This window comes from Arachis hypogaea, chromosome 17 (assembly GCF_003086295.3).
Source record: "Arachis hypogaea cultivar Tifrunner chromosome 17, arahy.Tifrunner.gnm2.J5K5, whole genome shotgun sequence".
Classification (NCBI taxonomy): Eukaryota; Viridiplantae; Streptophyta; class Magnoliopsida; order Fabales; family Fabaceae; genus Arachis; species Arachis hypogaea.
The window spans coordinates 3,846,784-3,975,205 of NC_092052.1; the positions used below are offsets into that span (position 1 = coordinate 3,846,784).

The 128,422-nt window shown below is 31.6% G+C and overlaps 16 protein-coding genes, 1 long non-coding RNA gene and 1 pseudogene across 25 annotated transcripts; 11 read left to right on the forward strand and 7 right to left on the reverse strand.

Annotated features, from left to right (window-relative positions):
* The first annotated feature begins 8,960 nt into the window (after positions 1-8,960).
* On the forward strand, positions 8,961-12,995 carry LOC112767103 (septum-promoting GTP-binding protein 1). 2 transcript variants are annotated; one of them, XM_025812981.3, is made up of 6 exons: positions 8,961-9,468; positions 9,676-9,796; positions 10,173-10,269; positions 11,079-11,118; positions 11,638-11,721; positions 12,698-12,995. In XM_025812981.3, exons 1-6 carry the CDS (start codon positions 9,127-9,129, stop codon positions 12,863-12,865), a joined length of 852 nt encoding a protein of 283 aa, XP_025668766.1. In that variant the 5' UTR covers positions 8,961-9,126; the 3' UTR covers positions 12,866-12,995. The 2 variants fall into 2 exon arrangements, with proteins under 2 accessions (XP_025668766.1, XP_025668767.1); XM_025812982.3 differs by having other exon boundaries at positions 8,964-9,468; positions 11,685-11,721.
* A 2,386-nt stretch (positions 12,996-15,381) lies between these two features.
* Positions 15,382-17,645, forward strand: LOC112764066 (uncharacterized). Its single transcript, XR_003182992.3, has 2 exons — positions 15,382-16,209; positions 16,967-17,645. It is a non-coding gene; the product is annotated as an uncharacterized lncRNA (long non-coding RNA).
* On the reverse strand, positions 16,395-20,395 carry LOC112764065 (glucose-6-phosphate/phosphate translocator 1, chloroplastic). Its single transcript, XM_025809592.3, has 5 exons — positions 19,222-20,395; positions 18,638-18,863; positions 18,093-18,315; positions 17,217-17,430; positions 16,395-16,760 (listed from the first exon to the last, which is right to left on the reverse strand). Exons 1-5 carry the CDS (start codon positions 19,750-19,752, stop codon positions 16,749-16,751), a joined length of 1,206 nt encoding a protein of 401 aa, XP_025665377.1. The 5' UTR covers positions 19,753-20,395; the 3' UTR covers positions 16,395-16,748.
* Positions 20,396-21,768: 1,373 nt separating this feature from the next.
* Positions 21,769-25,510, forward strand: LOC112764479 (uncharacterized). Its single transcript, XM_025810115.3, has 2 exons — positions 21,769-22,770; positions 25,147-25,510. The coding sequence occupies exon 1, from the start codon at positions 21,905-21,907 to the stop codon at positions 22,754-22,756; it is 852 nt and encodes a 283-aa protein (XP_025665900.1). The 5' UTR covers positions 21,769-21,904; the 3' UTR covers positions 22,757-22,770; positions 25,147-25,510.
* Positions 25,511-27,122: 1,612 nt separating this feature from the next.
* LOC112764234 (KIN17-like protein) lies at positions 27,123-30,398 on the forward strand. Its single transcript, XM_025809785.3, has 3 exons — positions 27,123-27,339; positions 28,408-28,588; positions 28,785-30,398. The coding sequence occupies exon 3, from the start codon at positions 28,829-28,831 to the stop codon at positions 30,032-30,034; it is 1,206 nt and encodes a 401-aa protein (XP_025665570.1). The 5' UTR covers positions 27,123-27,339; positions 28,408-28,588; positions 28,785-28,828; the 3' UTR covers positions 30,035-30,398.
* A 277-nt stretch (positions 30,399-30,675) lies between these two features.
* Positions 30,676-36,957, reverse strand: LOC112766001 (probable sugar phosphate/phosphate translocator At1g06470). Of its 3 annotated transcripts, none has more exons than XM_025811854.2 (13): positions 36,726-36,957; positions 35,396-36,050; positions 35,126-35,295; positions 34,638-34,723; positions 34,437-34,486; positions 34,258-34,325; positions 33,552-33,652; positions 33,341-33,353; positions 32,464-32,648; positions 31,993-32,079; positions 31,640-31,734; positions 31,407-31,545; positions 30,676-31,009 (listed from the first exon to the last, which is right to left on the reverse strand). In XM_025811854.2, the coding sequence occupies exons 2-12, from the start codon at positions 35,911-35,913 to the stop codon at positions 31,431-31,433; spliced, it is 1,488 nt and encodes a 495-aa protein (XP_025667639.1). In that variant the 5' UTR covers positions 35,914-36,050; positions 36,726-36,957; the 3' UTR covers positions 30,676-31,009; positions 31,407-31,430. The 3 variants fall into 3 exon arrangements, with proteins under 3 accessions (XP_025667639.1, XP_025667638.1, XP_025667640.1); XM_025811853.2 differs by having other exon boundaries at positions 35,396-36,082; XM_025811855.3 differs by having other exon boundaries at positions 30,676-31,012; positions 35,396-36,082.
* Positions 36,958-37,555: 598 nt separating this feature from the next.
* LOC112764856 (uncharacterized) lies at positions 37,556-40,450 on the forward strand. Of its 2 annotated transcripts, none has more exons than XM_025810659.3 (6): positions 37,556-37,903; positions 38,652-38,765; positions 38,867-39,149; positions 39,224-39,341; positions 39,687-39,851; positions 40,168-40,450. In XM_025810659.3, exons 1-6 carry the CDS (start codon positions 37,811-37,813, stop codon positions 40,202-40,204), a joined length of 810 nt encoding a protein of 269 aa, XP_025666444.1. In that variant the 5' UTR covers positions 37,556-37,810; the 3' UTR covers positions 40,205-40,450. The 2 variants fall into 2 exon arrangements, with proteins under 2 accessions (XP_025666444.1, XP_025666445.1); XM_025810660.3 differs by having other exon boundaries at positions 39,227-39,341.
* Positions 40,451-51,959: 11,509 nt separating this feature from the next.
* Positions 51,960-59,589, forward strand: LOC112765984 (protein trichome birefringence-like 43). The gene is made up of 5 exons (XM_025811842.2): positions 51,960-52,784; positions 55,854-56,025; positions 58,405-58,580; positions 58,863-59,021; positions 59,093-59,589. The coding sequence occupies exons 1-5, from the start codon at positions 52,528-52,530 to the stop codon at positions 59,391-59,393; spliced, it is 1,065 nt and encodes a 354-aa protein (XP_025667627.1). The 5' UTR covers positions 51,960-52,527; the 3' UTR covers positions 59,394-59,589.
* Positions 59,590-60,904: 1,315 nt separating this feature from the next.
* On the reverse strand, positions 60,905-64,082 carry LOC112765379 (protein trichome birefringence-like 43). The gene is made up of 5 exons (XM_025811279.2): positions 63,792-64,082; positions 63,015-63,189; positions 62,752-62,933; positions 62,356-62,514; positions 60,905-61,377 (listed from the first exon to the last, which is right to left on the reverse strand). The coding sequence occupies exons 1-5, from the start codon at positions 64,037-64,039 to the stop codon at positions 61,071-61,073; spliced, it is 1,071 nt and encodes a 356-aa protein (XP_025667064.1). The 5' UTR covers positions 64,040-64,082; the 3' UTR covers positions 60,905-61,070.
* A 1,151-nt stretch (positions 64,083-65,233) lies between these two features.
* LOC112765435 (protein trichome birefringence-like 43) lies at positions 65,234-67,759 on the forward strand. Its single transcript, XM_025811334.2, has 5 exons — positions 65,234-65,537; positions 65,901-66,072; positions 66,176-66,357; positions 67,005-67,163; positions 67,385-67,759. Exons 1-5 carry the CDS (start codon positions 65,293-65,295, stop codon positions 67,701-67,703), a joined length of 1,077 nt encoding a protein of 358 aa, XP_025667119.1. The 5' UTR covers positions 65,234-65,292; the 3' UTR covers positions 67,704-67,759.
* A 2,576-nt stretch (positions 67,760-70,335) lies between these two features.
* On the reverse strand, positions 70,336-70,797 carry LOC112762623 (uncharacterized mitochondrial protein AtMg00810-like). The gene has a single exon (XM_072221616.1). It carries the CDS (start codon positions 70,795-70,797, stop codon positions 70,336-70,338), a length of 462 nt encoding a protein of 153 aa, XP_072077717.1.
* Positions 70,798-74,317: 3,520 nt separating this feature from the next.
* Positions 74,318-75,932, forward strand: LOC112762624 (blue-light photoreceptor PHR2-like; annotated as a pseudogene).
* Positions 75,933-91,495: 15,563 nt separating this feature from the next.
* On the forward strand, positions 91,496-98,720 carry LOC112765074 (probable LRR receptor-like serine/threonine-protein kinase At1g07650). 2 transcript variants are annotated; one of them, XM_025810938.3, is made up of 24 exons: positions 91,496-91,799; positions 91,989-92,160; positions 93,459-93,530; positions 93,615-93,683; positions 93,819-93,890; positions 94,002-94,073; positions 94,159-94,230; positions 94,312-94,383; positions 94,500-94,571; positions 94,671-94,745; positions 94,849-94,920; positions 95,032-95,103; positions 95,201-95,266; positions 95,429-95,497; positions 95,587-95,625; positions 95,725-95,783; positions 95,930-96,315; positions 96,418-96,613; positions 96,780-96,929; positions 97,097-97,215; positions 97,318-97,528; positions 97,631-97,871; positions 97,949-98,099; positions 98,187-98,720. In XM_025810938.3, exons 1-24 carry the CDS (start codon positions 91,673-91,675, stop codon positions 98,580-98,582), a joined length of 3,102 nt encoding a protein of 1,033 aa, XP_025666723.1. In that variant the 5' UTR covers positions 91,496-91,672; the 3' UTR covers positions 98,583-98,720. The 2 variants fall into 2 exon arrangements, with proteins under 2 accessions (XP_025666723.1, XP_072079377.1); XM_072223276.1 differs by having other exon boundaries at positions 91,602-91,799; positions 91,989-92,152.
* A 44-nt stretch (positions 98,721-98,764) lies between these two features.
* Positions 98,765-104,085, reverse strand: LOC112765075 (citrate synthase, glyoxysomal). 2 transcript variants are annotated; one of them, XM_025810939.3, is made up of 13 exons: positions 103,288-104,085; positions 102,645-102,825; positions 102,362-102,447; positions 101,906-102,010; positions 101,546-101,608; positions 101,305-101,414; positions 100,949-101,068; positions 100,796-100,871; positions 100,372-100,445; positions 100,065-100,185; positions 99,599-99,696; positions 99,389-99,512; positions 98,765-99,213 (listed from the first exon to the last, which is right to left on the reverse strand). In XM_025810939.3, the coding sequence occupies exons 1-13, from the start codon at positions 103,531-103,533 to the stop codon at positions 99,082-99,084; spliced, it is 1,536 nt and encodes a 511-aa protein (XP_025666724.1). In that variant the 5' UTR covers positions 103,534-104,085; the 3' UTR covers positions 98,765-99,081. The 2 variants fall into 2 exon arrangements, with proteins under 2 accessions (XP_025666724.1, XP_072079378.1); XM_072223277.1 differs by having other exon boundaries at positions 99,363-99,512; positions 103,288-104,054.
* A 915-nt stretch (positions 104,086-105,000) lies between these two features.
* LOC112765077 (alkylated DNA repair protein ALKBH8 homolog) lies at positions 105,001-105,814 on the forward strand. Its single transcript, XM_025810941.3, has one exon. It carries the CDS (start codon positions 105,001-105,003, stop codon positions 105,676-105,678), a length of 678 nt encoding a protein of 225 aa, XP_025666726.1. The 3' UTR covers positions 105,679-105,814.
* On the reverse strand, positions 105,749-108,811 carry LOC112765076 (ubiquinone biosynthesis O-methyltransferase, mitochondrial). Its single transcript, XM_025810940.2, has 9 exons — positions 108,368-108,811; positions 107,953-108,042; positions 107,467-107,545; positions 107,094-107,171; positions 106,628-106,676; positions 106,490-106,539; positions 106,267-106,416; positions 106,029-106,109; positions 105,749-105,930 (listed from the first exon to the last, which is right to left on the reverse strand). The coding sequence occupies exons 1-9, from the start codon at positions 108,583-108,585 to the stop codon at positions 105,817-105,819; spliced, it is 909 nt and encodes a 302-aa protein (XP_025666725.1). The 5' UTR covers positions 108,586-108,811; the 3' UTR covers positions 105,749-105,816.
* Positions 108,812-110,717: 1,906 nt separating this feature from the next.
* LOC112765645 (serine/threonine-protein phosphatase 5) lies at positions 110,718-115,618 on the reverse strand. 3 transcript variants are annotated; one of them, XM_025811526.3, is made up of 14 exons: positions 115,521-115,613; positions 114,781-114,829; positions 114,513-114,668; positions 114,037-114,206; positions 113,879-113,950; positions 113,409-113,559; positions 113,194-113,302; positions 112,983-113,100; positions 112,405-112,552; positions 111,841-112,089; positions 111,586-111,711; positions 111,416-111,516; positions 111,204-111,278; positions 110,718-111,037 (listed from the first exon to the last, which is right to left on the reverse strand). In XM_025811526.3, the coding sequence occupies exons 3-14, from the start codon at positions 114,580-114,582 to the stop codon at positions 110,978-110,980; spliced, it is 1,449 nt and encodes a 482-aa protein (XP_025667311.1). In that variant the 5' UTR covers positions 114,583-114,668; positions 114,781-114,829; positions 115,521-115,613; the 3' UTR covers positions 110,718-110,977. The 3 variants fall into 3 exon arrangements, with proteins under 3 accessions (XP_025667311.1, XP_025667312.1, XP_025667310.1); XM_025811527.3 differs by having other exon boundaries at positions 114,742-114,829; positions 115,521-115,607; XM_025811525.3 differs by lacking the exon at positions 114,781-114,829 and having other exon boundaries at positions 115,521-115,618.
* A 7,977-nt stretch (positions 115,619-123,595) lies between these two features.
* On the forward strand, positions 123,596-127,984 carry LOC112766101 (serine/threonine-protein kinase 12). The gene is made up of 12 exons (XM_025811960.3): positions 123,596-124,178; positions 124,794-124,868; positions 124,965-125,060; positions 125,144-125,229; positions 125,325-125,445; positions 125,951-126,030; positions 126,195-126,257; positions 126,393-126,511; positions 126,705-126,790; positions 126,978-127,099; positions 127,216-127,327; positions 127,467-127,984. Exons 1-12 carry the CDS (start codon positions 123,861-123,863, stop codon positions 127,560-127,562), a joined length of 1,374 nt encoding a protein of 457 aa, XP_025667745.1. The 5' UTR covers positions 123,596-123,860; the 3' UTR covers positions 127,563-127,984.
* The last annotated feature ends 438 nt before the right edge of the window (positions 127,985-128,422 follow it).

Below are 128,422 nucleotides of genomic sequence, written 5' to 3' on the forward strand. Positions count from 1 at the left end.
TGAGCACCAGTGGATCAATAAACCCAAAACCATCTTGAGTAACAAGATTAAATGCTTCCACACAATCCGTCTCACAAATAACATCTCGTTGACCCACATCCCAAGCTAAGAGATATCCTCTCCAAATAGCAAACAATTCTCCTTGAAGAATACTATTACTCTCAATTATTCCCAAACACCCCCTTTGCCAGCTCCCATTACAATCTCTAATAACACAAGCAAAACCAACACTATCACCCGAACCAAAATAACTAGCATCACAATTAATCTTAAAAGTACCAATGGATGGGGGATTCCAAAAACCATTTAGAGTAGAGGGAAGGGACATACGTTGTAATTCAAAAATATTTCTAAGCTCCTTTTCTGAAGTTAATGCCAGACAAATGACTTTTTCCGGAGGCCAAGTTTCATGGGGATTAAAGATGTCGTTATTCCTTGCTCGCCATATCCACCAAAGTCCCGAAAAGAACTTTAACGGGTGCTCTCTGCTATGATACAAGAACCAGTTCTTTAAATCCAAAGGATGACAAGGAATATCCAACCTTTGCCAGACAAGCTGAGCTTTTGGACAATCCCGAATACAATGTATAACCGATTCCTGGCTAGAAAGACATCTTGGACACCTATTCGATGACGACATCCCTCTTCTAAAGCGAAAACTTGCAGTAGGAAGAGCCTCCTTAAGACACAACCAAGCCAAAAACTTATGCTTTTCCGGAACAAGCTGACGCCAAAGCCAAAGCCAATTCTCCCTCTCCTCCCAACCAAACAGCTGCTTACACAACCACAAGTAACCATTGCGTGAGTCATAGACTTTGGCAGCAGACCCACTCCAATACCAACCCACTTCCGGACCTGCTTGTTCATCTGGATTGTAAGAGAGAATATTATCTTTCAGATTTTGAGATAAAGGAGAATAAAGAGTATCCAAATGCCACCTACCAACCGACCAAATATCCTGTATCCGGAGATTCGAATCAGAAATGTGGACATAATCCATCTCATTAGATAACCGTCCTTCTCTCCTCCAGCTAGAAAACCAAAAATTCTGGTTCAAATCTCCAATACACCAAGCAAACCCATCCTTCAACACTTTCCAAGCCTTGCAAAGACACCTCCAAATGGGAGAGTCCTTGTTCTTAGGATAACTAAAACAGTCATATAGAGATGATCGGTATTTGGCATCCAATAATTGGATCCATAGCTTGTTTGGCTGCTGGAAAAAAGTCCAAACTAGCTTCCCAAGAAGAGCAATATTTACACAATAAGGATCTCTAATCCCCAAACCTCCATATTTTTTTGGAGTAACCAGTACCTTCCAACTAACAAGATTCAATCCTCTTCCATCAACTTGTCCTTTCCAAAGAAAATTCCTCATCATAGACTCCAATTTACTAATGATTCCTTTGGGAAAAATAGAGACCTGCATCTGGTACGTGGGAATAGCAGCGGCAACAGAATTAACCAAGCAGAGTCTACCAGCCCGATTGAGTAAACTCCCTTTCCAGCTTGCTAGCCTACTCCGAATCTTATCCAGGACACCATTGAAAGCTGAACGAGTCACTCTAGAATGGCTAAGGGTAACTCCAAGATACTTGCCCAAATCCTGGACAAATCTGATAGAGGATACCCCAGTGAAAACCTCTTTCCTTGTTGCAGAGACATTCTTGGAGCAAAGCGCTTTAGACTTCTCCACATTAATCTTCATCCCAGATGCTTTGCAAAAAGTCTCTAAAACCAACATCACATTTTGCACTTGTCTTTTTGTAGCTTTACAGAATAGAAGTAAGTCATCCGCAAACATTAAATGGGATATTCTTGGTCCCCCTCTAGAAATAGCAACCGGCTCCCACAAGCCCAAATCAACCTGATGACTAATAAAGCATGCCAGTCGCTCCATACACAACACAAAAAGATAGGGTGACATAGGGTCTCCTTGTCTAAGACCTCGGCTAGGAGTAAAGCCATTTAGACGACTCCCATTCCAAAGAATAGATAAGGAAGAAGCAGTGACACAATTCATAATCAAATTAAGTGTAGGAATAGGAAAACCAAAGCTCTTAAGGGTATGAGCTAAAAACCTCCAGTCAACTCTGTCATAAGCTTTCTCCAGATCAATCTTAAAGGCCAGTGTGCCTTTCTTTGATTTAGTCTTCTTCATAAAGTGGAGGACTTCTTGAGCAATAATGATGTTGTCAGGAGTTCCTCGTCCCGGAATAAATCCTCCTTGAAGCGGGCCAACAATCTCCGCAAGATGAGGACGAAGCCTATTAACAAGGACCTTCGTGATGATCTTGTAAACTACATTGCAGAGACTAATCGGCCTGAAATCTTTCATAGATACCGGTGATTCAACCTTTGGAATGAGAACCAGTAAAGTCTCCAACATTCTCGGATCAAGAGTAACACCGGAGAATGCCTGCTTAACCATCTTCCAAACATCAAGACCAATGATCTCCCAATATTCTTTGAAGAAGAAAGCTTGAAACCCATCCGGACCTGGAGCTTTAAAAGAGTTCATGTGAAAAACAGCTGTTTTGACTTCCTCCATAGTAACTGGTGCCGTAAGATTATTGCAAGTTTCCTCATTCAGAGAAGGAAGAGGCACATCACCAAGGCAACCCAAATCAACATCATCCAAATGACAGAATAAGCTTTTATAGAAAGACTCTGCTTCTTGACTCAGAACCTCTGGATCAGTTTCCCACACTCCATCCTTGAGAAAAAGGCCATGAATCTTATTATGCTTCCTTCGCGCAAGAGTTTGAATATGAAAGAATCTTGTATTCCTATCCCCGAACCTTACCCACTGCTCTCTGGACTTTTGGAACCATAGGAGCTCTTCTTGCACTAGAGTATTATTATAATCATCAAGCAACTGTTGCTCTTTCTGACGCAAATAAATACTATCCACCACTTCCAAACGCTTTTGTAAATAATTAATCTGCTGCTCTAATTCACATTTCTTAACAAAAATGTTACCAAATACCTTCGAGTTAAACTCTAGTGAATTCTTCTGTACTTCTGAAAGCTTGCCATGAATTCCTCTATTACCAGACCACCATGACTGGTTCACAATATCTTTATACCCAGGATGAGTAGCCCAAGCAGCAACAAATCGGAAAGGTCGATTCCCTTTAGGCTGAGGACGACCTTTACAACGCACCAGAATAGGGCAATGATCAGACTGAAGCCTATTTAAAACTTCTGCATAAGCCTCTGGAAAGATAGATAACCAACTACTATTTATACAGACTCGATCAAGCTTTTTTGCCACATCAACATAATTTTTCACCCTCCTGTACCAAGAAAACTGCCTCCCGATAGTCTTCAGATCAAACAAACCACTATCCCCTAATGAAGTAGCAAACATGTCTGCTCTTTGATGAGAAAATTGACAGCCCTTAGATTCATGAGAAAATTTGACTTCATTAAAATCACCAAGAACAATCCAAGGTCCTTGAAAAACCATGGATTGTGCAACAAGATAATCTCAAAGGAGAACCCTTTTATTAAATTGAGGACTGCCATAAATACCACTACACCTCCAAATTAAATTATCAAAGTGAACCTCAACAGTAACACCCTGATCAAAAGCATCAATGAACTTACAACAAACACCCTTCATAGAGGATAGAAACCAAATACCTCCCTTATGCCCCTGTGCCTCTACTATACCAACAGAGTGATACCCCAACCTTTCCCAAAATAATTTTAAATGCTGAAAAGGGGAGTGAGTTTCAACCACAATAAAGAAAACAGGTCTAAATTTCCTAACAAGTTCCTTACAATGCACCCGGGCTAACTTATTAGAAGCACCCCTAATATTCCAAACAATCATATTTAAACTATCCATAAATAATAGGGACAGAATAAATAAGAACATAAACTCTAAACAGAATCACCAACCTCAATAGGTGGTTTGTCCTGCGGTACTGGCACACTCTGATCCTCAATAATTGCCACCTTTGGACCCCCTGACACTGCACTTGCCATGCTTCCATCTACTAAGGTTTCCTCCGTTGTGCCACCATTTTTATCAACTGGCGAGTTCTGCAAGGAGGAAGGCCGAGGACGCTTCCGTAGAGAAATTCCACGACGTGCAGGAGTTCTGCGCGATGGAGATGGCGCAATTTCATGTTTTTCTTGCTTCCCCATCCTAATGCCAGTTGATTTGCCTCCATCACCATGCAAATTGGGCCTTGGAACCCTTCTCGAACCAAACTTGTGCTGCTTTCCATCTTGGTCCTTCAAACCTGATGACTGGCCCATTGTAAATTTTTTCTTACGCAGCACTTGTTGCCAGCCCTCTCCATCATCCATGCATGCCTCATTAACAAGACCATCAGGCACGTGAGGAGCCAATGATTCCGTAACCACATCCTTCCCTTTAACAACTCCTAATTTCTCACCCAAATCACGAGCTTCTGATTCAGCCTCTTTTTGAATCTCGTGATTGTTGTGTGGCACTAGTGTTGGGGCTTCATTATTTTTTCCATCACCAAAGGAATTTATGTTTCCTTCCAAGGACTCCTTCTCCATGCACAACGATTTATCATGCCCATACCGTGCACAAGTAGCACAAATCAACTGTAAACTCTCGTACTCCACTTCATAAGTCACACCCTCCACTATAATATGTTTGATTACAGGCAACTCAAGATTAATTTGAACACAAGCTCGGGCATATTTTCCTCTTTCTGCGAGCTTAGTAGCCAAATCTACTTTCACCGGAATCCCAATTGCAGAAGCAATTCGCAGCATTGCTTGTTCCTGGTAGCACCAAATTGGAAGTCCCGAGACTCGAATCCATACCAGCGTTGATCCAAAGGATTTTTCGCATGGCCTAAAATCCACATCCCATGGCTTTACTGCAACATAGTGACCGTCTATCAACCACGGGCCACCAAGAATGACTTTCTCACGATCCCCAGCAATATCAAATTTAACCAAAAAATATCCAAATCCCACATCCAACAAATCAAACCCTCCTTTGATGCGCCATACTATCCGGAGCTTATGCATGAGAGTCGTGTAGCCATAATACTTATCCAGCACCTTGATCACGATGGCTTCCTTATAAGGTTCAGCTAGACAACTCTTTGCCTCCTTGGTAAAACTGACACTTGGTGGACGAGAATCACCTTGCTTACCTGTCACCGTCGCGATACCATCCCCAGATAAAGACCCTACTAATGCAAAGGCCTTAGACTTTTCTGCACCAATAACTTTATCTCTAAAAGAGACCTTGGATGGCTTTCCTAACCCCTCTCGAGAAGAACCCTCCTTAACACCGGATACATACCCACCCACGCTCTCCCCCTTATCTCTTCCGATGGCATGGCCATCTTCCTCTCCGTGTTTCACCTTCAACCGCTCGCCCCCGCTTTCTCCTTCTCTCATTCTCTTTGAGTACGGAGTACGTACTCTTTCTCTGCTAGGGTTTTCTACAACTTAGTGATTTAATTTATCTAATTGACCCTTTAATATGTTATGTTGTTGTTGTTATTATTATTATGATTATATTATACCTAATTATTGGTTTATTTGTCACTGTAGTTGTAGGAAAAGGGCTATACTCAAATGTAAACATCCATCTTTATTTGATGCTATAAGCTTGGTTATTGACTTAATGAATTATATTAGAAGTGTTTAACATGCTAAATTTTTATTTTTGTTTTAATGTTTATGAGCAAGTGTCTTACTAATAAAATATATTATAGGATGCATTTCAAGTACTTCACAGTGTACGGTAATTCAATAATTTTAATCGTTAATTTTAATTATAAAATTATTATAAAATATATACATTATTAAAAACAACAACTAAAATAAATAGACTATCATATGAAGTACCTGAAACGAACGTTTTCTATATTATAAGGTATATATATGGCCTTAATTAAATTTAAAAGCTCTATATAATAGAGTTGTCAAAGGCGCTAATCAGTCTATTTAGAATTAAATGTACTGGACCGTTTAAATTCGTTTTATTTACAGGCCATAATTTTTTAGCTGAACCATTTATGGTCAGTTCGATGGATTAAACAGGCCAACCTGTTTATCTTTTTATTTTATTTTTTGAATAATATTTTGATAAAAAATATCACTTTTAAGTCAAAAACTTTTTAAAAATAATATTTATTTAGTTGATGGGTCAGATTTTCGAGTCGGATCGGGAAAAAAAATCAGCTAAAAGTACTATTTTTTTAAGAAATGCAAAAATATAATAAACGGACCATCTATTTAGCCTGCGAGCTGGCCTGTTTAACCCGTCACTTTTTTTGAATTAATCGGGTTCAGCCCGTTTAGCCAAAAATTTAAACGGACTTAATTTTAGAGTCAAAACTCACCCATTTAAATATATAAACGAAATGGCCCAATAAATTTGACTCATTTTGACTAGCCTACAATATGATTTACTCAAATTAATGAAATTATAATGCATATATTTATGCAGCATTTGAGTATGAAGTGGATAATTGGATTATTGAAGGCCTCAATAGTTAATGGACCCTCCACTAAAATCACCAAGCACGATACAGAATTTTACTATATTTTTTTTCTTTTCCCCTTTGGGAAAAACATTTATAGTTGCCTTCTTTCACTCATATCTATAACTGAATCATAATTAAACTTGATCTTGAAGGTTTTTTTTCCTCCCATGAGTCTCTAATATTAAATTGGAGTGCTCAAAGTGCCACCGATAGGACTATATCAATATATACTCCAAATTAAGGGAAAAAAAATTTATCCATTTTCTATTGAAAAGACAAATGATAAATATGAAAAAGCAATAAAAATTAAAAAAAATTAAAATTAATTATGCAGATTTTAAAACTAAAATAGCGTTTATTTTAAAATATTAAAACAGAGATTGAGATTTAGTCTTATATTTGTTGATCTAAAAATTAGTATTAAAATTTTAGTCTATATCTCTAAAATTTCAATATTTCACTACTTTTAAAAAGTGAAGACACATAAGACTAAAATTTTTGAAGATGAAAACTAAAATTTTAATAATATTTTATACCTAAAATACTTCTATTTTAATTAATTAATTTTAATTTTATTTTTTATACAAAATAAATTAAAACTTTATTCTTATTTTAATCTCTGTGTCTCACTTTATACTAAATAATTAAATATAATACTAAAACTTATTTTAATTTTTATCTCTCAGTCTCAGTCGCTCTTCGAATTGCTCTCTAAATGTACAAATGATTTTTTTTTCGGTAACAAAATCAGAATAATAATGGCTACAAATCTTAAGCAAGTTTAACAAAAATTTGAATAATAAAGTGTGAGGGACCAGAATGTAATCAAGTTCCATGAGGAGCTGAGGACTGAGGACGCCAGGTGGCTTTATCATGGATCCTCACCACACCAGATATTTACCCCCACAACAACATCGCTTTCCATTGTTTATCTTAGAAGCACCTCATCACAGATAAAACATTACAAAGTGCTTCCAGGATCTACACAAACATTATATATATATATTATAGAGAATAACACTTTCTATTAATATTAATTAACATTTTGAGTTTGTATCTTATTTTTATATTATTAAAATTTAGTATTTAAAATTGACTAAATATTGAATAAAATTAATAAATTTTATTAATCATTTATTCTTTTGTGATTTTTTAAAAAATCAATCGTTAACTTAAAACATTATAGGTTATAAATTATTTTTAAAATATTTTTTAAAAAATTTCAGTAGCCAGCAGTTTTAATCAAATTTAGTCATTATTTAACCAGCAAGTATAATTTTTTCTCAAATATTTCACACGCGTTTTATAAAATTTTATCTCTATCGCTCATTTCTTTTCAAATACGGAATGTTTACTGGTTCAAAATCTAAAAAAGTACTAGTTCTCTAGCACTGTTAAAAAATCAATCGTTAACTCAAAACATTATAGGTTATAAATTGTTTCAAAAGAATTTATAGAAAAATTTTAGTGGTCAGTAGTTTTAATTAAACTCTCATTATTTTGTTAGCAAGTATCATTTTTTCAAATACCTCACGCGTCTTATGAAATTTTACTTTTTAAATGTTGGTTGTTTGTTGGTTCAAAATCTGAAAAAGTCCTGATTCTCTAACATGGCTGAAAATTTATATCAATCCAAAATTATTGATTACATTTTTTATATACTTGAAAGTTAGTGTAATAAATTTATTCAAAATATACATAAAAAAATAATTCTTCAATGATATATTTATTAATGTATAATTTTAGTAAATTTGAGTAAAATCATCTATATAAAATTCAATAGTTGGATTGAAAAAATATATATCCTATAAAAATTGAATAATATAAATCCTATTAAATTTAGTGGAGTTTAGTGTATAAATAATAATTTTTTTATATATTTACAATAAGATAATTGAATTCAAAATTATTTATTAGAAAAATAAAATATTTACTATATTGATTTGTATCATATATATTATCATACACAAACTTAATAAATTAAAAAATTATATCATAATTTTTTTCTATAAGCATTTTATTTAAAAACTCTTAATAATAGTATTTTCCTTCTCTTAAACATATACCTCGTTAGGTGTTTTCCTCCTGTGCTATCCCACCAACGGCAATGTTAATTTCCCAAACTACCCTTGTCCACATAGCAACAAAGTAGCCGGCAATAAGGGAGTGTTTGGAAAACCAAATAAGAAAAATACCGGTCAACTGTCCCTTAAATCAAACAGTGACACACAAAGTCACATACACAAATAATTAAAAAGTTATGCTACGTGTACATTAAAATTAGTCACTAAAGTCAGTCATCAGTATCAAATACATACTAAAATATAAATATACATTGAAAATAAATTAAACTACACATGTATTTATACACAAATATATTGTAGCTGATTTTAATAGCTAATTTTAGTGTACAAATAACATTTTTGATAATTAAATACTCCCCCTATAGTCCTTGCGTTAGTTAGTGGGACCTAAAAAGAGAAAAAAAACCAAACACACCACACCACACCATAACAACACCATAAACAACAATATAGCTTCTATTGTTTTTTTTTTCTTTTTTTCTTTTTCCATGTCTATCAAGAATTACTTGTTATTATGAATAATACAATTGGTGTTCTCTTCTTCCATGGCGAACAAGATTAGAAGGAAGATGTCACAACTATGCAAGAGAATTGTTGAGGTTGATATAAGGTGGGGTGTGTTGCAAAGGGTATCTTTTGTTGGACAATTTTTTCACTTCATTTGGGATAGGCTTCTTGTTTGTTCTGTTGGAAAGAAGAGTAAATCGTCTCGGTATACGAGACTTCCCCTTGGGGATTCTTCTCTGGCCGTGGCCGTGTCAGACGACCACGACCAGGGATTCCACCACACATTGGTTAGCGAAAGTGGGTATGAAACGGATTCCGATTTGGTTAACTTGAAGATCAGTTTATTGGGTGATTGCCATATTGGAAAAACTACTTTTGTGGTAAGCAACTAAGCATGAATTACAATAATAATAATGTTATTATTAGTTCAATTAGTTTCTCTTTGCCTAACTTTACCAAACTCTTCTTTATTAATTGTGTTTAGTTTATAGGCTTCGAAACTATGGTTTAGACTTTAGACTGAAATTTATTTTTATTTTCATTGAAAATGTGATATGGACATTTCAACTGTTGGTTTTTGTGATCAGATAAAATATGTAGGGAATGAACAAGAGAAGAAGGGGTTGCAGATGGAAGGGCTAAATTTAATGGACAAAACATTGTTTGTTCAAGGAGCTCGTATTTCTTTTAGTATATGGGATGTTTCAGGTACATATATATATACTTTGCTTATTCTTTAATTCAACTTCTTCAATTCCATTTCTCTGTTTCTCTCTGTTTCTCTCTGCATGTGTTCTGCTACACTTTGCATTTTTAGTTTCTGTTTCAATTTTCTTTTCTTGGTTTGTTCTTTGTTGTGATGAGTTCATTAAGAAATATGTTGGGTTAATTTTGTCACAAGATTTATGAAGAAGTTTGTATTATCTAATATTTCTAATAATAATGAAGGAAGAATACATGACTATGTGTTAACTTATTAGTATTCTAAAAAATAGAATGAAAAAAAAAATATATATATATATATATATATGGATAACTGTTGTTGATGACAAGTTAATTGTGACATGTATGTTATTGTTGATAGGTGATAAAAAATCCTTGGATCAAATTCCCATGGCTTGCAAAGATGCAGATGCAGTTTTGATAATGTTTGATCTCACTAGTCGTTGTACACTCAATGGGTAGGTTTAGAAACATTATCTTATTCTCTTTTATATATATATAAAATAAAATTTACAATCTCGCTACGTTACCAACAATATTTCTGCTAATTTCTGCCAACTCTTATTTATAACTGTGTTTAATGGAAATATCTTTATGGATGTGTCTAATAAAAATGTCTTTTTTATGACTGTGTTTAATAGAAGTATCTTTATAGATATATTTTCTAGATGTGTTTCTTTATATATGTGTTTAAAATATAATAATTAATTATTGTTAGTAATAAATTAGCAGATAATATGTTGGTACTCTATATTTTTCCTAAAATTTAATTATCCTATTAGTTTTTATAATGTTACCAAATTTATAATTAGGTTTTTGTATTTTTTTTAATTAGATCCCTACACTATTTTTAATTTTGTAATTAGGTCTTTATCAATATAAAAAACGTTAGAATTAATAGAATATTTTTTCGTAAATTAAAAGTACCGACAATTAAATATTTCATTAGATCTTTGATCATATATTTTTTTAAAAAAATCTATTAATTTTAATGTTTTTGACACCAAAAAAACTTAATTACTAAATTAAAAGTAGTGAAGGAATTTAATAAAACTCGAACTTACAACATTTTAAGTAAGTATGGAAAAATTATGTCATTTGAACTATAGCTCATTCGCGACATTAATAAAGTAGTTAAACAATAAAATAACTCAAAATATTATTAATATTATTATGGAAGCTTTTTAATTTAGTAACGTGATGGAACAAGTAAGTAATGAGTTTCTTTTTCCTAATATAAATGGTGTGTGTGTTTTTTAATTTGCAGTGTTTTTGGATGGTATAGTGAAGCAAGAAAGTGGAATCAGGTACCATAATACTATACCCAACACCAGCCACTAGAAAATTTAATTACTATAATTTTACGTGGTCTATACTTTTCGAATTGCTTCTCTTCAGTAGTGAATTATTCAATTCACTTTCGTAAAGTTAACATCATCATTAATTAAAGTGTATAGTCTCATATGCTTTTCACATGTGCATCAAAAGCTTTTTCAAAGGAACAAGTACAATACACATTATTATTGATGTATGGGGCTTTATTAAATAACTAAATAATAATTATTTTTTGGTGACTAAATAAACAATAATTATTTAATATGTATTGAGATAAATAATAATAAAAGAAATTTACATAAATAATTCAGTATATGTTATTATATCAACAAAATGAATTAATTTTTAAATTTGTTACTTAAAAAGTTATTTAAATTTATTAATTTAAACATTTTATACTAATAATGTATCAAAATTAAACTCTATTATTTTTTATTTTTTTGTGAGATTATACTGTCTTGAAAATATGATCATTATTGTTATTCATGCAGACTGCAATTCCCATTCTAATTGGAACAAAATTTGATGATTTTGTTAGGCTCCCCCCAGATTTACAATGGACAATTGTCACACAGGTAATTTATGTAATTTATATTAAAATTTGGTAACAAAAGAAAAAAAAAACAAACAACTATAGGATATATTGATATATCATCTTATTATTTTGGCATGCATCTTCATCATCATCTTCATCCTATATGATATTTTTGCATAAATATAAAAACCTTTAATTGACTTGTGAAGATGATGAAGAATTCTTTTAGTAATGGACAAGGGTCTCTTTTTAGAAACTCAGCATCATTAGTTGACATTTACTAAATCAAATTCTCTGAGTTTCCGCGTTTGGCACAAAAATTTGGTCCTACATGTTTATTATTTTAAGTAGATTGTCACTTTCTATCATCATATATACCATACATATATATTATATTATAGGAAAAATTTCAAGTATACTAAATACACTGATATTCTAATAATTTTAAACGTTGATCTTAATCATAAAAATATATATAATATATATTAATTAAAATTAATGATTAGGATTATTGGAGTATTAATATTCTAGATATATTTAAAACTTTTTTTATATTATAAAAAAATTTTCAAATATTCATGGAATATTAGTATTTTAATAATTTTAACCGTTAATTTTAATTAATATATTATATATTTTTTTTATAATTAAAATTATCGATTAAAATTATTAGACTATCGGTATTCCAAAAACATTTAAAATTATTGAGTGAATATCCCACCCAGTCCCTGACAATTATCTCGAAAGAACGAGGCTCCTAAGAAAAAAAAATACCCAATCCAGTCCCTAATTCTTTTTTGGGACTGATGTGCCAAAAAAATACCATTGATTTTTTTTGGCATAGGGCCTGTTGTTCTTTTGAGGTAATTGTCAGGGGCGAATTGAAATTTTTTTGTCAAAGACCTCGTTGTCTTTCGAGATAATTGTCAGAGACGGTTTTTCTCAAAATTTTATTTCTATATTATATACCTTGTTTTTTTTTTCCTCTAAATCTAAGTAGAGTGCAACTGATACAGGCCAGGGCTTATGCAAGGGCTATGAAGGCAACCCTATTCTTTTCAAGTGCAACACACAATATAAATGTCAACAAAATCTTCAAATTCATCATGGCTAAGCTGTTTAATTTGCCATGGACGGTAGAAAGAAATTTGACTGTGGGAGAGCCCATTATTGACTTCTATTGATTCATTTCGTGTGTGTACATACCTGCGGATGAAGAGGAAAAAGAGAAAAAAAAAAAAAAATATCAATGCAAGTTGACTAAAGTCTATCACCATTCACTATATAAAGTATCTAATTTACATATTTCTCAAATTTAGGCCATTTTGATTACATCTTTATTTAGAGGGTAGGTTAGATAAATGGTATGACTAAATTTTATGGGGCTAGTAACTACACTAAGTTCCCCCTAAGCCAAAACAGCTACTCATATTGGTGGGTTCTAGTATAATTATATTATAGTGATTATATAAGTGTGTTAAAATTAAAGTTACACTTTTTTATATTTTTACTTTTTTAAAACAACACTAAAACGTTATTTTAATTTTAGAAACACTTTTTAAAATATTATAGTCATGTAATATAATCATACTAGAATAACCCACTCATATTTTCTTATTGCGAGATCATGTATTATCTTTAAGTAAAATTTTTATACATAGATTTCCTTTTATCACTATGTGTATAACTTTTTTTAGATTTTTTTTTTACTTTTCTATCTTTCATTTAATCCATGGTCTGAATTAGATATTTTGTCGATTTTTTTCTTATATGTCTAAACTATCTGAAGACGAAATTCTATCATCTTTTCAACAATAAGTCCTACTCTAACTTTTCTTCATATGTTTTGTTAAATGTTTATAGCATCATCCCAAAAGCAAACAAAAAAGAGAGAAAGATGGAGATCAAGATGGCAGTAATCTTTGCTTCATTTGTATCCAGTTTTATGTTATTCTTTTTTTTTTTTTTTGTGTTTTATTATCCTCTATATATATATAACCGTGGCCAATTCATGTTTGCCACAGTTTTTTCAAGTAGGGCAACTGTGGCTAAAGTGTGTTTTTTACTTTCTCAAACCCTCGTTTTGATCTATTATAAGTACACAACGAACTACATTAAAAATTATTAAAGTACGTATGTGTACGTAGCGCTAGGGGTGTTCAAATACAAACCGATCCAAATTAAACCGTTCATTCAATCTAATTCAAACTGAAAACCGATTAAAACCGCACTAATTCGAATTTGATTGGATCTTATTTTTTGCAAACCACTAGATCGGATCGGATTTTGGATCTACTTTTCACAACCGATCCAATCCAATCCAAACCGCACAATGTGTTATAATATTATTATTTTATTATTATGTTTACAATTATAGTTATAACATATTCAATTTGTTATATATTTTTATATTTTTCATGTATTATTATTATTTAATAGATGTTTTATGTTCAAAATGTGATTTATTTATTTATTTTAACTAACCTATAATTTTATTTCTGTTGTTATGTTATCGTTAGTTTTTTAAGATATTGTTAAGACTTGCTATGTCATTATTGGTTATTTGAAATTTGAAGTTGAGATTTATTATATATATTTAATTGTTTTAATTTACAAAACCGCAAATCCAATCTAATCCAAACCGCTCGAAATTGGATCGGATCGAATTGGATTTTTTTAAAAAAATCATCCAATCCAAACCGCACCGCAAGTAAACATAGTGTTCGGATCGGATGAGTTTTTGACTCAAAACCGATTCAAATCGCACTGCGAACACCCCTACGTAGCGCTCTACGGATACTTTGGAATTTGGATAGGGGTCAGCACAGGTCGGTTTGGTTCAGATTCAAGGTAAAATTAGAACCGAACCGATCAAAATATAATTGGTTTGATTTGGTTCGAATTTGTAATTTTTTGTGCATGTACCCGAATCAAACCAAACCGATTAATAACGGATTGGTTCGGTTCGGGTAATTGGGTATCCGGTGACTTTGAAATTCACAAAAAAACAATTTTTTATCTTAAAAATTCAACAAGTACAATAAACATGTAACATCAATATAAATAATCTAAAGATGTTAAACACCAAATACATTAAAAACTAAACTCATTAAAATCCAAACGTATTACTAGTGAATAATCTCATTAAAAGGCACTAAAAGCCATATATATATATATATATATATATATATATATATATATATATATATATAATCGGGTTCACGGATTGGTTTGGATTCCGCACCCCCAAAACCGATATCCGAATCAATCATTAACAAAGGCTATTGGTTTGGTTCGGGTTGGACTCGATTACCCGTTGGTTCCAGAACCAATTTAATTGGTTCGGTTCGGATTCAGACGGATAATTGGTACCCATTACCCGTGCTCACCCCTAAATTTGGATCGCAAACTTTGTTATTGATATCATTAATCATTTCAAAGAAATATAAATTTGTCGTCACAACTTTGATAATTAAGTACCTTATCTTCTACCTTACCCATCATCTTGTCTTGTAATACTAATGTCACAAAAGCGGCAAAAAATTGGATTGTATCTTCTTGTCTTCATTCTTCCTTTGTTCGTACATATGAAATAATAATCTATTACTTGAAATATACTAATTATTTTGTAGATTTTATATCATTATTGTATGGATGCAAATTTATCCTATATATAGTAACTACTAACTTGATATGAACTAAGCCAAATCTCTATAGTACTCGTCATTCGTCAATTGGTTGTTAATACCGGATTACTCTCCTCTAACACAAAAGAGGTTGATAATATAAAGTAAAAAGATTAGTGTTTAGTCACCGTTAAATTAAGATAATGAGATTAGTTTTTGTGTATACAGCAACTCATAGGTAGTGGCAGACTCTTAAATAGATCTCAAATTTACGACAAATTAGTCATTGACTTGTTAGATGGGCAACAAAAAAAAAAAAAAAAAAGAAGATAACGAGACTCAGCCGATGTAAGTTACAAAATCTCTATAGTCCTCGTCAATTGGTTGTTCATAGTTCATACCCATAATTTACAAAAATAATACAACAAATTAAATAAACCTTGATAAATATTAGGTTAAATATGTTTCATAAGTTTCTATGCCTTGATAATTGCAAAGAATTACTAATTTGTTTCACAGGTGTAAGTTTAGAGAATAATAGATATAAATTGAATTGACCATTCAAAAAAAAAAAGTATAAAAACCAATTAAAGATTTTAGTATTTTGCTCTATTTTATCACAATATACAATTTCAACACTTATCTGATTTTCTCTAATTACTTATTCTTATGTTGCACTAATTGGATTTGTCATAATCATTTTGGAGCATTGATCCAGTACATCTTAAAACCTTATCCACAAAAATTTATCTTGGGGCTTCAATGGCCTCAAAAACATCATCCAGACATCCACAAACTACTACAAACTTCAGCATATGAAACTCTGAAACAATATTAGCTCAAGCTCAATGATTTTATTTTAGGACCTTCAATCTTCCATTGCTGCTTCCAGCATTGAACTGGTTTGTCTCTCTTCTTTCCTTCCCCAACTTATGTGAAAGGCATGCTTCTTATACTTACTTTGAATTTTATTGGAATTATTTTTGTTTAATATGCACCTTCATATATAGTTCATATATAATAGCACCTTGATGCCATTGTAGTGAATTAATGTTATGCAAATCATATCAATAGCATCATACTAGGATTATTAAAAATTCCATATTATAAAGCAGTGTGTTTGAGAAATTATTCTCAAACTACATGAAATATAAACTTGGATTCCTCCAACTTATGATGATGATGCAGAAACTGAAAAAAGCACCCTTCTTCCCCCCAAAATAAAAGTGAAAAAAACAAAAAGACTAACCAACTTTAAATTGACATTGTTCCTCAGCATATCATTATTAATATCTATATACACAAATAGAGAAATAGCCGGATCATCCAGTCTTACCAAAATCAAGCCATTCAAAACCAACATTCTCATAATTGGCTGAGTTTGATAGAGGTGAAAAAAAAGAGTCCTTGGAGTATTCTTAACTTCTTTGCAGTTTGCACCCTACTGCTTTGCCTGCGAAATGCGAGTACAAACGAAAATCAGAGCATGTATAAAATACCAATAGTGGAGTCGGCTATATAGATCAAACAACAGTTAGTGTCGTATCATAAATCATATCTGCATTTAAACCATTTATATTTAAACCTCTTTTAATATTTTCCATCTATACAATATGCTACTATATTGACAAGCAATTTTCTATTTTTCATTTTTCCAAGGTGGTTGCAACTTGCAACTCCATTTGAAGATGTCGAAACAGATGAGGGACCATCAGAAGCCTCAAATTTAAAAGGGGAACCAATTCATATTCTCCACTCATGTTCTTGAGAAGAGATGGTAATAGGCAAGTAATAAACAATGGTGGGTTCAAACCAATCGCAAGTAGGTGATAATTCGAACTACAGAAACTAATCAGGTCACCTTGGATGGCAATATTACTGACTAAAGAAGTTTGTTTGTCGGGTTTACCTGTGAATACAAGAAGGTTCCAAGGATAGCGATGGCAGCTCCGAGTGCATTGACGGGTTGAACTGGTGTATGGAAGATAATGATTGAAGAAACTATAACAGATATACGCTTCATGGTGTTTCCAATGCTAAATGTCAAAGGAGAGATCTCATCCAAAGACATGTAGGACACCTGATTGTACAGATGATAAAATACGCTCTGAGCCGCCAACCACCTGTAAAACACAGTTATCAGCCGTACATTTAGTTTTCAGAACCAAAAGAGTAGATACCTCCAAATCAAAAGTTCAAACATATTAAACAGATCTTGTCAACTTTATAATTAGCTGCAGAATAGGTTTATTACTTAATTCTAATTGCATAGCAGCATAAGTGAGGTACTTCATCACATGTCTTTTGCATCTAAACAAAAATTAGTTATACTCTCACACATAGAGACTCCTCTCATGTATATGTATCTCAAAAAACAAATAGCTAACTGTTTGAGAAATATCAAATAATTTGGAATGGAAAAGTTTAGGAGGCTAGCAACTTTTTCAAATTTTGGCCAGCATGTAACCAACAAAGAAAAGTGAACCATTGGATGAAATCTCACACCAATCTCACACCATTAAAATCATCATTGATGGTTATTTGATGGTTATAAATCACAAAAGTTGCTGGCCCCATAACACTCCTCATTTGGAATTTCCCTAAAAGGACAGAAAAAGAAATGGAGAAGGCAATAGTTTGTTTATATCTAATCAAAGATCATGAAAACTTCAAGATATCATCTTATGTTCAGTTGAAAATATAGAGACAGAGATTAAGAAGATTGAAGCTGGCATAGCAAACATAATAGGGATAACATCAGATTGAGCAGTCATCTTTTATTTACCATATAAACTGAGGTCCGATCTGCGAGAGGGCGGTTTGCCATCCAGCTGCCCACATCTGTGGCCCCTCCACAGCAATTGCAAATGGTGTGAGAATTACCAATGACAACATAGATAAACAAGCGTAGTAATTCATTCCGCTGACAGAATTTCCCTTCATTCCCTTCTTTGAAAAGATATTACGGAAAACAAATGCCAAATTTGATATCATAGCCCCCATAAAACCTGTAATAAAAAGGTCAAGAAATCCAAGTTAGAAGGGCGAAAAATTACTACTAGTTGGTAACTTATGAGAAATACATTCATGACAACATCCTCTAGAGGCATATGCACTCAAATATATAATAGCACATGTAAATTGTGTTAATAGGAATACAAGAATGTTGACTCAATAACTTAAAAGCATACTTTCATTTCTCTGAGTTAAAGTAAAATTCATGTTAGTTTCTCATCCTATCTCCAAACTCTTGCTATGACAAAATAACAAAATGCAAAAGAACATGATGGAATTAGCAAAAGTTCTTCAGAAGAAACGTTGCATATTTACCAATCATGTTGAAATTGAGCTCAGTCACAGCGGCAAGCGCACATCCACCGATGATCGGAATCAAAGACAAATAAACCGGCACCGGAAAGGTTTCACCCAAGATAAATCTGGAAACCAGTACACTGAAAGCAGGTTCCCCACTCTTGATGATATGAGTGAATGATACTGCAACCTTTGACATACTAACTGTTGCTGCTACATGTCCTATTGTATGTGCAACAGCAACCTGAAGCCAAAAAATAATAAAGAAAAAATTAAACACTAAGGTCCTTGTTCATCTATGAATATATATATACATAAAAATTACAGGGAAAAGCTGAAACTATTTATGAAAAATAAAATTCTCAGACAAAAACTCCATCCTATTGATCTACATAGTTTATAATGAATTAGAATCAGCAACCTTGTCTGAAGTCAAACCACATAGAAATCCAGAGATGGGACCAAAATTGTTAAATAGAAAACAGAACAAAACAAAACTCCATGCATGAACAAACAAAAACATTGCTTTCACTTCTTGCCATCAAAATTTAATTGTATTCTCAGGAAACAAACAAAGAAACAAAAGTCCAGCCATCACTTACAGGGAACAAGGTCTTCCAAAACTCAAGATCAGTCTTAGGAGCCTCAGCAATCCTTGTGGCCCATGAAATCAACATCATGAGAGAACCACATGCAAGTGAGAGTGTTGAAGTGAGCCAAGGGTAAGGGTAAGCATTCAACACCTTCTTGTTATATATATTGAACACCACATTCAAAGCCCACCATGTTGCAAAGTATATCCCAATCTTCACCTTCTTAGCTGCCTCTGATGGAACCTTAGGAGAAGAAGCTCCTGCTCCTTCAACCTCTGATCTATCAGCCTCATATGCACCACAAGTCACAAACTCACTCTTCTCACGCCTCACTGAAAGGTTCCCAACACCACCAATAACAGCAGAAAGGTGCAGTGGCTTTTGCACCGAAACAAGAGATCTCTGTGATCTCTTCTCTCTTGTGATCATGGAAGGCAAAACAAGACTCCGTGACTGAACCTGGGTTGGACCCTTTCCACGGAAAACAAGCCCGGAGCCTCTGATCCCTGTTATTCCGGGTTGTTTCACCGTGCAGATCATTGTGTGATCGATGATAGGGTGGGGAAAAAAACGATAAAAATCTAAACTTTCCGATGAAAAGCTTAATGGGTTGTTGTTGTTGTAAATAATGATTGAATGCAAAACAGTAAAAAAGCAACAAGGGATCTGTTTTTATGTGCGTGTCAGTGTCAGAACCGTGAACTGAACTCTCTCACACACACGGACCCTGTCCCTTAAACACTGTTGTCACTTGTGATTTGTGAATGTGATGATGATGGTATTTAAGAATCTCTTAAACTCTATTATGATCTAGGTTTTGACCTTGATGCAGTTCTGAACGGTGTATGCAAAAATCAGAGTGAGTGTACTGCAATAATGCACACACATAAATTAGATCATTATTACGTATAATATATATTATTAATTTATTATTGAATGATTGATGATTAATTTAGGAAAATATCAGGCATCTAATTATTATAGGGAAAATTTGTAAGTTTATTTAAAGAAATGGTACATTGGAATCTGAATGAACAAAAGTAAACAATAATAGGGGCTTGGTCAAATAGGGTTGGAGATAGCTTACATTTTCTACTTGGTACTATCATTATAATAATTGTCAAGCTTGGATGCATGCACGAACCAAATTATATTACTAATTTACTATATTTTGATGTGGTTTGTGAGGTTTGGTGGTGGAGGCGTTTTTAGGGGATTTGGTGGCTATGTTGCAATTAGGGGTGTGCATGGGTCGGGTGAAATCAGGTTTGATGTGACCTATCCGACCTGAAATATATACCGGATCTATTTATTAGACCCGAACTTGACTCTAGACCCGATGAAACCTATACACTTTCGGGCCACGATTATACCGGGTAAAAATCGGGTGAAAATCGAGCCGTTAACATTACATTATCTTGATACCTTCTTATAAACTAACATATGAAAATATCCAAATTTTCAAGATTTTAACCATTATTTGACATGGTAAAATTCACTTAGAAAAATATAACAAGAACCAACTCTTCTCTAAAATTAAAGCATAACCATAATCAATACTAATATTGTCTAATAACACCAAATATTTAAATGAATACAAATAACACAATATTATGCATTAGTCTAAAATCTTATGCATTTCAAACATAAAACATTAACTTATAGTCTTATAATAACTAATAACACAAAATATTAAGGTTTACAATACTCAAATTTCACATAAGAATAGCCATCATCTATCACTAATAACACAAAATATTAATTGTGTATGATGACCAAGCTACCGGGCCGACTTCGGGTGAGCCGAGCCATGGCCCGGACCTGACCCGAAAAAATGACTGGATCTATTTTTAATACCCTTACCCAGTCCTAGACCCGATGAAACCACACCAAAATAACTCCTAAAGTGTTTGGGGTCGGACCGGGTCTTCAAACCGGACCGAGCCATGCACACCCCTAGTTGCAATCTACAAGAAAGGTTTGGACTGAACAAATATATTTGTTTATACAAAATAAAAATAAAATTGGATTGATTTAGTTCAAATTTGAGGAAAAAAACAAATTTGAATTGAATTAATTTAAGTTTCGAAACATTTTAAATTTTAAATATAACACTAAATGTCTAAATTTGAATCAATATTAGGCTCGTTTGGTTTAATTTTTTAGGTTTAATTACATGTTCCCACCAAATTTTGTATAGATTTTATGATAAAAAATATTCTGTTAAAATTAATTATTATATTTTTTTGTTTTTTACGGTACCTTTCAATCTAGTATTATATATTTATTTATATTTATATATATTATCTTTATAAGTCTACTTTTTTTTTCTTTTGGGTGAATTAATATAAGTCTACTTTCATATATTCTCTTTCGTTCAATTTTGGAATCATAAAGTAGGTGGTGGACTTTCCTCTATTTTTATTTTATAGATATTTTGTTTGGTCTTAATTTTTTGTAGAATAAAATAATTGGGCCATGAGTACTGTGAATTTGGGCCCATTATGCAATAGGCCCAATATAATTTTTGAAATTCTCAATTATTCTTAAACCCTAGTATAGTACTATTACTAGTTTACTACACTGAGAAGCTGCTTTTACCTTCTCTCTCTCTCATGCTTCTTCGACTTTCAATGCTCTGAAACCCTAACAACTTCAGATTCAGAGCAAAACCTTACTGAAAACCGCAACAATGTCGATGTCAAAGAGCTCCAAGATGCTTCAATACATTAACTACCGAATGAGGGTCACTATCCAAGACGGCCGCCAGCTCGTCGGAAAATTTATGGCCTTCGACCGCCACATGAACCTTGTCCTCGGAGACTGCGAAGAGTTCCGGAAGCTTCCACCGGCCAAGGGAAAAAAAACCGCGCCAGGAGAAGACCGCGAGGACCGCCGCACACTTGGCCTGGTTCTCTTACGCGGCGAGGAGGTTATCTCCATGACCGTCGAGGGTCCTCCGCCGCCTGAAGAGTCACGCGCTAAGGCCGTCAACGCCGCCGCAATGGGCGGTCCTGGCATAGGCCGTGCCGCAGGCCGAGGTATCCCCGCAGCTCCAGTTGTCCAGGCCCAGCCCGGGCTGGCTGGGCCCGTCCGTGGTGTTGGTGGACCAGCTCCCGGCATGATGCAGCCGCAGATCTCGCGCCCGCCGCAGCTTTCGGCGCCACCAGTTTCTTATCCCGGCGGTGCACCGGTTATGCGGCCGCCTGGCCAGATGCCGGGGTATCCTGGTCAGGGTCCACCGCCAATGGCACGAGGCCCGCCACCTCCGATGCCGCCTGGGCAATTTGCACCACCCAGGCCCGGTGGTGGGCCTCCACAGCCTTTCCCTGTTCCGCCACAGTTTGGGCAGCGGCCTATGGGTCCTCCACCACCTGGTCAGATGGTGAGAGGGCCTCCTGCTCCGCCAAGGCCAGGGATGCCCGCCCCGCCTCCGCCTCGTCCTGGGATGCCTCCTCCACCTGGCAGCGGCGTTCCGGTGTTCGGACCTCCTCGCCCAGGCATGCCTCCTCCACCGAACCCACAAAACCAGCAACAGCAGTAGTGGTAATGAACTAGGTAATTTCTTATTTTTTTTCTTCTTCTATTTTGATTTGTTTATGATAACTAATATAGCTTGTGTTTTATGGTTATCTAGCATAATTTGCGTAGGATTATATTGTTCTTTTTGTTTTTGTCTAAGATTGTGATGTCTTGATGGACGAAGAGTGGTCATGGAAGTTCATGAAATTAAGATACGATGGGAATTTGCAGTTTTGAAATAAAAATGAAATTGTTCATCGTGTATTTTGGTAGTATGATTTGTAGATATGTTAGAATGCTATCACTAGAAGCAATTAGCTGCAGACAAAGAAGACAGTATTTGGCATATCATAGTCATACTCATAAACAGTTTATGAGTTTACTTTTGGATATAGGGTATAATCCTAATAAATCATTTTGTTAGTTTACGATTGAGTAACAGAAGGAAATCAGTTAGTTGGTATGAAGTTTATTAGTATAATGGTAGCAGCAACTTACATGAGTTTTGTGATAAACCTTTTGTCTCACTTGTACCTTTGTATATGTGGGTTTATTTATAGGGAATTTCTATGGATTTTCTTCCTTTGTGTTTGTGATTTGACTGTGAATCCTGCTAATTGAATTAGGTAGCCTTCATTGTCAAACAATTTTGGTTTATTTAAATAATAATGTAGCTAATGTGAACTATCTATGGATGACTTTACTATGAATAAACTATCTATAGATGCTTTTGTTCTCCCCCAAAATGAAATACACTGTCTCTCACTTTTCATAGTTGAGCTGAACCCGTGACCATGTATCTTAGATTTCAGTTTTCATTTTTTCTCTTATTCACTTATCCATAGCCATTGAAGTTGTTATTAATTCCAAGGTCAAACTCGATACCTCCTGCTGAAGATTCTCCTTTATCCTCAAGTCTGGATTCATTCTGTGGTTTTCATGCAGGATTGTAGTCAGCACAACTGTTTAGCTTTATTTTGGGCATTTCAATGCTAGTCAATTGTATTTTGCTAATAAATAACGGAATAAAATTTACTTGGTTAATATTTTTGTCTCTCTGTGGATGACAAATAACAGGGATTTGGATTCTCTAAAGTTTAAATTTCACTTTAGAGGGTAAAGTGTGATCTCTCACCATTTATTTCGTAAGTGGGGCCAAGAAAAAATATGAGAGAGAAAGTGAGAAACCATTCAATAATGAGAGATCACACTTTACTCTCTAAAGTGAAAATTCAGAGGATCCAAATTCAATAACAGAATCAAAAGAGAAGGAGAGAGAGCCGGGGTAACTTGGTATACTTCTGTCACATATGTTCCCGTTTTCTGTCGAACATATTTCATTGCCTTGCATAAAACAGATTTTCAGAACAAGCATGTTTTGTAGGATGTGATGAAATTTGTCACATCTATTTGGTATAAAGCTAATGTTCTTTTTAGAGGACTTTCCCACTTAAACATGTTGAGATTTGTAAGCTACACTTCATAGAAAGCACTTTAAATCCCCCCTCCCTCCCTCTCTCTCTCTCTCTCTCTCCTTTTTTTTCCCATGATCTTGCATAGAGGATCTCTTACCATCCATTTCCTTTTATTATCTTCTCTCGTTCTTAATCATATTCTTTTTTATAGAAAATTGCATTTCATTAATCAAATAATAGAAATTATTGAAGCTGAATCAACTGATTGACCCCTTAGACTACATATTTGGAATATAAATTAAAGTGTGATTTTAGGTAACCAACTTTTTTTGGCCAACATCAGCCAACTTTTTTAAAATTATTTTGTTTATCTTAAAAATCTAGACGCTAACTCGTAAATCTTTAACCTTAAATCCTAAATTATAAACCTAAACACTAATGTTGGCTAACTAAAAGGTGGTTCTCTATAGTTTCGATAAATTAAAACATGATACAGATTGTATGTATTGTATGTTGTGTTTATCTCATTTTGGTTGGGTACTTTTACATGAGCTGAATAATTTGGTATTAATATTATTATACGAGTAGTACATTCTATTCATTCTATATAAAAGTATTAACCACTAGTTAGAAGTGGGGCTGTCACCTGGTGTTCTCTGTGACCAATCTGTTCTTTAATTGTACGGTCATATCCATTGAATTATGTGCCTCTGCTTTTTTCTATCTGCATTTTCAGCAACCTTTATTTTTTGCTGACATATTAACATTACTTTCAGCCAGTTCACTGGTTATTGTAAAATCTTTGTGGGCTAAATTTTTTATGAAGAAATCCATTTTTTTGTATGGTCACTAGTTACAACTAATTTATTAAATCTTTAACTTGGATTTGTATTAGCATCTTGTAGTTCATTTTTGTCTTATCTGCTCTGACCTATGGTTAACTAGCATCCGTCATTTTTTGTCTCTACTAAACAGAGATGTTTAAATTACTGTGCAGCTAAATTCGAGTTGTTATTGTTGGTGCTCTGAAGAATTGAAGATTTGGACCTTGGACATGTGCATGTTGCAAACCATCTTGTAGTTAAGCGGTGATTGTTGCTTGTACAACCTAGATCATTCTCTTGTTAGGGAATTTTTTAAAATGTGTTGATGAGAAGTTCTATGTTAGAAAATCATGTTTTCGGGGAGGTTATGCTATTGCAGCCTGAGCATTAGACTTATAAATCAATTGTGTAGATTGTCAAGAAAGGAACAAAAATATGATGCCGGATTGCAAAGACAGTGTACTGATTTGTGAGTGTAGGACCGATCTGTGACCCCAATATATTTCTGATTACATAATATACTTATGACTTGGGTAATGTTGAGCAATCTTTTTAGCTATCTACAATTATTTTTGGCTATTGTTATTATAAATTATACTGCATATTTAAGGTAGTTTTCCATGGTACATGAATCAATAAATCTCTTTGTTTCTGGGTATAAAACTCGTTACATTTATCTTTCCAAATCATAAGTAGAGAATTGGAGCATGGAAGGTTAGTCAAAATCTCAGGATGTATATTTGTTAACGTTCGTTAGTGCAGAATTAATTGTATTCTTCATTATCTATTTCTTGTTTTTAATCATTACTTTACATCATAGCTGTCTTGCCGTCAATTAATATTTGCATAAGTTGGATTTTTATAATGATCTTTTTGGTATAATTTGCACCCTTGTACAAAACTCTTAATTTACCAGTATTTTCCATCCTCTCAAAAAATAAGTAAAAAATGTAATCAATAGTTGACTATTAAAAATAATACAACTTATAGCTGGAAAACATTGATATGAATTTGAGATGATTAGTGTAGTCACATAATCGCATCACTTAAAGATGAATCTTCTTGTCCTCCCCGTTATCCGATAGCATAAAAGAATTCAAATCATAATTGTCGAACCTTTCTTAATCATACTTTTGAGTTTAAGAGGTTTGTAAAATTGGTTGTTTCATGCCAAATTGCCAATGCGTTTGAACTTAAGATGCAATTTGGTAAAAGCAAGGATCAGAAATCACTGTCTCCAACATCTTGCAAACACATTTGCAAACACGAATTGACTTGATAGGGAAGTTTGATTAGAATGTTACCACGGTACCACCTTTTATGTTGTCAATTAGTATTAAGAAAATTAGAATTTAGAATTTTATGTATATTATTAGGTAGAAATTCAGATAGAGTCAATTTTTCGTGAAGTTGATAATTGAGAGCCGTTAGATGAAAATTTAATCAAATCATTTAACCGTCTTCAGCTATCAACTTCACGTAAAGTTAACTGCATTTGAATTTTCACCATATTATTATCTAAAATATTTTATACAGTTAATTAATTCAACTAATTTTTTATATATAGAAAATACTCATTTTTATATGATGATTCAAGTGTGCAGAAAAATAAATAAATAATAAATAATAAAATTAAAATTAAAATTAAAATTATATATGATTGTTGTTTCAATTCTGTTAGGTAGATAATGAAAAATCTGAACAACGTGAACAATTGACTAATTATTTTAGCCTACTGAAAATTATAAAAAAAATCACCCCTAACTCAAGTAAAAAAAAAACTCTTTTAACCCTATCATTGGAAATTTTAACTATCATCTCCCTTTTAGCCTTCCTCACATTCCCTTAACATTTCATTTGTACAGAATAAACATCTTATTTGTATTAAGAATAAACATCTTATTTGCTGTAGACGTAGTCTTTTAGATCCATGCTGTGCAGCGTTACGAGGATTAGGGTGAAGGTGGCGGAGGAAGGAGGAAAGGAAAAAGTCAGAACTGCCATGAAATCTCGCAAAAAAAATAAAAATCAATTACGTGTCACAATATGATAAGATAAATCTTTAAGATGAGAACAAAAAATAAAATAAAATTCAAAACAACACTGAGCGAGTACTATTTATCTTTCAAATTCGGTGAAATTAATAGTTGAGAATCGTTAAATGAAAATTTAAATCAGTCCAATAATCTAAAGGCTCTTAGTTATCAACTTCACGTGAAATGGAGTGCACCTGACTTTCCACTTTCAAATTCCCTTCATCACTGAGCGAGTCAGAGATAGACACCGACTCAGTGAGGGGTTTCTGTTTTCTATCTTAAAACGCGCCGAGTCAAACGAGTCACAGTCAGCGAGCTGAGTTGAACCAGGTGCTTGCTTCTTCACTCTTTCTCCATTGTGTTGTTTTTTGCATTATGGGCATTCCAAAGTTCGAGTCTTTTCTTCTTCTTCGTCGTTTCAATGTCTATTTCTCACGGTTTCATCATCTGGGGTAGCATCAAATAATCGAATTTTTTATAAAAGAATCGTGGGGTTTCGAGGTTTTTCAGCTTTTCCTTTTGTTTCTTTTGATCATCTTGATATGTTAGCTTTTGTTTTAGCTCGAGAATTTGAATTCGGCTTGGAAATTGGCACTGTTATGTTTTGTTCTGCTTGTCTCTCTCTTTCTCTTTTTTGCGGTGATTTTTTGTTTGTATTGAATTTGTGAATTGCATTTGTCATCTTCATGCAAAATTTTCAGACGTTCGGTGTTTTTTCATTCATATCTTAGATACACTCTTATGGCTGCACCTCTTTTAGAAATTAAAAATAATTAATTAATAATGTAATTTATAATTTTAATTTTATTTTATTTTTTATTTTATTATTCACATTTATAAATAAGATTAATAATCAAATTAGTTCTAAAATATGAGATATTTTTTAAATTTTTTTTAAAATTTTTTTTTAATTAAATTAGTCCTTTAAAGATTATAAATTAGTCATATTTATCTTTCAAAAGTTTCATTAATAATTTTTTATATAAGATGTTAATTGATAATATACATAATACTTGACATGTTTAATTAGATATTGACTAAATATATTCATAAAAATTTATTAATTTAGTCTATTTTCTTCCAATTACATAAACTATATTATGACCTAACAATTAAATTGATAAATTTTTAAAAATATATTTAGTCAATAATGAGCATTCAATTAGACATATTAATAGAATTAATTAGACATATTAAATTGATAAATTTTTAAATATCATGTATATTATCAGTTAATATTTTACGTTATCAATTATTGTTTTAAAATTATTAATAGAGTCAATTAATTCGTAATCTTTTGAAAAATTAATTTAATTAAAAAAATCTTTTAGCCATGAATTTAAAAAATAACCTATTTTTTAAGGATTAATAGTGTTCCTTGTTGTTTATATCAAACAGGCCCAGTGGCCCAGACCCACAACATCAACGACGAAAAGCAACGATCCAGAGACCGCGTAGCCAATCTAGCTTCCAGCCTCCGCCCTTTCCGTCGCGAGCTCCGCCACCAATCGCCACCACAACCAATTCCTCGGCCCCCCTAGCCACCGCCATCAAAGTCATCTCGAAGCCCCCTTTTCAGGTTCGTTCTTAGAATCTCTCTCTCTCTCAATCTTATATATCTCTGATTCCCTATGATTCCTATGGATTAGAGATTTCATATTTCTTTGTATGCAACCGTTATAATGTGACTCTAATTCCTGAATTATTCAATATCTCTGTTATGTTTGTAATCTGAAGACAACCACTGAATTAGGGTTTCTTTTGTTTGTTTTTAGTGTTTTTTTTTTTTTTTGTCTGAAACATCTGAACCGGATAATCCATGGGGAAAAACGAATTTCTTACACCGAAAGCGATCGCCAATCGAATCAAGGCAAAAGGGCTGCAGAAGCTTAGGTGGTACTGCCAGATGTGCCAGAAGCAATGCCGAGACGAGAATGGCTTCAAATGCCACTGCATGAGTGAAAGCCACCAGCGCCAGATGCAGATTTTTGGCCAAAACCCACATCGGATAGTCGAGGGTTATTCCGAGGAGTTTGAGACATCTTTCCTTGAGCACATGAAGCGCAGCCATCGGTTCAGCCGCATTGCTGCCACCGTGGTTTATAATGAGTACATCAATGACAGGCATCATGTTCATATGAACTCCACTCAGTGGGCAACTCTTACAGAGTTTGTCAAGTACTTGGGTCGAACGGGGAAGTGTAAGGTCGAGGAAACACCTAAGGGTTGGTTCATTACGTATATAGATAGAGATTCTGAGACCCTTTTCAAGGAGAGGTTGAAGAATAAGAGGATCAAGGCAGATATGGTGGAGGAAGAGAAGCAAGAGAAGGAGATTATGAAACAGATCGAAAAAGCTGAGCAATTGATGCAACGGTCAGATACCACTGAGGCTGATCAGGCTTCAAGGGTCGAGGCTCCGAGGGAACTAAATGTGGAAGATGGAGTTAAGATAGGATTTTCTCTTGGGGCATCGGCTAAGCCTGTGATCAAAGAGAAACACGAGTCATCGAAGAAGGCTGTGTTTGATGAGGATGAGGAAGATAAATACAAGGAAAGGAATCCAGGAAATAGTTTGAAGAGAAAAGAGAGTGGTGGTGGAGGAAAGTCAACCTTGGAAGAATTGATTAGGGAAGAGGAGAAGAAAAAGGAGAAAATCAACAGGAAGGACTATTGGTTGCATGAGGGAATCATTGTTAAGGTTATGAGCAAGGCCTTGGCAGAGAAGGGGTACTACAAGCAAAAGGGTGTGGTGAGAAAGGTGATTGACAAATATGTTGGGGAAATTGAAATGCTTGAAAGCAAGCATGTGCTGAGAGTCGATCAGGAAGAGCTTGAAACTGTGATTCCACAAGTTGGGGGCCGTGTAAAAATTGTCAATGGTGCATATCGTGGATCAACTGCGAAACTTTTGGGAGTGGATACGGATCATTTTTGCGCAAAGGTGCAGATAGAGAAAGGTGCCTATGATGGCAGGGTACTCAAAGCTGTGGAATACGAAGACATTTGTAAAATAGCACAATGAGTTTGATGAGAATAATAACCAAGTGCTTCTGTGTTAAGTTGGTTGAATAACATTGTTTGTTCTTATGTATCTGTTTGTAGTTTATCAGTTTTATCCATATGAGATCAATCATGACGATAATCTTCCCTCTTATAAGATTGAATGCGTCATCTTTTTACTTTCCGGTAGTAAGAAAATTGTGGGGAGATGGTGATTATAAGCTCCAAACTACAATGTTATATGTGCAATTAATGAACAACTCAATTTTAGAACGTAATGGTTCAATGTTCATAAGGTTGAGGTGTTGTTCTTCTGCTTACATGTATATACATTCGATTATTCTTATATCAGTTGCACATATGAAGAAAAAGGTTATGATTATGAATTTCTTTTCTTCTGCTTCATTATGTTAAGATATAGAAGAATTTCTTACTCAAATTTATAAGGTTTATTTGGTGTCCAAACTACACTTTTTCATGCATAGTTTATTGAATTTCATGAGCTGATTAAGATAAATCTTCACGCCAATTTGTATATATCATGTAGTATGGAACAGGACGACTTAGAGAAGCGTTGATGCCACTCAGTTATTTTCAGAATCTATACTTCCCCTTTTATAAGATTGAACATGACTCAGAATTAGATGAATCATCAGGCAAGAATAAACAAAATCAAAGAGTTACATTTATTACATAAGAACAAAAAATAGTAACATGTAACTCGATACATTAAAACAAAAATAAACCTTTGATCTACTACACCCTGCTGCCTTAATCTACAAAATATATCTTGACAACTCAAGTCAAGAATACCAAAATTTGTTCTACCGATGAAACACTAACAGAATACAAGATATTCAATCACAAAATTTTAAAATGGAAGTGATGAATGATTGGGCTTAAATGTTGATCATTGCCGGGCGATTTGTTTCCTCCGGTCTGACAAACTTGGAAAGCACCTTCACATCACAAATCCAATGGAAGCATCAAGAGGTAACTGCTGAAAACATGACATGAAGTCGGTCAGCAGGCGAGTCGTAGGAGCTACACAAATATAGCAATTGAGAGATCTTATATGCACTACTTAGTATACACTTCTCTTATATACCTATTAAAAGTGATTGATAAAAAATTCGTCTTTTATATCATAAACGAAAGGTGTACAAGAAAGGTGCACAATAAAAGTGGTACATTTCTCCATTGACAGAAAGTATTAATGAGTGCCATATTAGCAGTAGTAGTTGATAACATCAACATTCAAGCCCTGAGATGACCAAGACAAGCACTAATGATCTTATGATTAAAAAGGGAAAGTCAATTTATATATATCTGTAGATAAATAAGTTATTGTAGCTTCATGCATTACTTAACAACAATCCAACTGAGGGACTTACTTTGAAGATGTTGCTATGAAGGTTTCAGATATCCTGCTCATCCATCTCCTCAAGAATAACATATTTGCCAGCAGAATCTGTTGTGTGAAGCACTGCCACCTCGCCTTCACCAAAATGGCCCTTCTGAAGCTTCAGATATCTAAAATAGAAAAATAGATCGAAAAAACATACAAATAAGCATAATAAAATTAAAGGAAAAAGAATTTTGGAAGACAAGTTTGCTGATGACTTACTTGTACCAGTTGAATAAACTGACACCAAACAGAATAGTGCAGAGACCGAGTCCTTTCACCCATGTAAATTTATCATGAAAGTACAATACCGCAACCTACAGATAAACAACATATAATCAGAAAGTGCAAGTAAATCTACAATCAGCAACCACAACACTAAGAAACCTCTATCCTATTCGAACATAACATGCAACAGTTATCAAAAATATAGTACTAAATTAATTCATATACTGAAGCAATGTAATCTTGACAGAATGATACCGAAAGGATCTGGTAATAAACATACAAGATTAAGAGGGACCACTGGATATTCATACCAAAAGATAAGAACAATATCGAAACGTAGTTCATACCAATATGGTGACGGCCTCCTTGACTACCCCTGCTATTGTGACTGTGACTGCACTGGTTACTGAGACCAAAAAATATTCGGTTAACACCTGGAACAAGAAAAAATATCATATAGTTGCCTGTTGAGACTGTAAGTTTTAAGCAGAAGAGAAAGAAAAGAGAAGAAGAAAGATTATTAAACAATATGGACGTATTATTCTGATAGAACATGATGTGTTTACGAGAGAGGAATACTATCTCTGTTTATAACGAAGTGAAATCCTAATCCTAGTTAAGTAAGGATAAAGGAAATGATCATGAAATAAGTAGATATCTCAGGTAATCCTAGGAGATATGATTTGATATGCTGAAATATGATAGAGACATTACAAGATATTCTCCTTATTTCTAACAAAGCGTATCTCAAAAAAGTCAATAAGAAGCTAGTTGTGTTAGATCAGAGCACAAATGAATCTTGAAGGGAATACCATTACCATGAAAAAGGCAAGAATGCCCCCTAAAATCATCAGGAAGAAACTTTGAGTAATATGCCTTGAATCATCAAAGTATTTGTTGTTATGGAGTTCATGCCATGGATCTAATGCAAGAGAGAGAAGTGCAGTTGCCACTGCCATTACTGGTGCTACATAGCTCATAAGCGTAAGTGGATCTTTTAGACCTGAAACATTTGAAAATGCACATAAAGGCTTTGCTAGACTATAATAGAACTTATAAATTTGTATTAGTGAAGTAAGGGATAAAGGACACTACTTACATCTAAGATTCTAACATCGAAAATATCTTTTGATTTATTTCATGAAACTATCCTTGCCATTACCTATCTCCTAGATATCAATCCCGGTTGAGATTTTAAGCCTGTTCATTAAGGTCTATATATATTTGCCTTCATCTCCTACATATACTATGGAGTATGGAGGATTTAGTTCAACATATGAAATGAATAAATAATGGAGAGAGTAGTGGTCTATGTAAACTAAGTTATTGCTGTCTACAACTACAAATGGTGTACAATGATCTCTTAAACATCTGCTTTAGTTTTCTAACAATCATATGATCTCTCATGCTTAAGAATATTTATGACATCTTAGGTATAAAGTACGCATCTACCCTTTTTTTTAAAGTACATCTGCATTTTCAGTAAAGGCACAAAGATTCTGCTATCAGCTTATACAGGAACAAAAAAAAGGCACTAAGTTATATTAAATTTATGGGTTGATTGACTGAAACCAACAAGAAATAAATAAGCAAAAGATTATTTTAACCAATAAAGTTTATCAAATATATTGTAACAAATCTATTATGAATGAAGATGTGCCTAATGATTCATGTGGAGTTATACAGGGAACTTACCATAGGTTTCTTTCTTCAATTTGGTTTTTGAGTCAACATGCACAACAAGAATGAAAATTAGGTTCCGCGGCAACAAAACAAGGTAAGAATACTAGTTACTAAGGGAACAAAGAAAAATAATGAAACTTTAATGTGGTTCTGCAAGTGCTCACTTGTATTTTATACATACAGACTTTTTAAGCAAAAGAAAAAAAAAATGCAAATATCATACCTGCAAAAGGATCTGGGTCATACACCAGCGGAACCCTGACATAACAGCAGCAAGCATAACAAGTATAAACCCCCATAACTGAAATTCTGTCTCTTTTGCAACTGCAGTGCACAGAAATAAGATGGGTACGTGTGTGAATTCTCAATGTGGTATGTTTTCCTAATGCTTGAAAAGTTCGCTGGGCAAGCTTCAATTGAAAATTTAAAATCAAGAGAACTTGTAATCGTGATACTACATAGAACTGAGAAACATTCACCATGACGGTGAAAAAGAATCAAAACCCAATATTAGTTGAAATCTTTAACTGGTTCACTGTTCAATAGTTTACTAAACAATGTTGAGGTATTAACTGGAAAAACCAAAATTCAGAATGGACTAGGAACTTCCAAGAGCACACAAAGACATAGGGGCCATTCTAAATTCTGATAAACATTCCAAAATATCATGGAAAAGCAAATTAAGTAAGTTAACAATGTAAGATCAACTCCTCTCCAGAAGCTATTTCACTTAAAAAATCACAATGTTTCAAGAAATCGCATATTCAACATGGAACAATATGATGGAACCATAGAACTGTTAATAATTAGCATCCATATTCAGTTAATCTTTGTTAATGCCTGTTGGGAGCTATATTGGGTCAGATGTTCTGATTTTGAAAGTGCAAATAAATGCAAATTAAAACGAGAAGCTCTTAGACTGAACATGCCTGTTAGTAATATGCCGACAGAGATGACTACGATGATGCCAGATAGTTTATAGCTTGGTGCCTCCAACCTTCCAACAAATATTTGACAATTCAATGGCAAAAACATGAATTGAAACAATTTTGACTTGTTTATACTTGAATACGCACACAGATGACATATGAGGAAAAGAGAAAATTACCGAAATGCAAAAGCAAACAGAAGGAGAAAAATTGGAGCCCCAGATTTACACTGCAAGAGGAAAGGACAATGAAGTTAGGGAAGAAGGATAGTATCTTCTACAAAATAGTGGGCGATGTAGTGAAATGAGACGTGACATTACAAAAGAATTTAAACAAATATTTCCCTCAGGTTACATGAGAAGAACAGAAATATCACCTACCATTGTAGCAAACGTGACAGAGATGGAAATTAAAGATGCATTGCTCAGGTTAACATCCAATGCTGTTCCAAGAGCAGTCGGCACAACTGTGAAAGGCAAAGTCCATCTGTGGCATTAGTTGATAGAAAAGTTAATATAACGAGTGATGAGATTTTTGCATGAAAAACAGCTTCACTGTAAAGAAATGACACAAGATTTTTTAAATTAAAAAAAAAAAGGAAAAGAAGGAAGGGGGAAGGATTTTGGGGGGGGGGGGGGGGGGGGCTAACTATAACAGAAAAGTGACATGCCTTCAAATATCCCAAGTAGTGTTGTAACTATACATTTTTGTTAGTATTTTCCAAGTCAGAATAACAACTACCACAAAGAGCAATGAACTATAACAGTCAATAACACAAACTTAATGACCAAAAACAAAAAATGTACCTAGAAGTTTTAATATGGAATACCCAGTCAGCATAACCAAGTGAGCTGAGTTCAAAGGCTACCTTTCAAAAAGTAATCCCTCCAAGACATGACAACACCAGTTTGAAATTTATGAGACCAGCACCAGGTAATAATCTTTGATAGGACACCTTGCATTATGAAGTGGAAAGTATTCATCATATAAGGAGCCGGGAACTTCCCCATATCAGCTCCTAATAGAGTTTTATTGTACCTGTTCAAATTAGTAGAAAAACAAGAAAATGCGAATTGTAAATAACCTTACATAGTGTATCTATGCATGTGATGACCACTTGTATCAAGAAGAAACTTACAGGGTCAAACATAGACTGAATGTGTACCAAATAAGAATGAAAAAAATGGTCTTTAAAATATATCCCACAGAAATAGGATTGCGGGAGCTTTTCGCCAAAGATCCATGATCTTCCAAGGACATGGAGGAGTCAACATGAGTCAGTCCCCCTGTAGGCCTGTTCTCAATATCAAAAGGGACATGCTTCTCAGATCCATTTACTCTCCGATGAATTGAATCTTCATCCATGTTACTAGCACCATACAAAATGCTATGCTGAAACTTTAGGTGAAACAGTCTCTCCCTTTCTAAAGGTCCTCTTTGTAGCTCCTGATGAAATAATAATTCAAAACCAGGGTCTTCGTCCACAAGATCACTCCTTGCATTTCCTAATTCCCTATTGAAATGGACTTCTTCGTCCGCATCACACCAGCGTGAAAATGAAGGCTCTCTACCAAAGACAGAACCTACTCTTCCACTGTTGCCACCAGTGATCCTAGCAAAGTTGCCCTTGTCAGAATCCAATTCACTCTGTACCATTTCCTTCTGTATGTCGAATTATTGCCATTTATATACTCCACAACAAATCCAGCATACTCTTTGACCAAAACCAACTACTTAACCTCACTTGGGTGCATAACAAAGCCAGGGCACAAGCTGCCTTTCTAGCACAGGACCTGGTTTCATAATCAAATTCATCAAATTACGCCTGCATGATGGACTTAAAATCATTGATCAGTGATCAAAGAATAAACAAATCAAACATTGATTGTCATTACATCTTAGAACAATAAGGCAAGATATTTTTAAAAACCAAAAGAAACAATTGCTCCTTGATAGCCACCACCATTTTGCAGTTAGATTAAGCTGAATGTTCATAGAAGACAGGTACATCTTCCCTATTCATCTAAATGAAGCAATAAACATTGATTGTTTAGAAACTACTAGGAAATACCAATTCTTCAAATTTTTTATTGAAATTAGTTTATGCTAACTATGCAATGTTAGACAATGCAATGAAAATAACAATAACAAAATACGGAATGTGTGTGTCAGAGAGAAAGAGAAGCTAAATACAAATTATGGTGGTTATTTTCTTCATCATTGGGACCATTATGTATTCGTCTTGAAAACAAAGATACAAGGACCCATTCGAGCTAAAGCTAGCTCGCACGCGACCAATATGATAAAAATGCAAACTTTGGGATCAAAAACTATTTTTTTTTTATTAATATATCTTTTGTTTGTATATAGAAATCATCATCCATCCCAATTCCATAACAATAAGAAAGACCCACGATGAATTAGTTATTGAAATGAACATTTGGCGGGGAACAAAGAATGAAACTGACCTAAGGAAGAGAGAGAGAGAGAGAGATCCAATCTGGGTCGGTGAGATCAAGCTTTTTTGTGTGCGGAAAAAATCGGTCTTTGAGATGGAATTGGATTGAATGTCGTTATTGTTTGTTGAAGACGGCACCTCAAATCATATGAACGTCAAATTCATTGTTCATATTTGTGAATTCTGATTTTTGCATTTTGCAGCTAAAGCTTAATGCTTTCAGCTTTGAACAATGTCAAGATAACTCTACTTTGCATTTTTAGTTACATTATATTGTAAAAATTATGTTGTAATTAAATTGTACATTTTGCAATATGCAAATATTCCCTTTTTATATATTTAGTAATTTCATTTGTTTAATTGTAGAATTGTTAATAAGAGACAGTTATTTATAATTTAAAAGATATATAAAAGAATTTCACTACATCTACAAGAAAAAAAAAAGGAGCTGTAAAAGTTTAACATATTTTTTTAAAGTTAATTCTATAGTGCTTATTATTTAGGATTGAATTTTTACCGAATTGTTTTTATAATCTATAATTTTTTATATTTTTTAATTAAATATTAACTATCTAACTTATTTTTGATAATTAAACACTATAATTTTAGACATTATAACAAATATTTTTTAAAAAAAAGTGTGCAAGTATCAATATCAAGAGTACATGACAATTTTTCCTATTATACTTTTCAAATTTCATTTTTCATTTTTGATTCATTGGATAATTTGGAGAAAATGTTCACCCAAGAATGCCCCTATCAAAGACAAAAATGGAGGCAATAGAAGCAAGTGGGGTGACATGTGAGTATGTGACTAATTTGAAGCAGCAATATTCTATTCTACTAAAGTTGATAATTTAGGTTAGTGGGTCAGGACCATGTGGCATCTTTAACTCTTTACACCTTCAAGTTTCAAAGATATTTAGATTCAGTGGGCCCCACATGTTCCTTTGCTCAACCAAAAAATCTTCCACAGTGCTCAATGATTGGCTTCTCACTGCTTATAATCTTATTCATCTTCAGATCCACACAGTGTCACACACTTCATCATATTCATCTTCATCTTGGTTTAGTGAATTTTAGTGCAAAAAAAACATGGAGAGTGAATTGGTGAGGCGCAGAGTTAACTTGATTGCTTCCCATTTTGCATCAACTGATGACATCTCAGCTACTCATGTTCTCCCTATGGTAATTAATTTATCAATTATTTTTTTTATTGAAGAAATTGTTTGAATTGATCAATTGAAATTATGGATTTTTATTGACATGCTTGACAAGTTGATACTAAGTGGGGAGCAAGAGTAGTGAACTTGTGTTCCTCACTGAGGTCATATGATTAGAATCTTAGGATCATGTTTTATCATGAGAGAATCTAACTAACTGAATATGATTTGGGTATCTTATGTAAAGTAAATTCTCTTTTGTTTCATTTTTGGATTCTCTCTAAAGGGAGATAGGGAAAATTTATTCTTTAAATCAGTTGGTGAGATTCACACATATCATAATAAATTGATATTAGGTTGGATAATGTTTTCCCTTTTTGGTTTTAAGATTGGATGAATTGATGTAATTGTGCATCTAGCTTTTCATAAATTCTTTGTAACTCTGTAGTCTGACATCATTATCATTGCATATCTGCATTCATAGGTAGTAGTAATTGTTGAAATCCAAGATGTGAAAAGTTCCTAAGCTTAGCATAGTGTTCTAGCAACTTTAAACTTTATAAAACAAAAGGATTTAACATCAGATCTCTGTGTTTCATAAAGGGCAAGGAATTAATTAGTTCTATATTAAGATGCTAATTCAGAATTTCCATGTGCTTCTGTTTTCTAGCATTTTTTGTATGATGTCTTATATAATAATCTTTACCCTTTTCATCATTAGTATTTGTATGCAACTTGTTTTGTTAATTCATTTTCATTCCCTTTTTCATCAGAACTGCAGTGGTAGTTTGAACTCTGTGCTCCGGCGATGCGATAACAAGGTGTATTTCGCGCGCCAATCATCTGAATCTTATGGTTATTTCATGAGGCAGATTTCAGCTGAAGAGGTAATAACAACAAATTTCTTATTGCCTGAAATACTCCTTCTATGTGATTCTTTTTCAGAAGAAGAAACTTAGTAGCATAATTAATATGAAAAATTTTGCAGGGTGCTCCAACTCCTAAAACTTTTGGTTCTGCATCTGATCAGAGTCCTGCTAACACAAGAGCACCATGTTTTGCTAGACCCGAAAGTACACCTTGTTTTGCCAGACCCCAAAGAGCGCCGTGTTTTGCTAGACCAGCGAGAACTGAATCGGATTACTTAAGTTCAGTGGTCCAACCATTGGCTCCAGTTCAGGGTGGTGAATTTAGTACACTTGAACCTCCTTCATTTTCTAGGCCAAGGAAACCGCTACCGCGAGTAGACCAACTACATTCTGAAATTAATGGTTAGTATGTTAGAGATTTGAACCCAAAAGTTATTAAAATGGAACCATGTTACATTTATAAACCTTTTCCTTAGCAGGAACTGAGTGGTCTCCGAGGATGGATGTGGCGGAATCAAAAGGAAAATATGTTATCACAGTTGAAGTTCCAGGTGTTAGGATCAATGACATAAGAGTGGAGGTTGATGATCAAAAGTAAGTAACCATTTCTGTTATAATCTTCTCAACTGAAGGAAAGGATAAAGCTTAATCAAATGTTGCATAATCTTTTTACTCAAGTCACTATTGAAGTCTCATATGTGATCCAATTTATGCATATGCATCGAAAAGTAAGTCTTATCTGACTAGATGGAATCGGCTACATTGATCAAATCAAATTATGTTAATGTATGTGTTTAAACCATTTCTTATGATATATGTTTCATAAAAAATTGTGAAAGAAAGAATGGTAGGTAGAAAAATCAAAATGTTAACAATAATTAACATTCTTGGTTATGAATTGTGTTAAGTTTGTGACCAACTATATGAACTGTGTGGCAGGTTATCTGTAAAAGGTAGACGCTCTACTAGCTACTTGACAATTGCAGGGTCTCCGAATGCCTCGTTTTCTTCGTATCACAAGCGCGAGATACTATATGGACCATGCGAGGCGGTCTGGCCACTCCCTTCCGGCGTGAACAAGGATCATATATCAGCTGAATTCCAGTGAGTGAAACCTTAAGTGTTATTTAACTTATTTGTTGATTATTTAAGATTCATAACTCTTGAAACTAGCCACTGATGCATAGTTCATTACAGAGTTAATAGTATTCTAAAATCAAATTTTCAATTCAGCTAGAAAACTAAGTACAATCATGATTCATAAAGACTCAATATCTCACAATCACATAAGTACATTTGAACTTCCAAAAGAAGTGTTAGTGTTTGATTGAATCTATGTTAACATTCTTCATCAATAGTAGACACATGTGAATTGAAGCTGATATTTGTAATCTTGTTTTCTTTGTTTCTGAAATTTCAGGGATGGATTTCTTCAGATAATAATTCCTAAGATTTGAATGAGCAATAATGTTGATTGCAGCCAAAACATATTTTGGAGCATTTGTTTGGTTATGATCATATCATATCATATCATATCATAAATAGATCATAAGATAGGCTATGTTGTGCTTTGGAAATGCTTTTATTTCTTCTGTACCAATTATGTCTATCTATATCTTATTTTATATATGCCACTAAACAAAAGAATTTGGCTGAACCTTAGTATATATATACATATTTATGGCTTAATTTTGATTGATCAAGATATTATTGCTGATCTTATTTTACATTGTATGTTGATTTATTTGAAGATTTATTACAGGATATGATGAATGCATAAAAAACAAAGTTAAAATATCCATTATATTCAGTATCATTAAGCTGAATAGTTAACATTCCAAAATATATAGAGACAACTTTTATGCAGCAGCAACTGAATCATTCTCCTCCTTTCACCAGAGTTTGGATTCACGTCTTATATGATCTAATTTTGCAAAATAACACAGGCAATCTTGTAAGTAAAAAGAATTAAGGAAATGATAATAAAACCAACGCTGGCTAAGGAAACTTTTATGGTAAATAGCTACTTGAAATATATGTATATTTGTAATTATTTTTCTTTCCCTTCAATATATTGTACCTTGGAATAACCTAAATAAATAAGGGAAGAAATCATAATCATGTACATAAAACATAAGCAAAAAGAAAAAACCACTCAAATTGAGAGCCAAACAGCCCAAACTCAAGTTCACTTAGACCATGCTTGGGATTAGTCACCATATTCAAAGGGGGTGTTCAAGACCCGGTCCGGATTCAAGACATATTTTGCTGGATTCGGGTTTATTATTTTTACCCGGTTCTATTTTTGGGTTTGTTTTTTTGGTTACGCTTCGGGTCGCTTGGTCCGGAGGTTTTTATGATAAAAAAAAATATGTATTTTTGAGTGAAATTGGTAATGTCATATTATATTTTTATACTTCAATTAATATTATATCATACAATATTGTTTTTGGTTTAAAATAATTTATTTTGGTATAAACAACTTAATTAAGCTTCTTTTAAAAAAATAGTTTAAACAATAAATGCTTATATTAAAATTAACTTATAAACAAGTTATTTTGTGTTTAGTTTTTTAATTCTAAAAGAGTTTATTTTTAAAAAAAATGTGATAGAAAAACTTTTTATCATGAGAGAACTCGTTTTTTTTTTAACTTTTTTATAAGCACTTAAATAACTTCTTAAAAAGTTACAATTTGATTTTGAAAATTACATAAGACATTAATACTATTACTTTTCATAAGCCAAAAACTCAAAAAAGTAAGTTCACAAAAAAGTAACTTTTGAAGTTAGTATATAAAATTTACAAATTTATATATACTAATTTTATATTGGATCGATCTAATTTATTTCGGGTTGTTTTCAAGACAGATCAAAATAGACCCGGTGTTTATTTAAAATCGAATTTAAATCTAATTAAACCCGACCCGACCTATATATATAAAACCAAGCTGTCGCCCTAACAGTGAGTTCCAAAACACTCCACTATTCTCTTTGAATCATTCGATATATCAGATTGAAATGTTGGAAAGTATAGTTTATAGTCAAAGAGAAAGCTTATGTAACCTATAATGAGTTAAAAATTGTCCAAAATTCTCCCCTTAATTAAGTTAAATAGAATTTGATAATAAAACTCATAAAACCATGTTCAGTGCAGGGGCAAAGCTTAATACATAGGAAGGGGACAATGGCCACCTTATTCATAACTTAAAGTTTTCCATTATAGAGTTAGGTTTTTCCCTAATTTTATTTTTTTGTCTTCTCTCAAGTTATGCCTTTCATGTTGGCTTCCTCCACCAAGCATTAGCTCTAGTCCCTTCCCTGATTCAGTGTGAATTTTAATATTAATAAATAATAAGTACTTGCACTATATGAATATAATATCAGTCATATTTAGTATATACTAAAATCAGTCATCAATATAAAATACATATTTAAAATAAATTAAATAATACATCACAATCTAGCTAGAACTTAACATATTCATATAATAATGGATATTATATATTCAAGTTTTATAACACAAAAACTATATGATCTTACCTTGGACTAACCACATGAGACAGAGACCATGGGGGAGAAGGAGTTCTCTCAGAATCTATAACATAACATAGGGAGAAAAAAAAAGATCAATAATATATTTCAACTAATTGTTATTACCTATGAAGCACGGACACTTCGCTGAGTTGTTGTGTCCGTGTATCGGACATATTTCGGATACGACACTCATCGACACTCGTTCGACATGCGTGTCTAATAAAAAATAAAAAAAAATTATCCGGACACGTCTAAATACCATCACGTGCCAACATATCCAGCCTTATTCTTAACATATATTCTTAAAATAAATTTAGATATAGTATATATTATTATTTATTAAAACAAAAAATATTTTAAATACTTGATATAATTAAAATAAGACATTAAAAATTTTAATTTATATTTTAATATTAATAAAATATCAAAATATCATTACGATTTATCTAAAAAATACTTTATATTTTATATGTATACGTGTCCTCGTGTCATGTAAGATTTTAAAATTTGCGTGTCGACGTATTCCGTATCATATCGTGTCCCGTGTCCCGTGTCTGTCTCGTGCATCATAGGTTATTACAATCCAACCAAGATTTCATGCAAATTGAACAAGTATTGTAATAGATTCACTTTTTAATATTAAAGTTACAATCCAAACAATTGAATGCTGTAATAGCAACAATAAACTAAAGCTATATTTTATCATTTACTATAAATAATTAGATTAGATATATACTTGGAATTAAAACTTACCTTCTGAAAAGTATTGTTGATCATTAGGGTTGAACTGATTTATGTTTTGGTGAGCATCTACCAAAACATTTTCAACCTCAACACTTTTTGTTTGTGGTTCTTCTTTTTCTTCTTTTTTCTTAGGTGTTGAAGTTTCCTCAGTCACAGTAACACCCATTTCCTAATTGAAATTTTAGCAATAAACCTTTAAAACCATTGAATAATAATGAATTAAAATATAATCTTATATTTATCAAAATTTTGTAAACTCACTTTCACTACTGTTGTTTCAACATTTTCCATTTTCACTTTTTTTGGCTTGCGACCTGGGCGAGTACCTTCTTTCTCAAATCTTTCAACCTCTTTTAAAGATCTACACATAATTCCTGACTCCGTATGATAATAGAACTACAAAAATAAAATTTTTTAAAAAATAAATATAAGTTGTCAATAATAGGAATGTTCGCGGTGCAGTTTGAATCGATTTTGAGTCAAAAACTCATACGATCCGAATACTGTATTTACTTGTGGTGTGGTTTGGATTGGATTTTTTTTTTTTTTAAATTCTATCCGATCCATCAGATTTCAAACGGTTTGGATTTGATTGGATTTACTGTTTTATAAATTAAAATAATTAAATATATATAACAAGTCTCAACATCAAATTTTAAATAACCAACAATAACATAACAAGTCTCAATAATATCTTAAAAAACCAACGATAACATAACAATAGAAATAAAATTATAGGTATGTTAAAATAAATAAATAAATCACATTCTGAACATAAAATATTTTTAAATAATAATAATACATGAATAATATAAAAATATATAATAAATTGAATATATTATAATATAATTGTAAATATAATAATAAAATAATAATATTATAGCACATTGTGCGGTTTGGATTGGATTGGATCGGTTATAAAAAGTAGATCCGAAATCCGATCAAATCCGGAGGTTTGCAAAAAATAGAATCCAATCAAATTCAAATTAGTACGGTTTTAATCGATTTTCATTTTGAATTAGATTTGATAAGCGGTTTAATTTGAATCGGTTTAGATTTGAACGCCTCTAATCAATAATAAATAAGATATGTATTTCAATCTAAAAACTTGTATATTAAGAAGAAATTCTTAATTATTATTGCAAAAATTGATGTATATATATAGGTACCTTATCCCATTTTCCATTATTTCTCTGTCTAGGAACACACTTCCAATTGGCACCATATTGTTGTTCAAATTTAGCTCTTTTCTTATCATTTGATGATAAGCTTGAACCTGATGATGGACTACTTGCACTCTGAATAATCCAAATTAAAAAAAAAATGAAGAATATGAAATTAAAAAAGAAAATGACCATTATATATTGACATTGATATATTAATATCTAGAATACCTTATTATTATTATTATTATTATTATCATTATTATTATTATTATTGTTGTTATTGTTTTGTTTTGGTGAGGAGATATTGTTGCAAGGTTGAGATGGAAGGCAATAAGACAATGGAATGGCAGGAATGGCTCCATCCTTGTTCTTTTCTACATTACCAAACATCAATTCAAATATTTTTGCATCTGCCTCACCCTAATAAACATAATTAACATAATTAAATAATAATAATAATAATAATAATAATAATAATAATAATAATAATAATAAACATTATTGTGATAAATATTATTGTTCTCTTTTTTTTCTTTGGGGGGTGGGGTGTTTGTTTATCCTTCATATCACAATCTAATTAACACCGTAAATAAGGTAATCAAATTCGAGAGTTCACCTAAATCAATAAAATTTATCTAAACTTGAATTGTAAAATTTGACTTAGAAAATAATAAATTCGTTTGAGAAATTAAGCTAATAAACTCACGCGAGTTTACGAGTTAACTTAAAAGTTTGATAACCTTGACCGTAAGTCTTTGGTTGTTTAATTTAATCTTAATTAGTAGCTCAACCCAATCACAAGTAGTAATCTATACTCACTATTTTGTTGTCATACTCCTTTTTAATAGTGAAAAAAATATAACAAAATTTATACATCAAAAAAACTTAATTGCAACCTAATCTAACCCACAATAAAATATAAAAAAAATCAAATACAACAAAACAAAAGATATTATACACCTATTTATAATATTCGTTGTAGATCATCTGTGATCTCATAGATGATCGCTCAAAAAGAGGCGATTCAAAAATAATACCCCTATATTTTTATCAATAATTATATTATTTAATATAATTATTTTGACAAAAAAATATGCTGACAAAATAATTATAACAATGATGAATGGATCAAATTAAAGAGAGATGAAGCAAACAATTATTAAGTTACATTACCAGTTCACTGAATAAACTTGTTGATGGTGAAATCTTGGAGTGGTTCTCTTTCAAATCATCATGTGGACCAAAATCCATTTCTGGCCTCAAGAGAATGAAATCAAATCAAAGCTTTTGGATCAAAATAAACTTGAAATGTGAGTGATGATGAATTGAAGCATAGAACTCTAAAAATGAGTGAGAATGCGAAGCAGAAATTAAATAACGCCATTTTGATACTTTCCTTTCATGCATGCTTCCCAGTTTTTCTGCATTATTATTGACTTGTAATTTGTTTTTATCCTTTCAAATTACATCATAATTTTTTTCTTATTAAAATAAAAAATGGTCAAAACTCATATAAAAGTTATAAAAATTATTTATATCAAAATTTTAAACAAATTATTTATCTCTATAATTTCATCAAATTTGTAATTGAATTTTTACACTATAAATAATTTTAATTAAATTCATACATTAATTTTAAATTCATAAACACCTAATATTATCGTTCAAAAAACATTTAATTCAACGGAATATGCTGAGTATATTCGTTAGTGGTGCGAGATGAATGAAAACTTTTTTTTAATGTTTACTATTAAAAAATATCATTACAAATTTAAAATTAGTGTAAAAATTTAATTAAAAGTTTTAAAATATAAATACCTAATTAAAAATTTAAATAAATTATAGGGACTAATAGAGTAATTTTTATGTTTATTTTTATTAATTTATACATGTTGTTTATTATTAGAATTTAATTTTAATATGCACTTTCAGATAAAATAATTTTACATGTATATCCAATTATATAATATTACGTTAGCAAAAATATTACTTTTTACATTAACTATGTGAATGATCATTCAAATAAATAGATATAATTAAATAACTGTATATAAAATATTTTATGTTGTGAATACACTAAATTAAACTCTTTTTATTTTTATAAGGTAAGAAATCTTCTTTAGGGGAATTTAATGTTTGTTATAATTTTAAATATTACTTTTGACTACCAGATACAATAGATGGTAAATATTAAATACCGATATTCCAAATATTAATTATATTTTTTGTGAAAAATTATATTTAATTGATATTAAAATAATTAGAAACTATATGTTGATAAAATCATATTCATTTAGGAAGATTTCTCTCAATATCAGAGCAATATATATAAACTATATATATGATAAAAAATGTCAAAATAGAACTAGTTATAATAATGTAATTTCAAAATAAATAAAAAATTATAAATAATAAATAATTTTTAAAATTTAGATTAATTATTTTAATAGAGATTTTATTTCTGCTGGTTTAACAACAATTTTAAAAATGTTGTTAAAATTATAAAAAATAGTATGTACACAAAAAAAAATATACTATCAAATTAGTTATATCTGTATATAGATGTGTATTATTTTTTTAATGTATATTTTATATTTAAATATATATTATTTCATATGAATAACTAATTTTAATATATACATATATATAGTATAATTATAAAATTATATATTCACAACGGTTCTATAAAACCGTCACTAAGTCAAAGCATCACGAGAGTAAGCGAATCATTATGAGACAACAATCTAGATGATTCATCATGTTGGTCAATCTATTTCTGCAATTCTTTCCTACACAATTAGATAAGCAAATATAAGCATTTATTAGCTAATTGCTAACCAAATAGACTTTCAACACAATTTTAACAAACAAAATCTATGAGAAACAACTTAGTGATTCTTAATTAACACATTACTTACACCAATAGCCCGAGCTACATCATGGAGATAGGAGCCATTAAGTCATTTGTGCGTTAAGGTCCACAACTCCCCTCTACCAACTGGACGCCCTTGTTGTTCCGATTATAACAATATAGCTTAAATAGTGAATAAGTAGACGAAGAGAAGGTTCAAAAAGTGAGTCAAACGTAAATTACATCTTCTTCTCTGAGCCTTGCCAAGCTTTTTGATCTGCCAGTGCGAGTGTATAACTGCTTCGATCGATTCACAGTATTTTTTCTACACTTCTCCTATCACGCCATCAAAAGTAAAGGTTACTAGACACCATTTTTTGACTAAATGTAACATAAATAGACTTTTTTGTTATGAAATAAAAATATATTACCTTTGTGTCTTTACTATTGTGATAATCAAGGTACCATCTCTAATGATCCGCTGTAATTCCTGGTGGACGGTCTTCAATATTTTATTCAACAGTTAGTTTTGAGTTGTAATAATCATGGTACAACCTGTTTCTCGTTTTTTTCCAAGTCCTCCCTAGCATTTTTAATATTGTACACTTGATAGCACCTCTACTATCTTCATTAAAATAGAACATTTTCTGCAACAGTAAAATTAACTTGTTACTAGGTGACAAATTAAGATTCTCAAACTCTACAACAATATAACATTTTATCTTTACACATTCATTATAAATCTTGTCCTTGGAGCGATCCTTTCTCCAGTTTTTCTCGTAGATTTGAAATTTGGTGTAGTCAGATCCTAGCAATCCAAGAATGCCGCTCAGTATACCAGCTTCATTTCCAACTGGTTGCAGTCTCTCGTTGAACTTGAGTACGATCTTTCTATCGTTAGGTGGCTTTATAGCTTCCTTCACGCTTAGATGAAGGTGCTTGAATGTCCCATCAGATTCTGTAAATCATAGTTACTCTTTGTGAGTAATCATTGTGGCTAAGATGCGATGAAATCATAGAAAAATTAAGCATAAATAATTATATGGGATAAATTCTTGTATACCAATTATTTTAACATCCCAAAATTCGGTGGTCTTGCATCCCTTGCGCTTCTGAGCCTCCAATGCAGCAAACAGGTTGTCAACATGTTGCTCAAAAGAATTTACCTCATCTACCTCTGGGTTTAAGTCTTCATCCCCCGACTCCGAGTTTTGAATACTATTCGTGCAAGTTTGTGGAGCAGGCAGTGGTTTAGTACAGAGCGGTCGAAAAGGGCATAAAGATGAGGTTGCGGGGACACCAGCACTACTGGACGGGGGAATTAGACAATCCACTTGATGCACGGATAAAGCTGCAGTAGATCCTATTTGAGGTTGCTGACATGCTGTGTTTAACGACCTATCATGGGCATCTTAATAAACTGGGTACCACCAAGGGTATCACTTATACTATTATCAAACTAAAAAAAAAACATAAATTTTACAACATTAAATATTAGCAAATAAGTAAATCCAAACCAAAAGAGAAAGAGGCATCAACTCAGCTTCTTAGACGGGAGAATTTAAAAATCGTACGTAGTGCAAAACACTTCAAGGAACGCTGCTATTATTTAGTTAAATATAGCATTGATAAGTTTATTTTAACATAGTCAGCATTAAAATTGAGACATGAGCTTCAAAATGACTAATTATTTAAAGTAAAAAAACTAATAATATATATTTCCTGTCTTAGACTAGTTGTATTTTTTAAGTAATATTTTACCTCCAATTCAGCCACTGAAGCTTTAAGCCATGCAATAATCAAATGCTTTTTAAGTACAATGTTATAACAAGAAAGTTTTATGTCGGTCAAATATACTTCTAGAACAAAGCTACTAACCGCACAAATTTCTAAAAAATATAAGTCAGATTTGGAAGATGTCAGTAATATATATGCATTATTGTAATAATTCTTCAGCTATCAACACTCAATAGCAAGAAATTCAACATGATTTTGACAAAAAAAAGAAGGGCATAATAATTTATTGAATTCAAGAATACATATAACATCATAAACAACCAATTCAACATAATAAAAAATAAAAATGGAACAGAAAGAAGCATCTAAAAGGATATCAAAATTTAGATAATTTATCTAAAATAAATATCAAAATTTGGCTGAAATATACACTTAGTAAAGAAGTAAGGGAAAACAGGGTAAAGAGAACTTTTTATCATGCTCCTAAACTGTTTAAAAGTATCATATTATATAATGTATCCTCCTAAATTACAGTAAAAATAATTTCCATCAGAATACAACAAATGTTAATATGATAACAATATAACCTTCTTGCTAATGATAATCAAATGTCTAGTAAAATATTAGGAACAAAAAATACTACTAAATGTACCGAACCAACTAAATTATTGGTAAATCAAATATATTATACAAGTGTGGCATGGCAACAATGCTTCCTTAGCTTGAAGTTGATTTTTCTTATTTAGTATTTCAAACTAACGTATCAGTAACAAAGGGAGGAACTTGATCATGAAAACACAAAACTAAATCTATAAATAAAAGTTAAGTAACAGGTGAGCTTTTAATTAGCAAATCAACAACCACACAAAATCAACTAATGGTGCTTACCAATAGCGGAAAAAAGGTTATTGATGACAAGAGAGGAGCACCTCATGACACAGCTACTTGACGGGTGGACCCAGCTTGACGATGCATTAAGAAAGTTTTAATTATTCATTTTTCTATTATTAATCATCATTTTATCCATTATGCACCTCTCTACGAATATGTTAATTGCTAAATACATGCTAAACCCTTTCAAAATCTCATATATTCTTATCAAACACAATATTATTATGTGTCTTTTATACATGACAAAAATCATCTATTCTTTTTTTTTATATAGAAATTACTGAATGAAAGAACCGTTGGTAAAAAGATGAGATTCTCTTCTAATATATATGACCTTTTACGATGACAAAATGAAAATGAAAGGCATGGAATAATATTATGTATATTTAAGTTAATTTTAATTTTTTTAATAACCAAATTTATCATAACGTAAATGATAAATAATGTACGGATTTGATATGCTTCAAGTATAATATACATTTTATTATTTTGTATGGAATAATATTAATTTTAATTTATATATTTATTATTATTGGCTGGATATTAAAAATAAATAGTGTTTGTATTATTAGCATTTTTCTGACCTTTCTCAACTTCAATCGTTTTTAGATCCAAAAGTTCACCCACCTCATTGGAAACAAATGTAATATAATCCACCTGACAAAAAAAATATAATCTAATCAGTTTCTATTTAATAGTGCTATACATTGACATAATCATAAAAGAATTAACTTTAGCGAGTTAACGATGACCAAACACCGTAGTATTTTACACAGACTTATCAATAAATCGAGTTGAAACTCATTTTGACCCCTGAAATTTGGAGCTAGCCTCAATTTCAACCTCCAAATTTTTAGTTACCCAATTAATATCCCAAATATTAGATTGTGCCTCACGTTTGTCCCTATAGTTATCTCTGTTAACGGAGAGCTGATGTGACACGTTAAGTTAACACGGTGTGCATCTACGTGGCACCCAATTTATCAGAATGGATGTATGATGAGTGAATGATGTGGTAAAAGTTGTTTTCACTCAATATGAGTCCATGCAAATTAGGGTTTTAACATTTGCGTAGAAGTCAAATAAGTGAAAAGAACTTTTTGCTACATCATTCACTCATCACACATTCATTCTGGCAAGTTGGGTGCTACGTAGATGCACACCGTGTCAACTTAGCGTGCCACATCAACTCTCCGTTAACAGAGATAGCTACAGAGACAAACGTGAGGTACGATCCAATATTTGAGGGTGTTAATTGGATAATTAAAAATTTGGGGGTCGAAATTAAGGCCGAATCCAAATTTCAGGGGTCAAAATAAGTTTCAAGTCTCAATAAATCATGTATGACTTGTGATGAAAATAATATATCTAACATATGTTGTTTGTAAGGTAAAAGATAATAGATTGACAAAATAAAATTCATTACGATAGGAATATTTATTTTAACAAATATTCTTCTATCTAATAATACGGTAAAAAATACGTTGGTCATCCTGAATTACTACATGTCCAACTTCTATTGATAGTGGTAGAATGTCTAAATTAAGACTAAACTATAACATTTGTCAAACAAATAAACAATTAATGAAACACTCATCAATGTCTTCTTATTTTGAGTACATTTATACATAAAAGAAATTACACATAAAAAAAGAAGAAAAAAAAGAGAAAAAATAACAAGAGCGATAGAATGATAATTCTTATAATTTTGTTTGGCCGTCTATATATAAAAGATCAGATTTAAAAAATTATGATTATCTAACAAAATTAATTTGTATTTATTACATTTAATTTGAATAAATAAAAAATTATTTTATTTTAATTTAATCCTTAATTTATATAATTTGAATTTGTCTCCATTTATATAATTTAATTTAATTTAATTATTAATTAAAAATATCTCAATTATCTATTTTATTCTAAATTTATTATTTTGATGACTAATAAATTAATCAAATTAATTAACTAATATATATATAATTAGTATAATTAATTTAGTTTAATAAATTAAAAGAAATAAATTAAAAAATACTATTAAAATATTAAAGAAATAGGTAGACAAAGAAATAGTCAAAACTTGCTTTATTTAGCATTAATTAATTATTGTAACAATTAATGAATGTTAAATAAGATAAATTATGACTGTTTTTGATTAATTTTCTTTGATTACTAAACATTTTTGATAAATTAAAAAGTACTATCAATATAAATTGATATAAATTTTATATATATGTAATAAATGATGTGATATTTAAGTATTTAAAGAGAATCGCATATAGATAGATTGATAGATAGATAGATACTATATATCCAAATATATAAATTTTCATCATGCTATGAATATATTTAGTTCGGTCCATAAATCTTTCTTTAACTGCTATCATCATTGTAGGATAGAATAGAACACTCAATGGACCCACTTAAGCTATTTTCATTACGTAACATCCATCTATATATACCCAAAAATTTTGTGATTCTTGGTGTGTAATCTATATCCATTCTCTTCTCCCTCCATTGCATATATATATATCACACTATGCTTCTCTCTCTTTCTTAATTATTTTTCTCACAATTATTGCATATCATCATATATATGCCTCTAAACATGGCACTTCATGCATAAAAAAAAAAAAAAAAAAAAAAATCAAAATTCAATATAGTCACACAAAAATTAAAGTTTTGCATGCAACCGTTTCTTTAATTTCTTTCATCACTATTTTTGGCGGATACCAATTCAATTATTATATATACTCATAAAATTCCACAAAAGCCAAATTAATTAGAAAGAAATCATACACAAACACAAGCACATATACACCCTCTTAGATTGTTCATTTTCTTGTGCCACCTTTTAGATATGGGGACTTTTGCCATATCTAGTGTTGTGATGGTTGTTCTTCTTGTTTTTTATGTTTTTGTTGAGACAAATGGAAGTGTAGGAGGGTGTGACTTGTTTCGTGGTAGCTGGGTTTTGGATGAATCAAACTCATACCCACTTTATGAAATATCAAAATGTCCATTTATTGAGAAACAATTTGATTGTATAAATAATGGTCGTCCTGATCAATTCTATCTCAAGTATAGATGGCAGCCCACTGCTTGCAACTTAACAAGGTACATATTCATCCTTCTATTTTTTTTTTTTTTTGAGTTTTTAATTTGAAATATGTTAGTGCATGTGTGCGTGCGCCGGTATGCATGAATATTCTTAGATTTGGTTTGGTAAAATTTTTTGTTATATTTGTTTAAATAAAAAAGATTACGTGTTTATGGTATTTAAAAGTTAAAAATATTTTTTAAAGTATTTAAGGAGATCTCTTTTAAAATTATCCGTGTTTATGAAAATTAAATTATATATTAATAAATATTTATATTTATATTTATTATAATTTTTTTAAATTTAAAATTAATTTTATTAAATGCGATCGTTGTTACTTATGTATATTAAAAATTATTATTCACCAAATATAAAATATATTATGTATATCGTTTAGGCATTTTTCTATTGTTAGTTGAAGTGTATGTTGTGTGAGTTTATATTTTATTTAATTTAACAGTAATAATGTATCATTTTAATTTCTATTATTTCTGTTAAGTTTTAATTTTGCCTATAATGTTTAATATCTTATTCTTATTCTAAATGTTTTATTTTTTATTTTAATTTTTTGGTTAAAATTATTTTTTTCATAAATATCTTTTTTTATTATAACTTTCTTTTAAATAGCAGCAAGAATAATAATTATAATGATGATAGTGGTGATTATAGTAATTTAAAAATAAAAAAGATACTAATAAAAAAATATTTTTAAAAGAAAAATATTCAATTTTGACAAAAGACACAAATATGAACTTTTTTAAAACTACTAGCTGTTTGACTAAGGTCAGGAAAAGAAAACACAAATTAAAGAAAGTTAAAAACATATAGAAATACAAAAAAGTTGTAATGAAATTAAAGGAAGCTCCTTGGTTTCATAGTGATTTCTTATCGGAAGTTGGGTAGTTGAATTTGGCATGAGGTGAGGCCTTGCTAATAGGCTGAAAAAATGAAGCTAGTAAGAACTTCATTTTCTTGGGAAGGAATTCTTTAATTTTGATCATGCATGATGCATCTCCTCTTTAATTTCCTAAAATTACTTAGTGATTAAGAATTTAATTTCCTATTTTATTCTTAATAAATTCTATTGTCTCTCGGTAATTAAACAATATCACTCATATAATAGTTTATTGGTGAATTTTATTATGTTTATAATTTGGTACCTAACTTTTGCCTAACTTATTTTTTTATGGCAAAATTTGAATATTTAATAATTATTTATTTTCATGTAATAGTTTATATTTAGTTAAAGTTATTGAGGAAATAATTATAACCCTTGCTTGTGCTATATGTTTTTTCCAAAGATTCCATCGCACTACAAGAGATACGCTGAATAGCGGCGGTTTTTTTTAGGGATTTGCGGCGATTAAAAATCGCCACGAAATGAAATTCCAGCGGTTTCACAAACATTATCTGTTAAGGGATGGAGATTTAATTTTGCAGCGATTTTAAAAAATCGCTGACACAACCGCTGCAAATTAGATAATTGATTTTGCTCTCAACTTAGAATTATTGAAACATCAACAACAACTACTTAATAAATTTAGTGGACCTTTTTATGGGTAAGACACCTTTGTCAAGTAACGATGTGTCTGATAAAACTAAAACATAATTAGAAACTTTTAGATCAGTTAAGTAATAAGACAAAAAAAGATTAATTAGTTATGGATCTCCTCCTCTATTTTTCATGCTACAACAGTTGGAATTGAATGTGACATTTTTTCTAATGTAGATTCCACGCTTCCTCTTAGGGTCCACTTATTGTTACCATATGATATAATACAACATTCTGAAAGGAAAAGATTTGCTTGACTTGTTTTACAAGCTACTAGTTATTAGATGGCTAACTAACTAACACTCATGTAGATAATAATAGAAACATGATACATATCATTATAAAAATCTTTTTAATCTTTATTTTTTAAGATATAGGAATTAGAATTTAAAATTTATTATTTAAAATTTAAGATAAAATAAAAAGTAATTAAAAATATTAGTTGATATTAACTAAAAAAATTGACTCTAGAAATATTGTGCATATTAATTAATTAGCTACTAAATTAATCATTATATATTTATGTATATAAATATACGTATAATTTAACTTAATTTTAATATATATATTTTATATAAATAACTTATTTTTTATTTACACCTAACATGTTGATACAAATATATAGCTATGTATAAAAAATTATCAAGACAATTCGTTTTGTGAATTAGTTCAAATTCTTAACCACTAATAATTAATTATTGTATATAAAAATATATTAGTATCTTATAAATTATTATTATATTACTATAAATCATTAGTTTAATTATTTGTCTATTACATATTTGATTTTTCTATTATAATAGATTTAGTTATTTTAGTAGTAATTATTTAGTTGCAATGTGAATTAATATATATAAATATACATATTAATTGATTTAATAGATGATTTTTAATTTAATTTATATTGAAGCATTTTTATTAGTTTATTATTCATCGATCACATATATTAATGAATTAAATAAAGAATAGCCATGATTATCTTGTGCCGTGAACCACTAGAAGAGAATATAAATGTTTTTTGTCTTTTTGGGGGCACTCCCTAATAACAAGTTGTCAAGCACCAAATGCAAAAAAGATAGACTTAGGTTGTTAGCCTTATATATACACATTTAAACTAATTAAAAATCTAGAAAATTAAGTGCATATAAATAATATATAATTCCGTGGAGAATTGATCAATTGAGAGAGATAGTGTTGTAATGTTGCTTTCATCTATTTTGTCATCAAATAGAATAGCACATCCAATATTAGACCAAATAAAGTTTAGTTTTAATGATCATTAATTGTGATGATGTAACCAATTGGATTGGTCTAATGATTAGTTTACTAGTATGTGTAAGTAATTGTCGAAAGTTCGAATTCTGCCTTGTACATATAACAATTCATTGGCCAGCGATAAACCTTTCAATAAAGTTCAGTGTCGCGGCGGATTAGTTTTTAGTCTGTTGGACTGGAGAATACCGTAAAAAATAAAAAAAAAATAATTGTGATGATGTAATTTTAAATGGAGCCATCACTTTTGAATATAATGCAGATTCAATGGGTATGATATGTTAACAAGACTTAGAGGGAAGAGTATATTATTTGTGGGGGACTCATTGAGTTTGAATCAATGGCAATCACTCACTTGCATGCTTCACACAGCTGTGCCACAAGCTCAGTACACTTCTCTCAGAAATGGAGATCTTTCAATCTTCACCTTCCCGGTTAGATCTCTTTAATAATTTCTAGCCTCATCTTCAATTATTATTCATCTCTTAATTTATTATATTTATTTAGAGTTCAACTTTTTTTTAATTAATATCTGCCATTTTTTTAATTGGGTAAAGTATATTTTTTCTCCTAAAATTTGACAAAAATTTCAAAAATACTTCTAAATTTTATTTTGTTTCAATTTTGTCCTAAAAGTTTTCGATTTGCATCAAATATACCCCGAACGGCTAATTTTTCAAAAAATTTAAGACCAATTCAACAACAATTTCATAAGAACAACCCTCAACACAAGCAAATCAAGCATAGTTTTCATGCATTATTGTTAGATTAGTCTTAATTTTTTTGAAAATTTAGCCATTAAGGGTATATTTGATGCAAATCAAAAACTTCTAGGACAAAATTGAAACAAAATAAAACTTAAGGGTATTTTTGAAATTTTTGCTAAACTTCAGGGACAAAAAATATACTTTACCCTTTTTAATTTTAAATTTTAGTCTTATATAAAAAAATAAGTGTTAAAAAAAATAATTTTAAATATAAAAAATTGATTAATATTAATTAATTAAAAGTTGGTTTCTATATAAATACTTATGTATTTATTAATTATATCATTATCATGATTAACACATGAGTTGGACGTAGTACAAGTGGACAACAACTACTAATTAAAATTCGCATTCACTCACAAAAGATGTTAAATTAAATGGGTTGCAATAATAATAAATTATGTATGGGATTTGTAGTGACAATTTAAATGCAATAACATTCATTTGATTATTGTCCCTTCCTAAAAGAAGGTCTATTCTTGAGAATGATAGATTTTGGAGCCGAAAAGTGTGATAAATTATTGAAAAAATAAATAACAATGTATAAGTATAATGCACTAATGCTTATCCCTCATCATTAAATTTATTTAGATTATTGATGGAATTTCATCACTGAAAAAACCGATTCACAAATATAAAGTGTGTTTGATTTGTATTATTATTATTATTATTATTATTATTATTATTATTTGTTTTTTGAATTTTATAAAAAAATAATTAAAATAATAAAATTATATTTTATATTTTTATATTTTTTTTACAAAATTTTAAAAATAAAAAAATACTAAAAATAAAAATATTAAGTTGGCGTGGCCTATACTCTACTATTATTTATTTATTTTTATTCCGGAGAGGTATATATATATTCTACCTTTTGAGAAATTTGAGCTTAACTCCTCCATTATTTTTTCATGTATATGAAAAATACTAAATTAAAGTAATGGACCACAACTTATTAAGAATAATGCATGGTTAGCATAAATATATTCCATAGGAAAATTTTCAAGTGTACCGTCATATTGGTGTTTCAGTTATTTTTAATCATTGATCTTAATTATAAAAATTATATATAATATATATAATTAAGATCAACAGTTAAAAATTACTGATACACCGGTATGAGGTACACTTAAAAATCTTCTTATTCCATAATCATGTATGAGGTTATGTACAAGGGTCAGATTGGTAGTTCAGTAGTTGCAATATCATGCGTTGAACTATTGGAATTTGGAAAAGGACCTGTCTACTACAATGCATGGTCTTCTAATTTCTGCGGATATTTTATTAATTTCCGAAGCATCTTTTTTAAATATTATTATTCAGCGACTAATCTCTTATATTCTCCCTTTGCTACGTTCCAAATTTAATTTAATTTGTACAAAGATGCTTTAATTTTTAATTATTTCCCTAGCATACTTTTGTTATAGCACCAGATACTGGCTAATTTAATTAAGACAAAACATCAAATACAATCAACAAATTAATTTTATGAGAATATTTTAGTCTTTGTTAAAATTAGTACAAGAAAAGGTATTCTTCTAGTGTTTATAAATTCAACGTAATTTTGTCTTTTTTCTAGAGTTAAATTCTAATTTCTAATACAATTAAGTGGTCTTAATTAATTCATCAATAATAGATATATTAATCTTTCTAAAAATATTCCTAAAAATGCATTTTTGTCAAAATATCAAAAATCATACTTTATTCTTTTGGCAAAATTCATTATAAAGGTATTTTATTTTTTTAAAAAAATTAGAATAACACTTTAATACATTATATTATAGCGGAGTGTTAGGGGCCATCAACTTTTGTGATTTGTAGTCATCAATGATGATTTTAATGGTGTAAGATTGGTGTGAAATTTCATCCAATGATTTACTTTTCTTTGCTGGTTACATACTGGTCAGAATTTAAAAAAGTTGATGGTCCTAAACTTTTTCTATATTATATATTATATATATTATACTTCAGATAGATTAATTATATATTATTATTATTATTATTATCCACGTGATGATGACTCATTTGCTTACATATAATTTTCAGAGCTTGGATGTTAAGGTGAAGCTTTCTCGGAATGCATTTTTGGTGGATACAGTGAGTGAAAATATTGGTCGCGTTCTTAAATTGGATTCAATCGAAGCCGGAAAACTTTGGGAAGGAAACGATATATTAATATTCGACTCTTGGCATTGGTGGCTTCACACCGGAAGAAAACAACCGTATGTATATACAATAATTAAGACATGCATGTTAATATTTCAACTGTGAAGAGTGCATGAAATTAGTCTCACATCAAAGAAAGTAAGAAAGAGTAGAGAGTTTATAAGATGAGAAACTCATTAACTTAACATCTTAAGTTTTTGAGTTGGATGTGGTGTTTCTTCATCCAGTGGTCGAGAGCTTCCTACTATCAAGTTATTTTCTAGTAGTGTAACTAATTTATTATTATATAATTTATACAATGTCTTAGCTTCTGATTCTAACATAATTAAACTTTGTAGATGGGATTTCATTGAAGAAGGAAATAATACATATAGAGACATGGATCGTTTGGTTGCATATACGAAAGCCTTAAGAACATGGGCCAAATGGATTGATGACAACGTTGACCCCACCAAAACTAGGGTGTTCTTCCAAGGGGTCTCCCCAGATCATGCCGAGTAAGTTTTGGCTTCTTTCTCACTCATTATGTACTTTTATTTATACCCTTTAGATTGTTGAATAATTTCAGTGGATCACAATGGGGGCAATCATACCCAAAATCTTGTGAGGGGCAAAGTCGTCCATTGAGTGGAAGCAACTACCCAGGTGGGCCACACCCAGCAGAGACAGCCTTAAAGAGTGTGCTTTCAAGTATGTCTAAGCCTGTGTACTTGCTTGACATTACTGAATTGTCACAACTTAGAAAAGATGGTCACCCTTCTGTTTATGGCCATGGCGGCCACCGTGACATGGATTGTAGCCATTGGTGCCTACCTGGTGTTCCTGATACTTGGAATCTTCTTTTCTATGCTGCTCTCTTTCAAACTTAATTTCTCTCTATCTCTACCTAAGCTAATAGAATAATAGTAATTCTCATATATGTGTATGAAGGATAAATAATTCATCATATGAATGTGTTTTTAAATTAATCTAGTAGTCCCCGTTTAATTTTGTTGTATCACTAGACAATTCAACTGCGATTAGAGATGAAAATGAGATGATATGATACAACAGATTTTTGCACTATTCGATTTCATCCTGCTTTACTTTATTTTATATACTCGTTTTATATCATAAAAATTTACACTCTAATTTATTTTATTGGGTATTTGTCTTATTATAGAATATTTGGTTTTTTTTTTCCGCTCTGAACAAAAATCCGTCCCATATCTGATCGAAAAATTATCAACCTGATTGATAAGGATAAATTGAATACGTGTTGTTCATACTCTAACCTAATACTATGACCGAAGTCCAAACACACTAAAAAGCCCAATCTAAAGATCGGCTTTCGCTTCCTACCGACCTTTTCAGAGGAGGTCGTATCCAACGCAGACTCCTTCCCTAAGAAGGAGATAGCTGGCAGATAACACTTATTCAAATAAGTAATTATCTCTAAAATTTCTCAACCCACTTCCAAGAGTCATATCCACCTTAAAAGGTGGAACTACTTCAACAGTGGTTATTGGTTTACCACTATAAATACACGACACCCCTCAGGTATCTCTAAGTTCCAATATTTTCTAAACCTGCTTACTCCCTTGCTGACTTAGGTATCAGAGTGTCTTTGCAGGTACTACCCCCATTCTTTCATACATACAAGTCGGATGGCGGCTCTCAGACGCAAACCAAGTCAGAGACTACCTCCTCTTAACGCTTGGGTCAATCTAACAAATTCAATCCACTAGCTTCAGGTTACCCACGTAACACTTGTGAATACAAATTATATTATTATTCTTTATTATAATCAAACTTTTTTTTCTTGAAAAAATTTTATTTAATTTTTATAAGATTTTTTTTCATTCTTATAAAATTTAAAAAGTTTGTATTTTAACGTTTGCCATTGTTTATGCTGACGGACAAAGTTAAATATTGTTGAGGGACAAGGTTAGTTGTTCACAATTAATAAATATTAAATAAAATAAATTTTAATTATTTTTAGTTAATTTATTTTGATTAGCAAATATTTTTGTAATTCATTTTTAACAATACACTAATTCTCCCTCTTCATACATGTAAAAAAAAAATTAATGAAAAGTCAAATATGACCATCATAATCACTAAAATCTTATTCATCACATAACTCATCATATATAAAATATGTACATATGCATTATCACTACAATAATTTTGGCATTTTGTGGTGATTTTGGGGTCAATTTTGTGACAGTTTTCAACCGCCGCAAAACATATTGCGACGGTTAAACCAGACACTAGAAGATGGATCGTGAGTAAATGGTTAACGCGATTTTAGCTAACCACTGAAATAATCGTTGCGTAATAAAAATGTTTTTGCGGCGGTTATTAATAATTTATCGATTATGCTATACGAACATCAAAATTAACTATTAAAATACAAAATATATGTTAAAAATAAAGTAAACCATATAATACATGTATTTATACACAAATACATTAATGATTGATTTTAATAGTAATTTTAACATAAAAATAACATTTTTGATAATTTATTCATACATGTATAGATTGATTATTGGCTCGGATCCTTATTGCAAGGATCTAAGAAGCTCTGCATAAAAGAGTTGATTCCAAGTATCAGGAACTCCAGGGAGACACCAATGGCTACAATCCATGCCATGATGCCTTGGTGAAGCATAAAGGCCTGGGTGTCCATCTTTTCTCAATTGTGAAAGCATTGTTATGTTCATCAATTTCACTGCCTTTGACATTTTACTAATCACTCTCTCCACTATTTCTTCGCCTGGAATCTTCATCAATGGAATCTTTGCCTTAAATATTGGCTCTGTTTCTTCACCGCAATGCTTCCCATCATAATTCCCCCAAGCGCTACCACTATATATTTCACAAAAATATATATGTATAAAAAAATATAATATATAAATAAATAAATAAATAAATAAATAAATAAAATAAATAGGTATCTGAGATTTTTTTAATGAATTTATATATTGCTTGTTAGAAAAATATTAAATAAGTTGTTGAAAAGTTTTTATAATGAATCAATAAGTCCTTAACAGAAAGATGAATAATGTCAATTTATAAATCTAATTTTTTAATTTTTTAGTGATTTTTTAGGAGTAATGTTAGGCAGACAAAAAAAACAGTTAGAACTTGTCTTATTTAGCATTAATTAATTATCGCAACAATTAATGAATGTTAAATAAGGTAAGTTATAACTGTTTTCTTTGGTTACCAAACATTTCCATTTTTTTAAAATAATACTTCCTTTTTTTAGAGATGTGTTTTTTGTTTTTGTTTTTTTATTTTTAATATTTTTTATTTTTTATTTTTATGAAAAAACAGTAAAAACAATAAATTTTATTTTATATTTTTACTTTTTTTTTCAAAATTTAAAAAATATATTAAAAAAAAAACAAATAAAAACACAAACTAAATACATCTTAGTTGCCTTGTTTTTACTACAGAACAAAGTAGCAATACTTGTGTAAATTAAAATCATTTTAGAATCGACTATGTTACGTGTACACCAAAATTAGCCACGAAAGTCAGCTGCCAGTATAAAATATATTTTGAAATATAAATATGCATTTAAAATAAATTAAACTACACATGTATTTATATACAAATACATTAGTGGCTAATTTTGATATATAAATAGTATTTTTATTTTACGATAGGTGAAAATTCACTAACTTCATATAAAGTTAAGAGCTGAGAGCCGTTAGATAATAATTTAGTTAAATTTATCAAATTATTTAACAATTCTCATGAAATTAACTACACAGTTGAGTTTCTACCTTTCAGATATTGTGTAATTAACATTATTAATTCATTATTTAGGGAACCTACTTAGGATGTCTTGCTGCATCTCCTCGGAAGAAGACTAGAGTCTTATGAAAATCAATGTTACTTTCCACCCACTGAGCCCATGTTGTTAGTGCCTTCTCATATGCAACCAAACGATCCATATCTTTGTGTAAATCATTACCATCCGCTATGAAATCCCACCTGCACATAACGTTCAACATTATAGCTAGTTAATTTAAAATACCAATAAATATTCATAAGAGAATATTCACGTGCAGTTAACTGCATGTGAAGTTGATAGTTGAAAAACGTTAAATAACAATTTAATCAAACATATCGAATCATTTAACTGTTTTTAACTAACAACTTTATATGAAGATAACTGCATCTAAATTTTCAATGCATATATATAGTTAATTTTGGGGTTATGGATCTCACGGAGTTGCGGTTCCAGACTGAAGCCACCATAGCCATGAATTGAAAACCAGAACATCACTCTGTTGCCACAGAGTAGCATCAGAATCGGCAATAGAACTCAGATTCAAAACACGACCGTATGAAGTGCTTTCATTTTCTACTAGGAATGGATTCCATAACAATAGTATCGTCACATTGTGATTCTACATACACCGCAATAATATGGCATAATTAATGATTTGTTCGTGATAGTAAATTCATGATGAATAACTAACTATTATTACCGGAAAGGTGAATTTGGAGAAACCGTGATGGCGAATCCCTCCAATGAATGCAACGTGACGATGGTGTGAATGAAGTATGCATGTTAATGACTGCCACTGATTAAAGCTTATTGAATCCCCAACAAACGCTATCCGTTTATTCCTTAATCTCTCCAGAAAATCCTTACCATTAAACCTGCGCACATTATTTAATTATCATTCTTTCATTAAACTAATTCTCTTTCAGTTGTTCGTGGTTTAATATTTAATTTTAATGTCCTAATATATAAAGATTTTACATATGCATTTAATTACGTATAATAAGAAAAACTAAATTGCAAAAAGATCGAAGATTATTTAGTATAGATTGTTTTCTTCACGTTAAGTTCAATGGTTCATACTTACTTATATATAGTTTGTGTTTAAAAGGGAGACTGAGAGTAAGAGATAAAGACTAAAAGATAAAGACTAAATTAAGTGATGTAAAATATAGTGAATTGAGTTATATCTTATTGTTATATTTAATTTAAGATAAATATGGAGATTGAGGAAAAGATTTAGAATTTGAAAAAGTTAAATAAAGATATTTTTAAAAATAAATATTATTAAAGTTTCAGTCTCCGATTTCAAAAATCTCAATCTTGTGATTAAAATTTTGTGTAATGAGACTAAAATTTTAGTTCCAGTCTCTAATCACTAAATACAATACTGAATTTCAGTCTCTTAATGTCAGTTTTTGTCTCTAAAAATAAATGCTACCATAGTGCGGAATCAACCTAATAGGAAAAATGATGATACCTTGGTAGGTTGCATGCATAGGGTTTCCATCTGTATTTGAGATATTCTTTATCTGGACGACCATTTTGTTGGCAATCAAAGTGCATGTTTAGATGAAAACACTCACTTGAGTTGTAAAGAGGATATGAGTCATCATAAATCCATGTTCCATGGTAGATATCACACCCCTTCAAATTATGAATCTCATCATCTTCTCCATTTACATAGCCAAAAAATTGTAGTAGTAGAACCAAAAATGCAATAACCATAGAAGATTATTAGTGTTTCAAGGCAAAAGAATAATGTTATGGAATCAGGGCATGCATGTAATGTAACCTAATAAAGATGGGGAAGTTAATTATCATCAATTATTGTATGAAGAAAACGACTTTAACGTGCGTGCATTAACATTAATAATTTAATTTGCAACCATAGCTTTTAATTATTTGATGTAATAGTATGTAGCTTTTTATTGCATCTTATTAATATTAGTTATCAATAAAAAAAAAATTTATGGCGCTGGTAATTTTTAGTATGTTTCGCTATCATTTAATCAGTATAAATATTAAATTATTTTTATAAATTCTAAAAAATATGAATATAAATTGTATTGATTTATGTGTATAAAATTTTAGTAACTATAAATATAAATTATATGCTTCTTAAGTTGCTCTCTTTATTCTTCAAACTCTCTTTTTAATTCTTAATTTCTTCAACCTAGATCTGATACCTACATTGTGAAAAAAGAAAAAGAAGGAAATTTAATTAAGGAAAAGTGTCGCAACTTAATAATAATGCACCACAAGCTAATCGTTCTCATTGGTCTTATCCAATTGAAAGCAAAGTCATTAATTGGTGATGTCCATGCTTATTATTTAGGGTTTATTATCACCATGATAAGCATGCTATGCCAGCGACATGAATAAAACAGAAATAAATTTTGGTAACATCAATCCAGTGACTCGATTTCAGGATCATTAAATTATGGTGTTATTACATTGTAAATGTGGTACACATTTTGATAACATCATCCTATTAATTTTTTATAAAAAAATCATATTCGTCCAAATAATTTGTAAAACTTTAGAGTTCGTTTGGGAAGTTTGTTTTTGAATTATGAAAAGTCATATTAATATTGTTTTGTATAATTTTAAAAGATGTTTTTAACTTTTTAAAAAGTTATTTAAGAGCTTTTGAGAAAATAAAAAATATTATTTATTTTCTTCTCAAAAACTGTTTTATCGTCCATATTTATTAAACAATTATTTCTATGATTAAAAATTTAAAAACAAAATAATTTATTTATAAACTAGTTTTAATGTAAATCTTTATATTTTAAGCTTTTTTTTAAGAAAAAAAAACTTAATTAAGTTGTTTATTCAAATCGAGCCTAAATACATATTTTAAAAATTTTATTTCCTTGCCTCTCTATTTAAGCCAATGGATACCTATTCCACATACATACCCTACCCTTTATTCTACATGATCTTGTATTATTGTTCTTGTGTCAAAAACGCAAGCCATGTTTATTGTGTTATTGGTTCTACTACTACAATTTTTTGGCTATGTAAATGGCGAAGATGAGCTTCATAATTTAAAGGAGTGTGATATCTACCATGGAAAATGGGTTTATGACGATTCATATCCTCTTTACAACTCAAGTCAATGTTTTCATCTAAATATGCATTTCGATTGCCAACAAAATGGTCGTCCAGATCAACAATATCTCAAATATAGATGGAAACCATTTGCATGTGACCTACCAAGGTATCATCATCATTCTTCAATAAAAATTACTAATTAAAAATTAATTCTCTATGCTTATTCTATATTTATATATGAGTAATACTATATGATCAATAAATATTATCATTTTTTATCAGTATTTGGATAATAATAATTTACATTCATTTTTACAGATATTTTATACACAATAAATATATATATAATTTACATTTATATTTATCAAAATTTTACGCATATAAATCGATACAATTATATCCATATTTTTCAATAAAATTAATAAAATTTATTTATTAAAAATAAATTAATATTTATATTAGCTAAAAAATAACAAAAAATTATTAAAAAATTACTGAACCCAAGAATTTCTCATATATATTCATGCAGGTTTAGTGGTAAGGATTTGTTGGAGAGAATGAGAAATAAAAGGATAACATTTATTGGGGACTCAATAAGCTTAAATCAATGGCAATCTTTCATATGCATGCTTCACTCACACCATCCTCATGCCGCATTCACTCAAGACAACGGTCATGGTTTCACTCAATTCACCTTTCTGGTTAGTTAATAATAACACTCATTAATTTATTATATTATTATTATGATTGCATTGTTAAATTGAGCTCATTATTTATATTATATATGTGTATGTTATTAATTAGAATCACAACGTATCAGTGGGATTTTCATGGAATGCATTGTTGGTAGAAAAAGAGAGCACCTCTTATGGAATGGTCTTGAATCTTGGTTCCATTTCTGATTTTGATGCTAATATGTGGCGACACAGTGATGTTTTGATCTTCAATTCATGGCTCTGGTGGCTTCACAGTGGCTCTCATAGACCGTACGTCACATTTATATTATTTAATTTTATTATTACTGTGAGTAGCGTTTGGTAAAGAGATAGAGACTGAAAGACTAAGATTGAGAGACAGAAATTCAGAGACAGAGACTAAAATAAATCTCAGTATTTTATTTCGTATAAAGTGAGAGACAAAAATTGAAATAAGAATGAAGCTTTAATTTAATTTGTACAAAAAGTAAAATTAGAATTAATTAATTAAAATGAGGGTATTTTAGGTATAAAATGTTATTAAAGTTTCAGACTCCGTCACTAAAAATTTCAGTCTCCTATGTCTCCACTTTTTGGAGGTACTGAACTATTAAAATTTTGAGGATAGAGATAGAAATTTTAGTACCAGTCTCTGAACCAATAAACATGATACTGAATCTCAGTCTCTCAATCTCTATCCCAATACCTCAAAACAAACGCTACTTTATATACATATTATAATATACAAAAATATTATATATATACTAAAATTAGTTACGTATATTTATGTATAATAAATATATAAGTTATTTAATTTATTTTTAATATATATTTTATACTAATCATTGATTTTGATAACTGATTTTAGTATACATATAGTATAGTCGTATAATATATGCATGTGACCTTAGCTTATATATATATGTGTGTATATATAGGTGGGATTTCATTGTGGATGGTGATGATTTACAAAAAGACATGGATCGTTTGGTTGCATACGAGAAAGCATTATCAACATGGGCTCATTGGGTGCAAAATAACATCGACTTTGATAAAACCCTAGTCTTCTTTCGAGGGGATTCTCCAAGACATCCCAAGTGAGTTTCTTAAATAATAATCACTAATATCGCTACTATAGTATTATAAGCTTATTAGCAGATAATTAGTTTTTTACTAACCAACGAACTATAGTTCAATTGGCATAGTCTCTCCATATTCACTTAGAGATTGCAAGTTCAAGTCTTCTGCAGACATATATTATGACGACCTTATCAAACGATATTCGTTAATTCGGTCTCTTGTGTTGGTTATTTAATAGTGCTAGCGAATGGGGGAATAACGATGGAAAGCAATGTAGTGAAGAAAGAGAACCAATAGAAGTTAGAGAAGTGAATGAGTATCGAGAACTAAAGAAACCAGCGGGTGAAGGGATTGTGGAGAGAATAGTAAGAAAGATGAGAAAGCCGGTGAGGTTGTTGGACATAACAAGATTGTCGGAGCTGAGAAAAGATGGACACCCAGGTGCTTATGCTTCATCTCATCATCAAGGCATGGATTGTAGCCATTGGTGTGTCCCTGGTGTCCCTGACACTTGGAATCACCTCTTTTATGCCGAGCTTATCAGAGCTTATGTATAAAACAATCATCATCATCATTTTATTCGTCAGCTTAAATAAGTCTCAGATATTTAAAATCAGTCTTATACATACAATAACTCATTAATCAGATTCTTAAATGAACCTAAGATATTTTATATAATAGAAATATTGTGAACAACAAAAAAAAATCATCTATATTTATGTGTCTATGCATAAAAATGTGTTAATACAATAGGTTTGATTTAATTTTGCTTATTAATATTTTTCGAGAAATGATGTTACATATGTATGTAAAAGATAATAAAGATGTATAAGAAAAATGTACATACAAATCTTTTTCCTAAAAATGTTGTTATACGTATATGGAAGAATAATAAAGTCATTTTAAATTTTTAGCTTTTTTTTGTTCTTTGAGTTAAGTTTTTGGTTCGAGACGTGTAACTGTTTATGCCCAGAAAATTCAGAATGACTAAAGCGTTTTTCTTTGTTTCATCTAATAAGATTGGACTGAATACCCAAACATGCTCTTTTTTGATCAGTTGGGCTCGTCACAGCCCAAGAGAAAAAAAAAATCAGAAAACAATGACAAAAATAAAATAAAAAAAAGAATTATATCACTTTAGATCTAGAATAGTCATCACTTATCCGTTTAAATAAGTGTCGGAGATTCAAACTGTGCATTGTATATGCAGTAATCTATTAGCCAGCGGGAGACCTTTAAATTGAGTTCAGATCTATGACAGATTAGTCATTAACCTGACAGGTTGAGAAATATAGTGGAAAAATTAAAAAACAAAAACCAAGTTAGGTTGATCTAGTAATTAGCTCACTAATATGTTTAAACAAGTGTTTGGAGTTCAAATTCTACCTTGTAGAGGCAACAACATAACCCATTAGCCGACGACAAATCCTTAAATAAAGCTCCGATTCGCAGCGAATTAGTGTTTACCCTACTGGGTTGGGGATACTATAGAAAACAAAAGAAATAAAACAAAAACAAAAACAAAAGCAATTATTAGAAAAAAACAAGTGAGATAAAATTTATTTTCTATCTTCTTTCTTATTCTTATAGTATTTATTTGTATTTTTTTTTTTAAAATAGAGAAATTCGAATCTGCAACTTCGAAGTAAATATGAAGAGACTATGCTATTTAAGTTACAGATAGTTGACATATTTATTTGTACCTATAGTTGGCTATATATCTAGGATTAATTAGTCAATCTCTCTTAATTATTTATTTGATCTCTAGGTCTTACAGTTTATTTTGAATAATTAGCTAGACTCTCATCAATCAAGCATCGTAAAACAGAATCTAACATGCTGCATGTTGGTTGAAATCATAGGTCATTGATTAATCATATATACACTACGCGCACACACACATAGACAATAGATCGCATATAGATTTGCATGCAAATATATAAAATAATACTACAAATATCGCTATGACTTATGCATCACATGATAAATAATTATGAATAATCTCTAATAGTGTGCCTTTAATTTGATTAATTCCAACTTGTACATATTTTTTCATGTTATACTACTATAAAAGAACCCTAGAATATAATAATATAATATAAAGTGATGATGATATGTATAAAAATTATGGCCTATTGCATGATTTTTTTTCAATAGATTTTAATTTTTATGCAATAATTTTATATTATTATTATATCATAAAAAATAACTAATTTTTAAATGTTATAACTATTTAAAAAGTTATTTAAATACATCAATCCAATAAGATCATTGCATACAAATTATTCAAAAATACTATATATACATAAAAAACAATCACCAAATTTGATAGGTGTTTTAAATGTTTATAATATGAAGAGATCAAATATTATTTAAAAGTTATTAGTTTATTTTGATGTTTTAATTTTTTTATTTAGTTATTAGATTGAGCTTTATGTTTGTAGACTTTAGAGTTTTCTTTATTTAACTTAATAAGATGTTATAAATACCTCATTAGCTATTGTAGTCGTAGTATTGAGTGATTAAATGTGCCAAAATACTTTTTGATTTCGTGACGAAATCATGGTGTGAACAAGTGAGGTTGAGTGGGCCAATGAGTTATAACTCAAATGGCATAGTCTCCCTATACTCAACTAAGAGGTCGCGGGTTCAAGTTAAAAGGTTTTCTATGAAGAAAGCTTTTCACAGCAAGTAAAACAGAGGAAGAAAAATGTGAATCTGTAAAATTGATTATTAGAATAGAAGCCAACACTTTACACAAGTGTTCTCAGGTTTATATAAGCTCAGAAGAAAAATCAAATGACTCAATAACTAACACCTAAATACCTGCCTTATCACTTAGCAGCTAGGTTACACTTTCTTGACTTTTCTTGAGCTCATCTTGATCTTGTTTTACAATACTACCCTTAACACTCCCGGAAAACTCGAGTGAGGCCTCTAAATCACTTGAAGTTTGTCCTTCAACCTCTGAAAAGCAATCACTGAGAGGGGATTTGTTAATATATCAGCTACCTGTTCGTTCCCTGGAATGTGGACCATATGGAGAGATTTGGACTTTAGCTTCTCTCGAATAATTTGAACATCAAGTTGAAAATGCTTGGTACAATTATGCAGCACTGGATTTGCTGTGAGTGACACGGTGCTGAGGTTATCACAGAAAATAGTGGGGACTGTTTTGAGAGGAATCATCTATTCAGCAAGTAAATTTGTTAACCAGACCAACTCCCCTTCATAGGCAGCTAGACTCCTGAATTCTGCCTCTGTTGAGCTTCTACTGATCGTGGTCTGCTTCCTGCAACACCAAGTAATCAAATTAGGCCCTAAGAAAACACAATAACCTGTTACAGACCTTCGATCCTCCAAGTCTGCTGCCCAATCTGCATCAGCAAACCCATAAAGCCTATAATCTGTGCTTGGATGGATCAAAATTCCATGCTCTTTTGTGCCTTGCAGATACCTTAACAGCCTCTTTACTACCTTCCAGTGAGCAAGCAAAGGACATTGCATAAATTGACTTATCTTGCTTACTGCAAAAGATATGTCTGGCCGTGTGATACACAAGTATTGCAATGTTCCTACCACAATTCTATATAGTTTTGCGTCATCAAACTTCTTAGAACCACTGGACAGCAATTGTAAGGATGAAACCATAGGTGTAGCATTGGGCTTGCTTCCCCATGCCTATTTTAGATAACAAATCAATTATATACTTGGTTTGGGATAGATGAAGTTGACCTTGAGGAGTCTTTTTAACCTCTATTCCCAAAAAATAACTTAGCTTCCCTAGATCTTTTAGAGAAAAAACTTTATCTAACTGCTGTATCATGTTAGCTATGTCACTATTATGGCTACCAGTGATAATGATGTCATCTACATAACATAAAATGTACATCACCGAATCTGGTTTATGTCTAATAAAAAGAGACGAGTCTGACTTAGAACTGCAGAAACCAAATGAGTTTAGTGTTGTACTTAATTTATCAAACCATTCCCTAGGTGCTTGTTTTAAACCATATAGAGATTTATTTAATTTACACACATATGAATCAGAGTTTGTTTCAAAACCAATTGGTTGATGCATATAGATAGTTTGATGAAGATCACCATTTAAAAATGCATTGTTAAAAATCAAATTGACGAATTGTCCAATCGTGTGATAAAGCAATGCATAAAATAAGTATCACAGTTGTCGGTCTAATCACCGACTAAACACTTGTTCAAAATCAAAGCCTTCAAATTGGTGAAAGCCTTGGGCAACCAATATGGCTTTGTACTTCTGAACAGTACCATCCGGCTGTCTTTTAACAGCAAAAATCCACTTACACCCAATGATTTTGGTATTGGGTGGTGTTGGAACTAAGGTCCAAGTTTTGGTTCTCATCAAGGCATGAAATTCCTCATTCATGGCATTGTGCCAATGCGAAAATTTTAAAGCAACAGCTACAGATTTTGGGGGTTGATCAAAATAGTTATTAGTTAAAATAGTTGTTGTTGTTAAAGCTTTTGGTCTTGATGAGCCAGTTTTGGACCTTGTTAACATAGGGTGAGAATTTTGCATATTAGAAGAAGTGATGGAGGTATGAGTATGATTATGTTGAGATTCAGTTTCCAATGATGGAAGCTGACTCTCTATACCTGTGTTGAGTTCCATTGAAGATGATGGGACAGTAATATAGGCAGGGTCATCAGTGGTTGGTTGTGTTGGGAATGAATTGAATTCCTGTCCGTGATGCTGAGAGAGGTGACTTGTTGTAGTAGGAGGTGGTTTCACAGTAGTGGCAGTTGATTTATGAAACAAGGCAGGACCTTCAGTGTGATGATATTGAGCAGAATTAAGAGCTGAACCTGCATTATCAACTAGAAGCAACTGTGTATATGGAAATTCAGATTCATCGAATATCACATGCCTAGTAATATAAATTTTTCCACTTTGTGACAAGCATTTATAGCCTTTGAAGTTAGGTGCATAGCCTAGAAAAATACATTTAAGAGATCTGTGTTCTAATTTATGTTTGTTATAAGGTCGAATGTATGGATAACAACTACTAACAAATATTCTAAAGAGAGTGTAATCTGGTTTCTTGCCAAATAATTTTTCATATGAAGGCAAATTCGACAGAACCTGAGTTGGGGTTCGATTAATTAAATATGTTGAAGTGAGGACAGCTTCATCCCAATACACTAGAGGCATTGATGCAGTAGAGAGCATAGCAAGACTCATTTCTATGAGATGCCTATGCTTTCTTTCTGCAGTCCCATTTTGTTCATGAACATAGAGACAAGAAAATCGACGAAGAATACCTTCAGATGCTAAAAATTGAGAAAAGGCATTAGAGGTATATTCTCCTCCATTATCTGTTTGTAACTCTTTAATCTTATAACCAGTCAATTTTTCTATATATAGTTTGTATTGTTGAAAAGTTTTAAAGACCTAGACTTGTGAACAAGTAAAAAATAAAGGTATATCTCGAATAGGCATCAATGAAAGTCACATAATACTTGAATCCAAGATGGGAAACATATGGTGCAGGCCCCACACATCAGAAAAAACAAGATCAAGAGGTGCAAAATATAAAGTATTGGATTCTTGAAAAGGTAACTTGTGCATTTTTGCTTGTGCACAATTATCACAAACATGGATACCTGAATTAACATTCTTATTTGGTGTCTGAATATTACATTGAGATAGTACAAGTTTAACAGATTTTAAAGATGAATGTCCTAGACGTTTATGCCACAAATCTAAAACTGAACATGATATAGTAAAAACAATAGGAGAATTTGTTGATTGAGAAGGGGGAGGCACAACAACATGGGTAAATTGATATATCCCTCCTCTACGTATACCTTGTAAGAGAACTTTCTGTGTAAAATGACATTTAACAAGGCAGAAATTAGCATGAAATTCAAAGTATACATAATTGTCCTGAGCAAATTTTGAAATACTAATTAAATTCTTAGTGATATGAGGTGTGTGTATCAATTGTTGTAACTTAAAGAATCGTTTAGAGTCTAGAGAATATAAGAAAGAGTTGCCAATGTGAGAAATAGAAATAAATGCACCATTACCTACTTGAACCTGTTCAGGTCCGGTGTATTATGAACATGTCATCAAATTTGATTGGTTTGGAGTAACATGATGTGAGGCCCCAGTATCCGGGTACCAAGCAGGGTCTGAAACCAAAGTTGGTACTACAAGAAAGGCAGTAGGATGATGGAAAGATGATGCTGGAGGTGGAGGGATAGTCGAAGCTGATGATGAACCTTGTGAGGAGTTGGATGAAGTTAAGGTATTTGGGTTATAGAATGAATTCCTAGGCTGCGATGCTTGATTCTGAGATGGGGGAGGTATGTCTTGGTTGAATCGATTGAAACAATGCCATGCTACATGTCCAAAGCGACCACAAACCTGGCACTGCGGTCTATTATTTGCAGAAAATGATCTTCCTCCTCTGCCAAATCTACCCCCTCTGCCTCTACTAAAGCCATTACCTCGAGATGAGTTTTGAAAAGTTGGAAAGGAGCTCTGAGTGATGTTTGGTTGAAGCATTCCAGAATTATTTCTCTTGAATCTTTCGATCATGTCATCATGAGACATGATTAGGTTCTTTACTTCAACTAGACTGTAAATTTCTGGTTTAACATTGATAGTAATAAGAAGATGTTGATAATCTTCATTCAACCCTTCCAATAAAGCCTCCACATGTTTTTGCGTAGAGTGGGGTTTACCTAAAGCTGCAAGACAATCCGCAACATTCTTGATCTTAAAGATATATTCACTGGCTGACATAGCTTGTTTCTTTATCAATTTCAATTGTGCTTTGAGTTGCTTAATCTTGTACCTAGCTGATTGTGCAAAATAGTCTTCAATTTTCTGTCATATTTCATAACTGAGTTTGTGACCCACCATTTTGTTCTTGAAAGTTTCATCCATTGATGCAAGCAGCCAAGAAACCAAATGACAATCATCTTGCTTCCATTGCTTGTAAGGAGATGACTCAATTCCTGCTTCTTGATCAGCAATGATGAAAATTATGGAGGAATGCATTCTTTGATGAGATGATCTTCGTAACCTTGCCCTTGAATCACATTGAAGGCCTGTTGCTGCCAAGTTTTGAAATTAGTTTCACACAGCTTATCAGAAATGGGATTGAATGATCTTTGTTGATAGATGAATGTTGTAGCATTGTTATTAGTGACTGGATTGGTGACAGAAGAATGGGTATTGGAAGATGTGGGAGGAGAATCGTTCTCAGGAGTCATGGATCTTTCGAACCTTCAAGCTCTTGATACCATAAAGGGTTTTCTATGAAGAAAGCTTTTCACAGCAAGTAAAACAGAGGAAGAAAAATGTGAATCTGTAAAATTGATTATTAGAATAGAAGCCAACACTTTACACAAGTATTCTCAGATTTATATAAGCTCAAAAGAAAAATCAAATGACTCAATAACTAACACCTAAATACCTACCTTATCACTTAGTAGCTAGGTTACACTTTCTTGACTTTTCTTGAGCTCATCTTGATCTTGTTTTACAATACTACCCTTAACACAAGTCTCCCTATCATTGGTAAAAAAAAAGTGAGGTTGAGTCATTCTATTCAATTTCCAAACTATGATGTGGACAAGTTAGGTTGAGAAGTCCATTTTTTGTTGCATCAAGAAATTTGATAGAAAGTAAAATCATTCTCTTTGTATTCAATTTCAACTTATCTTTTTTATTTTTATTTTAATTTTAATGTATCTTTTTTATTTAATTTTAATTCATGTTATTTTGTTTATCTTTTTTTCATATCGAAATCAATCATATTTATTTATGTATAAAATTATAAATACATATATGTATTATTTAACTTATTCTTAATATATATTTTATATTTTAATATATATTTTATATCAATAACTGATTTATTTAGTGGCTGAATTTTGTATACATATAATATAATTAAAAATTATTTATATGAAAACAAAATTTATAAAACTAACCTGTATTAATGTATTAGGGTTAAGTACTTTTTTTCGTCCCTAAAGATTAGGGTCAAAATCAAAATCGTCCCCGACCTTTTTTCTTATTAAAATCATCCTTAACGTTCAAAAACACTTTAAAATCATCATTTTCGCGCTAAAAAGACAAATTTATCCTTATAAAAAATAAATTATAAAATAAAAAATTAAACTCCACCAACTGTAGTGGCTTCATTATCCCTGTCTCTCCATCTTCCTCCCAACTCATTTCTTCTTCCTCATTTCTTCTTCCAATCAAAGATTCAAACTTTGTTCTCTTCCCAACAATCTAATAAACTCAAAGTTCCAACCCAAACTTCTTTCTCACCCACCTTTCTCTCTCTACACCAACCCCATTTTCTCTCTCCTCAAACTCCATTAACAACAAGCTTTCGTTCAAGTTAACAATCTCCCATAATCTACTCCAATACCCTTTTCCTCTTCTCCCCCACCGCACTTCTGACCTCTTAGGCGCCACCGCACTCCTGCGCATCGCCGTCCTGTGGTACTGCAACGACCTACGCGTTCACAACAACAAAACCCTAAACACCACACACAATGAATCACTGTCAATTGTACCTGTTTATTGCTTCGACTCTTTGGATTACGGCAAATCTTTTTCAGGGTTCGATAAAACCGGTCCTTTTCGCACCAATTTCTTGATCCAATTGGTTTTGAATTTCAGGAAGAATCTTTAAGAGCATGGGTCAAATCTCGTTGTCTGGGTTGGAAAATCAAAAACGGTTTTAGTTGAGCTTGTTAAAGCTATTGCTTTTGTATAAAAAAATTGTTGAATAAGTTAATTATTGTTGTTGTTTTTTTTTTGTCTTCTCTTCTATTGTTGTTGTTGATAATATTGGTGGATTATGAGAAAGAGTCTGTGGGTTGCATCGTTGTGGTAAGAGAATGATAGTGGGATGAAGGTAGAGGTGTGGGTGACTGGAGGCATATAGTGGTGGGTGGGTGAGGTTCAGAGATTTACTGGTGAGTAAGGTTGAATGGTGGTAGATAATGATGAAGACGAAGAAATGAAGATGAAGTGGAGGTGAGGGACAATGATGGTGGAAATTGGAAATTGATGATGATGGTTGGATTTTGATTTTAATTTTTTTATTTTATAATTTTTTATTTTATAATTTTTTTATAAGGGTAAATTTGTCTTTTTAGAGCGAAAAGTATGATTTTAAAGTATTTTGAGTAAAAGACATATCGGTCCCTGACCTTTTTAAAATTGGACATTTTCGTCCCTTAAGATTTGAAAATACTTTTAAGCCCCTCACCTTGTAAAATCTGGGACAATTGAACCCCTCCATCGATTTGGGTTGAAAAACGTCACCGGAGAAGGCTGATGTGGCTGGGGGGAGTGTGACCTGTCCGTTTAGGTTGCTGAGCTGGAGGGGGTACTAAAAATCGAAGGACAGATCGATCCCTGACCCACAAAACGACGTCGTCCCCTTCCCTGAGCCCTATTTGATCAAAAACCTTGGAGGAAGACATGGGTGTTGATGCTGCGATCGTCCATGATGAGTGAAGGGAACTCTGCATGCACAAGACCTGGAGGGGGATCTTCATGGGCTGTGCCAGGAGGATGTGAGCGAGTTGGGATTGCGCCCAAGTGCTACTGTGGCGTCTACGCCATTATGTACAAGTCAAGAACGACCAGTAACCCTAATAGAGTGTTTCTTGGGTGTCCACTGTTCAAGGTAAGTGAGCGATTTTTACAGTAGTTGGATTATAGTGTGCTGGGTGTTAATGGGTGATTCACTGAAATTTTGTTCCAGGCTAAAGAACCGTATTGCCGATACTTTATCTGGCTGGATGAACATTTGAAAAAAATTAGGGCCGTCGAGTTTGAAGCCTTGGGTGCGGTGGATGAAGCTGATAGAGTAGCCATTGAAGAACAGCTGCTCCGAAATAAGGATATTGAGAAAAAAGTAGAAGAGTTGGAGAGGAAGCTGTTGTCTATGGAAAGCAAAAAAAAATTGAGTTTGTGGCATATAATTGTGATTGGTGTAGTAGTTGTTGTTGTTGCTGTATGTATGTTTAGGGTGTAAAAATGATTGATGTTCATGGAATTGGTTTTAATGGTTGATGTAAAAATGGTTGATGTACATGGAATTGATGTAAAAATGATTGATGTACATGGAATTTGTTGTGGTTGCTGTATGTATGTTTTTTTGGAATTTCTTGTTGCTGCATGCATATAATTTAGAACATTCAGACATTATTCAAGGCATTAAACAAGATAGTAATTCTGGATAGATTTAAAGCAAAACGTTAGAATGACATTGTATCTGATTTAATCCAAAACATAGCTAAACAGCATGAGTTAACTCCAAAATATCATAATTTCTGGTTGGCATGTAAACAAGTTTGCCAAGATTACTTTGCTAATAAGCATTGTCTAATGTCATGCTAATAACTAGCCAAAAACAAAACACAGAAATCATGCTGCTTTGTTCACTTCTTCTAAGACTTGAGAATTCTCTTTGTGGCACTGGTAGCTGCTTTCATAGTCTCCTTCGAGGGTCCCCTGCTGGTTGGAGTTTTTTTTGTGTGTGGTGTTGGATTTGTTGGTGGATTTGCACTTGTTGGTGGTCGAACAATTGGTTGCTTAGGTCTGAAAGTATGTGCAGCAGCATTGGAGTCTGGTTGGTCCATTCTTGGCACCTGGGATGGAGGTCTGAATGGAGTCTGTGCTGGAGCTGAAGGTTGGGCCATAAATGGTGCAGGAACTGGTGCAGACCCAGCTGCCTCCCCAGCACGAGGTTCACCCAATGTTTCACCCTGTGATTGATTTTGATCCTATGTAAGAAAGACACAGCAATGTAACCAAATGGAGTAATTAGTGCTTAAGCAGTATCAATTATATATTACTGACTAATAATAAGAAGCATAAAATGGAGGGGCTGATTAGTGCTTAACCAACTGAGGTCTAAAGCATTTTCGGGTGCCGGCTTACCTCTGGTGGAGGGGCTGATTTTGAAAGGGGAAGCAGCACCAGAGCTTGTGAGTTGTCAACTGTCTTCTTGGGTTTCTTCTTCTTTGGTTTCCAGTTCGGGTTACTTGGAGCTCCTTTACAAGTTTTATAATTATGCCCTTTCTCGTTGCACTTGCTACATGTAACCTGGAAGCTTCTTTTCAGCTTTTCTCCTTGCATATGAGCCTCAGCAGGGTCCTTGTTGCGGTTGTGCACCTTTGGCCGCCCAATAGGCCGTTTGATAGGTGGCGGGGCAGGCCTCAACTGCTCAGTTGTGGTCTAGAATTCTTCACTAGGAACGGGCTTGATGCAATGTGCATACGTCTTGTGAATGGACTCCATACACAACCACGGATGCACGTAATCCTCAACCTGGTCATGCCTCTTTCTGATAGCAGCAATAGCATGTATGCATGGCATGCCTGCATAAGCAGTAAAAGTTACATGTAAACCAGCATAATTTTACATACGAGGAAAACATATTAGTTAGGCTTAAACTCTTTACTAGTCAATTGCCAGGTGTTGCATGAACAGGTGTGCTTGATTAGATCCACGTCCACTTTCGTCTTCTTTCTGGTTACCTCAAACCTTTTTCTTTCATTGTCCCCCACCCACTCAGCTATCCACCTACTGCTTGGTTTTATCTTCATCTGCAACCTTTTCTCTTGAACTGGTGCTAACTTACCCCTATGGTGTTCTAACAATCTAATGTGCTTAGTCATCCTTCTCATTAAGTAGCACCTAATCTCCTCACACATTGTCAAAACTGGTTTTACTCTATATTTTACTACCTTTGCATTGAACACTTCACACATATTATTAGTCAGGTTATCCACCTTGGGTCCATGACTAAAATAGGCTTTAACCCAGGTGGTAGGTTCAAACTTCATCAAATATTCCCATGCCGCATTGTTAACCCCCTTCAGCCTATCCATTTTCTCCTTGAATTCTGGTTCAGTTGTACACCTAGCACACTCCCACACAATGTCTCTAATGTGCATGTCTTTGAACCTATTAATAAAGTTCTTCCATATATGCATGACACAGTTTCTATGATGTGCCCTTGGCATTACCTTTTTTAAGGCTGGCAGCAGGCCCTACTCAGATCCACCAACAATTAAACAACATTATAGGCTAACCTAACAAACTATACAACTAAGCACATTATAAGCTAAGTCAATAAACACCAAAAAATAAACAGCAAATAGGTTAACTCAATAAACACCAACATCTAGACATGTTATATGCTAATTCAATATACAACAAGATATAAACAGATTATAGGCTATTACCCTAAACATCAGCAACTAAGCAGATTATAGGCTAATTCTATCAACAACAACAACTAAGCAGGTTATAGGCTAATTCTATCAACACCAACAACTAAACACATAAAGGAGAGTAAGATTGTTACCTTTTGCTGGTCGGACATAAAGTTCCAACCGAATTGGGAGGCATCACCCAGGTCTTCCTGAAGTAGTGTAAGGAACCATTTCCATGATTCCTTTGTCTCAGATCTTGCAACAGCAAATGCCACAACATAGAACTGATTGTTGGCATCCTGTGCCACTGCTGATAGTAACTGGCCTCCATGGTATGTCTTAAGAAAGGCCCCGTCTAGATGGATGAAAGGCCTACATCCACTCTTGAAGCCTTGCTTACAGCCCTCGAAGCAGATATATATCTTGTCAAAAACAGGAAGGGACTGAGGGATAGGCTTCACATCAATTCTTGCTGTTGACCCAGGATTACTCTTGAGAATCTCCATCCCATACTCCCTGAGCTTTCCATACTGTTCTTTTTCGTTTCCCACTAGCCTTTCCTTGGCTTCCTTTACTGCCCTATATACCATCTTCGGATGCACAACTAAGTTAAACTCTTCTCTGAGAAAATCAGTTTCCTCATTAGTTGTCATATGAGGTTGACTTCCCATTCGCTTTTCCACCTTCTTACTGATCCAGTGTTGATCAGCAGCATTACTACCCAGATCTCTTGCACATGTGTGCTCAGACTTGTAAGTCTTAACCTGGAAGCATAGCAGTGTCTTGTTGTAAGATAGATGTGCCAGCCATGGACAGTTTTCACCTCTGCATGCAACTCTCACCCTTTCCTTATCATTCTTTATCCACAACAATTCTCTCCCCTCAGCTATGAACATATCTTTCACAACCTCTTTGAAGCCATCTATGGTTGCAAACTTGGTACCCACCTCAAACCTCCCCTCTCCAAATCCATAGTCTTCATTAAACACTGGAAATTCATGCTTGTCTCCCTCATCCTCTGATGACACTGGTGTGTGAAGGTCCTCAGATGCATACTCATAAACCGGGTCATCATCATCTGATTCCTCCTCATTCACATAGAGCCCTATTGGAGGCCTGTCATTGGGCTGCACAGATGGAACATCTTCTTCAGCATGCACAGCAGCACCAGTTTTTTTGGGCTTGTGATGAGGAACACTTCCTTTGGGCTTGGCTGTAGGCCTGGTTCTTTTGGGCCTCGCACTAGGCCCAGCTCCTTTGGGCTTGGCAGCTGGCATGGTACCTTTGCCACTAGGCACAGCTGCAGTCTTTCTCCCAGCACCTCTCTTGTTCCCACTTGACTCTGCAGTCTTTTTTGGCATCACTTTCTCCTTTCCTTTCACAGTGCTTCTTTTCTTTATAAGATCATTCTCCTCATCACAACTACAGGAGTCATCATCAGAACCAGTTTCAGTGCCATTCGGAGGAGGTTCATACAACTCGTCCTCCCCACTACCATTCCCATCCCCTGCTGTCGATGGTGATGACTGAAGCTCCCGCATGATACTGTCCACATCAACTGCATCATCAAATTCTTCCGGCCCCTGTTCTGCAGCAGCTTCTTCTTCCACAATCTGTGGCTCATCAACAGGGTGATCGAAGTAAATATAGAACTCGTTGATATTTGAATTCTTCAACTTGTTCTCTCGCATTTCATTGATTCCAGCATCCCCCCTCAGTATGGGCAGTCCAGACTCAAGATCATTACTGGTTGGGTCATACCAATAGACTGCCCTGTATGTTGCATACCCCAGACCCTTGAATAGTGTAACCAAATCCCCAAAATTCACAAAGTCCAAATTCATCTCTGGAAATTTCTCAACCTTCCCACCAATATACTCAAGAGTGCCACCGGGTCCTCTACCAAAATGACCTCCATGGTGAAAAACAGGTACAGCATATATATCAACCATCTGCATTATGCACAGATATAGCAATCACACATTAAACCCTAGATCAAGTGCCTGAGAATTTGAAATCAGTTAAATCCCTATAGAATTTTTTCCAGTCTTTTCCCCGAAACAGAGCAAGCGATCATCACTAACCCCAACCCCATGCATTATATTCTACCAAATACTTAAACAAGAACGAACAGTGTGATTCGACTAATACCCTTACCTCTGTAGCAGAAGGCACCTTCTTGCAAGACGAAGCCTGTCAAATCCTTCACCACCCGCAACGTCCACTGAGCACACAACACCTTCTCAACGAGTTGAAGACGTTCTTTTTTTTTGGAGGGAGAAAGAAACTGTTTGTCTTCAGGTAGGGTTTTCAGTAATTACAGGCATGGCTTCTGGGTGTTATGGGAATAACAATATGTGGAATGGGCTCAGGGATCGATCTGTCCTTCGATTTTTAGTACCCCCTCCAGCTCAGCAACCTAAACGGACAGGTCACACTCCCCCCAGCCACATCAGCCTTCTCCGGTGACGTTTTTCAACCCAAATCGACGGAGGGGTTCAATTGTCCCAGATTTTACAAGGTGAGGGGCTTAAAAGTATTTTCAAATCTTAAGGGACGAAAATGTCCAATTTTAAAAAGGTCAGGGACCGATATGTCTTTTACTCAAGTATTTTTAAACGTTAAGGATGCTTTTAATAAGAAAAAAAGATCGAAGACGATTTTGATTTTGACCCTAAACCTTAAGAACAAAAAAAGTACTTACCCTAATATATTATTAGGGTTTATGAAAACACCATTTTATAAAAGCGCGTAGCAAACACAATATATATAAATCCAAACTCAAGTACTTGAATGAATATAATGAATAATAGTACAAGGAAATGAGAGTCAAAAGAAGAAGCAGAAAGATGATAGAGTCCAAATTGAGATGCTCCCTTATTTAATTTGCAGAGCCAAAAAGTTAAGGTTGCAAGCTGGCATATATAATTATATAGTAACAGTAGTAGTCAACGCTATGGGGTAGTGGCAGTCAACTTTGTTATATTATGCATGCAAATATTGCAAACAATTACAATATTCAATTTCTTTTCTATATATGTATGTGCATGCATTCTCTCTGATCTCCTGTCTCTTTCTCACTCTGCATAATTGCATACTACGTACAGCACCTGATGTATATAAAATATTATAAGAAAATAATTTTCTAACAACCAATATAATTCTTCATATATTAAAATTTATCTCCCAACTCTATTATTTTTATATTTTTTATTTGACTCTCATTTTAACATTTGAGCTCATATTTTTTTTTTCACTTTTTAATTAAGCTAAATGTTAATAAATATTTTACGTCTAAGTGTAAATTAAAGTAACTATATATCCTATTATATATATATATATATATATCTATCAATGCAGCCAGCATCTCCAAAACTTTAGGTTAAAATAAAGTTAAATGTAGACAGGACTAGAAATGGAATAAGGTCAGACAGCTTGTTAAAAATTTTAAACCTAGCTTACAATTAACTTGACTTGGTCTGGTCTAATTTGGTAAAAAAAAAAAAATTTAGATTTATAATAAAAAAAATTTTATTTTAAGAGGTCAGATATTTAAATAAATTGTTAATAAATTATAGACTAAACTCAGGTTAAATAGACTTAATTTTTTTAATAATAAAGACTGATTTGACCTAACTTGTTTCTATCCCTAAGTAGGGCACAAACAAAGGACCACTCGGTGGTGGCATAATCATCACTAAGAAGCATGTGTTTAACATTGAATGAAGAAATATAATTTTAAAATTATTAAAAAATCTATGTTTTTGTTTACATATATATGCTGAAATTCTTTTTTTTTTAATCAATAAAAATCAAATTCTGAATCTTTAAGTTATAGAAATTTTTATACTATATCATAAAATTACTTCTAAAATTTTAATATAATAAAAAAAGATATATAAATAATTATATATCTGACAAATACTAAAGATAGAATAAATATTTTTAAATTATAATGCATTAAGAGAGTTGATTGTTAACTAATTGGGCTTCTTAATAAACATTTGATCAAGAATGCATTATTTTTAAAAAAATGTGCATATATAGAAAATTATGTTGCAAAAACGTTAATCTCTTTAAATTAAAGAAGAGTTCAATTATTGTCGTGGATACTCTAACAAATAAAGAAGAAAGATGTATATTATCTTCTACTCTCTAATAATATTGTCATTGAATATTCTATTATATATATTATATTATTTAATTATTTGTATATAATTATAGCATTCGTTTTATAAGCGCGTTTTTTGTGCCCCACAGAAGCAGCCTCTAGCCACCATGTAATTAATCTCCATATATATATATATATATATAGATAGATAGGGTCCCCACACGTTAGATATCATTTTCATTTTTATGCCAAGACAAAAAATAAAGAAAAGTGTTTACTTAATTAGCTTTCTTTAATTTCTGTAGAAGCCCTTCATTCTCCTTTCGTTATCAAGAATTAATAAATGGTAAGGAATGAAAGTGGATAACAAATTAAAAATTCTAGCTATTCAAAGAGTTGGAATTACAAGAAACTATATGACCAAACTTTTATGGTAATTATCAAAACATATATAAATACTCAAAGTGTTTTTACATAAAGATAATAATTAAAAGGGCAAATCACAATAATAAGCCAAGGGTAAAAATAATTTACGTGAATAAGCCAAAATAAAAACTGCTTCATGAATCCACCAATGCACGTTTATATGTAGTTCGAACCAGCTTGGTTCGAATTCTATTTCTACATAATTCGAACCAGCTTGGTTCGAATTACACACAAAGACACGCACACACTAATTCGAACCAAGCAGTAATTCATAGTATAATTCGAATAATGCTGTTAAAAAATTAATAATTTATTAAAAAAATTATTAAAAAATTTATTAAAAAAATTAATAATTTAAAAATTAAAAAAATATATATATTTTATTTCATACGTTAAAATAAGCTAACAAAATATTTAATTACGAGACTTCTTTAAAATATTAATGAGCTATCAATTCAAATTCCATACAATACTTTTCTGTCTATTCTTGATAGCTCATGAATATTTTTTTGTGGTATAATTTAAATAAATTTATTAAAAAATATTCATGAGCTATCAAGAATGGGCAGAAGAGTATTGTATAGAATTCGAATTGCTCACCATATAATTTGAATCAGAGTGATTCGAATTTTCCCATGGGTAATTCGAATCATGTAATATCTCACCATATAATTTAAATAATTTTATTAAAAATTTATCATAAATATTTTTTTATAAATTTATTTAAATTATACCACAAAAAAATATTTTATTCTATGTAAAATAATTTAAAAAATGGATTAAAAAATGTTAGAAGTACTATAAAAATTTGTAATGTCCTAATAACTTAGGACATTAAAGAAATACTCTACATAGTCACTAATAATTTAAAAATTAAAGAAAAAATATTTTTATCATGTATTTACCTAAATCACTAGAATATTACAAACTTTTATAGTACTCATAACATCTTTTAAGCCATTTTTTTAAATTATTTTGTATAGAATAAAATATATTTTTTAATTATTTTGTATGAAATAAAATATTTTCTTTCATTTCTAAATTATTATTGACTATGTAGAATATTTTATTTAAAATTTGAGTACATGCATATATTTACCTAAGTTATTAGAACATTACAAATTTTTATAGTAATCCTAATCTTTTTTAAGCCATTTTTTTTAAATTGCTTTGCATGGGATAAAATATTTTTTGTAGTATAATTTAAAAAAAATTATTAAAAAATATTCATGAGCTATTAAAAATGGACAGAAAAGTATTGTATGAAATTCGAATTGATAGCTCATTAATATTTTAAAGAAGTCTCGTAATTAAATATTTTGTTAGCTTTTTTTTAACGTATGAAATAAAATATATATTTTTTTAATTTTTAAATTATTAATTTTTTTAATAAATTTTTTAATAAAATTTTTTAATAAATTATTAATTTTTTTAACAGCATAATTCGAATTATACCATGAATTACTGTGTGTGTAATTCGAACCAAGCTGGTTCGAATTAGTGTGTGCGTGTGTTTGTGTATAATTCGAACCAAGCTGGTTCGAATTATGTAGAAATGGAGTTCGAACCAAACTGGTTCGAACTACATATAAACGTGCATTGGTGGATTCATGAAACAGTTTTCGTTTTGACTTATTCACGTAAATTATTTTTTCTCTTGGCTTATTTCTGTTTTTTGTCCTAATTAAAATATAAATACGTATTATATTAATAATAATAATAATTTAGTTAAATATATTATAAAATTATTTTTATGTGAATAATCGTTTGTCAAAAACGTAAAATATGGATCAGAACAATAATTAGTAGCTCATCATAATATTCTAGAGTTTTCTTAAATTTAGAAAAAAATAAATAAAAAAATATTAAAAGTCCTATCTATCTATAACTCATCATTTTCTTGAGTGATGTTATTTCAGACGAACATGTTCTTGAATGATAATATGATTTGCATGGTCATGATGATTATTTTCATAGAGATGGGGTTGACCAATGTTCGTACAAATTTTAAAGTAGCCAATCAGCTAAATAATATAAAGTCCATTAGTTTGTGGATCACTATATCAATGGTAAGTATAAAATAAAAATATATGTTTAAGTATAAAATATAAAATACAAATTAAAATATATTAAATATAAAGTCTATTAGTTTGTGTATTGTCTGTTTCTTTTTTTTTAACTTTAATTTGGTTGATGTTTCTGCTACTATAATTTTTTTTGAAATAAACAAATGTTTATTATTAAAAAATTTGTTAGCTATGATTGTTTGTTAATTATATATGATGATGGTGGTGGTAAGACCGATGTTAATGATGATTGATGAGAATAAATTTAATATTTTGATATAAATATAAATTTAGTGTATGTTATTACCAAACAAAAGTAAAAATTTGTGTATGTTTATATTTATGTGTTATTCTATTTTTGTATCTCGTTTACTGTTTTTTAAGACAAAAAACTAAACAAAATCTACGTAAATATAATTGATTTGAAAATTTGTCTAGATAAATTTCACCTATTAATTTTCTAGGTACTCGAATTGTATTTTAAAAAAATTAAAAACGAAAAAGACAATTCACCTCGAAAAATTCATTTTTTCAAAAATTTAAAATAAAATTACAATTGGTCCCTTTTTATTTTCCCCATATTTTCGTAATTTTTCATAGTCTTTATTTTTGGGGATTTTACCCCTCAGCAAATCATATTAAATTTTTTATGCTAAGAAAAGTATTAATAGATTAGAAGATGATTGAACAATGTTTCATTCAATTCGCTCCTTCAGTTATTCAAAACCAAATGAATATGAATTATATAGAAATAAATATGACCTAAAATATGAATTAAAAAAAAAAGACATAGTGTATTTATTCGCTATTTTGTTATTATATATCATTACAGTTATACTATGCATTCATGTAATTTTTTATCGAAATCTATTCAAGTTGACCCAACATTAAAAAAATCTAATTCCATTAAATGAGCGTGTATTCACGCGTCCAAACTCCCAAAACATTTAACATTCATTCGCGCCTTTATTATGTAACAATGTTCCTTCTTCAACCTCGAAACCGCCACTGGAGAAGTTTAAATCTCTCTCAAAATCTCTCAAACCCCCGTTGTGTTCTCTGCGAAAACTGCTCCTACTCCATAATCGCGTCAAGCTTTCGAAAGGAAGAAAAAAAAAACAAACAAAAATAAGAACAGAAATTTCGCAAGGTATGAGAAAAACTGTCGTTATAAAGTTCATTTAATTTCTTTCAAAACTCACGTTTCTCCTAGTTCGATTTAAGGTTTAGTGGATTGAGTTGCTTCGTTTAGTAGATCGCCTTATTCTAAATCCACTTTTATTGCGTAACTAGGGCATATGAATAGAAAATGTGTTGTTATTTGTTTTCTGTGATATATTGATCGGTTCATTGGTGTTGGTCATTTTGATTCACTTGATTGTTAGTGTGTTCAGTTGAGTTCTTGTGCATGCAGAAATGTTTTTCTTGATGATTAAATCTTTATCACGTTTTATTCAGCACATAAATGTTGTTCGGTTTAGTGGAGTTGCTCATTTTGATTCACTTGATTGTTAGTGTGTTCATTTGAGTCCTTGTGCATGTAGAAATGTCAGAAATATTTTTCTTGATGATTGAATGTTTATCACGTTTTATTCAGCACGTAAATATTGTTTGGTTCAATAGAGTTGCTCATTTTGATTCACTTGATTGTTAGTGTGTTCAGTTGAGTCCTTGTGCATGCAGAAATATTTTTCTTGATGATTCAATGTTTATCACATTTTATTCAGCACATGAATGTTGTTTAGTTCAGTGAAGTTGCTCATTTTGATTCACTTGATTGTTAGTGTGTTCAGTTAAGTCCTTGTGCATGCAGAAATATTTTTTTTGATGAATAAATATTTATCACGTTTTATTCAGCACATGAATGTTGTTCGGTTTAGTGGAGCTGCCCATTTTGATTTACTTGATTAAAATGTGCATGCTTGTGCTTGTCAGTGTATTGAGTGAATTATTGACCAAATTTTTTTGTTCTTACAGCAAAAATGAAGAAGACAATGGTGACAAAGAAGGAGAAGCCGCGCTATAACGTAAGCATATGTACAAAATGAGAGACCAAGTGATTCAGGCATCTGAAGTAATAAGACTCCCGAAGCCATCTGCTACACTCTCTAGCCCTTATTGTAACTTCACATATGGAGATTTAGATAGTAAATAGGATATACTTTGTTTGACTGGTTGTAATTAACACTATTTTGTTTAACTTGTTTAAAAAAACAAACACTGCTTCTTTGAATGTATATATATGAATATTAATGTAAATGTTATTGGAAATCTAATGTTAATGTATATATTTGATTTAAGATGGATTAGTCTTTGTCTTGTCGGTCTGAGATGTTAATATATATATCTGTTGAAACTGTCTGGCTGCTATTTTGTTCTAGGTTCACAGTGAATACAAATCAGGGTATTTATCAAACATTAATAGCTCTAAAAACCCAAATGAATATAAATTAATACACTGGATGGACCGAAAAAGTACATATATCACTATTAAAAAATATTTTTATCAGTATTTAGTTTTAAAACGGCTTTTTGCATAATGAATCGAACACGTTATTAAGGTGAATCAACTGTATAGTACTAAATGAACGGAACATTATCCATTATATAAAATCAAATTCAAAACAACTTTCTACATAATGAACCGAACACGTTATTAAGGTGAATCAACTGTATAGTACTAAATGAACGGAACATTATTCATTAAATAAAATCAAATTCAAAACAGCTTTCTGCATAATGAACTGAAGATGTTATATTGAATCAACTATATAGTACTAAATGAATGGAACATTATCCATTATATAAAATCAAATTCAAAATACCTGTGTCTACGATTTAGAAATTATCAATTCAATTCAATTCAATTCAATTCAAAACACCTGCGTACATTCAATTCAATTCAATTCAATTTAGCAACTGCATTCCATTCAATTCGATTCAAAAAATAATCTAAAAGAGTGCTTGGATAAACTTTGAGAGAAATAAATTTATGAATCTAATACAAAAGAGTGGGCCTTTAATATTTCATCCGGAGATGTTAAAGAATTTTACTTATTGGGAAGTTTGGAAAAGAATAGCAACACAACAAATTAAAATTCAATGAGAATAACGTAGCGCAACTCATAGAAACTAATTACTTTGACGTGCTTGCTCCCTGTGTGCATATAACAGAGATTATTTGCAATAAATTAGTGGATCAATTGGAATGGAGACTCGGGAGAAAAGATATATATTTGCAATAAACAGTTTTTGGCATAATGAACCAAACACGCGTCATTATGGTGAAATAATTGTATAGTACTAAATGAATGGAACATTATCCATTATATAAAATTAAATTCAAACAGTTTTTTGCATAATGAACCGAACACGTTATTATGGTGAAACAAATGTTTAGTACTAAATGAATGGAACATTATCCATTATATATAAAATCAAATTCAAACAGCTTTCTACATAATGAACCGAACACGTTATCATGATGAAACAATTGTATAGTACTAAATGAACGGAACATTATCCATTATATAAAATCAAATTCAAACAGCTTTCTGCAGAATAAACCGAACACATTATTATGGTGAAACAATTGTATAATACTAAATGAACGAAACATTATCCATTATATAAATTCAAAACACCTGTGTCTACAATTGAGAAATTATCAATTCAATTCAATTCAAAACATATGCGTATATTCAATTCAATTCAATTCAATTTAACAATTGCATTCCATTCAATTCGATTAAAACAAATCCAAACTTCGTCCGCTTGATTCGTTTCAGAAGAATAATCCAAAACACTCTCATTCAACTGATTTGAAGTTGAATCATTTATTGTTTTGATAGAATATTAAAATCTGAAAACGAAGAAGATAAATCCACAAAATCGAAAAAGAAAATAAAAAAGAATAGGAAGAAGAAGAATAAACAGCAGAGAAGAACGAGCAAAAGAAAAGAAAAAAGAAAAAGAATGACGAACAGCAAATATTACAGATCCAAAAATTACAATACAAATCGTTATCGTTGGAGAAGAGAAGAGGAAGAAGAATGTTTACGTTGAAGAAGAGGTTTATCTGTTACGTTAATAGGAGGGAGAGAGGGACGCGCGTATATTTCATGTAACTTGGAGGAAAGGGGGAGGCGTGTTAACAAAAAATTGTTTAGATGACTTAGATAAGTATTTTATATGAATGTGGAGCAATATTGATATGGTTAACATCACAAACGCTGTCATCATCTTCAAATCCTTTTCCATGTTACATAATAAAGGCATCAATAATTTAAGCAAGCGATGTTTTTTTTTTTTAAATGCTTTATTAATAAATTCATTTTCAATTTTCTCCTTATACATATAAATTCTGAGCCATAATAACACACAAATAATTTGAAAGCTAAGTCTACTCTCTCTCTCTCTCTCCCAAATATATTAATTATTACATTCCTTTATTACCAAAAAAGATTTCCACATAAATATTGATGAGTATTTGCCTAATTGCCTCCAATAAGTCTTTTAACAAAGTTGGAATCACACCTTACTATACTCATCTGCTATTATCTTTGTCACTTCCCTTACAAAACTACATGATATATTACAAGCTAAGATATTATTGATCATTCATTTATAGTAAATAAAAACATACACTAATATATTATTAAGATAATATTTTACTCAATACCCTTATTTAATTTTAACTATTATTATTATTATTATTATTATTATTATTATGAAGTTACATAACTCACTATTTGATTTCGTTATAGTGCATTGGACACTTTGCTTGAAAGCTTCAACAAAGAGACTTAATAATGTTGTTGGAGGTTGGTCAATGGTAATAAATAGATCAAATAACGCGTTTTCTTCTAAACAAGAAAAATATTGAAAATAAAATGTTGGTGGAATATTATTATTATGCAGTTAGAAGAGCTTTAATTTGCAGAAGAAAATTAAAAACAAACAAACAAACATGGTAGGTTGGTCCAATAATAATAACAATACTCTTATCCTATTTTGAAGTCCTGCATAGCTCATCAAAATTTGTCATCTACAGACCTATGTTTCACAAATATAATTATTTTTTTTAAACACATATAATTGAAACAATAATGTTATAAAAGAAGATTTCATAAGATTTAGAAAACCCATGTATATAAATTTTGTGGTGAAAGTAAAAACAAACTCATTTATTATGATGAATGCCGACAGAGAGTCAAAGAGATATATATATATATATATATATATATATATATATATATATATATATATATATATATATATTTAAACAAAAATATTTTATTTATTACAATTTGTTTTTTATTCTCACAGTGTCATTCCACTCCCTCTTGCATCTTACAATCATAAACAAATATTATACATTATATTACTGTTAATACATTAATACATTAAGATTAACATTGGGTTTGGCATTATGCCATAATAATGTTATTTTAATTTGGTCCCTACTCACAATAAGACTACACAGTACCTTATGCTGCATAACCATTTATTTATTTATTTATTTATTTTTTCTTGTATCCTAATATCTATCACTATCCTCATGACTCAAATCTCATAAATAAGTTCCCTATAGTTGTTACCTCACTACCCTTTATTTATTTCTGCTACTTATTGGAACAACAACCAATTAGTAACACTCCAAAGTTCAAACTCAATCATGGAGAATAATTTAGACCATTGCTGTTGTTCCAAGCTCCTTCTTTTTCTTCTCCTTGGTTCAACTTCATTGGTTTTCTTGTCACATTTGGCTTCTGCTGCCACACCAAAACTCAACATTGAAGAAGGTAAGAGAGTCATTACTTCACTACTACAACTACTACTTCTTCTTGTCTTAGTAGCTTAATATAATTATTGCTTTTGTATTCTATAGTTATAGGAAGGAAGTGATTTTGGTCAAATCTTATATGGTCACATAATTTTAATAATTAATGATTGATATAACATTATTGTTGATTTGATTTATGTATATGCAGTGAAGGCATTGAAAGAGATAGGGAAGAAGTTAGGGAAGAAGGATTGGGACTTTGGTGTTGATCCTTGCAGTGGAGAAGGGAATTGGAACATGTCTGATAAGAAGAGCTTTCAGAGCTTTGTGGCTTGTGATTGCTTTTCCTTCAATCAATCTTCTTGCCATCTTGTAAGCATGTACTGTTCTCTCTCTCTTAATCATTCATTTTTAATGTGAATTATGGCAGAAAATCACATGGAAACATGTGCCTTTAGGGAGATGAAGGAAGAGTCTCACTTTTTCTTCTTCAAGCTTTCCATTTAATTGTTCTTCACCTGAATTTTCATTCAAAATTGGTAGCTATAACTGCCTGAACTTATCATAATTCATAAATAATCTTCCTCTCTCAAATTATGCTTAGCTATATATATATATAACTTAGAGGTTTAATTATGTATGTCTTTGTAGTATTCTGTTAACATAATGTAACTATAGTTATTTTATTGAATGTAACAAATAAATTTATTGATTGAGAATGACTGAAGGATTAAATATTAATATCACTGATTCTCTAAACAGTAAGAGTTTCTCTGTAGTATCTTTTATAATATTTGTTGTAATGTGTGCATATCCTTTGGCCATACAATAAGTTATGTTGTCTTATATATTATTAGTCTTAATCAAACAAATTAGTGAGGTGTCAAAGTGCCCCATTGGTCTAAATTGGAGTGAAGTTTGAAAATTTGTTGCAAAGTCCAATCATCATTTTCACACCTCAGAAGTGACAGATCTTTGTGCAAATTGCATGTCATAGTTGACTTTGAAGTGGATCCTCTGATCTAATCATTTTTTTTAAGACAGCAAAAGTAAATTCTTATCTGTAATAACTTTTTGGTCAGTGCTTACTGCAAACTTTTAAATTATATATTCTTTTATATCCAATTGATAAGTCCTAGATTGACTAGGCTTGAAAATATGTCACTGTAGTTTGCTTCATTTACTTTTGGAGTTTAACTAAACTCAAAATTAGATCTTAATTTTTGCAAATGTTAACTGGTTTTTTGAACAGGAAATGTTGATTTAGGTTCAAAGATGACTAGTGGCTTACTTAACAGAATGTTTTCTATTCTTTTATGAAGAAAATACATAAATTCTACATTGGTTGGAAATTTTTATATATAATGGTATTTGCTAGATTTTCTAATTATGTTGTTCTGTTTTAAGGCTTATTTGTTGGAACATTTTGCATTAATCATAATCATGTTAACCACTACCTAAATTCTAATCAGTAACACTTATTACACTACACCAAGTGTTCTTCATATTAATTGAGTATTTAGATTATTTTTTAATTAGCAAAACAAAGGAAACACCTGCTAGTAGTTAAGAAAATACTAGTGTCAAAATAATGTTTATTATAAATAGTGTATGCATAGTGGTAGCACTATTAAATTCTAATTTCCTGCTTTTAATTTCACATTCTAAAATCTAACAGATACTTGAAGGCAGAGAATCTGAGTGGTACTCTTTCACCAGAGTTTTCCAAGCTCCATTATCTCAAGATTTTGTAAGATAAACCAACCAAACCTCAGCTTTTGAACTATGATTCATTGCTCCATTATCTCTAACTTGGTGTTGCACTTTCAAATAGGGACCTTAGTCGCAACCTCATCACTGGTTCTATACCTCAACAATGGGCTTCCATGAACTTAGTTGAGCTGTAAGAAGTTTCTTTCTCATATAATGCACCCTTTGGTTTCGCAGCACGCAGTGCGCATGCGCGAACACTATGTTTCTTCCTCAGCAAGTAAACAATTTGCCAATGACAATATAGATTTTTTAACTGAATTTGCAGCTCTTTAATGGGAAACAAATTATCAGGTCCATTCCCCAAGGTTCTCACAAATATTACAACTCTCAAAAACATGTAAGTTGATGCATTTTCCTTTATTTTCACCTTTATTGTGAGTAGAAATGTTATGTACTCTAAACAATGTATGTGGTAATATGATTTCCAATATTTGCATGAACATTGCAGAAGTATTGAGGGAAATTACTTTACAGGCCCCATCCCAAATGAGATTGGGAAGTTGATCAATCTAGAAAAGATGTAATAATATACTCTTGACCTCTTTTTTCTCTACTTAACATATGTAGTATTGCTTGACATGAATGAATCATGTTTATTTGTTCAGCATTCTGTCATCAAATGGATTCACTGGAACATTGCCAGCATCACTCTCCAAGTTAACCAAGTTGAATGATCTGTAAGTATTTTCTTATCAATCTGATTTGTCTACATTCCACCATAGGTAAACTTTGATAATCTTTGTGAAGTCACATATTAGGAGGCTAAGCGATAATAGTTTCTCCGGGAGGATACCGGATTTCATTAGTAATTGGACATCAATCGAAAAGCTGTAAGCCTAATTCTTTGTTCTCTTTTTATTGTATTTGTTTTTATATTTACACGGGCATCCAATCAGATACTATCGTATAGACAAAAATAGTTAATTTCGACACCTCTTTGTTACAGGCACATGCAGGGTTGTTCTCTTGAGGGGCCTATACCTTCTAGCATATCTGCATTGACAAGATTGAGTGATTTGTATGCTTGTAATACTTTACTATTATTGTTATTATTAACTTTGATTAAAGATGATGAATATATCAAGTGATTTTTTTTTCTTTCCTTTATGATACTTAGGAGGATAAGTGACCTAAAAGGTACTAAAGGCTCTTCTTTCCCACCACTGAGTAATATGAAATCCATGAAGACACTGTGAGTTTTCAGTGACTCAAATTCAATATATCTTTTTTTTCCCTCTCAAATTCAATATAACAATGGCCTATATCTTTTTTTTCTTGGACATCTTATAATGTAGGATACTGAGAAAATGCTTGATCAAAGGAAATATCCCTGATTATATAGGAAGAATGGAAAAACTGAAAATGTTGTAAGTAAAATCACCAAATCAGACATACATATAGGGTTATATACACACGGTTTTTGAATTTACTCATTCTTTATGCAAAACAAGTTCATGTATTTATCTTCATTGTTTTAGAGATTTGAGTTTCAATGGCTTGAGTGGGAAGATACCTGAATCTTTTTCCAACCTTGACAAACTTGACTACATGTAAGTAAATGGATTTAATGAAAATTTGTGATTCAATCATCTCATTCACCTTTCTAATGAAACGACTTCCTTTTCTTTTATCATATATATGTTGCAGGTATTTAACTGGGAACATGCTATCAGGGACCATAGCAAGTTGGATCCTTAGAACTAGTAAAAATGTGTATGTGAAATCCCCTGATCTTTTAGATATATGGCATTAGTTTACAAACAATCTAGATTTCAGATATGTTAATGCTAAATCTGATGTTTAAAGACAAATATTGTTGAGCTTGCATAACACTCTTATGTAAACCGCGATCATGACATACTAGTTTTGGTGCAGGGATATCTCTTCCAATAACTTCAACTGGGATAGCTCTAGTCCAGTTGAATGTCAAAGAGGAGGGACCTTGTAAGTTTAATTTGAGGTCTGATATTCATTTTGACTTAAATGAATGTTAGTTATCAGTTATAACTAATTAACTTTTGCTATTTTTCCAGAAACCTTGTTGAGGGATACTCCTCATCCGCGGATACACAGTAAGCTAATTTTGCTTTGAATATGAAGTTTCACCCTTTCAGATTTTAAGAATTTTCTGAAAAACTAGGCCTTACCTTAAATTCCACATTTTGTTGCAGAAGTAGGATTCCTACATGCCTTAAAAGGAACTTTCCATGCCCTGCCTCAGTTACCAAATGTAAGTGTGTGTAATGCATTAAATTTAAGATTAACTTATGAATCTCTTCTAAGTTCAAGAAATAAACAAAATAGAAGTTACAAAAACTTCTAGTAAACATGATTGCATGCTCCAAGAATTCCTAATTGCCATTGTTTATGCAACAGATTCTCACTCCATGAACATAAACTGTGGTGGACCGGAAGCAAATGTCAGCGGCCGTGTTTATGAAGTCGACAGAGAAGGAAGAGGTGCATCAATGTTGTATTACCCTACTCAGGGATGGGCTCTAAGCAGCACTGGGAACTTCATGGACAATGACATTGACTCTGATCCCTTTATTGTGACTAATGCTTCAAGACTTGTAAATGTCTCTGCACTCAATTCAGAACTTTACACTACAGCTCGTGTTTCGCCCCTTGCTCTGACATACTATGGCCTATGCCTTATCAATGGAAACTACACTGTTGAGCTTCACTTTGCAGAGATTATGTTTATCAATGACAGGTCATTTTACAGTCTCGGAAGGCGAATTTTTGATGTGTACATCCAGGTAGCTACTGCCACATGATTTAGACATGATTCTAGTTGTTTGGTTCCTACTGAATTGTGCATTGATGTGGATGGAATGTGTTGTTATGTGGTTGAAATTCAGGGGAAATTGGTGTTGAAAGAATTTGATATCCAAAAAGCAGCTGGTGGTACTGGCAAGCCAATTGTGAAGACATTTAATGCAACTGTCACAGAACATACATTGAAAATTCACTTCTACTGGGCTGGAAAGGGCACAACCGGCATACCGACTCGAGGAGTTTATGGACCTCTAGTATCTGCTATCTCAGTAGAGCTTAGTAAGTGTTTCCAAGCTAAACTCTTATTTGTAAACTTCTGCATAGTGTTTACTACTTTGTATTAAAGGAATTAAAATTTTCATAGTGTTTAAATTTTATGTCTATGTATATCTAGATTTTGTTGTTGATTCTACAAAAGCTAATAAATACTGTTTCCCTTGCCCAGATTTCCCAGTACCATCAGAAAATGGCCACAAAAGCTACATCATTCTGCTAGCTGCTTGTATAGTTGCTGCTGTTGGAGTACTTGTTCTTATTTTGTTGGGTGTAATGAGGAGAAAGGGATATATAGGAGGAAGCAATGCAGTGTATAAAGGTATGGAACATTGCAAATTTGCAATATAACACCAAGTTCTTTGAAGAACTATTATTTTTTTATTTGAGTATTTCAATTTCTTTCAAATAAGTATACCTCCAAAAGCAGTGTTCATGTTTAAAACTTGAATTCAAATTTCACACTTGTCTTTCTTATTTTCTTCCCAGAACTTAGGGGTATAGATCTGCAGACAGGATTGTTTACTTTAAAACAAATCAAAGCAGCAACTAAAAACTTTGATGTAGCTAATAAAATTGGTGAAGGTGGCTTTGGTTCTGTTTACAAGGTATGTTTCATCCTTCTTTTTCATTCTGTTGTTATTTAGCCGAAATGTACGGATCGACGTCGAATCTATCTAACTATATATAAACCTTTGTCCATGATGCAGGGGCTACTATTAGATGGAACTGTAATTGCAGTAAAGCAACTCTCATCAAAATCAAAGCAAGGAAACCGTGAGTTTGTGAATGAGATAGGAATGATATCAGGGCTTCAACATCCAAATCTGGTTAAGCTTTATGGATGTTGTGCTGAGGGTAATCAGTTAATACTGATATATGAGTATATGGAAAACAATTGTTTATCTCGGATACTATTTGGTAAGTTTCAGAATGATGATTAACATTATAAATTCACACCTGCAATTTGAATAAAGTATATTGAATGAATCAACTGATTATCTTTATCACAATCATATGTAGGTAAGGATCTAGACAGAAAAGTGAAACTGGACTGGCCAACCAGGAAGAAGATTTGTCTTGGTATAGCTAGAGCTTTAGCTTATCTCCATGAAGAGTCCAGAATCAAGATCATTCATAGGGATATAAAGACTAGTAATGTCTTACTAGACAAGGATTTCAATGCCAAAGTTTCGGATTTTGGTTTGGCTAAACTCAATGAAGATGACAAAAGTCATGTTAGCACTCGAATTGCAGGAACAATGTAAGTTCATCGTATTCTGCAACCATTTCAAAAGTTATTATTTGTAGTTCATCTACATGTTTGTTGTCATTTTGCAGTGGTTATATGGCTCCTGAGTATGCAATGCGTGGCTATTTAACTGACAAAGCAGATGTGTATAGCTTTGGGGTGGTTGCATTGGAAATCGTTAGCGGAAAGAGCAACACAAATTACAGACCTAATGAGGAATTTGTTTATCTTCTTGATTGGGTAACTTCTAAAAACAAGGATTGATTTGTATTGCATGATATAAATTGATATTGGTTATTCTAGTCTGAAATCTGAGTTTTTTTTCAGGCATATGTCTTGCAAGAAAGAGGAAATCTTCTAGAGCTTGTTGATCCAGATTTGGGGTCAGAATATTCAACAAAAGAGGCAATGGTAATGCTAAATGTGGCTCTACTATGTACTAATGCATCTCCAACACTAAGACCAACAATGTCACAAGCTGTGAGCATGCTTGAAGGTTGGACAGACATTCAAGATATACTTTCTGATCCTGGATATTCAGCTTATAGTTCAAATTCAAGATATAAGAGTATGAGGAATCACTTCTGGCAGAATCCAAGTAGATCACAAAGCATGTCAACATATAGTACTATGTATGCTGATGCTAATTCCTCTCACTCACTTATTGAAACAGAAGGGAGTTACCATCTTGTAAAAGTTAACTCAGACATGTCAGACAACTGATGACAGTTTCCTTAACACCATGTCTATATAGAAATCTGTCTCTAATGTACATTTGAAGAAACTCTTTTTTATGCCTTCCAAATGGTGATTGTAGATTCAACCAGTTTCCTTTCACTCTTACCTAAGTATTTGCTTGCAGTGACCAGTGTGCTCTCTAAGACAAGTGACTACACCTTTATATATGATATGAAACGTAACAATATTTTATTTTCAAGAATAAAATCAAAATTAATATTTAACAAAGTACTTAAAAGGCATAAGTAGAAGGAGTAGCACCTATATATAGTGCTTGAATACATGGCTTGAACAACTAATCCCACCCAACATCATTTTTCATGGATGAGACTGAAGTTGAATTATTTATCCAGTGACATGCTCCCTATGAATCACCCTGGTTATAGCAAAGTAATACACGTCCATAAACAAGGAATTATGTTCTCCCTACATTTTCTATGTATAACCTTTTGGTCATGACACTCATCCAAACTGGGGTTCTAAACTACATCCCTGATCCAGCGAGCCGCCGCTTTGAGGCATTCGACATGGCTACCTGGCCAAGCTTGTCAGCATCACTTGATACAATCCTTTCGTTGATCGGATTATAATGTCGCAACCATTCTCCAACATAAACCTAAAGCATAGAATAGATTCTGTGAAGCTAGGGAAGCGAAATGTAACCGGAAATGCATCAGATGTTCTATATCTTCTGGTAAATACTACACAACCATATGCATGAAATAACCAACTATAATCCTGATTAATGGGCAAAAAATCATAAACAAAGTGATTTGGAGAAAGAAAGTAACCTGATGAGGTCTCATAATCTTCGTATCAGGATCATTCAATGACTCTCTCCAATGTGCCAAGTACCCAGCCATTCGAGGGATTGCAAATAAAACAGTGAAAAACTCAGGTGGGAACCCCATGGCCCTGATTGCATAAAACCATCAACTCAAGCATGCATAAGCATAATTTATCATATCTAAATCTAAATGCAAGATGTAATGATTGATTACCTATAAATTATTCCAGAATAGAAGTCAACATTTGGATATAGCTTCCTCTTGATGAAATATTCATCAGATAGTGCAACCTTCTCCAAGGCAACTGCAACCTGAACAATCAAGCGTTTGCACACAAGTTAGAACTTTCAAAGCTTAAACTAAACATACTGAATCAAATTGAAACAAATAATGCTTTTAAAATAAAAATTTGCTACAGATTATTTTGTCTAATTCTATCTGCAATTTAATTTTAACACAATAAAAAATGTAAAATATAAGAAAAATTATAAATGTGGGGAGAACAGACCTTCCATGTGAATTTTCTTTTAGCACATGTCATGTTTAGAGAATTAGAGAATTAGAGATATTATATATGTTCAAATCATGTGAAATTTTCACATGTGAGGATCTATACCCGCACGTAGGTATGTCATTGTATTAACAAATAGGAAAGACAGACTAAAAGATGGATAAATACCTCAATAAGAGGATCCCGGCCAGTAATTGCAAAAACTTCCTCTGTCAGTTTTCTTAGGACCTTTGCTCTGGGATCATAGTTTTTGTACACTCTGTGACCAAAACCAGACATCTTCCTTTTCCTGTGGAAAAGCAAAAGAAAAAGATTTTTATCTTAAGTTATCTTCTTTCCCCCACTTTCATTTAAGAAATCCCCAAAAAGTGAAGCAACAATAGCAATCCATGATGCTATCTTTCCAGGGTACAAGCATTAAGCCAAAAATTTGGGAAGAAATAAGACCCAGAAAACAAAAGAAAGTAGTAGCCACCTGGATTTGACACCTTCAATGAACTCCGGAATGTTCTCAACACTTCCAATTTCACTCAGCATTTTGAGGACAGCCTGCACAATCAAAGGTTACATTAGGAAGCTCATACATAAAAATATCAGTGTTGTGCTTATGTGTATTCACTTCATCATATAATAAAGAATGAACAAAAGATTGTGACAGCTTCATTAACTCTTTATAGTAATTCCTTACATTTAAAAAAAAAGTCATTCTAATAATAATAATAATAATAAAGGCTTCATATTATTTTTAAGTTTACAATATCAACAAGAAATTAGTTATTTCATACCAATTTTATCTTCTTTTTTTCCTTTCTTTTTCTTTTTGAAAAATCTTTAAATTGTATTCTCATTCCTAGGGTCATAGGCCTAAATGAAATAATATTCTGAAATAGTGGGAGAACCTCATTAGCTCCACCATGAAGAGGTCCATATAGAGCTCCAACACCCCCAGCAACAGCAGTGAATACATCAACACCACTGAAATAAATTAATAATTAAGCAAGATTAGATTAGCTGCTTTCTTTGCTTAAGTAGTGCTGTAGTATGATGTCTACCTTGATGCAAGGTGTCGAACAGCGGATGTAGAACAATTCATTTCATGCTCTGCATGCAGGATGAAGATGATGTCCAGTGCACGAGTTAGCTTAGGGTTGGGTCTATATGACCGATCGCCCCTGAACGCATCAACAGTGAAGGTTGCATTACACACTTATTCCACACACAAATAGAAAACGCAACTACCATCCTATCATCTATTTTTATTCATATTAACCAAGCCAGGTAGTATTATAGTGTTTACAAGAAAAACAATTTTTTTCATAACAAGCGCGCAACAACAACAACAACAACAACAATAATCATCATTATCATCATCTTGTACAATTAGACATAAGAATAGAATAATACTTACAGGGAATCTAGCATGTATAAGAAATTCTCAGTGAAAGAAAGACTGTTGGATGGAAGCACAGGTGGTCTTCCTGTAATTCTGAGATAAATTGCAGCAGCTATCGTTGTTATCTGCAGCGAAAAAAAAAATGGGCCGGTCAATGATTGCAAAAAACTGAAAAAAGATATAGAGTTGTATGGATAATTTAGATATATCAGACCCAGCTGGGGGAGATGAGAAAAAAGAGAATGAATAGGCATACCTTTCCAATAACCCGTGCTATTTGTTTATCTCTCACTTGATTTGAATTATAAACACCCTGACCCTGCATTAAACAATAATAGATCATGAAAAACAAAATTCAATTTGTAGACATCTAAAATCAGCAGGAATCCACAAAATGGGTTGAATACCATGGACAAATAAAATTAGATGTAACCAATCTGTTTCCATAATATAGAACATACAAAAGGGAAGACAAAGAACAAAACAGAAAAAGAAAGATCACGTAACCAAAACTAATTAAGATTTAGAAGATGCCATGTTATGCTATTACTAGACACATAATCAATGAAGAACAGTTCAAAAGAGTAGCCAATTGACAGAAGATTTCGTTACTTACTCTGAGAGCAGGATTCGCATCAGGATGATAAATGGATAGAGCACTTATGGCATTAACAAGCGCACCCATAGGATGTGCATCATGGGGCAATGCTTGTATAAGATCCTACAAAATCAAATAAAAGATAAGACCACAACTCGGATTAGTAACCTCTTACTTCATTAAAAAGAATTGAACAGCTTATTTTCTCTCCTTTGCATATAAACTAAAAGGAACTACATTGAAAAAGAAATTCCTATGCAGGTTGATCTAAACCATCCCAGAAAATTAACAGGAAGAGGTCAGAAAACCTACTTAAAAAATAAAATAAAAAATGACTCCACCCGAATATTAAATTTCAAGCAGTAATACAATCCCTGGAAGTTGCTTATATATTAAATGCGTCAATGACCAAAACAAAAAGAATAGCAAACACCAGATAGGACTATGGGAAATAGATATAGCATAGAAGCTCACCAAAACTCCTTGTGGAACAGCTGAATGTTGAGATATAGCGAACTTCCATTCAGCTAGCTGACTTTCAGAAGGCAAATTTCCATACACTAATAAGAGAATGAGAGTCAACAAACTTTAGAAACTTTCATGCCATCTAAATGTTAACATGTAACTAACAGGTTCCAGGACTATGGCGAAATGCATGTTTCCTCACTGGCATTAAAGATATAATATTTTCTTCTACTGATAAACAAGCACCATGGAATACAATATACATACACACTGCAGCTAAAGAAATACTCACAAATGAGATAGGCTACTTCTGTAAAATTGCTTTTCTCTGCAAGCTCCTCAATTGGGTACCCTCTATATCTAAGAATCCCCTCATCGCCATCGATATAACTAATAGTTGATCTAACAGGGGCGGTGTTCAAATATCCTGGATCATAAAGCTTGAGACCCTTGTCATTCTTCCCCGTTGTTATCTGCAAATAAAGAAATCAGAATTACCCCACAATTTAATTTGTGTGTTGGTAATTTTTTATTTTAGATTCCAATCATGTTATCATATCCATGGTTATAATATTAAATTATTAATTTATATAAATCACTAACCCATATAGGTAAAATTGATATCTAAAATTACGGCTACAATTTTTGTTTATTTATTTATTTTGTAACTTCAGCTTGTAACCATGAATAAATAATTAATTTTTCTCCCGGTAAAGACATTAACGTCATCGTTATAAGCATAGCCATGATCATGAACAACGATATACACCGAATACACTCGCAGAGAGAAACCAGAATCACAGAGAACTGATCAAGGAAAGGTGAAAGGTGCGGATTTTGATGAGAAACATCTCCCAAAATTAGAATCCCTTAGAGCACAGAGATCAAAACTAAAACTTTGATTCGATCACAATCACAAATCACAAATCACATACCTTCTTGAGATCAGTGGCTTTGATCGTGCCTTCAGCTGAGACCTCAATGGTGTACTTTTTTCCGGTCCTTTCGTCCACGACGGTCAACGTTCCCTTCACGTTCGGAGGCGGAGACGACTGTACGGAGAGACGGAGAGGCTGAAGAGCTGATGCCACGTCATCAGCGGAGGAGGGACGGAGGTGAGCTGTGAGCATGGCCAAACGGCCACGCGCAACAACCGTCGCGGTTTCGGAATTGCTTGACATTTGTGTGTTGCTTTTGCAGAGAGAGAAGAAAGAGATCGAATTGAATATGCAGTTGCAAAGAGATTATTTTGGAATTGGATGGATTAAGAAGCAAACTAAGAGAAAGGAGAGAGAAAGTGAAAGGAATGAATTCAGACAAAGAAAATAAAATTAATCAAGACACTAACACTAACACTAACCAACCAATTGCTAGTATATAATTGCCACGTGTGAAAAATTAAGGATTATTTATTTATGAGTTTAGCTAAATTTTTTTATTTAATAGATACAAAATAAATGTATTAAAAATTTTAATTTTTTATATTTTTAATAAAAAAATTTTAATTTATTTACATGACAAAGATCAAAGTTGAAACTAAAATGTGGTTCATATTATTATTCAAAAATCTTATAATTAGAACAATCCTAATGCCTTACAAGTAAATTAGATTAAATTTTGGTGTTAAATGAAAATGTTGAAACTTGAGAGAGATAAGAATGAAGGACAAAGGAAATGTGTATATGTTGTTGCATTTGTAGATGAGATGAGATGATGACATCAAGACTATCCATTCATATCGCTTGCAATGAAGCTAATTTAAGTTGCCTTTCCCCACACACAAACACACACTTATTCCGGGTCTAAAGGGTTAACGGTATAGTTTCCCAGTTTCCCTAATGTCTCGTAGTTAACTTGGTGCTTTCATGCACCTCATTATCAAATTGTTTTTTTCATAATCTCCCCCAACTTGATTGTTATCCGGCTTGGATTAGAACTTCATTTAAAAATTTGTTATTGACTAATAAATTATTTTATGTATAAAATAAAATTCAAACGTTAAACATTTTATTTAAACAAGCTAATAAATTAACTATTACACTAATTCAATTGGTACCTCATTATCTAATCTAATGACGAAAAATTAAGATTTTGCATAGATTAAAACTTAAAAGAATGTGATAATATATATTTTTTAATTTTGATATTGGAAAGATGGTAGTATTTTACAGCATTATTGGAATATGGTATGTTTAATTAGAATGTGAAAAACACAAATTGGACCAATAATTTGCCATTTAAAACACAAAAGTACCTGAAATTTTAAAACTTTTATAATGCACAAATCTAATTCTCAAATTTATGTATCTCATCAAAATCGAATCCTCATATTTCATTTTTTTTTTGGGTTTACCTAAATGGTATCCCCCAAGGTTAAAAACTAATCCGTTTATCGCTGGTTAATGAGTTGCTGCATGCACAAGACAGGATTCGAACTCTTGACACTTGTTTAAGCAGACGAGTGAGCTGACCACTCGTATTTTTTAAAATGATGAAATCAATCCACCTCTACGAAAACGAGCATGAGTATTTTGGAGGGCCAAAATAAAAATGAAAAGCATGTAGGGCTTAGTAAGCCCGTTTCTGTAATGTGTTAAAAACCTAGTCGCCAAGAAGAACAAAACACACCACTGATTCATTCGACGAGAATGGATGAAGAAGAAGAAGAAGAAAAGGACGAGAAAGCCGTGTTAGAACAAGTCTTCGGACCCTCATCATCATCATCATCATCAGAAGAAGAAGAAGAAGAAGAAGAAGAGAAGTTGCAGTGGGTGGCAATAGAGCAAGTTAAGGGTCTATGGATATGCACCAACTTCCTCTCTCACCGCCACCAAACCCACCTTCTCTCCGCCATCAACTCCCACAACTGGTTCTCTCCAACTACCAACAACAACCAAGCCATGCTCTTCGGCCACCTCCCTCCCTGGGCCCACCACCTCTCCCACCTCATCCGCACCTCATCTGCCTCCATTCTCCCTCAACCTCTTCTCTCCAGAGAACCCTTCTTCGACCAGATGATCGTCAACATGTACCTTCCCGGACAAGGTATCTGCCCCCACGTTGACCTCTTGCGCTTCCAAGACGCCATCGCCATTCTCTCTCTCGAATCTTCCTGCGTCATGCACTTCACTCCCCTTCACTCCGATTCGCTTCAAGTTCCCGTTTTGCTCACGCCGGGCTCCTTGGTTCTCATGTCAGGGGAAGCCAGGTACCAATGGAAGCACCAGATAAATCGCAACCCTGGATTTCAGCTCTGGCAAGGAAATGAATTGGAACAATCTAGAAGAATCTCCATTACTCTCAGGAAACTCTGCCCTGATCCATGAACTGAATCGAATCCAACCAATCCAAGTCGAACCGATCTGTTATTTTAGTTTTGTATTGAGCTTTTGAAAGGGAAAAAAAAGATTGGATTTTTATTCAGTGTTGAATGAAAAGTTTGTGTTTTTGTTTTTGTAATGACATTAGATAGCGTTTTGGCTTTTGGTTGCAAAGGCGATGAAATTGACACTGATATCATCTGATAATAACCATCTTCCTGTTAGAGGGTTGTACACAAATCCTGCCATCTCCTCCACCTGTGTTAATCATGTTTTAGAAGCTGGTTTAAACTCAAAACAAGCTGACTGGAATTCAGATTAAGGTGCAAGTGAATTTGTTGATGCATTTAGCTTACATTGATGCCAGCACGATGTAGGATCATGGCTAGTTCTTCCGGGGTAAGAAAGGAGGACCATTGATGTGTGCCTTTTGGAAGCTGCAACAATATATCCAAATCCAATTAAAATTATAATATTGATATGCTAGTTACCAATTCAAGTGGAGTTCCATTATGCATCATATGTATGTTGTAACCAAGATTGTTTAGGAAGAAATGATGTAAAACTGTGGAGTCAACAAGAAGAGTGAGTTACCCAGTGGAGAATGTATTCTGCGGCAACAATGGCAGTTGCATATGCTCGCATTGATCGATTGATTGTTGATACAACAGTGGCTCCATCTGGATTTGTTAATGCTGCCAGAGATTTGCAGAACTCTTCAGGATTCGCAACATGCTCGATCACCTGTGAACATTCAAAATGATCTTGATATGCATAAACCCAATGAGAGCTGAGGAAGCAGAGAGAGATAGAGTACCTCTAAGGCCATTACTGCATCAAATGTTCTTCCTTCTTCAACTAACTTCTCTGATCAGTTACTTTTATCAACTTAGTCAAAAAAGGAACCCACACAAAGCAATACTCAATAAGAATGAATTAAGATGTGTGTATGTACCAGCTGTTGTGCAACAATACTCAATAGTTGATGTCGTTGGATCCAAATCCTGTGAACAAACAATAATAAAGTTGCCAAGCTAATAGTGAAGATGTAATGGACCAATTTTTCTAAAGGTAGCAAGAACTTCATTCACTAATGTAACCCAGTCTAGCTTTTGTTTGTAACATATTTATAGCAATAAAACCGTGGATCATCCCATCTAAGAACAAAATGATAAGTGTGAAATATAACAAATATTAATTTTTCAAACATCATAGTCTTCCAAAAGAAAAAATTAGCAAATTGCATAATCTCAGTGGAAATATGTTAAACATAAACATAGAAATAAAATGAAGCAAATCATGACACAATAAGAAACTTGATAAAATTTTTGAAATACACCGACAAATAAGAGCAACGTTATATGAGTTGACGCATAAATTGATTGTAAATTTTCAATGGACAAATTATAGGATAAGCATACAGCATGAAGTCGAGCAATCTTGATATTCTTCTCTACAGCATCGACGCCTGTCACGGTAGCTCCCAAGCGAGCCAATGGCTGAAGACCAAAGGAGAGTATAACTATAAATGAGGATAAAAAGAACACTGATTTCCAGTTGGAAACATAATAATCTTAATGAGTAAGAGTAGGATAATATGCATCAAAGAAAGACATCAGGTTTCCACATTTCTATCTAACAATTAACAAATCTAGTCAATTTGTTACCAAATTTTTACAATTCCAGGTTCCTAGCTAACAAATGTGACCTCCAAATCCCCACATTTCCGTATTGGCCAGCAGATACAAAGAACAAGCGTTTTTTCACTATGTCACAACAAGGAGAAAAGGATACCTCAGAAAGAATTCCTCCTCCACACCCTACATCAACAATTTTAAGTCTTTCAAAGGGTCGTGTACTATAAGGGTCCCTCCTGAGACAAGAAAATTACAATTACTAATTTATTAACCATATAGCATCAAAAGGACAAAATATATATCATTACTTCCATTGTTCTCTATATTTATCTCTTTCTATCTTCATTTGGCATCAAAAGTGATTCTATCAATGGTTTTTACTAACAAATACTTTTCCACAGTCATCTCTTTTCATATCCTCGTTTGAATCAATACTTTTACATTATAGCAATAATAAATATCTAATCTCACATCTGCTACAAAAAATGACTATGCTATCCCAATAAGTAAACTAGTAGTATCTGGGAATCTGAGCAAGTGGTAGTACATACATGATACATGCATAAAACAATGGAACTAAATGGATTGCAAAATGAATCATTAGTACTATATAGGGATTATAAGCACAAAAGAGGTGGCTTACTTAAAATGTCGACAGAGTGTAGACCTGATGAAAGCAAGTCTTGTAGGATTCATGAGATGCAAAGGTTTGAAAGGGCCTTCAGAATCCCACCTAGTTATGCAGGCAAAAATACAAACAGATAGAGGACATCCATTATATTAGCCAGACATTCCTACCATTATTTACAGGAACTCATACCCTTGATTCTATAGAGATCTAACAAAAAGAAAATTGCACAATTGCAGCAAATTCACTATAAACAGAATTCAAATGGTTCCAGAGCAAATTATAATAAGCTTTCAATTCTAATTGTTCCATTACCACTACTAAGAAAAAGGTTGCAAATTTCACATTCTCCAATTGGAAAAACCAAAACCCAGATTCCAAAACGTGATTTTTATGTATGTGTGCAACAAGAACCAAATAGAAAGCTAACCAGGTATCAGAAATGGCGGCAAACTTGGCGAGCTCGTTGTCCTTCAAGGAAGATGAACCTGAATGAGGATCTTTATCATTAGCTTTGGAACTCTGAGAGGGAGAAGGTGATGGAGCATGGGAGAAGCACCTAGTGTTGGTGAGATGCAGAGTGGAATTAGCAGAATTGAGGAAGCGACGATGACGAAGAATGCGGTGGATGGTGACGTTCAAAGCCATTCACGAAAAGTACTGTGTTGGATTTAGGGATTAGGGTTTAAGGGTGCAAGCGGGAAAGTGATGCAAAAAACGAGTCTTTCTTCTGCTTCAAGCTTCACCGGTTCAGGGAAAGGAAGAAGAATGGAATATCAGTCACTGTTTCGAGCGGTGCCACCGGTTACACCTCTAGCAAATAGCAATGAAGGGTGGTGGCATAATGGTAAAAGTCCAGTTTTTATTTTTAAATAATTTAATTATGACTTTAATGTTTATATATGAGAATTTGACATAAACATCCAATCATGTATTATATTATTAATGTATCAATAAAAATAATTAATTTTTAAATTTAATAAATAAAAATTATTTAAATATATGAATCTGTTTAATTAATTATATAAAAAATTATACTATCAATATATTAAAATTAAATTCTTTAATTATATTTAAATACAAAGACTACATTTGTTTACAGATATGAGATATTAAGATAAAAATACAAACACATAAAATTATATTTGACAAATAAAATATAAATAGAGACATTATATCCAACAATACTGAATTAGTATATTTTATATTTTTTTAAAAGACACAAAATATTAATAAAAATACAACTTACTTTTTAGTTTTCTTTTATTATTCTTATTAAATTTTTATATAAAAAATAAAAGTAAAATAGACTTTTATAATTTGTTCTACTTTATTATTAAACAAAATACAAAAATATGTCTTTATTTTTTGTTGTTAGTGTGTTATCTTGTCATGTTATCAAAACTTTTTTTTGTTGCCCACAACATCAAAGCTCCATTTAAGAATCTATCATTAGCCAATGAATTGTTGTATGCATAAGATAAAATTCAAAAAAACGCAGCCAAGAATATTAGCCTCTTAGTATTTTAATAGAGAAAAAAACTTTGAAAAACTTATCAATTTCATCTTACTAGTAACGATTAGAAAGAAAACTTATGCGAGCCAACATGTAAATGTTTTACATGAAGCTCAAACTAATTTTTAAGTATATAAAGTAAAATATGAAACTCATAAGAAAAGTAGATATCCCAATTACTTGAATTACCTCGGTGTTGGATTTGCCTATAGATTAAGTGCGTGAGTGATTTTTTTTTATTTTTTTGTGCCAAAGTAACTTAGAGTGATATTATTGGTGATTAAAAAAACCTTAAAATATAAAATTTGAATAAATTTAGGCATGCCCTTATAAGCATAAGATATATATGTCTTAGGATAATACCTTCATATTACGCATATACAAAATATAATTACCAATTAGCCACCACACATAAAAATTCATAATTGTTATTTCATAAAAAATATCATTATACTACTGTAACACAAATTTAATTATTAATCATTCGATTATTCTAGTGGTTAATTATTTAGTTAAAAAATGTACAAAACAACAAGTTTAAATATACACATTCATAATAACTAATTTAGTAATTAATTTTTAACGTACATTAAGCATCCATAACGTTTTTTGTTTAGATATACACATTCTTCCCTACTCTTTTATAATTAACATATTAAGTATTTAAATAGATAAAGTCCACAAATGCATAATAATTAGGGCTGTTAAATGGGCTAAATTTATTGGGTCAGCCCGTTTACCGTTTAAATGGGCGAACTTTGTCTCTAAAATTAAGCTTGTTTAAATTTCGGGCTGAACCCGATTAACCCGAAAAAAATGACGGGTTAAACAGGCTAGCCCACAGGCTAAACGGGTGGCCCGTTTAAATTTTTTTTACATTTTTTAAAAAAAGTAGCACTTTTAACTAATATTTCTCCCGATTCGATCCGAAAATCTGACCCATCAACTAAAAAAATATTATTTTTTAATGGTTTTTGACCTAAAAGTGGTATTTTTTATCAAAAATACTTTTCAAAAATAAAATAAAATGATAAATGGGCTGGCCCGTTTAACCCATCAGGCTGACCATAAACGGTTCGGGTTAAAAAATTCTAGCCCGCGAATAAAGCGGGCTTAAATGGGTTAGCCCGTTTAACCCACGGGCTTACGGGCTGGGCCTAAATGGGCCGGGTTAGCCCGTTTGACAGCCCTAATAATAATCTAATAACTTCCTTCAAATTCAAGCCAAGTCAATTTCTACCAGCTCTACAATATGGGATGCAAGTAGAAAAATATCACCAAGTTTCAAGTGACCATAATTTAACTTTCCTAAACAAGTTATAACTAAATATTTCGTTACACAACTACACTTAACAACCAAGTGTATTACAAGCACAAAAAAGAATTCTAACAATGTACTAAAAAAATAAATAAAAAAAAAACAAGAGAGAGAGAGAGAGAAACCTATGTATATTCTATCTTTGGAGGCATAGTAGAGAGACCACAAAGCATAAAGCACCAGTAGTTCCAGTTAGCTACCTAAAACTATGAAAATAACCTGAGAAAGTTGTTTGCATAAGCCATTGGCTTCACATCAGGGTGTGGCTGAAAATTCAACAAAATCCAAAAACACAAGAATCTCAGCATCAGATTACTTGCATTTAAAGCTTGAAGCTTTAAAAATAAATTTCATAGACCGGGAAATTTTATTTGAAGAAATGTACAAAATTGGAACATTGTAGAGAAGACTAAGATTACAAAAGATACTAACCACTGCTGAGAATGTAACAATGTTAGGCTTCAAAGCAGGTGCTTCAAACTTAATAAAGGCACCTTTGTTCCCCATCTGCAGCATACAATGAGCAATCGATGCGATTTAGATTTTAACCTCGTGGAAACGTGACAATTCATTTGAGTAAAGTTCCATGAAATTTAGTACGAAAAAAGAGGTGTTTAAATTCAGAAGTACAAGGGTTTGATTACCTGGTCACAGTAATTTGGAGCAGAGAAAACAGTTATGAGTTTACCATCATGATCAATCTCGTAGCCCTCATCCTTTACTTCATGAGATCGTACAACTAAATCTGTGAAGTGGTGGTGTTAGAAGTCAAGAATTAAAGAACAAGCAGAGCAACAAATCAATGAACACATACCTAAGTTATTATCTTGCAAAAACCTTTTCGTGACATCCGCACCGAAAGAGAGACCTACGCCCCTCTTGCTTGGACCTCTTCCAGGGAGTGGTTGCGGATCACTCCAAAGCAATTCACACATCAGTCCTACCCACGCCAAAGATAGGAAAATAAGACTACCATGCTAACACGGAAGACTACATTCTTTTATGCCTTTAGTATGTAATGTTATTATGTTAGGAGGAAATGGAAAGGGGAAAAAGGATGCATCAAAACCTTCTTCTGGAGGCTCACAGAATCGGTCAATTGCTCGGATATCAGACAGTTTGACCCCATCCACACTAAATAGACCTCCATGAACTATGAAAATTTTCTCATTTATCAAATGAGCCAAGGGTAAACAGCAAAATACTTCTGAAAACAGTTCCACGAATGTTTCATTCAACTTTGAGCGCACCTCGCCCTCAAAACCATATATCTTGTTCATGTTCTTACTCTCATGATTTCCTCTAGCTAGATACATGCCTGAAATTTACATGAAAATACTATAAGTGCGATTCACAGGAAAAATATACATATAGATGAAGCTGATTGGGGAGTACACTAGGATTCGTTCCAATCCAATCACAGAGAAAAGTATATAACTTAGTTGAAACTACACTACTGAACACTATAATTTGTGAGGTTCAATTTCAAAATGAGGCATAATGGGATTGAAGTGAACATCGAATATCATCAGAAACTTTCTTCGATTCTAACAATTCCTGACGAGCATAAAAATTTATAACGTGCCAAGAAAATATAGGAAAGCTTTCAGACTAATTAAGATCTGAGGATCACCTGAAGGACACATGCACTTAAATGCAAACAAAGTGAGGATGACCTCCACAGAAAATGATCCTCTATCAACAAAGTCACCGTTAAATAGGTATGGATTCTCTTCAGAGGGAAGCCCGTTGAGCTCAAAAATATTCAAGAGATCATAGTACTGCAGGATTAGTGAAAGAAAATTGAAAAGAATTAAGAAAGAAAACAAAGTTAAAAACAAATACGATAGGCAAGCAACTAGGGTCACTTTGATCAAAATATTATTACATTTCACTGTGCTTGAGAGAATGTGCAGAAGTTATTACATTAGCAACATTTGAGAAATATCAAATTAGAAAAAATAACACAAACTGATATTTCATCATTAATCACGAATGGCATTACTGTAACAACACAAATATACAATCCACATCATTGACGAAACTTAACTTTCTTTTCAAGTTAATCATTGTCTAACTACATAAATTCTTTTCTGGAGTCCTACTCTTTGTCTGCACAAAGATGTGGTACACAAGTATCCATATCTGCTCAACACATTTTCTATTTTTGAATTATTGCTAACAAAACTTTAAACATACATACATCCATACCTGGCCATGCACATCACCACAAACAGTAAAATGTTTGCCATCGGGAACATTTATATCCACAAGAGAAGGCAAAGCTTTCAACATTTCTCTGGTTTGCAATACAATCTGGAATGCATAACTAATACAAGAACCAAGACAAAACAAGCAAAGTTAGTAAGTGATAACACTTAAAGAAATTCAAAGTTATTAATGAACTCTTATGCTTAAGTACCGTTTGTGTAAGCACTTTTGATTCTTGAAATCATCCATCATTTTCTTCACAAAATCCAAAGTAACAACATCCCCCTCTATTCTTGCTCCTGAATATTGTGGCTCCACATCTAGCATCAAAACAAACTCCAATTTTTTCATGCCCACGAATGAATAACTGCTACAGCTATAGAATAGATGAGGGACATAGAAAAGATTCCATATTTAACATAGTACCTATAGAATGGAAATCTATGGAGTCGGCTATTGGACGTCTTTGATGCTCTGGCACAGCAATTGCTTCTTCAAATTTAAGTTTCATAACGGCTTTTTCACACTCCTTCAATTTCTTTGATGCATCAGTGTCATTTGGGCACATTTTCTTGACCTATTTCAATATAAGAAAATCAGATCAAACACATTTGGACATTATATGCTAAATAATATCATAAGTGAGGTAATCAAAGTTGTAATGAAGGGGCAAATCAAATAAATAAGAGAATTGCATGACTTTAAAGATCTCACAAACAACACCAAAAAAAAAGAAATATTATTATTATTATTATTTTAGAAACATGAAAAATGAAAGCAATGAGAACCAACCTATATGTATTCAGCAATGTAGCAATACCACAGTTTTATATTTAAATGAGCCATGACCTGCAACCTTTTTAAGAAAACAGACATTTATAATTGCATATAATCACCTGCTGAAAATCTTTTAGAGCCTCCTTGAATTTTCCCATAGCAAGATGAGCTGCACCTCGCCTATAATACCCCTATAACAAGTAACCATAATCAGCACAGAGAAATTTTGGTAGATAACTAAATGCAAGCAAACCTAAAGTTCTAGGAAGTGAAGCACCTTTGAGTATTTAGGATCAACTTCAATTGCCCTTGTAGCATCTTGTATGGCACTACCGTATTCCTCAAGCCGAAGATGCGCAAAGGCACGATTAGCATAGTAAACCGCATTTTTATCGTTTAGTTCAATTGCTTGCGTATATAGTTCAATAGCTTGAGTAAATCTGTGAGCTGAAAAGCAAAAACATTGGATGATCATTCTTTGAAATAAATAAAAGAAAATATAATAAGAATAAGAAATAAAGAAAAGGCAGAAAGCACCATGTGCCAGCTCCTTTGCAATATAACGTCATATGCAACAATTAATGAAAAAGGAAAAGATGACAACATTAATTCCATTCCATACACTTCCGATATTTGCTATTCAATAAACTACCGAATACTAATATACTACGGATAAAATTGAGCAAACTCAATTATTCAGCTGAAGAAAGTAAATGGATCATATTGTCGAAAAGTGGAATAAGCATTAATCACCATTGAATGCTTCATTCGCAGAGCGCTTGAATTCTTCAGCTTTCGAAACGTTAGAATTGTCAACTTCCATATTGAGAGAACCTTTGTTGCATACACTGAATAACTTCAAAATATAACTACATCCATCTTTCCAATTCTCACTTTATAATGCTTGACCTGTTAGAATAAAACAGAGAACTCAGAAAGGGTAAAACTTTAACTACTAATCAGGGAAAAAAAAGGTCTTTACAAGTGAAGGAGCTATATCATAAATTCGTGATTCGGAAACCTCTAGTTTAGACTAACAGGTAGAAATCACCACAACTTTGAGATCGACACTGAAACAAGACAAATAAAGATGGAAGGTCATAGTAGAAGCAGCCATGCAATAACAACAATATATGATAGCAGAAATTGCAATTTACCCCCCCCCCCTTTTTTCTCTCTTCTTTTTCCTTTTTCCCCTTTCTAAAAAAATATTTAAAAAAAAAAAACTTTCTTTTTCCAATCAAATAATTAGATAGAATAATAGAGCCAATTCAAAAGACAAAGAAGCTCAAACGTCAGCGTCCTCCCAAATCATCTTTGTCTCCTACTTCTACTGAAAGCATTCAAAAAACTTAATATAATATCACTATCAGAAGCAGGATCATCACCATGATTCTGTTTTCCTATTTCAAACACTAACAAGTCTTCCTTTTTCCCAGAATGAATGATCAGAACAATCAACACTCAGAAAAAGACAAAACAGGGACCAACCAAAACAGACAACTAAAAAACATTATATTGGCAAGAGATAAACGGAAAAAAAAAAGATATAATGTTAAAAATTCAATTTTTTTACTATGGGGTATATGCATATGCAGAATGAACACGAACGCTGAAAAAACAAATTTTATTTTTCGAAGCAATAATATGTAGCATTACTATAAAGTAAGGAACAAACGGGTGAAGAACACATGCAAAGGGAATACTGAAATAGAACACGTGAAAAACATGGTTATTGAAATCAGTGGGAGAAGCAGGTACCTTTGAAATGGAAGCTCAGTGAAGAAGTGAAGCAGCGAAAGAGAGAAAGAGAATGAGAAAGAAATGGTGTTACCGGCGTCTGCTCTTGAGGGCTCCTGAAGCTGAAAATACAAGGCGATTTATGGGCTTAATTGGGCCTTCTATTGGGCCTAGCCCAATTTCTCAAATGGGGCCACTATTTTATTTCACTCATCCAATCTGAATAACTAGGCCCAAATTTAGAAAAAAAACAAAAAACCGAAGAATGAGCTCTAAGTATGCCATATTGATATTCACTTGGTCACTTTATTTATTATTTCTAAACTTTTAACTTGTTTCTTAATGGTTTAATTATTTATGGGTACTGATAGTTTCACTAAATTTATAATTAGGTATTTATATTTTTTATTTTTTAATTAAGTTTTTACACTATTTTCAATTTTATAATTAAGTTCTTCGTAGTTAAAAATTGTAGGAGTTAACTAAATATTTTTTATTTTTTAATTAAGTTTTTACACTATTTTTAATTTTGTAATTAAGTCCTTCGTAGTTAAAAATTGTAGGAGTTAACTAAATATTTTTTCGTAAATTTTTTTTTTTTTACCAAAGATAGAAGACTCAAACCCGCGACCTCTTAATTGAGTATGGGGAGACTATGCCATTTGAATTATAACTCATTGACAATATTTCTCCGTAAATTAAAGATAAACATAATTAAAAATCTAATTAGATCTTTTACTACATATTTTTTGAGATAAATATTCGGTTAATTTTAATATTTTTTTTACATAAAAATTACCTAATTACAAAATTAAAAATAATAAAAACAATCAATTAAAAAAAATATGAAAACTTAATAAAAAAAATTGATGAAACTATAAAAATCAACAAAATAATTAAATATTTTTTAATCTAACATCTAAACTCTTGTTTTATACCATCACATTTAAATTTAGTATGCTTAACACACATTTTTTTAAATCACATAAACAAATAACACACTGTTGTATATACATACATAATACCACTAAAGATGTTAACAAAGAAGAATGTTTTTGTAGAATATTGTTATGATATAAATATGAAAAAGTTATTCTAATGTAAAATTGCAAAAGACCTATTTCAAAAAGTTAATTTGTGCGTCTGTGTGCAATGTTACAATTAATTTATTAGTTTATGAAGTAATTGTCCAATAATATATATTGATAAATGATAAGCAGTTTAATTTCTCATAAGAATGAATATACAAATTTAAAACTTATAAAAAAAGATACAAATTTAAAGAAAAAATATTCAATTTGGTCCCTGAAGTTACACTCGAGTCTCAATTTAATTGCTTCAATTTAGTCTCTAAATTTTTCAAATGACTCTATGACAAAAACTGCCGTAGGAACTAATATGATTAAAATTTGAAAAATTTATGGATTAAATTGAGCCAATTGAAATTTCAAAGATTCGACTGTAACTTCAGGGACCAAATTGAATATTTTCTCAAATTTAAATCTCTATCAAAAGAAGATAGTATACTTATGTCTATCTTAATTTAACTTTTCAAAATGCACAGAAGATAGGAGATTGAATAAACAATTATCTTATTGACCCTAGACATGGGAAATAGATTGGATAAATAGTGACAAAATAAATTTAAATTAGTTAGATTATGATACCAAAACAAAGGTGATTGTTCACTATTCCTTTTTGTAGCTAGATTATGACTTTGGAATGTGTAAAAGGAAGTGACATCAACATGAATAGGACTTTATGTTGATAAGAGCATAAATTTAAATCACACAAAAACAAAAGCAATGCCAATGGAGAAGGAACAAGAAGTCAATTCTGTGGCCCAATTCAAAGAATCATCTTTAATTTTGAGATTGAAATAAAGAATGAACAATAATTCCCTCACCTTCCTTTTTCTTTCAATTCTTATCTTTTCGAATGGTGATGAGTACACACCTCACCCATTCCAGAGTAATATACAGGGAATTGATAAATTGTCAATTTTTTAAGAACGGAAACTTCTTCACAATTTAACCATTTTTTAAATAGAGTTTAATTTTGATGCATTAAAATATTTTACATTGTTATATAATTACATTCGTTTTTTAGATAATTATTTATACTGTTAATATAAAAGATAGTTAAATATTATGTAATTAGATACATGTATAAAATTATTTTATATTGACAATATATTAAAATTAATTTTTTTTAATAAAATCCTTCATATAGTTTACATCAAAAAATAAATATTCAAAAGTAACTTTTTTTATTTTTGACTTATAAAAAGTAGTAGTATTAATGTCTACTGCAATTTTTAAAATCAAATTGCGACTTTTTAAGAAGCTATTTAGGAGCTTATAAAGAAGTTAAAAAAATTACTTCTCTCATAATATTACTACTTTCTACTATATTTTTATAAAATAAACACTTTTAAAACTAAAAATCTAAATACAAAATAACTTATTTATAAGTTACTTTTAATATAGTCATTTATTATTTAATCTATTTTTTTAAAAGAAACTTAATTAAGTTGTTTATCCAAACTGGCCTTAGTCTCATTAAATAAGGTGTTGGATTTAGTGCTTGTTTTGGCGTCATTATTTTGATTGAAAAAATATCTTTTTTATTTTTTAGTGTGTTTGAAAAATTTCTAGCAGTAAAAGTAAAAGCATTAGAAAAATAAAAAAAATACATCTTTTTTGAGAAGCTGTAATTTACATCTTTTTTCAAAAGATCTTTTTTTCTTAAAAAAATATTTTTTCATGTAATAAATAAACTAAAAAGTACTTTTATATTGTTATACCCAAACATAATTGATATATAAAAAGATCTTTTTGCATGAGATATCCAAACATAAAATTACTTTTACTTTTACATAAGATCTTCTAAAAAAGATAAATTGAAAAAAGATATTTTCTTAGAAACTCACCCAGACAAATTCTTAACTAATTTAAGATTCACAGATAATCTTTATCTTTATAGTAATAGTAATAGTAATAGTAATACAAATACAAATGGGGTATACAAATACAAAATTATAAATGCGGAGTTCATATGCTGACGTGGCGCTCATACGTTGAGTATGGGAGTTTATTTGCTTAGATGTCGTCACTATAAATTTTTAGATTTATATTTATAAATTATAAATTATAAATTATTATTTATTTAGATTGTTATTTTCAAATTTTAAATTATTTATTTGGGTTGTTATACTTAAGTTATTATTTTTTAAATTTTAAATTATTTTATTTAGATTGTTATTTTTTAAATTTTAGATTATTATACTTAGGTTGTTATTTTTAAAATTTTAAATTGTTTTACTTAGATTGTTATTTTTTAAATTTTAACACTATTTTTTTTTAAATTTGTTGATTCTTTTTAGCATTATTTTTTTAATTTTTGTAGATTTTTTTCAAAAATTGCACCTATATGTGTAAATTTAAATATATTTACGTTAATTTATAATTTTTAAAATTGTTAATATATTTATTTATTTTATTTATAATTTTAATTCTAATTTAAATTAAAGTCAATTAAATTAAAAAGATTTTAGTTATGACTCAAGTATAAAAGTATAAGTTATGAGATATGTATAGCACCACAATTTAAAGTACATCAAACCCTTTTTTATATACATCTAAAATCTAAAATTTCTCTACTTATTCCAATGGCTGGTATTCACAAAATCGCAGAAATCAAACCTACAATCAATAATTTGTGTGTACGTATATGAGTGATACGATTATGGACACTACCAAGTTACGAAAATTCTTCATTGTCATACTCAATTGAGATGATTTGGTTCGATAAAGACGTGAGTTTTCTACTAATATTTTTATTTTATTTTAAATTTATATTATTTATATTTTAAATTTGTTTGTTTATCCCCATCTAATTGTTCTTTGCTTTTTATTTATCAATTTTAGAGAAGAAAAATACACGTCTCGGTACGATTATACCTACTTAGTAAGTTTATTATTTTAGAAAAAGTATAATTTATTTATAAATTTATTTATTTTATTGATAATTTCAGCTGTGTTTTGTTTTTAACAAATTTATTGATAACATTTTTTTTTAAATCATTTCAGATGTTGTTGGATATCTTGCTGGAATTAGAAGTGAGAGAACTCTTGAAAAAGATGACAAATCTATCAAGTAAACTATTATTGAATTAGAGATTGATGATGGATAATCAAATATTTATTTTTATAAATCTAAAATTTTTGATATTTTCATCTTTTTAAATTACAATTTAACTTATTTTGTTATGAATATTTTTATTGAGGGCAATATTTTTGAAAAAAAGGCAACGTTTTCTCCTTTTTGATCATTAGTAGTATCTAATTTATAAATAACAATTAATAACTATTTATAATTTTAGGATGTTGACTACACCGATGATTTGTTTCGAACTTCAAAAGCTTCGTCAATCATTGAAGGGGAGAAAGTAGGTGTTAAGGTATTTGTTCAAAAAATGAATTTTTTGTTTGTTTTCTCAAAGTTAGATCTTTATTTTATTAAAAAATATTATTGAGATAAAATCAAAGATGAGAAGGAAGTCTTTAATTTAACGTAGTATTTTTTATAGAATTTGTTGTTTGAATTCTCTAATGAAGTTGCGGACAATGATGAATTCGAAGTATTGGAAAATGTTATTACACCAACCAAGCGACTATCTTCGGAGTCGGAAGATTCGAATGTGCAAGAAGATACCTCAACTTTCAAGAAGATCAATATTGAGAATGAAACTTGAGAATTTGGATGCACATATTTTAGAATCTCTTTTAGAGTATATCTAATAGAATAATGCTAAACATATGTTTGTTTTGGTGGAAATATTATTTTTTTTTAGTTGTTATGGTTCTTTTAGAAATTTTAATATTGACTTCATTTAAACTTATTTATTTAGATTTAAAAGAGAAAATAACAACTCAAGAAAAAATAATGTTTCCACCAAAATAAACATATGCTTAGCATTATTCTATTAGATATACTCTAAAAGGGATTCTAAAACATGTGCATTCAAATTCTCAAGTTTCATTCTCAATCTTGATCTTCTTACAAGTTGAGGTATCTCCTTGCACCTTCGAATCTTCCGACTCCGAATATAGTTACTTGGTTGGTGTAATAGCATTTTTCAACACTTCGAATTCATCATTGTCCACAATTTCATTGGATAATTCAAGCAACAAATTATGCACAAAATACTACGTTAAATTAAAGACTTCTTTCTCACATTTGATTTTATCTCAATAATATTTTTTAATAAAATAAAGATCTAACTTTGAAAAAACAAACAAACAAAAAATTCATTTTTTGAACAAATATCTTAGCACCTTCTACTTTCTCCCCTTCAATGATTGACGAAACCTTTAAAATTGGAAGCAAACCACCGGTGTAGTCAACATCCTAAAATTATAATTAGTTATTAATTATTATTTATAAATTAGATACTACTAAAGTACTAATGATCAAGGAGGAGAAAACGTTGCCTTTTTTTCAAAAATGTTGCCCTTAATAAAAACGTATGTTACCTATTAATAATATTAATAAAAATATTTATAACAAAATAAGTTAAATAATCATTTAAAAAGATGAAAATATCAAAAATTTTAGATTTATAAAAATAAATATATGATTATTCATCATCAATCTCTAATTCAATAATAGTGTGCTCGATAGATTTGTCATCCTTTTCAAGAGTTCTCTCACTCCTAATTCCAGCAAGATATCCAACAATATTTGAAATGATTTAAAATAAAAAAATTGTTATCAATAAGTTTGTTAAAAATAAAATACAGTCAAAATTATCAATAAAATAAATAAATTTATAAATAAATTATACTTTTTTCTAAAATAATAAATTTACCAACTAAGTAGGTGTAATCGTACCGAGGCGTGTATTTTTCTTCCCTATAATTGATAAACAAAAATCAAAGAACAATTAGATGGGGATAAGTAAACAAATTTAAAATATAAATAATATAAATTTAAAATAAAATAAAAAGATATTAGTAGAAAAATCACGTCTTCATCGAACGAAACCATCTCAATTGAGTATGGTAATGAAGAATTTCCGTAACTTGATAGTATCCATAACCGTATCACTTGTATAAGTGCACACAAACTGTTGATTGTAGGTTTGATTTCTGCAATTTTGTGAATACCAGCCATTGGAATAAGTAGAGAAATTTTAGATTTTGGATGTATATAAAAAAAAAAGTTTGATGTACTTTAAATTGTAGTGCTACACATATCTCATAACTTATACTTTTATAGTTGAGTCATAACTAAAATATTTTAAATTTGATTGACTTTAATTTAAATTTGAATTAAATTTGTAGATAAAGTAAATAAATATATTAACAATTTTAAAATTCTAAATTAACATAAATATATTTAAATTTATATATATAGGTGCAATTTTTGAAAAAAATTTACAAAAATTAAAAAATAGTGCTAAAAAGAATAAATTTTCTTTTAAAAAATTGTGTTAAAATTTAAAAAATAACAACCTAAGTAAAATAATTTAAAATTTTAAAAATAACAACCTAAGTATAACCATCTAAGATTTAAAAAATAACAACCTAAATAAAATAATTTAAAATTTAAAATATAACAACCTAAATATAACAACCCAAATAAATAATTTAAAATTTGAAAATAACAACCTAAGCAAACAATAATTTATAATTTATATTTTATAAATATAAATCTAAAAATTTCTAGTGACGACACCTAAGCAAATAAACTCCCATACTCATCATATGAGCGCCACATCAGCATATGAGCTCACCATTTATATTACTATAAAGATATAAAGATAAAGATATTACTATAAAGATAAAGATAAAGATAAAAATAAAGACAAAGATTAGTGGCATAACAGAAACCGCTATACCCTATAAAGATAAAAATAAAGATAAAAATAAAGACAAAGATTAGTGGCATAACAGAAACCGCTGTACCGTAGGAGGTAGTAGCGGTACTTACTTGTTATTAATATATATGCAAATTAAAATACAAATAGATATCTTTTAGCAAATAATTTATTTTTATTTTATTTATTTTAATTTTAATTATAAACTCACTTATTTTTTCTTTTCATAATTATATAATATCTATTAATATTATTTTTCAATAAATACTTGTAGTATATAATAGTATAATAGATATAAACTAATTAATAAATTATTAAAATTAAAAAATAATAGTTATTTTAATATAAAAACAAAATAAAAATATTTATAATAGAGTAAAATTAACAAAATACTTATTGTTTCTCTTCCATATTGTTTTAGAATAGTTAGATAGTTAGATATTTTTAAAATATTAGTAAAAATATGTATTCTAAATTGTAATTTTAAATTTTTTACTGTGTTTTGTTTTTTATTTATATAGGACCGAGTCAATCAGTTCAAACTAGTGACTCACTGGTTGAACCAATAATCTAGTGACCCAATAACCTGATCAGTTCTATCACCAGTTCGGTTCTGACAATTATGTTCCACGTAAACTGCTACGTTCAACACTCAATACACATAAATCGCAGAAATCGCTGCTTGTCTATAGCGGTTTCTATTATGCCACCAATACACCTAAACCGCAGCTGCCAGCAGCGGTTTACGTTCTCCCCTAATCCGCTACTATAGTAGCGATTTCTATAGAATTATGAAAAAAATGTATTTGCATCTTGGTATTTAGAAATGTGTAATTAGGTAAATTCTTTTTCCACTTAATTTATTTAAAAAATTATCCTAAAATTCATAAAACAACACACTAAAATTTATATTATATTAAAATTTATTTTCTTAAACTATGCTATTTATATAAAATTTGCAGATCGAATACTATCCGCAAAATTCGAATGAAATACTGATAATTACTGCAGATATACAGATATTAATTATCGAAGAGTGCTAAGAGATCAGTAAATTTTGTGAGTTGTAGCTATCAATTAGTCATTAATAATATATTTAATAGTATAAAATTTTATTTAATAATAAAGAATCACTTATTTTTCTTTTACTAACTAAGTGCTGGCAGTAGAGTTTCCTTAATTATCCCTTCTATTCTATGTGAGCCCTAATTAAAGTTGTTCTATCTATCTCTAATAATTATAATAATTTAAAGAAAGAAAAAATAGAGTCTGAAAAACTACGCATTACGCAACACACAAACAACAAAAAAACTAAGAGAGATTCTTTCTCTATTCTCTCTCCTTTCTTCTCCAACAAACAACCACCACCGCCGAGAATAAAGCTCGAATCTTTCTCTTTCCAAAATCCTCATTTCAATTCCCAACTCTCACTTCAATCACCTCCAGCTCCCGCGCTCTCTATCTACATTCTCAATTCCATGGAAACCAAGAAGCTTCAGCGCCGTTTCTCACTCGGCAGACAATCCTCCATGGCGCCGGACCGCTCCTCCAAAGACGGCGGCGATGACTTCGGCTCCGAGGCAGTTGACGAATCCGTGCGGCTGATGTACCTTGCCAACGAAGGTGACTTGGAAGGGATTAAGGAGCTGTTAGATTTCGGCAGTGACGTCAACTTCAGGGACATTGACGGCCGCACCGCCCTCCACGTCGCCGCCTGCCAGCGCCGCACCGACGTCGTTGACTTGTTGCTACAAAATGGAGCTGAGGTTGACCCCAGGGACCGCTGGGGCAGCACGGTAATTTCACCCTATCATGCATGTTGTACCTGTACTCATTAAGAGTATTTGTCTTGTAGTAGTATTTAGTTCATTTTCTGGAATGTGCATGAAAAAATAGTTTCTTTTTTTATAAAAAAAATAAATAAATACATTTTGTCCATCAAGGACATGTTTCTGTTTTCAGTGAATATTGTGAATTGTTGATTAGAAAAAAGGGTTATACTTCAGCAGTTCAGCTGAGTTTATAAAATCTGAAACTTTCTAGTTTACATTGTAATCATTTTTTCTTTTTAGCTATGCTAAGTGTACACCATAAACTAGTCACTCTTGTATAGAATACTTGTTGGAATACAAAATATACATTAACAACATTTGTATTATTTATACACAAGTTCATAGTAGTATTTGGCGGCTGATTTTTGGGGTACATATAGTATTTTTTATTTATTTTTTATATATAAAGTTATCTTTAGATCATGATGTTAATGTTAAGTGTTAACTGGCAAACAAAATAGTTTTGTATATGCTCTGTTGGATTTAATATTTAGTGTTGCAAACTGGGCTATTTTCTGCTGAATTTTTATGTGCAAAGTGGTGTGTGATCTAATGCTAACTTTCTGGTTTGTTTCTCAGCCTTTAGCTGATGCAATGTACTATAAAAATCATGATGTTGTAAAGCTTTTGGAGAAACATGGTGCAAAACCCCCGGTATGTTTTTTGATTCAGTTCCTATATAAGTATATATAGTTCCCATTGGAGCTATTACAGAAACTCATATATCTTTCTACTCCTCACTTTTGATAGGTTGCTCCTATGCATGTCCAAAATGCTCGTGAAGTCCCCGAATATGAGATTGATCCTAAAGAACTCGATTTTACAAATAGTGTTGGGATAACCAAGGTAATGGAACTATTTATAGCTTCAATATCACTCTTATTGTTTTCTCCATTTTACATTTTATCTTGACTATGTTATCATTTTAGGGAACTTTCCGTATTGCATTGTGGCGTGGAATTAAGGTTGCTGTCAAAACTCTTGAGGAGGAAGTGTTCACTGATGATGATAAAGTGTGGGTTGGTCTAATCAATCTTTTATTTATTCATGTCAATTGAATTATCCAGTTATGTATTTTCATAGTTGTTAATGCTCTTGACTGTCTCCCAGGAAGGCATTTCACGATGAGCTTGCGTTACTTCAGAAAGTTCGGCATCCAAATGTAGTTCAGTTTTTAGGTGCTGTAACACAAAGCACCCCGATGATAATTGTCACGGAATATTTGCCACAGGTTAGCCTTTATCCTTCACTGGCTATCACAAAAGCTTTGAATAAATCCTATGGGTTGGTTCCCCATACTAAATCATAGGTAGGAGAATATTGTTCAAATAATTAACTATGAGCTCATATGTTTGTTGAGGATATTTCCAATATTGCTTCTGGAAATCCATCATTAGATAGGAGCTCATGTATTTCCAGCAATTGTTTCCTTGAGCACATCAATGTATGGTTCATCTAGAAGCCATAAATAGTTTGCGTAAAGGAAGTTATGTATCAATGGCAAATGCCACTTTATATGTACTCATTTCTTGATATCTGCCCCTCCCTGTATTAGGCTTTTTACAGAAGTTTTGTTTCTTTATATTTGTGATTCCACTTCATCTTTGCAAAGTTTTGGAAATAAGGGAATGCATATAGATGTGAAATAGTAGCTGTGAATACGTAAGTGATTAACTAAGCTTTCCATCTCTCAATTGCATTCCCTAACAATTTGGAATGGATTATCATCTTCCCAGGGAGATCTTCGCACTTACTTGAAGCGGAAAGGTGCATTTAAACCAGGAATAGCTGTAAAATTTGCACTTGATATAGCTAGGTCAGTCAACAGCATCTTCTCTTGTGTAGTTAACTATTTATTCTTTGTATTGGTTTGCTATTTTTGTGTTTTGAACAATTGAATATCAGATAAAAGGGGAAAAAGAAAATCTCTCGAGTAAAAAAATTGCAATTTGATGCTTGTAATAAATGAAATATTTGCAGGGGAATGAATTATTTGCATGAACATAAACCAGAAGCCATTATACACCGAGATCTTGAACCTCCGTAAGTTTCCTGCCATCCATCAGCTGATCTTATTATTCTTTCAACATGGGCATGAACTACCACGAATTATCTTATTAATTCTTGAATGATTGCAACTGTTTAAAGTTCCTCCATTGTACATGAGTAAGGTAACAGAAATATTCTTCGGGATGATTCTGGGCATCTGAAAGTTGCTGACTTTGGAGTCAGCAAGTTGCTGAAATTTGCAAAAACAGTCAAAGAAGACAAACCAGTGACAAGCCAGGATACGTCATGTATGTTTTCTTCATTTGTGGGGTCTCTTGTAATATTCATAGTTTATCATGAGGGTTGTCATATGCACTCTGCAATGTTATTGTTGCATACCCTTCAAAACTGGAAATTGCTGTTACACTTCATTTTGGTTCTGTTAGTGTTCGGTCTGATTTTTGTAGTTCATATTATTGAAGTGATTCAACTGTGTAACAGGGCGCTATGTTGCTCCAGAGGTTTACAAGAATGAGGAATATGACACTAAAGTAGATGTGTTTTCATTTGCTCTAATACTACAGGAGGTAAATTTCCTCTATTTTTCTTTTTTGGTTTCTTCTTCCCCATGCTCAGGTGGACCATTCATGTCAAGCACTCAAGAAGTGCAATTCCGAAATAGAATATATGAAGTGCTCACTCCATTGAGTAGTCATTTGTAGATATGCTTAACAAATTGTTGACTGAATACGCGTTGGTTTTTTGTTACTTTAGATGATTGAAGGTTATCCACCATTTTATGCAAAGTCAGAAAATGAAGTTCCTAAAGCATATGTTGAAAATGAACGTCCGCCATTTAAAGCTTCACCCCAGCTTTATGCTTATGGACTTAGGCAGTGAGTAACGCTAAATACATATTATTGGCTGCAGATTTCAATGCTGAGTTTCATAATACCTCATAAGTAAGATTCTAAAGAAGTTTCATGTTTCCTGAAATTTGATTGTTCCATAGGTTAATAGAGGAATGTTGGGATGAAAAACCTTACAGAAGACCAACATTTAGCCAAATAATTGGGAGATTAGAAGACATCAACTACCATCATGATCAAAAGAAGCGTTGGAAGGTATATCTCATTCATCTGAAAGAATTTTCAATTTTCAAGACCAGTTTCCACCTCCATTTTTTTCCTCCTCATGCTGTAAGTTATTTAATTATTATATGCATCAGAATGTGATTCATTTTTCCTCCGGCATGATACACAGGTTCAGACTCCTACATGCATTCAGCGTCTGGAGGCCCTGTTTAGAGGGTATCGCACAAGCCCGAATAGCCGATCATCTCGCTCTACGCCAAGATAATTAACTGCAAGAATTTTGACTTTACACTTTGAAAAAAAAAAATATGATTCTGGTTTATAATACGTATACACTACATGCATCCATATATAGCTTTTTGTATATACTTCATACTTGTACTCCTAGTTCTAAATTTGACATTTTGGCTTCATGCTTGGGCCAGTTGGCAGCTTTTATACCGACCCTTTTGTCAATTCTGGTTACATTTATAGTTAAGCATGAGTTTTGACATGTTACATGGATCTGCATAAATTAAAGTGTTATATGGTGATTGTTTCTTGCACAATTGAAGCAAAAACAAGTTTCTTTGTAGTTTGTAGTAATATAGTCAAGTTTCTTCTTCTGCAATGATGATGTTGCTCCAAATGAATGTGGTTATAGACACAAACCTTGTGAATAAATATCCTTAATGATGTTGATGGATACATCTATATGGTTGCTGAGCCATTTGTGGTAGCTGGTGTGAGTGCCTTTTTTTTCATTTGACCTTTTATGAATACAAACAAACTAGATGAGTGACACCTGCAATTTTTTTTTATTATTTATTTTAATTGTTACATACCTTGCCGACCACATTTTTATCTTCTTGTTTACTGGTAAATGTTTTTTTCCCCTTCTTTTTCTTCACAAATTCAGTTGTATATTCTTTCTAGTATGGACTCAAGATTTCTTTTAAAGACTTCCTGTCATCTTATATATCTTTGAATATGGTTAATGAATTTTACATTCTTTTTTGTCATATGACAATAATTTTCCTTTTCAAATGAAATTACCTTTATACTTACACATATTCATTTTTCCCAAAATAAGATGAATTTCAGACATAAGTTGTGTTATGTATACATATTCATTGTGAATATATA

What these genes read in the sequence shown, in the direction of transcription:
- LOC112767103 (XM_025812981.3), top strand. Translation starts at nt 9,127, where the DNA reads ATGGCGAACAAGATTAGAAGGAAGATGTCACAACTATGCAAGAGAATT. An exon ending in AGTCGTTGTACACTCAATGG is followed by an intron (nt 10,270 to 11,078) that starts GTAGGTTTAGAA and finishes TTTAATTTGCAG; the next exon opens with TGTTTTTGGATGGTATAGTG. An exon ending in AAGCAAGAAAGTGGAATCAG is followed by an intron (nt 11,119 to 11,637) that starts GTACCATAATAC and finishes TTATTCATGCAG; the next exon opens with ACTGCAATTCCCATTCTAAT.
- LOC112764065 (XM_025809592.3), bottom strand. Translation starts at nt 19,752, where the DNA reads ATGATCTGCACGGTGAAACAACCCGGAATAACAGGGATCAGAGGCTCC. An exon ending in TTTGGAAGACCTTGTTCCCT is followed by an intron (nt 18,864 to 19,221) that starts GTAAGTGATGGC and finishes TTTTGGCTTCAG; the next exon opens with GTTGCTGTTGCACATACAAT. An exon ending in GCTCAATTTCAACATGATTG is followed by an intron (nt 18,316 to 18,637) that starts GTAAATATGCAA and finishes TTTTTATTACAG; the next exon opens with GTTTTATGGGGGCTATGATA.
- LOC112764479 (XM_025810115.3), top strand. Translation starts at nt 21,905, where the DNA reads ATGTCGATGTCAAAGAGCTCCAAGATGCTTCAATACATTAACTACCGA.
- LOC112764234 (XM_025809785.3), top strand. Translation starts at nt 28,829, where the DNA reads ATGGGGAAAAACGAATTTCTTACACCGAAAGCGATCGCCAATCGAATC.
- LOC112766001 (XM_025811854.2), bottom strand. Translation starts at nt 35,913, where the DNA reads ATGGTACAGAGTGAATTGGATTCTGACAAGGGCAACTTTGCTAGGATC. An exon ending in CTGTCACGTTTGCTACAATG is followed by an intron (nt 34,487 to 34,637) that starts GTAGGTGATATT and finishes TTCCTCTTGCAG; the next exon opens with TGTAAATCTGGGGCTCCAAT. An exon ending in GCATTCTTGCCTTTTTCATG is followed by an intron (nt 32,080 to 32,463) that starts GTAATGGTATTC and finishes TTCTTGTTCCAG; the next exon opens with GTGTTAACCGAATATTTTTT.
- LOC112764856 (XM_025810659.3), top strand. Translation starts at nt 37,811, where the DNA reads ATGGAGAGTGAATTGGTGAGGCGCAGAGTTAACTTGATTGCTTCCCAT. An exon ending in GTGGAGGTTGATGATCAAAA is followed by an intron (nt 39,342 to 39,686) that starts GTAAGTAACCAT and finishes ACTGTGTGGCAG; the next exon opens with GTTATCTGTAAAAGGTAGAC. An exon ending in CATATATCAGCTGAATTCCA is followed by an intron (nt 39,852 to 40,167) that starts GTGAGTGAAACC and finishes CTGAAATTTCAG; the next exon opens with GGATGGATTTCTTCAGATAA.
- LOC112765984 (XM_025811842.2), top strand. Translation starts at nt 52,528, where the DNA reads ATGGGGACTTTTGCCATATCTAGTGTTGTGATGGTTGTTCTTCTTGTT. An exon ending in ACTGCTTGCAACTTAACAAG is followed by an intron (nt 52,785 to 55,853) that starts GTACATATTCAT and finishes AATATAATGCAG; the next exon opens with ATTCAATGGGTATGATATGT. An exon ending in TTTCAATCTTCACCTTCCCG is followed by an intron (nt 56,026 to 58,404) that starts GTTAGATCTCTT and finishes TATAATTTTCAG; the next exon opens with AGCTTGGATGTTAAGGTGAA.
- LOC112765379 (XM_025811279.2), bottom strand. Translation starts at nt 64,039, where the DNA reads ATGGTTATTGCATTTTTGGTTCTACTACTACAATTTTTTGGCTATGTA. An exon ending in TCTCCAAATTCACCTTTCCG is followed by an intron (nt 62,934 to 63,014) that starts GTAATAATAGTT and finishes CGGTGTATGTAG; the next exon opens with AATCACAATGTGACGATACT. An exon ending in GATGCAGCAAGACATCCTAA is followed by an intron (nt 61,378 to 62,355) that starts GTAGGTTCCCTA and finishes TGAAATATATAG; the next exon opens with TGGTAGCGCTTGGGGGAATT.
- LOC112765435 (XM_025811334.2), top strand. Translation starts at nt 65,293, where the DNA reads ATGTTTATTGTGTTATTGGTTCTACTACTACAATTTTTTGGCTATGTA. An exon ending in TCACTCAATTCACCTTTCTG is followed by an intron (nt 66,073 to 66,175) that starts GTTAGTTAATAA and finishes GTTATTAATTAG; the next exon opens with AATCACAACGTATCAGTGGG. An exon ending in GATTCTCCAAGACATCCCAA is followed by an intron (nt 67,164 to 67,384) that starts GTGAGTTTCTTA and finishes GTTATTTAATAG; the next exon opens with TGCTAGCGAATGGGGGAATA.
- LOC112762623 (XM_072221616.1), bottom strand. Translation starts at nt 70,797, where the DNA reads ATGGTTTCATCCTTACAATTGCTGTCCAGTGGTTCTAAGAAGTTTGAT.
- LOC112765074 (XM_025810938.3), top strand. Translation starts at nt 91,673, where the DNA reads ATGGAGAATAATTTAGACCATTGCTGTTGTTCCAAGCTCCTTCTTTTT. An exon ending in ATTACAACTCTCAAAAACAT is followed by an intron (nt 93,891 to 94,001) that starts GTAAGTTGATGC and finishes TGAACATTGCAG; the next exon opens with AAGTATTGAGGGAAATTACT. An exon ending in ATGAAATCCATGAAGACACT is followed by an intron (nt 94,746 to 94,848) that starts GTGAGTTTTCAG and finishes CTTATAATGTAG; the next exon opens with GATACTGAGAAAATGCTTGA.
- LOC112765075 (XM_025810939.3), bottom strand. Translation starts at nt 103,533, where the DNA reads ATGTCAAGCAATTCCGAAACCGCGACGGTTGTTGCGCGTGGCCGTTTG. An exon ending in ATTGAAGGTGTCAAATCCAG is followed by an intron (nt 100,186 to 100,371) that starts GTGGCTACTACT and finishes GCTTTTCCACAG; the next exon opens with GAAAAGGAAGATGTCTGGTT. An exon ending in AGATTATGAGACCTCATCAG is followed by an intron (nt 99,214 to 99,388) that starts GTTACTTTCTTT and finishes TCTATGCTTTAG; the next exon opens with GTTTATGTTGGAGAATGGTT.
- LOC112765077 (XM_025810941.3), top strand. Translation starts at nt 105,001, where the DNA reads ATGGATGAAGAAGAAGAAGAAGAAAAGGACGAGAAAGCCGTGTTAGAA.
- LOC112765076 (XM_025810940.2), bottom strand. Translation starts at nt 108,585, where the DNA reads ATGGCTTTGAACGTCACCATCCACCGCATTCTTCGTCATCGTCGCTTC. An exon ending in GCCGCCATTTCTGATACCTG is followed by an intron (nt 108,043 to 108,367) that starts GTTAGCTTTCTA and finishes CTGCATAACTAG; the next exon opens with GTGGGATTCTGAAGGCCCTT. An exon ending in GAGGAGGAATTCTTTCTGAG is followed by an intron (nt 107,172 to 107,466) that starts GTATCCTTTTCT and finishes TTTGGTCTTCAG; the next exon opens with CCATTGGCTCGCTTGGGAGC.
- LOC112765645 (XM_025811525.3), bottom strand. Translation starts at nt 114,582, where the DNA reads ATGGAAGTTGACAATTCTAACGTTTCGAAAGCTGAAGAATTCAAGCGC. An exon ending in CATAGATTTCCATTCTATAG is followed by an intron (nt 113,303 to 113,408) that starts GTACTATGTTAA and finishes TTTTGATGCTAG; the next exon opens with ATGTGGAGCCACAATATTCA. An exon ending in GTGGTGATGTGCATGGCCAG is followed by an intron (nt 112,553 to 112,982) that starts GTATGGATGTAT and finishes CTAATCCTGCAG; the next exon opens with TACTATGATCTCTTGAATAT.
- LOC112766101 (XM_025811960.3), top strand. Translation starts at nt 123,861, where the DNA reads ATGGAAACCAAGAAGCTTCAGCGCCGTTTCTCACTCGGCAGACAATCC. An exon ending in AACATGGTGCAAAACCCCCG is followed by an intron (nt 124,869 to 124,964) that starts GTATGTTTTTTG and finishes CACTTTTGATAG; the next exon opens with GTTGCTCCTATGCATGTCCA. An exon ending in TTTGCACTTGATATAGCTAG is followed by an intron (nt 126,031 to 126,194) that starts GTCAGTCAACAG and finishes AAATATTTGCAG; the next exon opens with GGGAATGAATTATTTGCATG.